The sequence below is a fragment of the Oncorhynchus mykiss genome, chromosome 16 (genome assembly GCF_057628025.1).
Source record: "Oncorhynchus mykiss isolate SJ-2025 chromosome 16, ASM5762802v1, whole genome shotgun sequence".
Taxonomy (NCBI): Eukaryota; Metazoa; Chordata; class Actinopteri; order Salmoniformes; family Salmonidae; genus Oncorhynchus; species Oncorhynchus mykiss.
Window position 1 is genome coordinate 28,294,506 of NC_143037.1, and position 109,655 is coordinate 28,404,160.

The following is a 109,655-nucleotide window of genomic DNA, read 5'->3' on the forward strand; positions in this document are numbered from 1 at the left end:
TTTATGTCCAAACATTTGACTGGTACTGTATGTAAGTGTGATATTTCAGTTATTTTATACATTTGATACAATTTCCAAAAGACTGTTTTTGCTTCATCATGAGAGGTTATTGTTTGTAGAGTTATGATGGGAAAAAATATGTAATACATTTTAGAACAAAGCTGTAACGTAACAAAATATGAAAAAAGTCAAAGGGTCTGAATGCTTTCCAAATGCACTGTATACTTTGAATTAATGAAGCCATGTTTAACATCAGTTGTACAGCTAGCTGTAAAGTACACAACGAACATAAGCTACCATACATTCTATTCTTTAACTGATGTTGTATGTTAACTATAATAATTGTATATTGTTAAATCAAACTAAATGTGAAAATGATTATTTATCATAAATGCAAGAAATGTTTAGCTTTTTTTGCCAGTTAGTTTATTTTGTAGAAATATTTACATTTATTGTCATGCTTGGTATGTTTCAATAGACTAAACTAACTCATGACATGTACTGTAAGCTCTAAGCTATTGCAAATTGGAAACCAAAGATCATGTCCAAAAATGAATCCAATCTTCCAACAAACAGATGGATATCTTGCCAGTTGGAAGATTGGATTCATTCATTTTTGGAGGGAATTATGAACATGATCATTGGTACCCAGTAGCACAAGGATAGGGGATGAATTTAAAGCATGCTATCTAGTCACTGTGTCAATTAAATGTGAAGAACAATAAAACAAACATTTACTATGTAGCACAATGTCTGTGCCATACAAATACCAGAAGGTTTCATAAGAAATGTTAAAATTAAAGCTGCAAGATTCCTAATTTAAAGCTCCAATATGTAACCTTTTGGGTGACCTGACCAAATTCACATAGAAATGTGAGTTATAGATCTGTCATTATCATTGAAAGCAAGTCTAAGAAGTGCTAGATGTGTTCTATGTGCGCTATTTCTATGCGTCCCATTCTTAAGCATCGTTTTTGCATCTTTAACTTTCATTTTTGTACACAAGCTTCAAACATCTGAAATTACAATATCTTTGAATATGTTTTTTACACCTGCATTAAGATGTTATAGCTGTAAAAGGACATTTGGGATTCAACCTCTCCTGGGATTTGAACTTACAACCTTCTGGTTGCCAGTGACCAGAAATGTTCTGCTTTTTGGGCATGGCAGCGATTGGCCACAAATTTATTGGGAAGAATAAATTTCTGCACTTTGCTAAAGGTTTCTCAGACTGTTATAAATGATCTATAATTATTATATATTACAGTAAACACTGGCTACTGAGTAGCAGTAAAAATACAGTAAATATACAATTTACAAGGGTGTTATTGCCCTAAAATAACTATGGTATGTTGCTGTATTCTGATTCCAGTAAACTTGGAACCTCTTGGTCAGAGGTGTGTTGATGTTTCTGCATTGCCACCAGGTACATATTTATTACCAGGAACATAATAAGGGTATGGTTAGGGTACAGTGTTGTTCCCTGGGGTACATAAAGGTAAAATATACACATAAGGCACCTTCAGAGGTACTTATATGATCTCACATGGTACTGTTTTGTGCCAAACGTTGGTTAGTGGAAGTGTTGCACCAGTTTAAGTGGTCTATGGTTATGTTAATTGAGGTTGAGCACCTCTTTTGTCCACTACCAATTCTGTAGTCTTTGTAAGAGCATGCGACAATAGAGAAGAACGGCACTGTAAAGGGGTTACTGAGCATTTTACAGTAGGCAGATAGTTGCCAGGAGGTTAACTTTTTATTTACAATAACTTTCTGAGTTGATCCATATGCTTTGGTGCATTTTGACCTCTTTTGATTTGAAATAATCTTTCCATACATATTTTTCCATACATACTAAAATCTGAATAAAATTGAAATTGTATCTTTGAAATGGTACCACAAACAAGGTTGCAGGTCCACCCATCAAAGAATGTTGACTTGAATGGGAATATCCATTATTCTAAATTCTGTTGTCAATCTTCCATAGGAAACCTATTGAAATCACAGAAATATGGATAATAGGACATTCCCATTCAAGTTAACATTCAACAGGGTTGGACCGGTGGCCATCTTGTTGGTAATAATGCAAAGTTAAAATGTTAATTCAATTAAAATGTCAATGGTGTACCAGCTTAAATGCAGTGGTCACAAACTACAAACTTCAGCTAACTTTAGCCACTGTTAGCTAACAATCAATGGAAGTGATAGTGGCAATTGTGCAAATGATTTACAATGGCCAAATCTCCCTTTACTGCACACGTTATTATAGAACCATGCCCCCTATCACTTCCATTTTTTATCATTTCAAATGGCCTCAAAAACAAATGTAGAACAATGTTTGAAAAAATCTATTTTAAAAGTTTTATTTAACTGTATGTTGCCATATGGAAACACTGCGACAACGGTATGTAAATATATGTAAATATGTAAATAAAGTCGTATGTTATCTTGGCCAAATGTTATCTTTTTGGGTGGAGGGGGAGATGTAAAGATGATTGTTTTATGATAATCATTTGTGGAGCAAATGAATAACTAGCTCTTAGCTAGTTATGTGCGTGGTAGCTAGTTATTATCTAGTTAAAAGGCCATGGTGTATTTTTTCATTTAGGGAAGTAAGGGGGTAAAGAGAAATTATATGTTGCCACATGGTAACATTATGCGGTAAAGGTTTATTAAGTAACGAAAAACCAACTATGTAGTTGATTTGGCCGATAACATTTCTAAATTGCACGATTGCATCTATCACGAGCATCGTTTTTTTGTTAGCAGTGGCTCAAGTTAGCTGAAGTTTGTAGTAGATTTAAAGAAAACCGAACCACGATTTACTGATTTTCCTGACCCATAGACTACTTTTTCGGTGAGGAACCATCTAACATCAAGTTGTAAAATCCTGAACTTCCCCTTTAATATTTGTACACATTCAGTGAGCAAGTCCAATTGTTTGCTGTTATTCAGGCGAGGCAGCTTCTCCATCACCCCCTGGTCCATCTTCTGATGTATTCTGCATCATCTGCTTCAACTGGCTTTTGAAAAACCCAGCCTGAGAGAAAGAGACATGTGTAGAGAGAGATTATGACGTTATTTAACACTTTTTGGGCAAATTTATTGCATAGTAAGAGTATAAGAATGTGTACTACATATTGGATTCCTGCATCGGCCCAGGTACCCACTGTTTCCTTGGAGTAGGGAACTGTCTGTTATTGGTGCAGAGGCGTTCACAACTGAAACTTTCATTCACCATACGCTGGTCATATAATTTGCGTTTGACTGGTGTGGCTGGCAAAGGTTAGAAGATTGTTGCAGGCTATATTAAATTCTGGCAATGCTTTATTTAAGTTTCAATTAAACAATTTGATAACCAAAACAATTTTGCCTGCAAAGGTTTTGAGTTGTTATAAATTAAAAAACTGTATTTTTCCTGCAAGTGATCGTGTTTTTCAACTGAATAAATAACATAAACATAACATAAAGGTTAGTAGAACTAGCTACTAGCTGAACTTGGTTACACAACTAACAGAGGACAGAACAATGATAACCCAACATAAAAACAAAAACAAGTTGCTGGCTGGCCCGTGTCTCTGATATTTGATGAGGAGCCTTTCACTATATAAGCAGGCTATTTTTAAAAGCGATTGAGTTATCAATGTGCCACATTGCGAAAATAAAAATAAATCATTTGTATGGTTTCCTTTTTCCAACGGTTAAATAAACATGCAGACAAATTAGGAAAATCAATGGGCTTGCATCCAATTTAAAAAATGGATGCAATTTGGCAGGTTCACAGATAATCTCTCGGAACAATTCTTTGTAGGAGGGTCGATTCGTGGAGAACAATCTGTCCTGGTGTCGAGTGGGTATCGGAAATGTGGCAGGCGTGGGGCGGGTCTGGCTCCAAAAAACGGACCCATGCAGAACTCTACTATACACAGTGCCTTCAGAAAGTATTCACACCCATTGACTTTTTTCACATTTTGTTGTGTTATAGCCTAAAATGTATTACATTGTCACTGGCCTACACATAATACCCCATAATGTCAAAGTGGAATCATGTTTTTTTTTTTTTTTTTTTTTTTACAAAATAAAAATAAATAAAAGCTGAAATGTTTTCAGTCAATAATTATTTAACCCCTCTGCTATGGCAGGCCTAATTAAGTTCAGGACTACACATTAGCTTCACAAGTCACACAATAAGTTGCATGGATTTATGCGTGCAATAGCAGTGTTTAACATGATTTTTGAGGTAGTCATTTTTGAATATCTCATCTCTGTACCCCACACACACATCTGTACCCCACCTGTAAGGTCCCTCAGTCGAGCATTGAATTTCAAGCACAGATTCAACCACAAAGACCAGGGAGGTTTTCCAATGCCTTGCAAAGAAGGGCACCTATTGGTAAACATCTGAGTAGTTATTAATTACACTTTGGATGGTGTATCAATACACACAGGAATGTAGAAAACCGCTCAGGGATTTCAACATGAGGCCAATGGTGACTTTAAAACAGTTACAGAGTTTAATGGCTGTGATAGGAAAAAACAGGATGGGTCAACAACATTGTAGTTACTACACAATACGAACCTGAAGGACAGGGGGAAAAGAAGGAAGCCTGTACATAATTCAAATATTCCAAAGCATGCATCCTATTTGCAACAAGGCACTAAAGTAAAACTGCAAAATAATTTGGCAAAGCAATTCACTTTTTGTCCTGAATACAAAGTGTTCAGGGGGCAAATCCAATACAACACATTACTGAGTGAGTACCACTCTCCATATTTTCATGCAAAGTGATGGCTGCATCATGTTATGGGTATGCTTGTAATCATTAAGGACTGGGTATTTTTTCAGTATAAAAAATAAACGTAATGGAGCTAAGCACAAGCAAAATCCTAGTGGAGACCTGGTTCAGGCTGCTTTCCACCAGACACTGGGAGATTAATTCCCCTTTCAGCAGGACAATAACTTAAAACACAAGGCCAAATATACACGAGTTGCTTGGTAAGAAGACAGTAAATATTCCTGAGTGGCAGAGTTTCAGTCTTGACTTAAATCTACTTGAAAATCTATGGCAAGACCTCAAAATGGTTGTCTAGCAATGATCAACAACCAATTTGACAGAGCTTGAAGAATTTTGAAAATAAAAATGGGCAAAGGTTGCACAATCCAGATGTGGAAAACTAATGAAATGTCTTCTTCCAACTCACTCTCAAACACTTAAATCCCCTGAAGGCAGCTCACTTTCTAGCCCACTTGAATAGCCCCCACGATATGCAACTTTTCAGGGAAGTCAGGAACCAATGTACTCAGTCAGTTAGGAAAGCTAAGGCTAGCTTTTGCAAACAGAAATTTGATTCCCGTAGCACTAATTCTAAAGTTTTCGGACACTGTAAAGTCCATGAAGAATGAGAGCACCTCCACCCAGCTGCCCACTGTACTGAGAATAGGAAACAATGTCACCACTGATAAATCTACGATAATCGCTAATTTTAATAAACATTTTTCCACGGCTGGCCATGCTTTCCACCTGGCTACCCCTACCCTGGCCAACATCTCAGCAACCCCTGCAGCAACTTGAGCGTTCAGTGTGTGAAATTGGAGGGCCTGTTGTCCGGACCTCTGGCAGTCTCTATGGGGGTGCCACAGGGTTCAATTCTCGGGCTGACTCTTTTCTCTCTATATATCAATGATGTCACTCTTGCTGCTGGTGATTCTCTGATCCACCTCTATGCAGACGACACCATTCTGCATACATATGGCCCTTCTTTGGACACTATGCTAACAAACCTCCAAACGAGCTTCAATGTCATACAACACTCCTTCCGTGGCCTCCAACTGCTTTTAAATGCTAGAAAAACTAAGTGTATGCTCTTCAACCAATTGCTGCCCGCAACCTCCCGCCCGACTAGCATCACTACTCTGGACGGTTCTAACCTAGAATATGTGGACAACTACAATTACCTAGGTGTCTGGCTAAACTGTAAACTCTCCTTCCAGAATCACATTAAGTGTCTCCAATACTAAATAAAATCTAGAATTGGCTTGCTATTTCGCAAAAAGCCTCCTTCACTCATGCCGCCAAACATACCCTCATAAAACTGACCATCCTACCGATCCTTAACTTTGGCGATGAATGTAGTCTATCACAGTGCCATCCGTTTTATCACCAAAGCCCCATATACTACCCACCACTGCGACCTGTATGTCCTTGTTGGCTGGTCCTCACTACATATCCGTCGGCAAACCGACTGGCTCCAGGTCATCTATAAGTCTTTGCTCGGTAAAGCCCAGCCTTATCTCAGCTCACTGGTCACCATAGCAACACCCACCCGTAGCACACGTTCCAGCAGGTATTTTGCACTGGTCATCCCCAAAGCCAACACTTCTTTTGGCAGCCTTTCCTTCCAGTTCTCTGCTGCCAATGACTAGAACGAATTGCAAAAATCTCTGAAGCTGGAGTCTTATATCTCCCTCACTAACTTTAAGCATCAGCTGTCTGAGAAGCTTACCAATCACCGTACATGTACACAGCCAATCTATAAATAGCACACCCGTCTACCTTATTCCTTTTGACATTACTTACCCGCTTGCTCTTTTGCACCCCAGTATCTCTACTTGCACATTCATCATCTGCACATCTATCACTCCAGTATTAATGTTGTAATTATTGTAATTATTTTCGCCTCTAGGGCCTATTTATTGCCTTCCTCCCTACATTTGCCCACACTGTACATATATTTTTCTATTTTTATTTTATTTTGTGTTATTGACTGTACGTTTGTTTATGTGTAACTCTGTGTTGTTGTTTTTGTCTCACTGCTTTGCTTTGTCTTGGCCAGATCGCAGTTGTAAATGAGAACTTGTTCTCAACTGCCCTACCTGGTTAAATAAAGGTTAAATAAAGATGAAACACTCTCAAACACATAGATCCCCTGAACGCAGCTCACTCTCTAGATCCCAATCACCTGAATTCTGATCACCTGTTCACACACCTGTATGTCATTATCACACACTATTTAGTTCAGTTCTTTGCACCCCATCATTGTGAGATATTGTTTGTTTTGTGACACACTTCTATTCGGAGCTCTGTTTTCCCTTAATTGAAATCCTCCCGTGTATGATAGTTTTTGCCTGCCTCACTAACGACGCTTTTTGCCTATTCCCTGCCTGTACTTTCGGATTTCTTGTTATCAACCTATTGTCTGATCTCCCGGACGGCGTTACTAGCCTTTTCCCTGCCTTTACTGTTGCCTTTTTGGACTCCCTGTGTATGACCTTCTGCCTTCCCCTGGACCCAGCTACCTGCCTCCTGTGGTCCTTCACAAATAAACACCTGCTGCGCCCTGCTCTTGAAACCAGCTCTCTGTCTCCCATCGTGTTCATTGCACATACCCAGAACGATTCACAGCTGTAATCGCTGCCAAAGGTGCTTCTACAAAGTATTGACTCAAGGGCGTCAATACTTAACTAAATTATATATTTCTGTATTTCATTTTCAATACATTTGCAAAAAAAATCTAAAAACATCTTTGCACATATGGGGTATTGTGTGTAGGTATTGTGTGATTTTTTTATTTAATCTATTTTGAATTCAGGCTGTAACACAACAGAATGTGGAATGAGTTGAGGGGTATGAATACTTTCTGAAGGCATTGTATGCTGTACATGGCACATTACATGGATATGAAAACGACCCTGGTTTTAGAACTACTTAATATAAAATGGTGATGTACATTAAAACCTTTGAGTATACTGTAGATATTCAACATATGAGAGTGAAATTGATTATACCAAATATGTAATGAATATTACCTTATAAAGCCCAGCTGTGATCAAAGCTAACAGCAGCAGACCTCCCACAACACCCCCAATGACCCCCTTTGTGAAGTTAACCTCAGGATACACCTCCACCTGAGTTTCAATCTGAGGATGACAAATGCATGTATTTTCAACTGAAGCTAAATTAAGTTATCAATCTTACTGGGCGGCAGGTTTGGAGTCAATTTGAAATTGAAGGCAGTCAATTCAGGAAGTAAACTGAAATTCCAATTCAATAAGTAAAACATTTTAATATATTTTTTTTATAACTTTGCAATAAGCTGAAAAGGAGAAGCTGTTCAAGCCAAACGTTTTTACATATTTGGATTTTAAATTAAATTCACTCCCTGAATTGACTGATTTCAATTCCAATCGACCTCAACCCCGATTTGAGGAGATAACATCTAAAAGGCTACCTTTTGTATAGGTGGGTTATTTTTGGAGTCCGAAGAATAATAGATGTATTGGTTTCTGTCATAATCTACAGTGGCACTGCTGACCAAGTTGAACTGGGCAGACTCAAGACCAATCTGAGAGCAGAGAGAAAGAGCGAGGAATGTTAGTAAGGAGACATGTTCTGTAAATTAGCACAGCTAGCATTGGGGGAAAATACTGTATACAATTATCCATACCTCCATCCTTTCATTTATTACCTGTTCTATCCATTGAGAGCTGAGGTTACCAGTGATGTTATAAGAGTTACGATCCAAATTTCGAATGAAGCTTTTGCACATGAACACCCCACAATTTGCGACAGAGCAGTCCTGTAGGATAGGGGGAAGAAAAAATAATTGCGATCACTTTTGAACTAATGACAATCGAACACATTAATATAATAGAATACATTATTTACTATTAACCCATGAATAAGCATTACAACTATTTATATATGCATTTTAGTTGGTAAGCATTTATAACATATATTATAATTTATAAAGCATTTATACTCCTTTATGGACAATTTATAATGGGTTATTCATGAGTTATAAAGTGTAACACAAATCAAGCATTTTAAAAGTCACATTTTAAGAGGTTGTGAATACCTTTTCTTAATTAAGTTTGCCTTCATACAGAATCAGGCAACTACCTAAATGTAATTCTGTTTACATTTAACAGCATTTCTAGACACAGCAAATCTGTAATAACACCTGTAACAACACTTGGCTTCAACATCTAAAAAATTCTAGAATATATGTTTAGCCATTAGATTATGTGTTAAATAAATAATCTATTAACAGAAAACCTGTCATTGCTACTGTTCGTGACACTCAAGGCAAGTTGGTGTTAGGTGTGACCGTTGCAATACCAGGAAGTTGCAATACCAGGAAGTTGTTGAGAAATATTATTTCAAATAGAAGTGGATGGCATTATAAAACTGAAATGGGCTAGCACTATTCACCACAGCATGATTTTTCTGCAGCTGGTCCACAAACTCTGTGGCAGTAGGTTCCTCATTCTTGTGTCTTTGACAACCTTGAATCTGAAACACAAAAGTTTCCTGTCAATTCCAATCATCACAAAACTGAAATAAAACCTGCAATATCCACCTTCTTTGTCCCATTTCTTGAGATTGAACATAGTGCTTACTTTACTTTATATTTGTGCTATTTGTGCATTTATCATTACTAATGTATTTATACACTGAACAAAAATATAAAAACAATATGTCTAGTGTTGGTCGAATGTTTCATGAGCTGAAATAAAAGATCCCTGAAATGTTACAAAAAGCAAAAAGTGTGCTCTTCACGGATGAATTCCGGTTTCAACTGTACTGGGCAAATGGCAGACCGAGTGTATTGCGTTGTGTGAGCGAGCGAGCAATTTGCTGATGTCAATGTTGTGAACAGTGGGGTTATGGTATTGGCAGCCATAATCTACAGACAATCGAACACAATTGCATTTTATCAATGTCAATTTGAATGCTGAGATACTGTGACGAGATCCTGAGGCCCATTGTCGTGCAATTCATCCGCTGCCATTACCTCATGTTTCAGCATGATAATGCACGGCCCCGTTTCTAGTCCCTCCACAACATGATGCTGCCACCCCCGTGCTTCACGGTTGGGATTGTGTTCTTCGGCTTGCAAGCATCCCCCTTTTTCCTCCAAACATAACGATAGTCAATATGGCCAAACAATTCTATTTTTGTTTCATCAGAGCAGAGGACATTTCTCCAAAGAGTACGATCTTTGTCCCCATGTGCAGTTGCAAACCGTAGTCTGGCTTTTTTATGGCGGTTTTGGAGCAGTGGCTTCTTCTTTGCTGAGCGGCTTTTCAGGTTATGTCGATATAGGACTTGTTTTACTGTGGATATAGATACTTTTGTACCTGTTTCCTCCAGCATCTTCAAAGGTCCTTTGCTGTTGTTCTGGGATTGATTTGCACTTTTCACACCAAAGTACGTTCATCTATTGTAGACAGAATGCGTCTCCTTCCTGAGCGGTATGACGGCCGTGTGGTCCCATGGTGTTTATACTTGCATACTATTGTTTGTACAGATGAACGTGGGACCTTCAGGCATTTGGAGATTTCTTTTGATTTTCCCATGATGTCAAGCAAAGAGGCACTGAGTTTGAAGGTAGGCCTTGAAATACATCCACAGGTACACCTCCAATTGACTCAAATTATGTCAGTTAGCCTATCAGAAGCTTCTAAAGCCATGACATAATTTTCTGGAATATTCCAAGCTGTTTAAAGGCACAGTCAACTTAGTGTATGTAAACTTCTGACCCACTGGAATTGTTATACAGTGAATTATAAGTGAAATAATCTCTCTGTAAACAATTGTTGGAAAAATTACTTGTGTCATGCACAAAGTAGATGTCCTAACCGACTTGCCAAAACTATAGTTTGTTAACAAGACATTTGTGGAGTGGTTGAAAAACGAATTATAATGACTCCAACATAATTGTGTGTAAACTTCCGACTTCAACTGTATATAAATATATACACACTACCGTTCAGAAGTTTGGGGTCACTCAGAAATGTCCTTGTTTTTTAAAGAAAAGCCCATTTTTTGTCCATTAAAATAACATCAAATTGATCAGAAATAGAGTATAGAGATTGTTAATGTCGTAAATGACTATTGTAGCTGGAAATGGCAGATTTTTTATGGACTATCTACATAGGCTTACGAGGCCCATTATCAGCAACCATTACTCCTGTGTTCCAATGGCACGTTGTGTTAGCTAATTCAAGTTTATCATTTTTAAAGGCTAACTGATCATTAGAAAACCCTTTTGCAATTATGTTAACACAGCTGAAAACTTTTGTCCTGTTTAAAGAAGCAATAAAACTGTCCTTCTTTAGACTAGTTGAGTATCTGGAGCATCAGCATTTCTGGGTTTGATTACAGGCTCAAAATGGCTAGAAACAAATATATTTCTTCTGAAAATTGTCAGTCTATTCTTGTTTGAGAAATTAAGGCTATTCCATGCGAGAAATTGCCATCTTGTAAACTGAACATCGTGTACAATGCTGTGTGCTACTCCCTTCAGAGAACAGCACAAGCAGACTCTAACCAGATTAGAAAGTGGGAGACGCCGGTACACAACAGCGTAAGAGGACATGTACATTAGAGTGTCTAGTTTGAGAAACAGATGACTCACAAGTCCTCAACTGGTAGCTTCATTAAGTAGTACGTGCAAAACACCAGTCTCAACATCAACAGTGCAGAGTCGACTCCGGGATGCTGTCTTTCTAGGCAGAGTTCCCCTGTCCAGTGTCTGTGTTCGTTTGCCCATCTCAATCTTATCGTTTTATTGGCCAGTCTGAGATATGGCTTTTTTTTTGCAACTCTGCCTAGAAGGCCAGCATCCCAGAGTCGCCTCTTGAATGTTGACATTGAGACTGGTGTTTTGCGAGTACTATTTACACACAATACCCCATAATGACAAAGTGAAAACAGGTTTTAAGAAATATTTGCAAATGTATAAAAAAAACAGAAATACTTTATTTACATAATTATTCATAACCTTTGCTATGAGACTTGAAATTGGGCTCAGGTGCACCCTGTTTCCATTGATCATGCTTGAGATGCTTCTACAACTTGATTGTAATCCACCTGTGGTAAATTCAATTGATTGGACATGATTTGGAGAGCAGGCATCACTTTTGACAATGTTATGTCAGAGCAAAAACCAAGCCATGAGGTCGAAGGAATTGTCTGTAGCCCTCCGAGACAGGATTGTGTCGAGGCACAGATCTTGGGAATTGTACCAAAAACATTTCTGCAGCATTGAAGGTCCCCAACTTCACAGTGGCTTCCATCATTCTTAAATGGAAGAAATGTGGAACCATCAAGACTCTTGCAAGAGCAATCGGGGGAGAAGGGCCTTGGTCAGGGAGGTGACCAAGAACCCGATGGTCACTCTGACAGAGCTTTAGAGTTCCTATGTAGAGATGGGAGAACCTTCCAGAAGGACAACCATCTCTTTAGCACGACCAATCAGGCCTTTATGGTAGAGCTGCCCGATGGAAGCCATGACAATCATCTTGGAGTTTGCCAAAAAGCACCTGAAGGACTCTCAGACCATGAGAAACAAGATTATCTGGTCTTATGAAACCAAGATTGAACTCTTTGTCCTGAATGCCAAGCGTCACATCTGGAGGAAACCTGGCACCGTCCCTACGTTTAAGCATGGTGGTGGCAGCATCATGCTGTGGAGAAGTTTTTCAGTGGCAGGGACTGGGAGACTAGTCAGGATCGAGGGAAATATGAATGGAGCAATATACAGTGAGATCCTTGATGAAAACCTGCTCCAGAGTGCTTAGGACATCAGACTGGGGTGAAGGTTCTCATTCCAACATGACAACAATGCTAAGCACACAGCCAAGACAACGCAGGAGTGGCTTCGGGACAAATCTCTGAATGTTCTTGAGTGGCATAGCCAGAGCCCGGACTTGAACCCCCTCGAGCATCTCTGGAGAGACCTGAAAATACCTGTGCAGCAACGCTCCCCATCGAACATGACAGAGCTTATGATCTGTGGAGAAGAATGGGAGAAACTCCCCAAATACAGGTGCGCCAAGCTTGTAGCATCATACCCAAGAAGACTCGAGGCTGTAATCGCTGCCAAAGGTGCTTCAACAAAGTACTGAGTGAATGCTCTGAACACTTATGTAAATGTCATATTTGGAGGGTTTACACATTTGCAAAAAAAAAAAAAAAAAGTTTTTGCTTAGTGATTATGGGGTATTTTGTGTAGATTGATGAGGAAAAAAACAATGTAATACATTTTAGAACTGAATGTGGAAAAAGTCAAGGGGTCTGAATACTTTCCGTATGGACTATCTACCAATCCCAGGCATTTTTAAAGTTTGAGACATTGAAAATCAAGACAACCTAGAGACAAACTAGAATACTGGGCAGCTAAACCAAATGTTTTTTTTTCTGTCTAAGCTAAAAAAAATATATATTGTTTTCACATTGTAATTTGCTAAATGAAGTACGTCAAATGTCTCTTCAATATCACTGTTCACCACTTAATCTCATTTTAACAGGGTGTAATTCACTCAATATTGGGAGATTAGACAAAGTTTACAATACCAGAAAGCTTCAATTCTCCTATTTTCTATCAGTTGCATAGGTGATTCAAAAAATTGTTTCCACTCCTCTCACCTGTATACCATTTGGATCAGCCCAGATGTCTTTGTCACCAAGCTTCATTGGCACCTTGATTATCACAGTAAGATTGAAGCCTCTTTCATAATTTTCAACCTGAGAAAGAAGGGGGTATTTTAATTTATGCTATACATTTCAGACATATTAAGTAAATTACACATAAATACTGTATATTAGTATATTATCCTTACCTCAAAGGATTGTTTCACATGTTTCTGCAAATCATTTTTCCCGGCAGTGAAATTAACATAACTGGTTGAATCCTCATTTCTAAATAAATGGGGGGGAAGATTTAGTGAAGACAAATGTTCCGAACAGCTGGGCTAGATTAAGCTTGAGTCATACACTACCGGTCAAAAGTTTAAGAACACCTACTCATTCACGGGCTTTTCTTCATTTTTTTACTATTTTCTACATTGTCGAATAATAGTGAAAACATCAAAACTATGAAATAACACATATGGAATCATGTAGTAACCAAAAAAAGTGTTAAACTAATCTAAATATAATTTATATTTGAGATTCTTCAACTGACAGCTTTGCACACTCTTGGCATTATCTCAACCAGCTTCATGAAATAGTCACCTGGAATGCATTTAAATTAACAGGTGTGCCTTCTTAAAAGTTCATTTGTGGAATTTCTTTCCTTCTTAATGCGTTTGAGCCCATCAGATGTGTTGTGACAAGGTAGGAGTGGTATACAGAAGATAACCCTATTTGGTAAAATTCCATACTATAGCAAGAACAGCTCAAATAAGCAGAGATAAACGACAGTCCATCGTTACTTTCAGACAGGAAGGTCAGTCAATACGGAAAATTTCAAGAAAGGGCAGTCACAAAAACATTGAGCCCTATAATGAAACTGGCTCTCATGAAGACAGGAATGGAAGACCCAGAGTTACCTCTGCTGCAGAGGATAAGTTCATCAGAGTTATCAGCTTCAGAAATTGCAGCCCAAATAAATGCTTCACAGAGTTCAAATAACAGACACATCAACTGTTCAGAGGAGACTGCGTGAATCAGGCATTCATGGTCGAATTGCTCCAAAGAAAGCACTGCTAACGGACTCCAATATGAGACTTACTTGGGCCAAGAAACACGAGCAATGGACATTAGACCGGTGGAAATGTGTCCTTTGGTCTGGAGTCTGAATTTGAGATTTGGGGTTCCAACCGCCATGTCTTTGTGAGACACGGTGTTAGTGAATGGATGATCTCCACATGTGTATTTCCCACTGTGAAGCATGGAGGAGGAGGTGTTATGGTGTGGGGGTACTGTGCTGGTGACACTGTCTGTGATTTATGTAGAATTCAAGGCACACTTAAACTGCATGGCTACCACAGCATTCTTCAGCGATATGCCATCCCATCTGATTTGGGCTTAGTGGGACATTTGTTTTCAACAGGACAATGACCCAACACACCTCCAGGCTGTGTAAGGTCTACTTTACCAGGATTGTGTCAAGGCACAGATCTGGGGAATTGTATCCCCCAAAAAATCGCTGCAGCATTGAAGGTCCCCAAAGAACATAGAGGCCTCCATCATTCTTAAATGGAAGAAGTTTGGAACCACCAAGACCCAAACTGAGCAATCGGGGGAGAAGGACCTTGATCAGTAAGGTGACCAAGAACCCCGATGGTCACTCTCAAAGAGCTCCAGAGTTCCTGTGGAGCGATGGGAGAACCTTCCAGATGGACAACCATCTCTGCAGCACTCCACCAATAAGGCCTTTATGGTAGAGTGGCCAGACGGAAGCCATTCCTGACTGTATTGACTGTATTACCACCACACTGGCGGTCACGAGTCATGAAGGCAGTTAAATTACATGTGACCGTTTGGTCATGGCAATTAGGCTTCTCCAAGCTCTGATGCTGCTGATGGTCATTAGTAGCCTACCAAACTTGCTAACTGCCTTGTACTCAGCACTCTATTGTTCCTTTAATCACTGACATAAATGAAATGTATTCGAAAATCTAACCAAACACTTCATGAGATCCTATGAGCTCATGTTGCACAACATTTCTACAGGCTATGCAATTGGGGGAGAAAGCAGTTCGGATTGGTCTGCCATAAAGAAGGCTTCTGTCTATTTGAGCTGGTCAGTCTGTGTTGGTAATCTGTCGAATTCAACTTTTTTAATGCATTGTGTAGTGGAGCTCCAGAACTTTCTGGAGGATCATATTTTGAAATCATTGGAATTAGAGTATGATAGCTAAAGAGATGGAGAAAACACCTGTGTCCGGATTACATCTTCAAACTAAGGGCAACCATGTCATGGAATTAGTGACAGGGAGACGCGTTCATCATGCATGATGATGTATACAGGTAAGATAGCTAGCTACATTTTCAGATATTAAACGTTTCGAATTTTGACAGAAAGTGGTTTATTTCAAGCAAAATTGTACTGTTAGCTAGCTAACTAACGTTAGCTGGCTGGCTCCCTAGCTCACGTTATTATTTGTATCCCAGAGGCGTTTGCTTTTCTAGTTAGAAACTAATGTTAGCTAGCTAACATTGAACCTGGTTGGTTAGCTCCCAGCATATTCCCAGCATATAGTCATGACATGATTTGGCACTGTGTTCATTGTTGTTTAACTGGCTAACTTTATGGGACGTGTGATCTTACACCTTTTTTTTTACCTAACTAGGTTCATTCTTTACCTAGCTTGCTAGCTAGCTACATGTCTTAAGCTAAAGTGTACAACACCCGTTGAATATGGCCGTTGTTAGTAAACGTACTAAACGTACAAAAAAGCGTAATGAAATTGTTGCTAGCAGAGCTGATTAGGCTGTTTTCATGTTATCCAGAGGTAAACAAAGTGTGCGCTCTGAACGCTCCGACAGCAAAACGAGATGGGTGGGGCTAAAGCTTAAGAGGGTGTGAACGATGCTGAATGGGTGTAGACAAAGAAGATCTCTTCACTAGTTACCAAAACATTCAAAGGCCATTTTCTCAAAAGTGAGTTTACAAGTTTATCAACTTTCAAAGCAGAATTAATTTCCCATTGTTCCTCACAAATGCAGTGTATGATATACCATTTTGTAGCTCGGAGTCTCTGCTTTTATCCAATGTAAAACACTTTTGTAAAAAACAATGTAAAATGTTGCTACATAAGACCAAATCCAGGTGTTGAGTCACATATTTATTTCCCTCACAGAAAAGAATGTCAACTTTTGTACTATGTGGAATAGTAGATTGACATAGGCTAGTGCTTTTGCTGTTCGTTAGGCCTACTCATCTTGTTGGCTGACGAAATGCAAATGTGGACAGTTCTTCCAATATCTTCAATTTGCACATCGGAACTGGATAAGGATACACACAGTTGCGTCCCCGATGAGTCTGTCTTCACTTGCAGCCTGTGAGAAAGACCCGATCACATGACGGAGAGCCATGTGAGTGAGAGGTGCTTCGTAGTACGCAGCACTCAGGGAGAAGGGCACAACAGCCAGTTGTCGCGAAAGGCAAGTTTTTTTTAGGGTGCATTACGGCCACACAAAGGGGATGCCGCCGGGGAATTTGAGGCGTTATCAAGTGCTTGTCAAATTGTGAATGAGAGACTGATGTAGTGTAGAGTCCGCACAAAAAACAAAGAAAGATCTTTCAAGCAACTTTTTTCAAATCATCATTAGAGTCGCATCATGCAGCCTTACAAAGTATTAAAAATCAAAACATATAGCTCAACGTTTGTAGAACAACTAAAGATACATTAAAACATCTTAAGGCTAGGGGGTGGTATTTTCACTTCCGGATGAAAAGCGTGCCCAAAGTAAACTGCCTGCTACTCAGGCCCAGAAGCTAGGATATGCATATTATTAGTATATTTGGATATAAAACACTCTGAAGTTTCTAGAACTGTTTGAATGATGTCTGTGAGTATAACAGAACTTATTTGGCAGGCGAAACCCCGAGGACAAACCATCCAGGAATTTCTTTTTTTGAGGGCACTATCTTTTCAATGGTTTTCTATGGGCATCTGGATTTGTAAAGCACTTGCTTGCAGTTCCTATCGCTTCCACTGGATGTCAACAGTCTGTAGAAATTGGTTGATGTTTTTCCTTTGTGTAATGAAGAAGTCGCCCTGTTCAGAACAAGGGTCGGGTGAAGTGTACTGTTTGATAGAGGCACATGACCTGAAAAGCTCGCTCACTTTGTTTTCCTCCGGTATTGAACACAGTTTATCCCGTCTTAAATTGTATCGATTATTTACATTAAAAAATACCTAAAGTTGTATTAGGAAAGTTGTTTTAAATGTTTGGACAAAGATTACAGGTAATTTATGATATATTTTGTAGTCATGTTGCACTAGTTAAAAATTGTGTTTTTCTGGATCAAACGCGCCAAATAAATGGGCATTTTGGATATATAACGACGGAATTAATTGAACAAGAGGACCATTTGGGATGTTTATGGGACATATTGGAGTGCCAACAGAAGAAGCTTGTCAAATGCATGAATTATATCTTTATTTCAGAGTTTCGTGTCCCGGGTTGAATTATGATTGTCTGTCTTTGTTTGATGGGATGCTGTCCTCAGATAATAGCATGGTTTTCTTTCACCGTAAAGCCTTTTTCAAATCTGATACGTTGGCTGGATTAACAACAAGTGTAGCTTTAATTTGGTGAATTGCATGTGTGATTTCATGAAAGTTTAATATTTATAGTAATTTAATTTGAATTTGGCGCTCTGCCATTTCACTGGATGTTGTCAAAATCGATCCCGCTAAAGGGATTTGATCCCTAAGAAGTTGTTAATAACTCTAAATTAAGGATATAGTACAACCTATTTATTTGTTACCGCTCAACACAGGATAGCGGCATGTGTCTCAAATTGTTTGGAGAAAATATCCTTTCTATTTTATTCAGCTATTCTCAATTGTATTCTTTATACTATAAAATAATATAAAATAATGCCACGGAATTCTAAGCAAATCCTGTCCGCTGAATGAAGTAGTGAAGCCCACAGCCATTTGGCATAGCCAGATCAGGACCTAACATCAGGACAACTCTGAGTATGCTTGTAGCGAAATCCTGCACGGATTTGTTCATCTGAAGTAGACTACATTTTCTTCATATTATGTTTCTTTAGACCTGTCTGAAGTAAATAATGGATTTCTTGAGAAAGTGTAGGCTATATTACATGGATTTATTATACTTTTTCAAACAGATGTTCCAAAGGTCTGCGTCAGTGGCTTGTAGGCTATGTCTGGAAGTCAAGGAGATGCTGAATGTGTTTATGTTATTAGACTGTCAATTACCGTGAAACTGACAGTTATTTGCTTGACAATCACAGGCGGCCAAAAATCGTGACCGCCACAGCCCTAAGTCTGATGAAACCAAGATTAAACTCTTTGGCTTGAATGCCAAGCATCACGCCTGGAGGAAACCTGACACCATCCCTACAGTGAAGCATGGTGGTAGCAGCATCATGCTGAGGGGATGTTTTTCAGCGGCAGGGACTGGGAGACTAGTCAGGATAGAAGGAAAGATGAACAGAGCAAAGTACAGAGGGATCCTTGATGAAAACTTGCCCCAGAGCGCTCAGGGTCTCAGACTGTGGCGAAGGTTCACCTTCCAACAGGACAATGACCCTAAGCAGACAGCCAAGACAATGCAGGAGTGGCTTTGGGACAAGTCTCTGAATGTCCTTGAGTGGCCCAGCCAGAGCCCAGACTTCAACCTATATTTATACCAGTGAAGGCTACTGAAGGGAGGACGGCTCATAATAATGGCTGGAATGGAGCGATTGGAATGGCATTAAACACATAGGAACCATGTGTTTGATACCGTTCCACTCATTCTGCTCCAGCCATTACCACGAGCCCGTCCTCACCAATTAAGGTGCCACCAAGCCTCTTTGATTTGTTCAGTTTATTGACTGTATACATCTCGTTTATAATTCCTGAAATTAAAGCTAGACAGTCAGGGAATATTGGAAATTCCAAAAACGATGGATAAGGACTATCTTTTGCAAATTTTGACAGTGAGGACATAACACATTTTCAGTGCGACCCTCCAGACCTTGTGCAGCCCCCAGGGCAAACTAAGTTTTACACACCTGAGTTAGAGCATTGATGTACGTGATCCAACTGCAAAATGTTGTGTTTTTAAAAAATGTACGCAAATAATGTCTGAGGGACATAAAAGGCCCTATATTTGTAGAACGAGCTAGACCCACATATAGGAAAATATGGTATAAAAATTAAATAGCACATACCTTTTAATCACAACAAAAATGCTGTATTTCACACCAATCTCTTTCACTTTGGAAAGTTCACTCTTTGGCGAGTGTGTATTTCCACTAAACAGGATGAGACGGGGTAATGCAGTTACTACAAATATTGCTAGACAAAACATCATAAGACATGATAACTTTATCTGAGTGTGTACCGCACATACCTTGAGGCATTTGCAGTGAATGTCATCATTTGGCCAAATTGAGTGTTTCTATCAATCCCATAGGAAATTACTAAGAGAGCCTGAGATGAAGGGAAGGAGAATACAATGTTTATTTAAAATATTACCTTAGACTCCTGTAGAAGCGCAGCAAAAAAAGTATGTCATACGGGCATTAGGCGACATTACCATAAATTCCCTTTTAGGGTTTCAGTGAGACGTTATCCCACTGACGTTCTGAGAACGTTCTATGGACTTTAAAACGTTACATTATCATTGGGACCATAAAGGGATGTTCAGTACAGATCCCGGTTTGGTCACAGTATAAAGTTATAAAAAAGGTATTTTGGTGACGACTAGGGAATTTTACAAATAGGCTCCTATTTGTTTCTGAAAGGACGTTATCCCTGGGGCATTCAATGTCAAAGTTCAGAAGGAGACGTTTCAGGCAGGTCCTGGCCTTCAAACAATAATTGGTCGTTAGGAATTTCCCAGAATGTCACAAAATGGAGAAAAGGATGTTGTGGCATGGTCCTGTGGATGTGTTGTCTAGTTCCCAGTTTGTTCTGGGGATGTCCCCTAGAACGATTTTAGGACATTCTTAAAACGTTCTGTCATGGTCCCCTGTTTTTTTTATTTTATCTTCGTTATGGAGACGTCCCCAACGATGGTTAAAGGATGCTCTTAGAATGTACTGTCATGGTTCCCTGGAGTTTTTTTTGTCTAGTTCACGGCTTGTTCTGGGGACTAGAACAAATCTAAAGATGTTTTTTGTATGTTCCCAAGACATGCATTTTTTCTTTTTCAAAGAAATGTTCTCTGGGGGACCTTTGTCTAGATCCCTGTAAGGTACAGTACCAGTACGTCACTGAGGACCATGTCAGGACTTTGTTTTTTTACATTCTCAGGACATACATTTTACTAATCATTATGACTTTGTGTGATGGTCCCAAGGGAACGTTTTCTGGGGGACCTTTGTCTAGTTCCCTCTAAGTTAACAGGACATTGTTGAGGACAATATAAGGATATCCTCAAGACATCCTCAGGACATTTGTTTTATAAGTTAAGTAATGAAATGGGAGAGGGTGTTTGAGCTAAGTGGGACACTGTTCAGCTAAAATAATGTAAATGACAATAAAATTACATATAACATGATCACTTTTAGAGTACTTACATTTCAATATGACCCCATTTGAGATTTGAACTCACAACCTCTGGATTTGTAATATATAGATGTCTGCTGCACCACAAGATCTGGAGCATACTCAGAAGTCCCCCACACATTTCTTGCCTATAACACATCTCTGCACTTAGCAAAAGAGTGCCATTGGCACTGGTATTTTAGTTATCAGTTAATCTGACTATTCTCTAATCGATTTGATTGATCTATTTCTGCAATTTGTGGCTTTTCTGTATAGTTGTCTAATGTTAGTGGGGCATATTACTCTGTTTTAATGTAACTCCTGAATCACTAAGAAATAAAATAGTTTTTCTTGAGTGTATTTTTAACCAAGCTTAATTTACTTAGAAGTGCAAACTGTAGCAATACAGGTGGAATCAGGCATTGACACAGACATGGTGGCATAGCAGGACAATCCGAATGCGGTGAACCAAGAGGTTGTGAGTTAAAATGCCAGGTGAGGACATGTTGAATAATACTTACTGTATAAATGAACATGTGCAATGTATTCATGTATGTCAAAGTGTGTCAAATATGTTGAAAACACTGTATGTTAAAAGCACTGTTTGTGTGTAGGTGTCCCTAAACCTACCAACAGACAAAGAGCTGTTAATAGATCAGTAGTTCACCAATCAGGGCCTTGATGGGCTCGACAACAGTAACTAGGGGTGATGTGTAATGAAACGAGTGTGTGAATCCCCAGGTAGGTGGGTATAATGTTTTTTGGGGGGGACTATCAGACTATCCTGATGACTGATACACTGAATGTCCTGAGAACGTCCTAAAATCATTCTGACTTGACCTTCAATGACATCCCAGGAACATGGAGGGAACTAGACAAAAGTCACCTGGAGAACATTCCTTTGTGACCATCACACAATGTCCCGATGACAGGAAAAAATGATATCTTGAGAAGTCCCTAAAAACGTATTTAGGGACATCCCCGGGAACTAGACAAAAACCTACACAGGGCCATGACACAATGTCTACAGAACATCCTAAAATTGTCCTTGGGGACGGCCCCGGAACAAAACAGGGAACTAGACAAAATCTCCACAGGACCATGAAACAATTTCCTGACGACTTTCGGTAACCATTTCCTGACTTTCTGTGGACGTCCTAATGACATTTTTTTTTTGCAGGGAGTACAGATTGCTTCTACAGTTCAATAGGATGTTTTATTTAGTAAGTAATAGGGATGTTATTACAATACAGTCTCATTTTACTGTTATTGTAATGATGAACATATGTTGTAAGTGAGACAGACCTTAGAATCGCTTTTGAAGATTGGCTTGTCAATGGTGCAGTCACTTAGTCCCCACATTACATTTCCCACACTGTCTGATGAGTTACACTCCACTCTTCCCTGGAGAGCAATGACAGGACAATGACAATTTATGTCAACTTCAGGCAATAGTTCACTGAAATTACCAATGAAACACTGGAAATGTACATACTGGACCTACAGAAATGACTATCACTTAAACAATATAAATCCTTCCTGCCCCTCAAACACCGAGTTTATAGCTACTCACTCCCTCTCCTTCCTTATATGTACTCTTACCTGGAGTATGGTGAACTTCCTGAATGAAAGTCCTGCAGGGTATTTGAGAATAACGTGGCTGTTGTAAGAGTTCTCTTCCCTGCTTTCGACTGACACTGTCACATTTATCACCTCATCTATGCCAACCCTCACCTCTGAACTCCTGAGAGAAGTGAGAAAGAGAGCGCAAAAGTAATAAAGAAATTATTCTCATTGTCATTACATCATGCTTGTTTTCCTCAACCTTTGCCTATCATTGACATCATCATCCTATCCATCTTCATCATCATTTTCATCTTCATCCATTTTACTCGTCAGCTGCTGCAACGCTCTAATCGACATTCTAATCATCATACTTTTTACTTTAAAAAAAAGTGTAATCTTACCCAGTAGAAAAACAGAAAGGCTCTGAGTCAATGCTAGTTATCTTACCTAGTGAAATTAAAATCCACTTTCAGGTTGTCAATGCAGTTGTTATCAGCGCCACAGTTGATCTCAAAACCTAACTGTGGGATGAAGAAAGATGTTCACCAAGTTCACTTAACACGTTACCTTCTTCACAATGACTAGGATATAGATGTATCTTTACCCCCCCCCCCCTCCACACACACACACACACACACACACTCTCAACAGCCTTTTTTGAGGGATTTCAAATCAACTTTGACACAGTTTTTATTGTCAAAAGTTAAGAGAAGAAACATACAGGATGATATGTTGAAGTCGGAGACCGCGGGGAAAGGCTAGAGCTGAGGCCACCAGGAGATGTTGTTGGCAACCCTTCAAATGTGAAGTCAAGTTCATTGGACAGTTCATTGAGGGAGTCTTCTGGGCAAGCCTATAAAAAATAGAATCTTCAGAGACATTTTATCATTCAAACTCCTCTAAAGAGGTTTACTGTACTGTGATATTGTTAACATTGACATGTCAAGGCTCTATGGCTGTATCCTTTAGAGTGTTTAGTAATGACAGAGGGGAGAAACCAATGAGCATACGCTTTTGAGGTTGTCGACATGTGACAGCCATAAAGCCCAGACTTAAAGCTGATACAATTTGATGTGTACTCCACATAATAGTCACATAGTATGTCATTCCAAAGTTTCAGCTGCTATTCTCTCATTGGATCCCGAAAAATACTTTTGACTGCTTAGAGCACTAAAACTCCACCTGAAAAAGGCACATCATTCAACTTATGGTGACAGTAACGCCCTTGTTTGCTGTATTGTTGTAGGCTAAAGCTTCTTCGTCATATGAACCTATCATGTACAGAAAAGGTGGCCAGGAATTTATTCTGCAATGGTTATGAAACTATATATTATGTTTTATGTTTATAAATTAAATATAGTTTACTTGAGACATTTGAAATTACAGTAGACTATTCAGACGTATACACAGTAGCCTAGCTCTGGATAGTTTCTCGTTACTACTGTAAAGTGGGTCCAATTCAATGAGAGATGGGACGTTGTAGGCTACTTTGCGAGTATGAAACCATAACCGTCAGAAAAGGAAAAAATTCTGTTTCCTAGTGTTCCCGGTTCTGATTATTCTGCCTGCTCTGACCCCAAGCCTGCCTGCCGTCCTGTACCTGCCTGACTCTGACCTGATTACGAACCTCTGCCTGCCCTGACCCCGAACCTGCCTGCCGTCCTGTACCTGCCTGACTCTGACCTGATCACAAACCCTTGTCTGTCCTCGACCTGCCCTTTGCCTGCCCTTTGCCGCCCCGTGTTTACAATAAATAATCTGAGAACTGTACTATCCGCCTCCTGTGTCTGCATCTGGGTCATATCCTGAGTCGTGGTAGTCACCAAGTGCATTCAGAAAGTATTCACACCATTTGACTTTATCCACATTTTGTTGTTACAACCTGAATTGTAATTTAATTAAATGTAGATTTGTTTTGTCATTGGCCTGGCCAGTGACAAATGAAAAGCTGAAATGTCTTGAGTCAATAAGTAAAAAAATAAAACTTGTTATGTCAAGCCAAAATAAGTTCAGGAGTAAAATGTGCATAACAAGTCACATAATAAGTTGCATGGACGCACTCTCTGTACCCCACACATGAAATTATCTGTAAGGTCCCTCAGTCGAGCAGTGAATTTCAAGCACAGATTCAACCGCAAAGACCAGGGAGCTTTTCCAATGCCTCGCAAAGAAGGGCGGAGAGAGTAAGGAAACCACTCAGGGATTTCACCATGAGGCCAATGGTGACTTTTAAACAGTTACAGAGTTTAATGACTGTGATAGGAGAAAACTAAGGATGAATCAACAACATTGTAGTTACTCTCCTCATGGCCCACTAGATATCATCAGAATGAGATAAAATAGATAATCTGTAGATTTTCCCGCCTATGCATTTATTTCTGATTTGGAGCCAAGCTCAAATAATGACAAATTAAAAATACTTTGCCGACTAAGTTCACTCACCTGAATGCCAGATTCAAGTTTTTGGTATATGAGCGCTGTGTTGTTGGGCATGAGGTTATACTAATACTGGTCATTTTCTTGATTGATAACTTTTTGGCAAACCCAAATGGAGGGCTAAGTTTCAAACCTACCTCAATAAAGAAGTTATGAGAGAAGCATTGCTCTTGAAGTCTTAATGTAATAGTATTCGTTTCCTCCCGTATCTTTGGACTGATATAAGCACGATAGTTTGGAGCTTGGCGGGTCACATCCAGAGTTAAAGTATAGTTAATCTTTGCTTGAAGATCTGGAGCAAAAGAGATTGCATTTAATGAAAAGGATAAGCTACTCGCATGCATATGTACGGTGCCTGTATTCAGACCACTTTACTTTTCCCAAATGTTTTTAACGTTACAGCCTTATTCTAAAATTGATTAAATAAAACATGTTACTCAGCAATCTACAAACAATACCCCATAATGACAAAGAAAAAACAGATTTTTAGAATGTTTAGCAAATGTATTAAAAATAAAAAACAGAAATACCATATTTACAAAAGTATTCAGACCCTTTGCTATGAGACTTGAAATTGAGCTCAGGTGTATTCTGTATCCTTGAGATATTTCTACAACTTGATTGGAGTCCACCTGTGGTAAATACAATTGATTGGACATGATTTAGAAAGAAACACACCTGTCAATGTAAGGTCCCAAAGTTTACTGTGCATGTCAGAGCAAAAACCAAGCCATGAGGTCGAAGGAATTGTCCGTAGAGCGCCAAGACAGGATTGTGTTGAGGCACAAATCTGGGGGAAGGGTACAAAAAAAATTCTGCAGCATTGAAGGTCCCCAAGAACACAGTGGCCTCCATCATTCTTAAATGGAAGAAGTTTGGAACCACCAAGACTCTTCCTAGAACTGGCCACCCGGCCAAACTGAGCAATTGGGGGAGAAGGGGGGTGACAAAGAACCTGATGGTCACTCTGACAGAGCTCTGGAGTTCCTCTGTGGAGATGGAAGAACCTTCCAGAAGGATAATGTTACGGTGCGTGAATGAGGACCCAAAAGCGAATTAACTTAAACAGAGCTTCTTTAATTACCAAACATAGGTAGGCTCAGACGGACCGGCAGATTCCGACAGGACAAGACATGGTTACAGCAAACATGACGACAGTCTGGTTCAGGCATGAAACACAACAAACAAGAATCCGACAAGGACAGGAACAAAAACAGAGAGAGATATAGGGACCTAATCAGAGGGAAAAGGGGAACAGGTGGGAGAAGGGGTGACGAGGTAGTCAAGAGGAGACAAGGAACAGCTGGGGGAAAGCGGGGGAGAAAAGGTAACTTAACAACGACCAGCAGAGGGAGACAGGGTGAAGGGAAAGGACAGAGACAAGACACAACATGACAGTACATGACAGTACCCCCCCACTCACCGAGCGCCTCCTGGCGCACTCGAGGAGGAAACCTGGCGGCAACGGAGGAAATCCTCGATCAGCGCACGGTCCAGCACGTCCCGAGAGGGAACCCAACTCCTCTCCTCAGGACCGTACCCCTCCCAATCAACGAGGTACTGGTGACCACGGCCCCGAGGACGCATGTCCAAAATTCTACGGACCCTGTAGATGGGTGCGCCCTCGACAAGGATGGGGGGGGGGGGAAGACGAGCGGGGGCGCGAAGGACGGGCTTGATGCAGGAGACATGGAAGACCGGGTGGACGCGACGAAGGTATCGCGGAAGAAGAAGTCGAACTGCGACAGGATTAATGACCCGAGAAATACGGAACGGACCAATGAACCGCGGGGTCAACTTGCGAGAAGCCGTCTTAAGGGGAAGGTTCTGAGTGGAGAGCCAAACTCTCTGACCGCGACAATATCTAGGACTCTTAGTTCTACGCTTATTAGCAGCCCTCACAGTCTGCGTCCTATAACGGCAAAGTGCAGACCTGACCCTCTTCCAGGTGCGCTCGCAACGTTGGACAAAAGCCTGAGCGGAGGGGACGCTGGACTCGGCGAACTGAGATGAGAACAGCGGAGGCTGGTACCCGAGGCTACTCTGAAAAGGAGATAGCCCGGTCGCAGACGAAGGAAGCGAGTTGTGGGCGTATTCTGCCCAGGGGAGCTGTTCTGACCAAGACGCAGGGTTGCGAAAAGAAAGACTGCGTAAGATGCGACCAATAGTCTGATTGGCCCGTTCTGCTTGACCGTTAGACTGGGGGTGAAAGCCGGAAGAGAGACTGACTGAAGCCCCAATCAAACGGCAAAACTCCCTCCAAAATTGAGACGTGAATTGCGGACCTCTGTCCGAAACGACGTCTGACGGAAGGCCATGAATTCTGAAAACATTCTCGATGATGATTTGTGCCGTCTCTTTAGCAGAAGGAAGCTTAGCAAGGGGAATGAAATGAGCCGCCTTAGAGAACCTATCGACAACCGTAAGAATAACAGTCTTCCCCGCTGACGAAGGCAGTCCGGTGACAAAATCTAAGGCGATGTGAGACCACGGTCGAGAGGGAATAGGAAGCGGCCTGAGACGGCCGGCAGGAGGAGAGTTACCGGACTTAGTCTGCGCGCAGACCGAACAAGCAGCCACGAAACGACGCGTGTCATGCTCCCGGGTGGGCCACCAAAAACGCTGGCGAATGGAAGCAAGCGTACCCCGAACGCCAGGGTGGCCGGCTAACTTGGCAGAGTGAGCCCACTGAAGAACGGCCAGACGAGTAGGAACGGGAACGAAAAGAAGGTTCCTAGGACAAGCGCGCGGCGACGGAGTGTGAGTGAGCGCTTGTTTTACCTGCCTCTCAATTCCCCAGACAGTCAACCCGACAACACGCCCCTCAGGGAGAATCCCCTCGGGGTCAGTGGAGGCTACTGAAGAACTGAAGAGACGAGACAAAGCATCAGGCTTGGTGTTCTTAGAGCCCGGACGATAAGAAATCACGAACTCGAAACGAGCGAAAAACAGCGCCCAACGCGCCTGACGCGCATTAAGTCGTTTGGCAGAACGGATGTACTCAAGGTAAACGAAAACAAAGATGTTCAGCATGTCTCTCAGGACATCATTAACTAATGCCTGAAAGACAGCTGGAGCGTTAGCGAGGCCGAAAGGAAGAACCCGGTATTCAAAGTGCCCTAACGGAGTGTTAAACGTCGTCTTCCACTCGTCCCCCTCCCTGATGCGCACGAGATGGTAAGCGTTACGAAGGTCCAACTTAGTGAAAAACCTGGCTCCCTGCAGGATCTCGAAGGCTGAAGACATAAGAGGAAGCGGATAACGATTCTTCACTGTTATGTCATTCAGCCCTCGATAATCTATGCAGGGGCGCAGAGACCCGTCCTTCTTCTTGACAAAAAAAAACCCCGCTCCGGCGGGAGAGGAGGAGGGGACTATGGTACCGGCGTCAAGAGCTACAGACAAATAATCTTCGAGAGCCTTACGTTCGGGAGCCGACAGAGAGTATAGTCTACCCCGGGGGGGGGGGGTGGTTCCCGGAAGGAGATCAATACTACAATCATACGACCGGTGTGGAGGAAGAGAGGTGGCCCTGGACCGACTGAACACCGTGCGCAGATCGTGATATTCCTCCGGCACCCCTGTCAAATCACCAGGCTCCTCCTGTGAAGAAGAGACAGAGGAAACAGGAGGGATAGCAGACATTAAACATTTCACATGACAAGAGACGTTCCAGGAGAGGATAGAATTACTAGACCAATTAATGGAAGGATTATGACAAACTAACCAGGGATGGCCCAAAACAACAGGTGTAAAAGGTGAACGAAAAATTAAAAAAGAAATGGTTTCACTATGATTACCAGAAACAGTGAGGGTTAAAGGTAGCGTCTCACGCTGAATCCTGGGGAGAGGACTACCATCCAGGGCGAACAAGGCCGTGGGCTCCTTTAACTGTCTGAGAGGAATGTCATGTTCCCGAGCCCAGGTCTCGTCCATAAAACAGCCCTCCTCCCCAGAGTCTATTAAGGCACTGCAGGAAGCTGACGAACCGGTCCAGCGTAGATGGACCGAGAAGGTAGTGCAGGATCTTGAAGGAGAGACAGGAGTAGTAGCGCTCACCAGTAGCCCTCCGCTTACTGACGAGCTCTGGCCTTTTACTGGACATGAAGTGACAAAATGACCAGCGGAACCGCAATAGAGACAGAGGCGGTTGGTGATTCTCCGTTCCCTCTCCTTAGTCGAGATGCGGATACCTCCCAGCTGCATGGGCTCAGCACCCGAGCCGGCAGAGGAAGATGGTAGTGATGCGGAGAGGGGGGCGACGGAGAGCGCGAGCTCCTTTCCACGAGCTCGGTGACGAAGATCAACCCGTCGCTCAATGCGAATAGCGAGTTCAATCAAGGAATCCACGCTGGAAGGAACCTCCCGGGAGAGAATCTCATCCTTTACCTCTGCGCGGAGACCCTCCAGAAGACGAGCGAGTAAGGCCGGCTCGTTCCAGCCACTGGAGACAGCAAGAGTGCGAAACTCAATAGAGTAATCTGTTATGGATCGATTGCCTTGACATAGGGAAGACAGGGCCCTGGAAGCCTCCTCCCCAAAAACAGATCGATCAAAAACCCGTATCATCTCCTCCTTAAAGTCCTGATACTGGTTAGTACACTCAGCCCTTGCCTCCCAGATTGCCGTGCCCCACTCACGAGCCCGTCCAATAAGGAGAGATATGACGTAGGCGACACGAGCAGTGCTCCTGGAGTAAGTGTTGGGCTGGAGAGAAAACACAATATCACACTGGGTGAGGAACGAGCGGCATTCAGTGGGCTCCCCAGAGTAACACGGCGGGTTATTGATTCTGGGCTCCGGAGATTCGAAAGCCCTGGAAGTGGCCGGTGGATCGAGGCGGAGATGGTGAACCTGTTCTGTGAGGTTGGAGACTTGGGTGGCCAGGGTCTCAACGGCATGTCGAGCAGCAGACACTTCCTGCTCGTGTCTGCCTAGCATCGCTCCCTGGATCCCGACGGCTGAGTGGAGAGGATCCGAAGTCGCTGGGTCCATTCTTGGTCGGATTCTTCTGTTACGGTGCGTGAATGAGGACCCAAAAGCGAATTAACTTAAACAGAGCTTCTTTAATTACCAAACATAGGTAGGCTCAGACGGACCGGCAGATTCCGACAGGACAAGACATGGTTACAGCAAACATGACGACAGTCTGGTTCAGGCATGAAACACAACAAACAAGAATCCGACAAGGACAGGAACAAAAACAGAGAGAGATATAGGGACCTAATCAGAGGGAAAAGGGGAACAGGTGGGAGAAGGGGTGACGAGGTAGTCAAGAGGAGACAAGGAACAGCTGGGGGAAAGCGGGGGAGAAAAGGTAACCTAACAACGACCAGCAGAGGGAGACAGGGTGAAGGGAAAGGACAGAGACAAGACACAACATGACAGTACATGACAGATAACCATCTTTGCAGCACTCTTCCCATCAGGCCTTTAAGATAGAAGCCACTCCTCAGTAAAAGCCACATGACAGCCCACTTGGAGTTTGCCAAAAGGCACCCAAAGACTTTCAGACCATGAGAAACAAGATTCTCTGGTCTGATGAAACCAAGATTGAAATATTTTGCCTTAATGCCAAATGTCTTGTCTGAAGGAAACCTAGCACCGTCCCTACGGTGAAGCATGGTGGTGGCAGCATCATGCTGTGGGGATGTTTTTCAGTGGCAGGGACTAAGAGACTTAACAGGATTGAGGGAAAGACGAACGGAGCAAAGTACAGAGACATCCTTGATGAAAACCTGCTCCAGAGCGCTCAGGACCTCAGACTGTGACGAAGGTACACAGCCAATACAACGCAGGAGTGGCTTCGGGACAAGTCTCTGAATGTCCTTGAGTGGTCCAGCCAGAGCCTGGACTTGAACCCGATCGAACATCTCTGGAGAAACCTGAAAATAGCTGTGCAGCAACGCTCCCCATCGAACATGACAGAGCTTATGATCTGCAGAGAAGAATTGGAGAAACTCTCCAAATACAGGTGTGCCAAGCTTGTTGTGTCATACCCAAGAAGACTCGAGGCTGTAATCTTTGTCAAAAGTTATTCAACAAAGGACTGAGTAAAGGGTCTGAAATACTTATGTAAATGTGATATTTCAGTTTTTAATTTTAATACATTTGCAAGCATTTCTAAAACCCTTTTTTTTCTTTGTCATTATGGGGCATTGTGTATAGATTGATGAGGGAAAAAAACACTTTATTAATCCATTTTAGAATAAGGCTACAACGTTACAAAATTTTGAAAAAGTATTCCGAATGCACTGTAGATAAGAACAATTTTGAGGTCAGAAACCTTTTGTGTCTGTTGTTTGTCTGGTCATGGTGAAACAGACTTTAACAATGTTTCTCAGAGGTGTACTGCAGTCCACCTGGTTGGTGGGGATTTTGGGTGGGTTGAAGGAAACTCGTGCCATCAATGTTACTATAGGCCTGGACCTGGAAGAAAAAAAATATAATGTATCAGTTTGATACTCAAAGTATACGTACATTCCACAATGAAGGGTGAGTTATTGGCCTCTAAAGCCTCATTTCCATTGACACCTAAATTAGGGCCAAATTCGAGCTGGCTCAATTTTCAAATTTGAGCTGGTTCAGGGAGTCCCGGGCCAACACAGCCCAGATTCACAACTGGTGCTGGCTGGATTAGGTTCAGGCTGTTGACGCCGTTACAATGCAACCACCAGCTAGCTGATCACTCGCTCAATGCTGATACATTTGGCTTTGGATTTGTTGCTGCTAGCTAGCTGAGCTACTGCAATAGTCAGACATGACACTCCACTTATGTTATGTTATGATATGTTACATTCTCATGGTATGTGTTAATTTGTGGATTCCCATCATCCATTTCGGATTGGATTTGACAAATTACAATTCATGTGGTATGTTACGTACAAAGTGTTACACATTTGCCAAACGTTCAATATGTTAGGAATTTGCAAAATGTATTAAATGTTACCAATTCCAATTTTTTTGTTGATAATGTTAAATAGGTGGCAAATGTTAGCTGGGTTCGGGGTGAAGGTTAGGAGTTAGGTAAAACGGTTAAGGTTAGGGTTAGCTAACATGCTAAGTAGTTGCAAAGTAGCTACCTTTGGGTTGCTTCACATTTGCGTAATAAGCCCACCCTCCTTGTGTTTTTGCAACATTCTGTCTTATGCAACGATTCCAAATGTAAGATATCATACTAATTTGAGTGTCCTGGATTTACATTCACTATGAGACCAGGCTGCTGAACAATAACCTTTTATTAGAACAGTGTCGTTTTTGGTTAGCAGCTAGCTAATGTTAGCTTGAAACGACCCTGCAAACAAAAATGAGTCATTAGGACTTTGTGTCGTGGTCCTGTGGAGGTTTTGACTAGTTCCCAGCTTGTTCCGGGGATGTCCCCTTTGATGATTTGAGGACGTTGTGTCATGGTCTCGTGTAGGTTTTTGTCTAGTTCCCGTTTTGTTCGGGGGACATCCCAAAGGATGTTTTTAAGACCCTCTTAGAATGTTCTGTCATGGTTCCCTGCAAGTTTTTGTCTAGTACCCAGTTTGTTCAGTGGACGTCCTTAGAACCATTTTTAGGAGATTCACAATATTTAATTTGTTCCTTTCATCAGGATGTAATGCAATGTTCACAAGGAACGTTTTCTGGGAGACTTTTTTCTAGTTCCTTCCTGGAGTCTACAAAAAAATGACATGAAGTAACAAAACACTGATCCACTTATAGACAAGGACAGTCACACAAATTTAGAATGCAAAAAAAAATACAACAAATATATTGTGTGTTAGAGTGTTTGTGTGTGTGTCCTCACAGTCCCCGCCGTTCCATGAGTTGTTTAATCAATCTAAAGGTAATTTTGCTGTTTTTCTTGAGTAATTGGAGATGGAAGAGAAATCCATGCGATCATGGCTCTGTATAATACTCTGCATTGACGTGAATTCGTTTTGGGCTTGTTGACTGTGAAGAGACCCTTGGTGGCATGTCTTGTGGGGTATGTATGGGCAGGGCTCAACATTCATGGCTGCCTGCTGTCCTGGCCACATCTGCCAAGCTTACAAGGCCAGTTAATCAATCTTTCATATGGTCTGCTTGGGCCAGTACATTTAAAAACACTCCAAAACAGACAATAATAATTTATATTTGTATTTAATCCTTCATAATCTTCCCAACATCTGATGCTTCAAACTTGTTATCAACCAGCATTCGGTTTCCAATTGGAGTCAAGAATGTCAAAACCTTCTCTCTCCATCTCGAGTGAGCACCACCTCAGTACATCCTGGCTACTCAATCAGGAAAGAATATATATATATAGTGAAAAATAAATTGTTCAATATAATTGCTTAAAAAACAGATTCATTCCCGAAGCTGTGCCAATTATTCATCAGCAGAATATCAACTGTCCGGTGGCAAGACCACGCAACTCCTCATACATCTGATTGCTGCATGGAAAGAAATGTGTTCTAATAAGTCCAGACACTGTGCAACATTCCTAAATGCAATCTCGGAAAAGACAACACTTTTGATGGCAATTATTGAAAAGAGCAGGATCCCAGATTTCCAGTACTGTTTGATTTATTTCCCAACTACAGTTTTTGCGCAATTGGCAGGGTTTTACAATCTGGCATGACAATAAAATGTGTCTGGCATGACAATAAAAAAAGTAACTGCAGGAAGTGCGTAACGGCCATTCGAGTGCATAAACGGTAGGCCTATATTCACTGCAAAAATCGCATAATTTTTTTTAGGCTCTAGTGCCATTAGGGTAAACAATGCAGATGAGCAACCCCATGCTTCAGCCATGCATCAGGTGATAATGCTTATTGCTAAAATAGCACACCTGCCAGCAAAATGGACCATGTACAGGACCTAAAGATATTACCTTTCTTGAATTTTTTATTGGGCTCATTTCTGGAAGGGAATATTACATTTCAAACAGTTTCATATGTTAAGGCTATATGTCATCATTGAGAGGGGGGATGGTTTTACATTGAACAAAAATATAAAAGCAACATGGCACAATTTTTACTTGAGTTACAGTTCATATAGGGAAATCAGTCAATTGAAATGAATTCATTAGGCCCTAATCTATGGATTTCACATGACTGGGAATACAGATATGCATCTCTTGGTCACAGATACCTTAAAAAACGGTAGGGGTGTGGATCAGAAAAACAGTATCTGGTGTGACAACCATTTGCCTCATGCAGCATGACACATCTCCTTTGCATAGACTTGATCAGGCTGTTGATTGTGGCCTGTGGAATGTTGTCCCACTCCTCTTCAATGTGCAAAGTTGCTGGACATTGGCGGGAACTGGAGCACGCTGTCGTACACTTCGATCCAGAACATCCCAAACATGCTCAAGGGGTGACATGTCTGGTGAGTATGCAGGCCATGGAAGAACTGGGATATTTTTGGCTTACACAAACTGTGTTCAGATCCTTGCGACATGGGGCCATGCATTATCATGCTGAAACATGAGGTCATGGCGGGCAGATGAATGGCACGACAATGATCTCGTCAGGATCTCGTCACAGTATCTCTGTGCATTGAAATTGCCATTGATAAAATGCAATTATGTTCATTGTCCATAACTTATGCCTGCCCATACCGTAACCCCAGCACCACCATGGGGCACTCTGTTCACAACGTTGACATCAGCAAACCACTCACCCACACAACGCTATCTGCCATCTGCCCGATACAGTTGAAACTGGGATTCATCCCTGAAGAGCACACTTCTCCAGCATGCCAGTGGCCATCGAAGGTGAGCATTTGCCCACTGAAGTCAGTTACGACGCCAAACTGCAGTCAGCTCAAGACCCTGGTGAGGACGACGAGCATGCAGATGAGCTTCCTTAAGAAGGTTTCTGACTGCAAATATTCTTTGGTTGTGCGAACCCACAGTTTCATCAGCTGCCCGGGGCTGGCATGGTTACACGGGGTCTGCAGTTGTGAGGCCGTTTGGACGTACTGCCAAACTCTCTAAAACAACATTGGAGGTGGCTTATGGTAGAGAAATTAACTATAAATTCTCTGGCAACAGCTCTGGTGGACATACCTGCAGTCAGCATGCCAATTGCACGCTCCCTCAAAACTTGAGGCATCTGTGGCATTGTGTTGTGTGACAAAACTGCACATTTTAGAGTGACCTTTTATTGTCCCAAGCACAAGGTGCACCTGTGTAATGATCATGCTGTTTAATCGTCTTCTTGATATACCACACCTGTCAGGTGGATGGATTATCTTGGCAAAGGAGAAATGCTCACTAACAGGGATGTAAACAAATTTGCGCACAAAATATTGGAGAAATAAGCTTTTTATGGGTATTTAACATTTCTGGGATTTTTATGTAGTTTTTTTTTTTTACATTTCAGCTCATGAAACATGTGACCAACAATTTATGTTTTATTAATTACTAATCTTGCTATTTTCAATGTTCCTGATAGGTTGATATTTCATCGGGGCCGGGGGTAGAGAACCAAGACAAATCTGTCTGGTATCTAATTCTTTGACGCATTTTAAGAAGTCCAGCGCTAACCTGCAGCTGCATGTTAAATGTAGCCTGTTGGTTGCATTTGACCCTCAGTGTATCAATCATCAGGACAGAAACATTTTAAAATAATCAGTTTCATTACACATCACACCTTTTTACTATTGAAGAGTCCGTTATGGCCCTGATTGGTGAACCACTGATTCAGTCAAAGGTCTTTGTCTGTTGATAACATGACGGGAAAACCCACATACACAAACCAGTGCTTTTAACATAGTTTTTTCAACTTACATGATTACATTGTGTATGTTCAAATGTACATTATGTCCTCAAGGCAAATATTATATCCTGGGATTTGAATTCACAACCTCTTAGTTCACAGCATTCCAATCATCCTGCTAAGCCACCATGTCTGTGTCAATGACTCAATTCACCTGTATCATTACACTTGACTTCAATGCAAAAAATTCACTCAAGAAAAACTATTGTATTTAATCATAGTGATTCACGAGTAACATTAAAATAGAGTAATATGCCCCCATCAACATTAGACAACTATACAGAAAACCCTCAGTGCTGAATTAAGTCAATCAAATCAATGATGAGAGAATAGTCAGTTTAACTGATATGGTGAAATTGTGGCGCTGCAGAAAGATCAGTGTAATCCAAATCAGAGGTTGTGAGTTTTAATCCCAGATGGGGTCATATTGAAAAGTCAGTACTATGAAAGTGATTGTGTCAAATGTTACCGTTGATAAACGTTTTTTTTAAACTTTAGCTGAACACGGTCCCACTTATCGTAAAATTCCCATCACATTTTATTACTTTACTTATAATGTTTTGGGACACCTGGGACCATAACGCAACGTCCTGACGACTGGTAAACAAATGTCCTGAAAACGTCCTGACATGGTCCTCAACACCGTCCAGGAAACTGACAGGGAACTAGACAAAGGTCCCTGAGAGAATGTTCCCAGAGGACCATCATGCGACATCCTAATGACTAGTAAAATGAAGGATCCTTAGGATGTCCTCCGTTTGCTGGGGAGCTAGTTAGCCAATGTTGCTATCATGGATTTTAGCTAGCCAGGTCATATTGATACATTGAAAGCAAGCTAGATACATCTTATTTAAATATATATATATATATATATATATATATATATATATACAGTGCCTTGCGAAAGTATTCGGCCCCCTTGAACTTTGCGACCTTTTGCCACATTTCAGGCTTCAAACATAAAGATATAAAACTGTATTTTTTTGTGAAGAATCAACAACAAGTGGGGCACAATCATGAAGTGGAACAACATTTATTGGATATTTAAAACTTTTTTAACAAATCAAAAACTGAAAAATGGGGCGTGCAAAATTATTCAGCCCCCTTAAGTTAATACTTTGTAGCGCCACCTTTTGCTGCGATTACAGCTGTAAGTCGCTTGGGGCATGTCTCTATCAGTTTTGCACATCGAGAGACTGAATTTTTTTCCCATTCCTCCTTGCAAAACAGCTCGAGCTCAGTGAGGTTGGATGGAGAGCATTTGTGAACAGCAGTTTTCAGTTCTTTCCACAGATTCTCGATTGGATTCAGGTCTGGACTTTGACTTGGCCATTCTACACCTGGATATGTTTATTTTTGAACCATTCCATTGTAGATTTTGCTTTCTGTTTTGGATCATTGCAGAATGGTCCTGTATTTGGCTCCATCCATCTTCCCATCAATTTTAACCATCTTCCCTGTCCCTGCTGAAGAAAAGCAGGCCCAAACCATGATGCTGCCACCACCATGTTTGACAGTGGGGATGGTGTGTTCAGCTGTGTTGCTTTTACGCCAAACATAACGTTTTGCATTGTTGCCAAAAAGTTCCATTTTGGTTTCATCTGACCAGAGCACCTTCTTCCACATGTTTGGTGTGTCTCCCAGGTGGCTTCTGGCAAACTTTAAACAACACTTTTTATGGATATCTTTAAGAAATGGCTTTCTTCTTGCCACTCTTCCATAAAGGCCAGATTTGTGCAATATACGACTAATTGTTGTCCTATGGACAGAGTCTCCCACCTCAGCTGTAGATCACTGCAGTTCATCCAGAGTGATCATGGGCCTCTTGGCTGCATCTCTGATCAGTCTTCTCCTTGTATGAGCTGAAAGTTTAGAGGGACGGCCAGGTCTTGGTAGATTTGCAGTGGTCTGATACTCCTTCCATTTCAATATTATCGCTTGCACAGTGCTCCTTGGGATGTTTAAAGCTTGGGGAATCTTTTTGTATCCAAATCCGGCTTTAAACTTCTTCACAACAGTATCTCGGACCTGCCTGGTGTGTTCCTTGTTCTTCATGATGCTCTCTGCGCTTTTAACGGACCTCTGAGACTATCACAGTGCAGGTGCATTTATACGGAGACTTGATTACACACAGGTGGATTGTATTTATCAACATTAGTCATTTAGGTCAACATTGGATCATTCAGAGATCCTCACTGAACTTCTGGAGAGAGTTTGCTGCACTGAAAGTAAAGGGGCTGAATAATTTTGCACGCCCAATTTTTCAGCTTTTGATTTGTTAAAAAGGTTTGAATTATCCAATAAATGTCGTTCCACTTCATGATTGTGTCCCACTTGTTGTTGATTCTTCACAAAAAAATACAGTTTTATATCTTTATGTTTGAAGCCTGAAATGTGGCAAAAGGTCGCAAAGTTCAAGGGGGCCGAATACTTTCGCAAGGCACTGTATATATATATATATATATATATATATATTAGCTAGCTAGCTAGTAGCCTATGCCATGGTAAGCAAGGTAAGAATTTAGCTAGCTAGCTTGCCTATTCATTGAGTTAACAAATGACAATGGTAACCATTTAACTAACTAACAAGCTAAACACTTGGCAAGCTGGTACTAGCACTATGGGGTAATGGAAAGTAAATAAAATTGTTTATCAGCATTTTGTTAGCTAGTTATCTAGTTATGATCATTTAGCTATCAGCAAGGGCATTCTACAAATTCTAGTTAGCTAGCAACATTAGTCCATTAGTGTTAGCTAAATTGGCAAATTCATAAGCAACAACATGACATAATTTCTAAATTCTAGAGGCAATGGATAAACAATTCGAGCTGTGCCCATCAAGGCCTGCCCAACTTGGCTTGAATTTAATTGCCAATGGAAACAAAGCTCGAAATATTATTTGGAGATACCTGAGTAAGAGAACAGCCCCCTTTGATCCCACGGCCAAGTCTGGGAGAGAATCCAAACTCATGTCCAGGGAAGTCTGACTGATGGACAGTCCAAAATACTTTAATCCAGACTGTACATCTGAGGCTGAAATTTTCTATCAAGAGATAGAAAGAAAGAGAAAAAGACACAGTAGATATAATCCAATTTTCTATTACACCTTCAATTATCTCTGCTGTGTTTCTCTAGTGGATTTACACTTTAGTTTAAAGAATGGAGACAATGTCTGTCTGTCTCTCTTTATGCTCATATCCTCCACCCTCATTCAATTTCTATCTTTCTCCCATATACCTGAGATTTGATTTTGCTGATTCCACTACTCGTCCCATGGAATATGTAGACACTTCCTTGACCATCGTTCTCTAGAGGTGCTCCGACTGCTAAATCATTAAATCCATCCATATTCAGGTCAGGCAGTGGGGCAAGAGAAGTTCCAAACCTGCCCATTTGTCCTGCATCCCCCACCAGTGTCATCTCAGCATTTAATTGACAGGCCACCCCAGACTGGGAGAAAAACAGGCAATCAGTAAAAGTGATCAGGCTGAAACATGTTTCTATCAATTGTTTTGTCAGATTTGGTCAATTATGAGGTGAATCAAAAAAAGATCTACCAATTACCCTGTCATTGATGGTACAGACATATACCCTGCCCTCTCTGTCTCTGTCTGTGAACATCGGAGCTGATATGAGGACTAGGTCGCTATATGAGTCTTTATTCACATCCATTGCACAGACCTCTGCACCAAAATAAGCGCCAATCTGAAAGAATGAGAGAACCACAATTATGATTATTTCCCCGCCAGATAACAAATAACCTTTCTGACAGATCAAACTAACACTTCATTTTTTTATTCTCACTATTAATTAAATCATGCATTGGCATACATGCCCACATTATTGGTGCATTTCTACTGTCAGGCTTTGTAGCAGTGTTTGGTCAAAAAGTCCAAACATCCTGGGCCATGAACCTACCCAGACTTGGGGCCAGACTGGGAGATAGTGGAAGATACATTAATAACTTCTCTTGGATAGGGGGCACTATTTTCACGTCCGGATGAAAAGCATGCCCAAAGTAAACTGCCTGCTACTCAGGCCGAGAAGCCAGGATATGCATATTATTAGTACATTTGTATAAAAAAACAATCTGAAGTTTCTAAAACTGTTTGAATAATGTCTGTGAGTATAACAGAACTGATTTGGCAGGCCAAACCCCGAGCACAATCCATCCAGGGAAAACATTTGAGGTCAATCTGTTTTCCATTAGTTTTCTATGGGAAGCCCTTTTTAACAGGAATCTGGTTGCAGTTCCTATGACTTCCACTAGATGTCAACAGTCTTTAGAATTTGTTTGATGTTTTTCTTTTGAGAAAAATTCTACTGTTTTCTACTGAATTTTACTGTTTGGTGCACATGACCTGGACCGCGCTTCACGTTGTTTTTATCCGGTATTGAACACAGTATTTCCCATCTTAAAATGTATCGATTATTTACGTTTTAGGGTACCTGAAGTTGGATTAGGAAAGTTGTTTGCAATGTTTGGACCAAGTTTGCAGGTAACTTATTAGATACTTTGTAGGCATGTTGGGCGAGTTGAAACCGGTGTATTTCTGAATCAAAGCGCCAAATAAATTGACATTTTTGGGACATAAAGAAGGACATTATCGAACAAAAGGACAATTTGTGATGTTTCTGGGACATTTTGGAGTGCCAACAGAAGAAGATCTTCCAAGGTCAGGCATATATTATATCGCTATTTCTGACTTTTGTCGCACACCTGCCTGGTTGAAATCTGATTATCATGTGTTTGAATGCGGGGTGCTGTCCTCAGATAATTGCATGGTTTGCTTTCGCCGTAAAGCCTTTTTGAAATCTGACACCTTGGCTGGATTAACAAGAAGTTAAGCTTTATTTTGATGTATTACACTTGTGATTTCATGAAAGTTAAATATTTATAGTAATTTAATTTGGCGCTATGCAATTTTACTGGATGTTGGCCAAGTGGGATGCTACCATCCCACGTATCCATAAGAAGTTTTAACAAAACAATGGTCAACAATTTTACTGAGTTACAGTTCATATTATTAAATTCAAATACATTTTTTAGGCCCTAATCTATGGATTTCACATGACTGGGACCCAGGCCCAACCACTAGAGAGCCAGGCCCAGCCAATCAGAATTAGTTTTTCCCACAAAGGCTTTATTAAAGACATAAATACTCCTCAGCACCCCTACCCTCCCCCTCAGACAATTCCGCAGGTGAAGAAGCAGGATGTGGAGGTCCTGGTCTGCGTTTTGAGGCCGGTTGGACGTACTGCCAAATTATCTAAAATGACATTGGAGGCAGCTTATGGTAGAGAAATTAACATTCTATTCCTTGCCAACAGCTCTGGTGGAAATTCCTGCAGTCAACATGCCAATTTCACGCTCCCTCAAAACTTGAGGCATCTGTGGCATTGTGTTGTAGAGTGGCCTTTTATTGTCACCAGCACAAGGTTCACCTGTGTAATGGTCTTGCTGTTTAATCAGCTTCATGATATGCCACAACTGTCAGGTGGATGGGTTATCTTGGCAAAGGAGAAATGCTCACTAACAGGGATGTTACAAATTTGTCCACATAATTTGAGAGAAAAACAGTGCCTTGCGAAAGTATTCGGCCCCCTTGAACTTTGCGACCTTTTGCCACATTTCAGGCTTCAAACATAAAGATATAAAACTGTATTTTTTTGTGAAGAATCAACAACAACAAGTGGGACACAATCATGAAGTGGAACAACATTTATTGGATATTTAAAACGTTTTTAACAAATCAAAAACTGAAAAATTGGGCGTGCAAAATTATTCAGCCCCTTTACTTTCAGTGCAGCAAACTCTCTCCAGAAGTTCAGTGGGTATCTCTGAATGATCCAATGTTGACCTAAATGACTAATGATGATAAATACAATCCACCTGTGTGTAATCAAGTCTCCGTATAAATGCACCTGCACTGTGATAGTCTCAGAGGTCCGTTAAAAGCGCAGAGAGCATCATGAAGAACAAGGAACACACCAGGCAGGTCCGAGATACTGTTGTGAAGAAGTTTAAAGCCGGATTTGGATACAAAAAGATTTCCCAAGCTTTAAACATCCCAAGGAGCACTGTGCAAGCGATAATATTGAAATGGAAGGAGTATCAGACCACTGCAAATCTACCAAGACCTGGCCGTCCCTCTAAACTTTCAGCTCATACAAGGAGAAGACTGATCAGAGATGCAGCCAAGAGGCCCATGATCACTCTGGATGAACTGCAGAGATCTACAGCTGAGGTGGGAGACTCTGTCCATAGGACAACAATCAGTCGTATATTGCACAAATCTGGCCTTTATGGAAGAGTGGCAAGAAGAAAGCCATTTCTTAAAGATATCCATAAAAAGTGTTGTTTAAAGTTTGCCAGAAGCCACCTGGGAGACACACCAAACATGTGGAAGAAGGTGCTCTGGTCATTTGAAACCAAAAATTTAACTTTTTGGCAACAATGCAAAACGTTATGTTTGGCGTAAAAGCAACACAGCTGAACACACCATCCCCACTGTCAAACATGGTGGTGGCAGCATCATGGTTTGGGCCTGCTTTTCTTCAGCAGGGACAGGGAAGATGGTTAAAATTGATGGGAAGATGGATGGAGCCAAATACAGGACCATTCTGGAAGAAAACCTGATGGAGTCTGCAAAAGACCTGAGACTGGGACGGAGATTTGTCTTCCAACAAGACAATGATCCAAAACATAAAGCAAAATCTACAATGGAATGGTTCAAAAATAAACATATCCAGGTGTTAGAATGGCCAAGTCAAAGTCCAGACCTGAATCCAATCGAGAATCTGTGGAAAGAACTGAAAACTGCTGTTCACAAATGCTCTCCATCCAACCTCACTGAGCTCGAGCTGTTTTGCAAGGAGGAATGGGAAAAAAATTCAGTCTCTCGATGTGCAAAACTGATAGAGACATACCCCAAGCGACTTACAGCTGTAATCGCAGCAAAAGGTGGCGCTACAAAGTATTAACTTAAGGGGGCTGAATAATTTTGCACGCCCAATTTTTCAGTTTTTGATTTGTTAAAAAAGTTTGAAATATCCAATAAATGTCGTTCCACTTCATGATTGTGTCCCACTTGGTGTTGATTCTTCACAAAAAAATACAGTTTTATATCTTTATGTTTGAAGCCTGAAATGTGGCAAAAGGTCGCAAAGTTCAAGGGGGCCGAATACTTTCGCAAGGCACTGTAAGCTTTTTGTGGGTAAGGAACATTTATGGGATCTTTTATTTCAGCTCATGAAACATGTGACCAACACTTTGCATGTTGAGTTTATATTTTTGTTCAGTACAATAACAATACTCTGGGGCTGCTTATATTTGTTCTGTTACACACAGGTGTGGAATGCAAATGCATTTTTTAAGACCTTCCATGGTTAACACCTCACAAAGCAACCGTTTTGATTATGCAAAGTTTGTTGACACTACTCATTTCAAGTTAATGTCACATTAAAGTGAAATGCCTTTCTTGCAAACCCAAAACCCAACAATGCAATAATAAATAACAATGATTTCCTGGAAAAAAAACATGAGAAATAAGAATTGGAAATATGAAATACACAATAAAGTAAGTAAGTAAGCATCCTATATACACAAAATAATTAAAAAGTCAGATCCAATACCATATTTATATGTGCAGGGATACTGGAATGATGGAGGCAGATATGTATAGGGGTAAGGGGACTAGGCAACAGGATGCAAGATAAACAGAGTAGCAGCAGCAGCTTGTATGTGAGGAGTCTGAATAAATATATGTGCATATTATGTGTGCATGAGCAAATTATGGAGTGAGTGTTTGTGTGTGTGTGTTGGAGTGACAGTGTGTTGGGCCCTGTGAGTGTGCATAGAGTGCAAAGATTGAAATAAAAGGTCGATAAAGGTATAAGGTTAACTCAGATAGTCAGTGTAACTATTTTGTTAGCTATTTATCAGTCATATTGTTTGGGGACAAGCTGTTAAAGAACCTGTTGGTGTCAGACTTGATGTACCTCTTGCCGTGCTGCAGCAGATTAAATAAACTTGTTCAACCTCCCGTGGGGGAAGAGGCACTGTAGTCAGTGTGTGTGTGTGTGTGTGTGTGTGTGTGTGTGGACCATTTTAAATCTTTAATGATTTGGACACCGATGAAATTGAAGCTTTCTAACTGCTCCACTGCCACCCTGTCGATGTGGATGGGGGAGTGCTCGTGGTGGAGGTAACGTTGCCTACCCTCACCACCAGCGGTCAACCCGTTAGGGAGTCCAGAATCCAGTTGCAGAGGGAGGTGTTCAGACCCAGAGCCTAAGCTTGGTGACGAGCATAGAGGGGCCAATGGTGTTGAACGCTGAGCTGTAGTCAATTAACAGGATTCTCACATAGGTATTCCTCTTCTCTAGGTGGGTGAGGAGAGCAATTGAGTTTGCGTCATTTATGGATCTATTGGGGCAGTACGCAAAATGGAGTTAGTCTAGGGTGGCTGGGACGGTGGAGTTAATGTGTGCCATAACCAGCCTCTCAAAACACTTACAGAAATGAGTGCTATAGGGCGGTAGTCATTGTGGCATTAAGTTTTAGAGTTCTTATGAACAGGAATGATTGTGGTCATCTTAAAACATGTGGAGATTACAGACTGGGACAAGGAGAGGTTGAAAATGACCGTGAATATGCCTGCCAGCTGTTCTGCGCATGCTCTGAGAACGCGCCCTGGAATATCGTCGAGGCTCCCAGCCTTGCAAGTGTTGACCTGATTAAAGACCCTTCTCACATCGGCCTCAGAGAGCGAGATCACCCAATCCTCTGGGTCGGTGATGGCCCTCACAGCCGACTTGATGTTGTTGTCAAAGTGTGCATAAAGCGCATTGAGTTCGTCTGGTAGAGAGGCATCATTGGGCAGATCACGGATGAATCTTCCTTTGTAATCCGCAATGGACTGTAGCCCCTGCCGGAGTCTCATAGTCCTATAGCATATCCTCAGACTCTGGTGACCATATCTCAATGGAGTGAATCGCAGGAACTTCCTGTTTCAGCTTCTGTTTGTCATGATCTGATTTGTTTAATGGCGGAAGAGGGAGGGCCTTGTATGCTTGCTTGTGGGTAGAATAGCAGTGGTCTGGGACTTTATCGCCTTTAGTGGCATTGGAGACATGTTGATGGATGTTGGGCATCACGTATCTTAGTGACGCCAAAATAAAATCGCTGACAACCAGAAAGTCAGCCTCTGGGTGTAGGTTTTCCTGCTTGTTTATAGCCATGTAGAGTTTGTTAAGCGACAGTTTGTTAATTTATTGTCCTGAGATGGAGTGCATACAGCAGTCGTGATAACACCTGAAAACTCCCTCAGGAGGTAGAAGGGTTGGCATTTGACCGCCAGGTATTCCAAGATGGGTGAACAGTGGGTCAACACTTCCACCACGCTGGAATCATCACACCAGTTGGCAAACCCCTCTCCACCTCAATTTCCCCGACTCTACTGTCCTGTCCGCCCGGTGAATGGAGAATCTATCGAGTTGGATAGACATGGGGGGTATCTTGTCCGATAGCCATGTTTCTGAAAAGCAAAGAATATTGCAGTCCTGAGAGTCCAATTGGTAGAAAATCCATCAATTTTATCATCAAGTGACTGTACATTTGCCAGTAGGATGGAGGGAAGAGGTGTCCGGTTTTCCCTTCACCTTAATCTCACCAGGAATCCCCCTCTCTTGCCTCTCTAATGTCAATGTTTCCTCTTGGGTAGCCCAAAAATTGGGTTGGAATTACAGAGAGAGCCCAGGGCAGATGAGTCGAAGTTGAAGCTAGAATTGTGGTAAGTAACTGCCGATCTGATGTTCAAGAGTTCTTGTCGGTTGTAAGAAATAACAACAAAAATAAAACGTCTAAATAATCACAAAATATCTAAGTTGGGTCGGAGCGTGCAAAACAGCGGCCATCCAGTACAGTACCATCTTAGTGTCAGGCCTGGTGATGGAAACACAAATAACACTACCACTTCCACCCCAAAAATGTCTGCTAACACCAGTGCTATAGTGAAAAAGCACCATATATAGTATGAACAAGTCAAATAATAAGTTGCAGGGACTCACTCTGTGTGCAATAATAGTGTTTAACATGATTTTTGAATGACTCATCTCTGACCCCACACATACAATTTTATTTTTACAATAGTAATACTGCAATGCAATTCTCTTTTTGTCCTGAATACAAAATGTTGTTTGAGGCAAATCCAATAGAACACTTTAATGAGTATCACTGTCCATATGTTCAAGCATAGTGGTGGCTGCATCATGTTTTGGAAATGCTTGTAATCATTAAGGACTGGGGAGTGTTTCAGGATAAAAAATAAATGGAATTGGGTTAAACACAGAATCCTAGAGAAAAACCTGCTTCACTCTGCTATCCACCAGACACTGGGAGATGAATTCACCTTTCAGCGGACAATAACCTAAAACACAAGGCCAAATATACACTAGAGTTTCTTACCAAGAAGACAGTGAATCTTACTGAGTGGCCAAGTTACAATTTTGACTTAATTCTACTTTAAACTCAATGGCAAGACCTGAAAAAAATGGTTGTCTATCAATGATCAACAACCAAAAACAGAGCTTGAAGAATTTTGAAAAGAATATTGAGCAAATGTTGAACAATCCAGGTGTCGAAAGCTCTTAGAGAGACTTACCCAGAAGTACTGACAGCTGTAATCGCAGCCAAAGCTGCTTCTACAACGTATTGAATGTGAATACTATAAATTGGAATATTTGTATTTCATTTTCAATACATTTGCTCAAATTTCTCAATTTGTTTTTACTTTGTCATTATGGGGTAGATCGGTGTGTAGATCGGTGAGAAGAGAAATCTATTTAATCAATTTTGAATTCAGTCTGAAACTCTCAAAATGTGGAATAAATCAAGGGGTATGATTAATTTCTGAAGGCACTGTAGTAGTCTATAGTCTAATTTTGCATTTCAAACAGGCTTAAATTACTTAAATAGCAAGAAATAGGCTGAAACACAATGCCTTGTTGATGTTAGTAGCCTAAAATGAAGACGGTTGAAATCGTTAGATGCCTACTCAAATGTGCCTACTTTCAGCACCATGAGTTGTCCATTTCCGATTGATTGTGCCACGCCTGCGGTTTCAGCACCACAATGTAAGTTACTCGAATCTGGCTTATTGTGAGGTCAATAACTCTGATAAATGCATAATGGGCAAGAAACATCATGTTTAAAAATATATATATATATTATATATATATATTATATATATATTATATATATATATAGTAGTAACAAGCTATTAAAGTTGACCTCCGGTCATTCTCCTCATCTTCTCGCTCTCCTTCTCAAAATGAACAGAACATAGGCTAGTCTGCCAGCAAGATATTTTTTGGGACTAGGCCAAATAAAAATATATTTTCAGAAGAAGCATTTGACTCGCCTCCTGAACTGCCACTGTAGGCCTACACAGCAGAGAATTGATCAGGCAGCACACAAAAGGTTTTGATCAGCAAAAGCAGAGCAGAGAATTGCAGTGTGTAATGGAGCTTAGTTTTATTTATTTATCTTAGAAATATAACTTTTCTGTGTGCTTCTCTGAGCATGCACTTCATAGCCTATAGTCTAAGGCTATGGATAATTTGATTGAGACCACATTAAATAGCCAATAGGTGCACTAGATATTGCGCGGCAGGTGGAGAATCAAAGATGAGGAGTGGCATCGTCACACATTGATATCTAGCAACTAATTCTAAAACACTGAGAAAATTGACATTTCATTAATTACAAATTACATGACTAGATTTTAAAATGACTAAACCTTCCCCTTGACTGTAATTGAACAAGCATGACCCTCCCCCGTTTTTCTCCAAGTATCAATTCTGTACATTTTGATCCATCCCTAAGCATGGAGGAAAGGGGTCTACAACAGACCCATGTTTGTAAAGTCTGTTTAATAATACATTCCTTTAGATATTTAGTCTCAACTCCCTGTCCAACCGTCTTGGCCACCAGCACAGTAAGTTGAAATTAAATTGAATTTAACTTTTGGCTTCCCGCAGACTGTTTATGTGCAACCCAATACAATAGGGATCAACACTAGTGTATGTAAATACACCTGCGTTGCTAAAAGCAGCTATAATTGTTGCAATGATTAGGCTGAGTTCGGAAAGTATGCATCTTATAAATATTTTTCACATAAACTTTATACAGTACATTTGAAAAGTATTCAGACCCATTGACTTTTTCCACATGATGTTATGTTACAGCCTTATTCTAAAATGGATTCAATTGTTTTTTTCCCTCATATATCTACACACAATACCTCATAATGACAAAGAAAAAACAGGTTTTCAGAAATACTTGCAAAATGATTAACATTTAAAAATATAAGTATTCAGTCCCTTTATTCCGTACTTTGTTGAAGCAACTTTGGCATCGATTACAGCCTTGAGTCTTCTTGGGTATGACGCTACAAGCTTGGCACACCTGTATTTGGGGAATTTCTCCCACTCTTCTATGCAAATCCTCTCAAGCTCTGTTTATGTTGGATGGGGAGCATTGCTGCACAGCTATTTTCAGTTCTCTCCAGAGATGTTTGATTGGGTTCAAGACCGGGTTCTGGCTGGGCCACTCAAGAACATTCAGAGACTTCCTGTAGCCACTCCTGCGTTGTCTTGCCTGTGTGCTTAGGGTCATTGTCCTGTTAGAAGGTGAACCTTCCCCCCAGTCTGAGGTCCTGAGCACTCTGGAGCAGGTTTTCATCAAGGATCTCTCTATAATTTGCTTCGTTCATCTTTCCCTCGATTCAAATCCCTGAGCTGAAAAACATATCTACAGCATGATGCTGCCACCACCATACTTCACCGTAGGGATGGTTCCAGGTTTCCTCCAGACGTGACGCTTGGCATTCAGGCCAAAGAGTTCAATCTTGGTTTCATCACATCTTTATTTTGATTGACAATTTTGCGCATTCATCAAAATCCCATCAGGTAGCCTGATTTCAGATGTGTCATGTAAACATGACTGCATATTCAGTGCCAGCCGTGTTCCTATTGGTCAGTCACCAGGATTGGCTCATATCAACAGTCACACTAAAGGCAAACGAAATGACACTGCCAGAACTTTCGGAGCCTATGACCACACGTAGAGGTACTTAATCAGCAGACCTATACGCTGTCTCACTGAACGGTCTCCTGATATGGTTTAAGTATTGTTGTGGACTTCAAACATATCTTTGTAATTTTTCTATAAAACGGTGTGATTTTGAGAGTGAAAACCTGATAAAACTATAGGAAAACATAGCACAAGGCACCTTTCATTCACCGGGCGGGCCATTTGGGCAACTCTTTTGCCAAATTGGGGAACACCCACTTAGCTTTCACATGATCAAATCTCAAACAAACTAAAATGTTGTTCAACATTCATTAATTCATTGGACAAAAATTCTCAGGTTGAATCCATCACCTATAATAATCATGGCAACACTGTGTCATAATTTTATTTTACAATTTGCTACTGGTTCAGGATTTACCTGTAGGTCTGCTGCTACCCACATACTTTTTTTGGAGAACGCAAGTTATGATATTCAACATTGTTTAAGTTGTCTACAAACCTGTCCAGAAAATTCTATCGGCTTGTCTGTGTCTCTGGACGGAAGAACCACCACTCGTCCAGTGTGTTTAAATCTTGGAGCACCTAAAATGGTAAACTGGCGAGTGTGTGTCGTAGCAACTGCCATGGAGTACCCTGAGGTGGGAAATTCATAGGGTCAGAGCCAATAATAACAGTGTACGTTTGGGTATTTTTTTTTCAGTAGATTTTCTCACCCATATAGCTATCTGGTTCCATGTTCTGACTCTGTTGTGGTGTAGGGTCTAAAGTGCTGCCTTTGTATTCCTGGTAAGCCCCACTCCATTGGAAGGCTCCAACAGCTCCCATCTGGAATCCTCTCTGGCAAGGATGGGGAAATGTACTAATTGAAGACTATACATTTTATTTGACTTATATTACATGCAATTATATTTTAATTAGTGACCAGAAAACAGGATTAGTGCTTGGCATGAAAGCCAAGCCAGCCAATGAAGAAGCATGCAGGACTTGAACCATTTATGGACAAGGGAGTATTTCCTACCCTAGGAATGTATGCTGCACTGAATCCCTCCTGGGCCATTTCCATCTTAATAGATTCCCCAGTAGTCTGAGATCCTGCAATACAAAAAAAGACAGTCTGAGATATCACATTCACGTAAGTGGTTTAACAGTGTGAGATGGTCTGATTCCTATCAACATTCACATGAGTTAGTATTATACAGTATGTCCTGTAGGTTACATATTATGTTATTGTTAACAATCAACTAAGGTAGAGGTAGACTCATACAAGCTTTAGCAGGACAGATATTCAAGATGGGTAAACACCTCATTCACACTTCATTAAAAGTTAGATTGCAATGGTGTGGTGGACTGATGAGGACTGTAGTAGCTTGACAGACACATCAAGAAAAGCAACCATACCTTCAATAGGAAAAATGCTGTTCTGTAATGTATCCTTGATTTGGTCAAGTGCTTGGAAGCTGCCCACTTGAAACACGTGGTTGCTTGGTGGAGAGGAGGCAATTGTTTCTAACTCCTTCATTGCTGAGGACGAAGAAAAGGCTCTGCCCACCTGAGGAAATCCAGAAATAGACACTGGTACTTAAAGTCGCTGTTCATTCAAAAATCATAATTTCTGAGTAGTGGCATTATACAGTTGAAGTCAGAAGTTTACATACACCTTAGCCAAATACATTTAAACTCTTTTTTTTTTTTTACAATTCCTGACATTTAATCCTAGTAAAAATTCCCTGTCTTAGGTCAGTTAGGATCACCACTTTATTTTAAAAATGTGAAATGTCAGAATAATAGTAGAGAGAATGATTTATTTCAGCTTTTATTTCTTTCATCACATTCCCAGTGGGTCAGAAGTTTACATACCCTCAATTAGTATTTGGTAGCATTGCCTTTAAAATTGCTGAACATGGGTCAAACGTTTCAGGTAGCCTTCCACAACCTTCCCACAATAAGTTGGGTGAATTTTGGACCATTCCTCCTGACAGAGCTGGTGTAATTGAGTCAGGTTTGTAGGCCTCCTTGCTCGCACACGCTTTTTCAGTTCTGTCCACAAATTTTCTATAGGATTGAGGTCAGCGCTTTGTGATGGCCACTCCAATACCTTGACTTTGTTGTCCTTAAGCCATTTTGCTTAACTTTGGAAGTATGCTTAGGGTCATTGTCCATTTGGAAGATCCATTTGCGACCAAGCTTTAACTTCCTGACTGATGTCTTGATATATTCACATAATTTTCCTTACCTCATGATGCCATCTATTTTGTGAAGTGCACTAGTCCCACCTGCAGCAAAGCACCCCCACAACATGATGCTGCCACCCCCGTGCTTCACGGTTGGGATGCTGTTCTTCAGCTTGCAAGCCTCCCCTTTTTTCCTCCAAACATAACGATGGTCATTATGGCCAAACAGTTCTATTTTTGTTTCATCAGACCAGAGGGCATTTCTTCATAAAGTACGATCTTTGTCACCATGTGCAGTTGCAAACCGTAGTCTGACTTTATGGCGGTTTGGAAGCAGGGGCTTCTTCCTTGCTGAGCGTCCTTTCAGGTTATGTCGATATAGGACTTGTTTTACTGTGGATATAGATACTTTTGTACCTGTTTCCTCCAGCATCTTCACAAGGTCTTTTGCTGTTTTTCTGGGATTGATTTGCACTTTTCGCACCAAAGTACGTTCATCTCTAGGAGACAGAACGCGTCTCATTCCTGAGCGGTATGACGGCTGTGTGGTTCCATGGTGTATATACTTGCATACTATTGTTTGTACAGATGAACGTGGTACCTTTAGACGTTTGGAAATTGCTCCCAAGGATGAACCAGACTTGTGGAGGTCTTTGCTGATTTCTTTAGATTTTCTCATGATGTCAAACAAAGAGGCAATTAGTTTGAAGGTATGCCTTGAAATACATCCACAGGTTCACCTCCAATTAACTCAAATTTTCTGGATTTTCCCAAATTGTTTAAAGGCACAGTCAACTTATTGTTTGTAAACTTCTGACCCACTGGAATTGTGACACAGTGAGTTATAAGTGAAATAATCTGTCTAAACAATTGTTGGAAAAATTACTTGTGTCAGGCACGAAGAAGATGTCCTAACCGACATGCCAAAACTATAGTTTGTTAACAAGAAATTTGTGGTGTAAAACTTTTATCGAGACCTGTGACAAAATCCCAAATACAAAAGAGGCATTGATCAATTTATAATTTATTTTTTTTAAGAATATAATAACACGTAATGAAAAATAACATTATTTTGCATAGTATGGTGAACAAAGAAACATTGAGGCAAACAACTTACCCCAATGGCAAATCGAATAATGTTTTTGGCTTCAGCCTCAGAGGCTGCATTTTTCAGCATCCCGCTGTCATTTGATTGTCCATCTGTAATGACTATCATGATCCTCTTTGCCTTTGGTCTGGATCCTCTACTCGTTGAAAAGACCTCTTGGCTTTTTGATCAGAAACGGTCAAAAAGCCAAGAGCCAAGTTACTTTAACATGTTGTGTGGTAATATTCTGTATGATGACTCTGAGGAAATATACTGTAATATGTCTACATAAATATTATGCACTTACACAACTTTTCTCATGGATGCTGCCGTGTAAGTCCCTCCACCTTGTTGAGTAATACTATTCACTTGATAATCCCGATTCATGACATTAAACGTATTTAAGTCAAAATGTATAGTGCAATAGCCTGAATACTGGGCAACTGCAAACTGTAAAAAGGAAGAGAACAGTCGTGTATACAATTATTGACACAATTGATAAGGATGAACAAAGAAATACTGTATAAAATAATTACAAATACTGAGCGATATTGTACGCTCAGAATTAATATATATATATATATATATTTATATATTATACTAATACAATTGCTATATAAAAAAAAAGAAAAATTGTTAAACAAGTAATCTTTCTTTTCTCAAAAAGATTGAGGTCAAAATTATTGGCACCCCTGTTTTCAATACTCCAGCACCCTCCCTCCCCTTGTGAGGATAACAGCACTGAGCATTTTCTAAAATATTTTATGAGATTTCAGAACACATTGGGAGGGATCTTAAATCATTCCTTCATACAGAATAATTCCAGATCCTTGAAATCCTTTGTCTACACCTATGGACTGCCCTCTTCAATTCAAACCACAGGTTTTCAATGGGGTTCAAGTCTGGAGACTGAGATGGCCATTGTAAAATTTAGATTTCATGGTCAATTAACCATTTCTTTGTGAATTTTGATGTGTGCTTGGGGTTATGGTCTTGCTGGAAGAGCCACTTATGGCCAAATTACAGCCTCCTGGCAGAGGCCACCGGGTTTTTGGATAAAATATCCTGGTACTGAGTAAAGTAAATTGTATTAGTATAAAATAATATAACTTACCTTTTTGTTTTGGCATACAATATAGCTCACTATTTGTATTATTTATTTTATAGTCTTTTTTTCTGATCTTTATCAAGGGTGCCATTAATTTCGGTAGTGACTGTATCTATCAGTATAATGGAGACACTCAAAATACCAACAAGAAGCTTAGTCATATGAATACCTCAGTGGCATTTTTATTGTTGATCTCGTCATAACAAATACAAATACAATTTCCAGTCTACATAAACTAATAACTACATGTTGCATATTTGACTAAATATGGTTATGTTGAGCAATATCAGGGTTGTGGTCAATTATAATTGAAGTCACTCAATTCAGAGTGATTTGAAAAAAACAAAAGGATGATAAATAGCTTATCCTTTTCAGCTTATTGAGAAATCATTGAAAATATATAATTTTTTTCCGACCTCAACCATAATCACCAATGATATTTTGAGTAATCACCAATGAATGCAATTAAAACAGTGCATCTTTTAGCTTTCTTTCTATAATGACATGTAAAAGTAGTTCTTACCTTAGTATCCCTTTCCAGAAATTCCCTGATCAGATCTTTCACGAAGTCTTTCATTTTTTCAAAATCAAATTTGTTAACACTTCCTGACCCATCCAATAGAAAGGCTATGTCTGTTTGTCCAGGACATTCTGGTAAAAATGTGTAGAAAAAGAGCAGAACAGAGCAAAAACAATGTGAAGTCAAATGGTAGAGACTCCCACCATTAGTGCTTAATGTAAAGGCTTTAAATGCAATGTAATATTTAGGCATTGCGTTTGTCATTGTCACATTGCAATTTAGCATTTAAGAATTGGCACTGATAACCCTCCGTAATTATGTGGCGTGCTGTGGCGTGACACACAAAAAGACAGCATCTGTACCACAATAGGTCTATTTTCTTTTAAAATTGACTCAACCAACCAGACTACCTTAAAATACAACCTTGGATTACCTTCCAGAGATGAAGGGACAGGTTGTTTCACATTAAGACTTTGGTCAATTTCAAAGCACATCCCATTGTAGGTGGTGATGGATTTGCACTCTCTTGGGATGGTTGGTCCGCATACCTATAAGGAACAGAAGGTTGGAGAGATGATGAACAAAATGATAATCATCATGAAAAGCAATGCACCAATTTGATTATTTCCTTGTGGTTTTTCATCAATACGGCTAAGACGTGAACACACATTCCACTCACCATGGTGTTTAGTGACTCGGGATCCTTTGTCATTGACAAACCAAGAGACATATTGATCCCATGACTGGGCTCTTTAAAACACAACAGGGGAGAATTTGCGGTATAAACATCTAGATTTGTATTTGTATTTTTAGATCCCCCCCCCCCAATTTTTTTATTATTAGATTTTCTTGTTAGAGATTAGTCAAGTACCGTCTCTCAACTCATCTCTTATTCTACAGAAGTCTATTGTCACTGTCAGATGAAAACCTCATATCTCCAAAATATAAACCTTTTAGGAAATGGAAAAAAGTGCCATATTTTACTGTTAACGAACATACAATTATCAAACTTCAAAAGCTATTTTGAATACATTTTGTTAGTCCTAGAGTCATGTAATGTGTATAGTACATTTAGGGAAGTAACTCCTTTCATTACATGTAAAAAAAATATGGAAAATTGGCAAGAATAGAATTACAAGGTTTTCATCCGACAGCACAGGTAGGCTCAACAGTAATCAAGAAATGTCCCATTGCTAATGAACAGAGATATTTGAGTAGTATATTCTACCATACATACCTTGTATTGACAATGGTATGCAAGATGAATCTCTGACCAGACATCGGTAAACTTGTCCCCTCCTATTTTGCTTATACTGATCCAGGGGGGCACTTATAAGCAAGCTTGTGATAGAGGTCAAAGGTGTGTTTGTTATATTAATTGACAAAAATACAACACCAAAAATGATTAAGCCAATTTTAGATACATAAGATGCGACAAGACATTTTTATACAGATTTAGAACAAAGTTTACTTGATCTGAGCGGTCTAGTTTTAGAACGTCTCAAGACGGCTGCTGGGGTTTCCAAGTTTCAACATGTCAAATCTTGAGCTAAAGTTTTGCTACGAGACTGATCCATTTAGCCAATCAGAGAACAATGTGCTAACGTTTTGTTTTAGCCTTGCAGATTGTTAGCTAGCGATTTTGCTGCAGCTATAGCTAGCCTTGCTTAGCCTTGCTAATATTTCTCTGACAAGTCACAAAGTCTCATCTGTTTGATCTGAATGCCTGGTCTTCAGTCAGCTGTTCTACAACACAACATACTGTAGATGCAGTAAAGAAGTCAATGGAACTCGACCAAAACAATGGAAATGGCATGGAAACATGTGGAGGAAAGGTGCCGTGGGGGAAAAAATTTCCCGAATCTCCTCATTGCCCCCCAGTAAAATGTGTCAACATTTAGGCTATTATTTATATGTGTATTTTACACTATGTTGAGGTAAAAATAGTGTTTTAATGCTTGTATGGATGTCATCCCATAGACTCATGCTGCTTACGGCCAAATGCTGACTCAACAGGAACTGGGATTTGTCGGACCAGGCAATGTTTTTCCACTCCTCAATTGTCCAGTGTTGCTGATCGCGTGCCCACTGGAGCCACTTCTTGTTTTTAGCTGTGTAGTCATCTGCTGCAATAGCCCATCCATGACAAGGACCAATGAGTTGTGAGTCCTGAGATGTTGTTCTGCACAACACTGTTGTACTGCATTATTTGCCTGTTTGTGTCGCTCCTGTTAGCATTCTCCTTCGACCTCTCATCAATGAGCTGTTTTCACCCACAGGACTGCCACTGACTGGATGTTTTTTTGTTTATAGCACCATTCTCGTGCGTGAAATGCCCAGGAGGCCGGACGTTTCTGAGATACTTGGACCGGCACACCTGGCACCATCGATCATACCATGCTCAAAGTCGCTTAGGTCACTTCTTTTTACACATTCTAACATTCAATCGAACAGTAACTGAATACCTTGATGAATGTCTGCCTGCTTTATATCGCAAGCCACTACGAACCATTTTTGTGTACCTAATACACTGACCAATGAGGAAAATCAAATTTTTGAAAATGAAAGAAAAGGTCAAACCAAGTCACTAGACTTATCTCCATATGATTTTTCTTACCTTGATGGGTTATTCTGTACCACCTTGTATCCAAACCCAGCAGCAGGTTCGCTGACATACTTCCAAGCAGCTGGGTCAATGTTAAAAGCCAAAGCACCTTGAGGCACTAAGCAGAGGAGACAATATATCAGAAAGAGCATTACCACAACCCAAACGTTCCACATTTTCTTTCAAAGCATGTATGAGAATCTATTTAAGAGTGTAAGATATTGAAACCGATCACAAAAATCAATCTCAAATACTTGACTAGGACAGCTCCACTGAGTGGAGGATATACACAGTTATACGCCCTATACCCACTTTTTTTCAGTGGGCATTGCCTATACTCATTGCTTAATCCCTACTGTTGCATATCGAAGTAGTGTGGTGGAGGTATACGATTTTTTAATTATGTAGGACAACATGCACAAAGTTGCCTACACAATCGCAAAGCACATGAAATATATTTACGTCTGGAGCACAATTAGCCTCATTTCAACAGTATGATGTATTTATCTAGGCAAGTCAGTTAAGAACAAATTCTTATTTTCAATGACAGCCTAGGAACAGGTTAACTGCCTTGTTCAGGGGCTGACCTTGTCAGCTTGGGGATTTGATTTTGCAACCTTTACAGTTAGTAGTCCAACACTCTAACCACTAGGCTACCCTGCCACCCTGCTGAATATCATTTGAAGGCAGAAAGAGTGTGCAGCTCTCAACTGGTGGTTGCATGGAGCAGCTCACAAAATAATGACATCGGCACCTGGTAGGTAGGAAAGACGTTTCAACTTCTGGTATCGACCAGTAAATGCTAACTAAGGCAACAATCGGTATGCAAACCAGGTATTGAAAAAGGTTGGTCCGTAATCTTGGTTAGTAGGCTATTTGCGATGCACAATTCATTCGTCATGAACATTTCCAAAGGTTTTCCCAAAAAACCTTGCCAATAAAATGTTGACAAAAATGTCAGTCTACCTGACAGAATGACATAATGTTGATTTGTTTCAATAGGGAGAGCATTTGTTTTGCTCGTTTGAATTAAAGGGCAACTACAACCTCCCAGACTTCAAAAACAGTCTCCTGATATGGTTTAAGCATTGTTGTGGACTTAGAACATACATTTTTTATTTGTTTATTATTTGAGAGTGAAAATTAGACAAATCTATAGGAAGACAAAGGATTTTTCACACAGAGCGCATTTCCTTCACAAAGAACCCACTTCTCCAGGCACCACAACATATGGCAGATGGAAAGACAGCAGTCACACACAGCATGATGATAAACAGTCCATTCACTCGGACATAATAAGCCATTAGGTCATCATCTTAAGAATACAAAAACACAACCATTAGGCTAGTATTTCCTAATCAAAATGTACAACTATTACTTCCCATTGCAAAAAACATTTCACATTTAGTACAAAGTAACAGGTGATCTAAAGTTTAAATGCAACAATGTTTCACACACAAGTTATTTTCAAAGAGATGGCTAACAGCATTTCAGCTGCAATAAAAATCACAGTTCCACTCACCAGATGATAATAATTTGAAACTTAACTTCTTGTTGAAACTTAATCTTGAAAAGGGAAGAACTAACAAATTAGCAACATCATCCTCTTCGATATTACCTGCTGCAGCTGCTGCAAACTAGCCTACAACAAAAGCTAGCTAGCTAGACCTGTTGGCCTTCGAGAAGGCAGAAGTTTCCATACGTTTTCCCATGGTCTAGCTAGCTAGCTTTTGTTAATGTGAAGTCAATGTGATTGGTTGACTCCACTGTTACTCCAACGTTTTGCCCTAATACAGGCAGATGGCAGATGCAACACAGTACACCCACACACTAATCCATTTGGCAAAATATACTGAACAAATATATTATCGCAATATGCAACAATTTCAAAGATTTTACTGAGTTATAGTTTATATAAGGAAATCAGTCAATTGAAATATATTCATTAGGCCCTAAACTATGGATTTCACATGATTGGGAATACAGATATGCATCTTTTGGTCACAGATACCTTAAAAAAAGGTTTAGGGGCGTGGATAAAAAAAAAACAGTCAGTGTCTGGTGTGACCACCATTTGCCTCATGCAGCGTGACACATCTCCTTTGCATAACGTTGATCAGGCTGTTGATTGTGGCCTGTGGAATGTTGTCCCACTCCTCTTAAAGGGCTGTACGATGTTGCTGAATATAAGTGAGAACTGGAACATGGTGTTGTACATGTCGATCCAGAGCATCCCGAACATGCTCAATGGGTGACGTGTCTGGTGAGTATGCAGGCCATGGAAAAACTGGGATATTTACAGCTTCAAGGAATTGTGTACAGGTACTTGCAACATGGGGCTGTGTATTATCATGCTGAAACATGAGGTGATAGCTTATTCCTGCCCACACCATAACCCATAGCTTATGCCTGCCCAGACCATAACCACACCTCCACCATGGGGCACTCTGTTTACAATGTTGACATCAGCAAACAGCACTCCCACATGATGCCATACATGTGGTCTGCGGTTGTGTCTCAAAACTTGAGACATCTGTGGCATTGTGTTGTGTGAAAAAACATTTTAGAGTGGCCTTTTATTCTCCCCAGCACAAGGTGCACCTGTGTATTGATCATGCTGTTTAATCATCTTCTTGATATGCCACACCTGTCAGGTGGATGGATTATCTTGGCAAAGGATAAATGCTCACTAACAGGGATGTAAACACATTTGAGACAAATATGCTTTTTTTGTGGGTATGGAACATTTCAGGGATCTTATATTCCATTTCATGAAACATGGGACCAATACTTTACATGTTGTGTTTATATTGTTGTTCAGTGTACTGTATATAACAAGCACATGCAGTGTAATTAATGCTTATATTGTAACAAGTCTTACAATACATTATTAATGTGATAAAGGGGCTGATATTTATGCATCATGGACAGGTTCATAATTACACTAAGTTTCATGTGTAAAGCTTAGAAAAATGCTCATAGCTGTAAGCATGCTACACTTTCAATAATACTAGTATGGCCCTCTATTAAAGAACTAGAGAGCCCAACATGGTCTGAGGGAGGCAATAACCTGTGGCTTCATAAGAGTTTTCTACCACAAGGTTTCAACATAAAATGTACGCTTGCATTTACTTACACCCTCACATTATATGGAGATAGATTTCTATGGAAACAGGACTTAAGTAGTAGCGTAGCAAGCAAAAAGTCAATACTGTAGTAGTAGTAGTAGTAGAGGTAATAGTAGTTGTAGGAGTTTTTTACGGGGAGGAAAAAATGACATGTGAGAACTCAGGATGTCTAAAATATATCAATGGCTCTGCAAAAACTGGCACAAATGTAGTCTGTGGAGATACAAAATCAAGACTGTAAATATATAACAGTAAGTTGTATGTGTAAAAGTATAATAGTCTCTATCAAGCATTTATGTATGGGAAGACAATCAATCATCTGGGATTAGTATCCAATTGCTACGCATTTAAAGAAGCTTCCCTGACTTATTTTCCAACCTCTTTCCAAATGTACATGTTTTATGTCATTGGATGATACCAAAAATGACCCCCCAAAAAGTCAAATATTGGCAGACAATGGACTGAACATTATTATTTCCAGCAATGTTAGAGTAAATATATTTTGCCTACCTGATAAGTAGAAAGAAAGGGGTATTATCCAATCCATTGTCATGCTCGTATGAACACACAAATGGAAGGAGAGGTCTGAGTTCTGAGGTCTTAAGGCTGTGTCAGTTTGAGAAGAGGAACTTGATAAAGAGGAAATGGCTTAGTTTAACACTTTGTTTGAATAGTTCCAAGTAGCAGCTGAACTGATGGGGTGAAACGCTAACAATATTTTATCCAATCTTTTCCACTCTCTCTCCATTTAGCTTTCCCCCTTTCTCTTGCTGTATAACAGGATTCCCCAATAGGCGGCACGTGGGCCAAATTTGGCTCGAAGGTGATTTTATTTTGGGAAAAAACATTGACAAATGTTTTATTTATTTATTATTTTTCATTGTTTGACATAAAATACTATAAAATCTCCAGGAAATCAGATCAAAGTTATTTCAATTCAGGGAATATTTTCCTAAGTATTCCCATGCTTAAATAGAGAGGCATATGTGATCGTATCTCATTGTAGTCAAGGTTTGAAATTATTCTGTTTTTGTCAAATAATATATATATATTTCTGAGTCGATTTACGCTGTACAACCGTCCGCTCAAGGAAAATTCGGCCACAGCTGAATGTAATTATAATATTCCTCTCTTTCTTGCACTTTCTGTCTGTCTTTGTCTACTGTAGCTCAATTGGCCTTCTTGCTTTGTCCATATTTATCTGTTTTGCTACTCTTCATCTGGTGTGATAAAGGTTTACAAGTTTGAAGATCATGATGATGATGCTTATGAAGATAATGATTATTATTATTATGAAGACGACTATGATGAAACACAATTAATGTATGCAGTCAACAGAATATACAAACATTTTTTTAGTCTCATTTGTACTTTCAAAACAGCCCCATGTTGAGGTCAACTGCTTTGCTCTCTATTTTCTGTTAGCTGCTTGTATCACCAGGTGGATATTCTTGATCATATTTACAGTAATTTCTGTTATTACTATTATAAATTCTTACAAATGCCTTATTTGCAAGAATTTGCCTTCTTGTTTGCTACAGTGCATTGTTCAGTGATACTGGTCTTGAGAAAAGCCTTTGAGTTGGAATGTCAACATTAAACAGTCTCCCCTCCCCTTTTTTAATATGGTAATATGTATCGACATCAATATCCAACAGTACATTCTAAATAAATAGGAAGTAGTCATTGCGCCGAGCAGGATGTTCAATGATGTTGTGTAAATTGTCAGTTACTTTGAAATACAATAAGGAAGGAAGCAAAGCAACATATTGTGGATACATACTTTATTCCATGGCTCCATTACAAACATTATACTGAGTTAGGTGTTACAGACCCAGGAATAATATTACATGTTTTGTAAAAACACAACGATGGGAATCTCTTCACCTTAAAAAAGGTGTGAAATGGTAGGGAGAGGGAATGGAGGCAGAACACATTTTTTTTGTAATCTTCTCTCTGAAGCAAGAGCCCAAAGAAAGGTTTCCGTTTCTCTCTCTTTCTCCGTGCTGAGGTACCAAACGAGTAATGTTGCAGAGGGTCGAGTAGAGACGGCTTCTTAGGAGGTGCCGAATAAGACATGGCACTCCCCATGTGGGGGAGGGTGGCGGGTACAGGGAGATGGTGTGAGGGTTAGGAGAGGGATGCTGGTAAAGTGTCCATGCCTAATAAGCGTGGTTGGCCACGAACAGTGATTCTCCAGCGGCGGTGCTGTCTCCGGACGCGACATACTTGCCTTGGCAGGCCAGGCTGTTAGCCTGTGGAAGGAAAGAATAACAACATAAGAACAACATAAACTTGTATTCTGCTGATATTTTCTAAATGTGGAATTGACATTGTGGCTTCTTATTCGTCTATAATATAAACATGTAGCCACTGTACAGACATAAATAATCACATTTGAAATATGAGCAAAATAAAATATTTGTTATCTTTTTATATATAATGCTAAAAATATGACAGTCACGTGGAATATATGCAAAATCTATAAAAAAAAATGTGGGAAAATATATTTGGGTATTCATACCAGAGCTCTCTTGATGAACTCCTCCTGGGCAGCCTTTCCGTTCGCAGGTTTGCCACCCCATGCCTTCAGGGCGGATGCCTGGAGGGCACGGCCATAGGAAAAAGTCAATGCCCATGGCCTGTGCAGGGGACACTGGTTCATGACGTTCAGGTTGATGGATGCCTCCTCCTCAGACTGGCCACCGGACAGGAAGGTGACGCCTGTGGGTGAAGAGGGGAAGAAGAGAGGTTATTTTTTTGTAAAAACCTACCTAAAGAAGATACAACACATTGTATATTTCACATACAACACAATTGTATGTGAAATATACACAATAATAAATTATATAATATTGTAACTACATACTGTATGTGAAAGTGCCATATCCATGGAGAGTGAGTTTGTGTTTGTGAAAATGTGTCATAACATCGAGTGTGAGAGGGTGAAGGTGGATGTTTAGAAATGTATATGTGTATCGTGCTGTATATTGTGCTGTATTCAGTGTGTTGTCGGCCGCTCACCAGGAACTGCTGGGGGCACGGTGCGGCGCAGGGCCGTGACGGTGGCCATGGCGATCTCCTGGTGGGTATACTTGTGTGAGCAGGAGTGTCCGGCAGTGACCATGTTGGGCTTCAGGAGGGTACCCTCCAGGTAGACATGGTGGTCGGACAGAGCCTTGTACATTGCGGCCAGGACCTTCTCAGTCACGTACTGGGTGCGCTTCAGGTCGTGGTCACCGTCGGGGAGGATCTCGGGCTCAACAATGGGGACAATGCCGTGCTAGAAGAAGGAAGAGGTCATGAGTACTAAAATAGACTTTTAGCCAATGGTGCATGTTGTTGACCTTGACAGTTAACAGTCCAAACAGTAAAGCTTTAGTGGTGAGTGGCTCTCCTCCTATGTTTCCTCTCTATCCCTCTACAGCATGGATTAGCAACTTTGATGTGGGTGGGGGCCACAAAAAATCTGAACTCATCATGAGGGGCTGCAGTCGCCTGCGAGCAAAACATTTTAATGGCCCCTATCTTAACAGTGGAGAGACAATGTTTTAGTTCTACACATTTTGCCATGGGGTGTAGAGAAAATGTTGCTGCTTTAAAGCAAGTTTGATGCATCTCTATAAATTTTGCCATGTGGCGGAGAGAAGATTCTGTAATTTTATAACTAATTAAATGCAATTCTACTCATTTTGGGGCGGGGAGAAGATTTAGCCATTTTTAATAGGATATCTGAGTGAGACTGACTAACAAAATCAGTGGGGGCCCCCCGGCCGGTAATTCAACCATGATAACACGTTTAAATAGCTGGCTGCTAAATTAACTCATCAATCTAAATACATTTAGCTGACATGGACTAATTGACTATCAATGACTGACATAACAAAAACTGCTGATGGACAACCAAATAAAAAAAGTAAGTTGAAACTCTGACTGCCGGGGGCCGCCAGTTGCCCATCCCTGCTCTACACTTACCTGTGTTTTCTGATACTGTGATTTTATAAAAGTGTAATCATTTCTGAGGAATTTACAAGAATTTAAAACATTTATAATAGCTTATTTCATGAAAGTTTAACCCACATGTTTCAAGAGAGTCAATGATTCTAAGGTAACTTGTGGGCCATAGGATAATTGAACCCACAACTTTGTCATTGGTGGCAATGTGCTTTAACTACATGAGCTAATGAACTAACAAGACCCCTGAGGCCTTAAAGGGTTGTGTGATTCTTACCATCTGGCAGATACTGGCATAACGAGCCAAGACATTGCAATTCTCCATGATGGCCAGGCGGGAGGGGGTGGTGGAGGTGATCTTCAGCACACAACGCCACTTGGCGAAGTCACAACCGTCTTTCTTGTACTGGGCGCAACGCTCATACAGGCCATCCAGACCTGATGGAGAAATGGATTGAGATTTGGGAGATAAAATAGAGATGAGTATGGTATCTTGTAAGTAGCCTTGCACAAGAAAACCAGAACCTATATCAAGGTAGCTTGATGTACAAGTACATGCCCAGGACAGTAGTCTATTGCAGAGCCTTTCCCCCAAACTATCTCCTTATTGCTGAGTGCCAAGTGAAGATGTATAGGTCCCATTTTTACAGTCTTCAGTATGACCCAACTAGGGATTGAACTCACAACCTTCCAATCTCAGGGAGGACACTCTAACCATTAGGTCACTAGGCCACTGAGTATTTTAGCTAGGTTGGAATAATATATAATAATTTTTGATCTTATAAACAAATGATTGTATGTTGTTGTACTGTATTCCAATTAGTGGGGAATGCCATCGGTTCTTCCTATTCTTCCTCCTTACCCTGAGTGGTGGTCTCTCCATTGGTTCCAGCAAGGGGGACAACACCTTTGTCAACCTTGATGCCTACAACCCAGCCTCTGGACTTGACGTGCTCGGGGAAGGTCTTGCCGGCATCGGTCTTCTGGTACAGGGTCTCGTGGAAGAAGATGACGCCACCAATGCAAGGACCGGCACGGTCGTCAGCGGTGAAGAGGAGCTGACGGTACAGCCTCCTGTTCTCTTCAGTGTTCTCAGCATTGATGCTCTGGAAGCGCTTGGCAACGCTGCCTGTTGGGGGGGAAAAAGCGATAGGGAATGAAGGTTAGACTCACAGAATGAAATATAACAAATATTATGTTATATCTCTATGGTTAAACTGAATTCCGAATTTGCACAAATCAGTAGTTCAATTGTCCTTAGCCATGTGAATGAAATAAAATTAACTTGAACTGAACTATGAAACGGTTATAGCATTTTATAGCATTATAAGCTGAAGTGTGGTATTGCTTGTTTTTTTCTCATGTAACGTTTTGAAGAAGTTATAATAAGGTGAAAAAAACACTCATTGTGTACATTGTGACAATGTAGTTGATCTGATTATGAGTATGTCTTTGCATGTCATAAAATATGGGTGCCTTTTCTTTCCATAGGTGTGTGTTTAATAATATGTGTGCAACCAGTTTCTGTTGGCCAGCTTTGCGTACCGGTAGACTCGTCAGCGGCGAGGATTCCCTTGCCCTTGGCGACAATCTTGAGAGCGATGTCACTGAGCTCCTTCTTCTGATCAGGAGTGAGGAAGGGGAATGAGTGAGGCATTTTGACTCTTATCAGAAGGAAGAGAAAGAGTGGGGTGACAATGTTTAAAATTCTGAGGGGGGAGAGAGAGGGCTTGAGATACACAGAAGCGCATACAGAAATAGATAAGTAGCAAATAAACAAAGGTATATTTCATGAAAAGCAGTCAGTGACGTGAAAAGAGTGTAGACTACTTTCACTGTAAAATTACAATATGTGGAAAGGTTCAAAGAAAAGAGAAGTAAGCTATCGATGAAGAAAGTGGCAAGTATTTGCATCTGTCCGTTTGGGTGATTGTCTGTACGTTATTTTAATGTACTATTTTTGTCTGTCTTCCTCTCTTGTAATATATAGGCTTAACATGCCTGTCTGTATGTCTGTCCTGTCTGTATGTTTCCTGTCTGTATGTCTGTCCATTTGAGATTGCTGTGTGACTGTTCTTGTCTGCCTTTCTGTCTATAATTTGCATGCCTGCCTACTGCATGTTAAGCTCTGGTATCTGTTGCAGCAGCCACCCCCACAGCCATGATGGGCATGTGAATGACTTTTTCCATTTTCTAGTCTCTGATAACCCTGACCTTTCCATTGGCTGCTCCCCCCTCCTCTCCCCTCCACTACTCACACTACACCTCCTTTATCCAAGCCAGTCTTGTCACAGTACCACTCAACCCAATAGGTCAAACTAAATATAAACATTGGAACACGGCAGCTGTTACCAAAGCACCTCGTGCTTGTGTGGGCCCTCCTTCAGTCGCTAACTCAGATCTATATAGATAACATTATGTGCTGTAGCTGTAGTACAGTACAGTTAATTAAGTACAGTACAGGCTAAGTTAAAAGTGTGCAAAGTGAGTAAAAGCAATTAGTAAGTAATTTACACTTTTTGGTGTAAGCAGGCTAGCGTAAAGCAAAGAAATAATGATACCTAATGTAGCAAAGCAACATTGTGGTATGCTAGCTTGAGTGAGCGTTTAAGAGATTCATTTCGTATGAATGTTTTTTAGCATAGAGATGTGTCTAATGCATGCATAAAATGTTGATTAGCATTGATGCACCATTGATTGTATAATAACAACAATGCTTCTGAAAATTCTACTCATGCATTTGCTCTTGCAGTTTCATATACGTTTTATAATGCCAGCATACAATGTTTGCAGTGCTCTTTCAATTGTATATCACACACAATATAAAGTACAAGCAGTCAGAGCTATCCTAGATTAAAAAATATGTATATATATACTTTTATTCTAATTAAAGATGTGATAAATATATTAGTAAGATATAAGTGTTTGGGGGGAAAAAAATATATGAATTTCCATCTTATTAAGATATGATTTGATTCATTTACCTTGGAGGGTTGGAGGAGAGCTGGGAGAAGAGAGGGGAGAAGATCCGACTAAAGTTCGCGACAACCTCCTGGTCCGCCTGGGACACTTTTTATCCTCCTATTGTGACCCCTCACATTTCAGCCGCCGGCTAAAAAAAGAATGGCAAGCAACCGGAGAAGGCCGGTGACATTAAAAAAAAAGAAACATGCTAGTGTAACGCAGCTAGGCGTCCCATGCAATCTGGGAAAGGAAAGGGCAAAGAGGGAATAAATGGGCGATGAGCAGGAGGTGGTGAGAGGGAGAGAAGGATGGTGAGGAGAACAAATAAGAGTGGGTGCACGTTAAATGATGTGATATATGCCGTTTAGCAAACAGTTTTATCTAAAGCGACTTACAGTAGTGCGAGCACACATTTCCATATGGTGATCATCATTATGTTGCAAAAACCATGCCCTACCAACTGAGCCACACAGGACCATATAGGAGTAAAAAGAGGGTAATATGAAGCAAAATCATTGGAAGAGAGGGGAAAAGAGCTGAGAGGCCATGGGATGAGAGGGTTGGGGAATAAATGTAGACAAATATTCAGGTTGGAATAAAGATAGAGAATCAAGGGCTTTGAGCGAAAATATTTTATATCTGTCAATGTAGAAAGTTTTCAACGAAGATACTTATGACAAGTCATATAACGTATTAAAAAACCACAAAGGATGGAAACCGCTAAATAATGAAAGTTATTATAAACTGTAACTAGTTCAGTTATTATAAAGTGTAACTTGCGAACCAGCTGTGAGTTCACAGAGTTTCACCAGTTAGAATGTTCTGAAAGAGCAACATGGCTAACCTGCTCTTAGAAATCCAATCCAGACATGGCAGCACTGTGTGATGATCCTTGACCTTTTCTTGAACTTCTATGGCCTTTGCTTGGCAGGATGGGGTCAGGTGGGTGTCTTGGCAAAGGTTGTATATGCATGAAAACATTGGACTTGTCTGACCTCAAGTTTTTTTTCACTTTCTGACCCTATATATCTTTGTTTGTTTGTGAAGTTTACTCACTGTTTTGTTTTCGACACATCTCATCTCCTTTAAATGTTGTGTGGTGTAATGAAAGAAATCTGAAGGCCTTGTGTGTTCACTGTCAGAGTAAAAGTGGGCTGCAGCTGCCAAATGCCATATGTTGGCCAAATGCTGGGGCAAGTCATAATGTGATATGAGACAGCTCATGTCACACATCTTTAGGGTTGTGAGAAGCTGTTCGTTGTGTCTGAAATAGTATTCGAGGCAACTTCAGTTTTACCATGGAAACCTGCAGTACGTTTGCTGATGCATTACCAACAATGACACACAGCCGATGTGTCGGAGACTGAGGCACTGAAATAGACTGATGACTTCCTGAAAATAAGTAACACAGAGTTGAGAATCAGCCCCACTCAAAGTTCTACTGATTGCAGCATGAGCTTTCTCGCATTTAGTGTAGTCTCAAATTACGAAATATATCAAGAGCATGGAATAACCAATAGTGAAGAAAATAGTATCTCATAGTAGAAAATGTATATCTCATGCAATTTCAACATGTGCTTCACAATGTGGTATTTAGGACTTAACATGTTAATTAGTTATTTATGCGTTTTAACTTGCATGACTAGTCATATCAAAACCATATCAATTAAACATAGTAAATAAGAGCATGTAACTTCATGTCACGACTCCTACCGAATGTTACTCCTCTCCCTGTTCGGGTGGCGCTCGGCGGTTGTCGTCACCGGCCTACTAGCTGCCACCGATCCCTTTTCCCTTTTCTGTTTGTTTTGTCTGTTTAGTTTCACCTGTTCCTTGTTGAGGTTGATTAGTTGGGCTATTTAAGCAGGTAGGCCCGCCTGCTCTTTGTGCGGGCTTAACTATTTTTCTGTACATATTGTGTTGGGCATTTGTTATTGTGCGCCTGGTATTCTTGGCGAGCGCAATTTTTTCCCTGTGCGTAATAAACGCTATCCTGAACTTTCTGCCTCCTGCGCCTGACTCCGCACCCACTATGCCCAGACCGTTACAGAAGCCCGCACCCTGAGCATGGAGTCAGCAGGAGCAGCGGCCACCCCCCTCCCATCGATGGAGGAACATTGGACCAGATTGGACCAGATTATGGAGAGAATGAACCGATGGGAGAGGAGTGGTCTCCCCACTTCACCTCCGGCTCCTCCCCTGGCGTCCGGCACCAGCGCACTTCGTCTTGCGCCCCCGAGGGAGTACAATGGAGCGGCGGCTGGGTGCCAGGGTTTTCTACTCCAGCTCGAGTTGTACCTGTCTACCGTGAGGCCGACTCCCTCGGGGGAGGAGAGAGTGTGAGCATCCTCGTCTCCTGCCAACGCTGTCTGGAATGGCCCAGACTCGATGAGGGAGCACTATCCGGAGTTCACCCATCCGGAGGGTGGTATTCGACCACCCTCCGGAGGGCTGAGCGGTGGGGGAGCGACTATTCCACCTCAGGCAGGAGAAGAGGAGCGCGAGATTTTCCACCATAATTTGCAAATAAATTCATAAAAAATTCAATGTGATTTTCTGGATTTTTGTTTCTGATTTTGTCTGTCATAGTTGAAGTGTACCTATGATGAAAATTACAGGCCTCTCTCATCTTTTTAAGTTGGAGAACTTGCACAATTGGTGTCTGACTAAATACTTTTTTGCCCCACTGTATCTTTCTGGGTAAGTCTCTGAGAGCTTTGCACAACAGTATTTGGCCATTATTATTTAAAGAAAATGTCAAGCTCTGTCAAGTTGGTTGTTGATCATTGTCTGCTGGAAAGCAGTGTCTACTGGAAACCAGACTGAACCAAGTTTTCCTCTAGGACCTTGCCTGAGCTTAGCCCTATTCCATTTATTTTTATCGTACAATCCTCTCTAGTCCTTGCCGATGACAAGCATACCCATGACATAATGTAGCCGACACCATGCTTGAAAATATGGAGAGTGGTACTCAGTAATTTTGCACGCCCAATTTTTCAGTTTTTGATTTGTTAAAAAAGTTTGAAATATCCAATAAATGTCGTTCCACTTCATGATTGTGTCCCACTTGTTGTTGATTCTTCACAAAAAAATACAGTTTTATATCTTTATGTTTGAAGCCTGAAATGTGGCAAAAGGTCGCAAAGTTCAAGGGGGCCGAATACTTTCGCAAGGCACTGTATAATGTTGTTGATTCATCCTCAGCTATCTACTGTTTTAAAATCACCATTGGCCTCATGGTGAAATCCCAGAATGGTTTCCTTCCTCTCCAGCAACTGAGTTAGGAAGGGCGCCTGTATCTTTGTACCCATCTACCAATAGTGGACCTTTCTTGCGAACCATTGGAAAACCTCCCTGGTCTTTGTGGTTGAATCTGTGCTTGAAATTCACTGCCCAACCGAGGGACCTTACAGATAATTGTACAGTATGTGTGGGGTACAGAGATTGGATAGTCATTAAATAATCATGTTAAACACCATTATTGCACACTGAGTGAGTCCATGCAATTTATGATGTGACTCGTTAAGCACATTTTTACTCCTGAACTTGTTTAGGCTTGCCATAACAAAACGGTTGAATACTTATTGTCTTAAGAAATGTTGGCTTTTCAATTTTAATTAATTTGTAAACATTATTGTATTGTGTGTAGCTCAGTGACACAAAATCGCAATTTAATCCATTTTCAATTCTGTCTGTAACAACAAAATGTGGAAAAAGGGGAGTGAATATTTTCTGAAAGCACTAATCAAAATACATGATCAACTAAAAGAAAATAATAGACATTAAAAACGAATACTTGTGTTTTCTCAGACATATTTTAAAAAAAGGAATGACTTTACTGTAGACGGAAAAAATATCTGATGAACCTACAGTATAGGGGAAGTGAAAGAAAAAGGAGAAATGGTCTGATTATCTTGGACATACTTTTTTTCTGTTGTTTCTTTTCACAGTAAGTGCATATGGAGTACATGATGTCATCACGATAATTAACATAATGAGAGAAAACACCCTATGAGAGAAAGGTTCCCCTTTACCCATACCACTCTGGGGTGTAGTCTCCTAGGTACAGATCTAGGATCAGCTTCCCCTCCCCGAACCTTAACCAATAGCAGGGAAATTAAAATACTAACGTAAGATCATTGTCTAGAGGTAACTTCACTATACACCCCTACGGGTCTGGCTTAAATTGGACCATGTGGCCTGAATGAATGGGAGTAGAGAACCCTAGAGCCAGCGAGAGTGAAGGGCCCTCAAATCACTGTGGGCCAAAACTGCAGAATATCTCTCTAATTTATGTTTAGCCCTAATAATACATCACATTACATGTGGCACAAATTCCCTTACAACACATTAGTTGCTCTGAAAAGGTATGGGACAACAAGTCTGTATGCACGTATCATGCTGTCATTACCATCCATTCTATTTCTATTGCTACCACTTCCCTTTGTTTATGTATCACGAGCATAGCCTTGGACCGTTTTATTAGTTACTGATAGCTTGCAGACACAACCATATTAATGGCAATGACTGCATACTCAACATGGAAATGATGTGCACTCACATGGGATATTATATTATGAATGAATCAATTTGTTCATTTTATTTGACATATTTAAAGGTACATATAGAGCTGTTTCAGCAAAGTAAGCCAAATATACACCATATTAGCCAACAATACATATAATGATTCAAAAATATATATTTACAGAATATTTTTGTTGGTGAGCATTAAGTTGATACCCAGCAAACAGGGGACGTCCTAAGGACATTAGGTGACATTCCCATTAGTTCCCTTTAAGGGATTAATGGAGAACATTCAAGGAATATGAAAACATTACGTTAACCTTGGGACCATAACAGGATGTTCAAGTACAGGTCCAGGTTTGGTTGCAGCATAACATTATAATAAGGTATTTTGATGTCCATTAGGGAACGTTACGAAAATATTATTATCTGGTTCTGATAGGACGGTATCCATGGGACATTCAATGACCACAGAGGGACATCTCATGATGGTCAAGAGGACGTAACGTTCTTTGGGGGATGTTTGTATAGTTCCCAGTAAATTACCAGGACGTCACTAAGGACCATGTCAGGACCTTTTTAAGAAATTCTCAGGACTTTTATTTTACTAGTCTTGAGGTTGTCGCGTAATGGTCCCAAAGGAACATTCTCTGGGAGACCTTTATCTAGTTCCCTGTAAGTTATCAGGATGTCACTGAGGACTATGTCAGGACTTTTTTGGGAGGTTTTCAGGACTTTCATTTTAATAGTCAGTAGGATATTGCTTGACGGTCCAAAGGGAACATCCTTGCCAACAAAAATGTGTCGTTAGGACATCCCCAGAACATCACAAAATGGTCAGCTAAAGAAGTCAGGACGTTGTGTCATGGCCCCCTGGAGGTTTTGACTAGTTCCGGTTTGTTCCAGAGACATCTTGGGAATATTTTTAGAACGTCCTGTGATGTTGTGTCATGGACCCCTCAAGGTTTTTCTAGCTCCTGTCTATACCCCCCCAACTGATAGTGGGATGGCAGAGTCCGAGTTTCCCTAATGGCTCAGATCAGGGTTCTACATACACCATAGACATAAACATAGCCTTCGGAAGGTTTTCAGATCCCTTGACTTTTTCCACATTTTGTACAGCCGTACAGCCGTATTCTAAAATGGGTTGAATATTTGTTTTCCCTTAGCAATCTACAAACAATACCCCATAATGACAAAACGAAAACAGGTTTTAGACATTTTTACTAATTTATAAAAATTTAAAATAGAAATACCTTAATACATAAGAATTCAGCCCCTTTGCTAAGAGACATGAAATTGAGCTCAGGTGCATCCTGTTTCCATAGATGTTTTATTTAATTTAATTAGGTCAGTCAGTTAAGAACAAATTCTTATTTACAACGACAGCCTACCATGGCCAAACATGGACGATGCTAGGCCAATTGTGCAGCGCCATATGGGACACCTGATGACGAAGATTCTCTGGTCTGATGAAACCAACATTGAACACTCTGGCCTGAATGCCAAGCTTCACGTCTGGATTAAATCTGGCACCATCCCTATGGTTAAGCATGGTGGTGGCAGCATCATGCTGTGGGGATGTTTTTCAGTTGCAGGGACTGGGACGCTAGTCAGGATCGATGCAAAGATGAACAAAGAAAATTACAGAGGTTCTTGATGAAAACCTGCTCCAGAGCGCTCAGGACCTCAGACTGGGGCAAAGGTTCACCTTTCAACAGGACAACAACCCTAATCACACAGCTAAGACAATGCAGGAGTGTCTTCGGGACAAGTCCTTGAGTGGCCCAGCCAGAACCCGATCGAACATCTCTGGAGAGACCTGAAAATATATCTTCAACAGGTATTGCTTTATCATTATGGGGTATTGTGTGTAGATTGATGAGGGGAAAAAACGATTTAATACATTTTAGAATAAGGCTGTAACGTAAAAAAAATTGGAAACAGTCAAGGGGTTTGTAAGACACTGTACATAATTTACACACACACACACACACGCACGCACGCACATGAGGGAGAAGTCAGCTCAGACAGAACTAGCTCATGATCTCTATTAATAGCAGAGTTTAATTTAGAATTGAAAGTTAATAATGTTAGTGAAACAAATGTTACTGCATCGAATCGTATTGCATTGAACAGAATCGCATCGATTTGATCCCCTGATCGAACTGAATCTCACCAAATCGTTTCAAACTAAAACGTGTCGCTCCTGTATCGTATCGGAGCCCATGTATCTACGTATATAGCCCATGTAGATACCATTTTGTTGTCATGCAAAGGGGGATTAAAATTGATTTAATTGTCATTTTTTTAGTCAACTATCGACACACATACTCTGTAATGTCAAAGTGGAAAAAAACTTTTAAAATTAAAATAATGTATATTGGAAAATAAAACAATAATATATATTCATGAGATAAGTATTAAAATCCCTGAGTCAAGACATGTTAGAATCACCTTTTGCAGCGATTACAGCTGTGAGTCTTTCTGGGTAAGTCTCTTAGAGCTTTGCACACCTGGATTGTACTATATTTGCCCATTATTCTTAAAAAATTGTTCAAGATCTGTCAAGTTGGTTGTTGATCATTGCTAGACAGCCATTTTCAAGTATTTCCATAGATTTTCAAGCTGATTTAAGTCAAAACTGTAACTAGGCCACTCAGGAATATTCAATGTCGCCTTGGTAAGCAACTCCAGTATATAGTTGGCTTTTTATTTATGGAAATGTTTCTGCTGAAAGGTCAATTTTTCTCCCAGTGTCTGTTGGAAAGCACATTGAACCAAGTTGTTCTCTAGGATTTTGCCTGTGCTTAGCTCTATTCCGTTTCTTTATATCCTACAATCTTTCCTAGTCCTTACAAATGACAAGCAAACCCATAACATGATGCAGTCAACACCATGCTTGAAAATATGAAGAGTGGTACTTAATGATGTGTTGGATTTGCCCCAAACATAATGCGTTATACTCAGGACAAAAAGTGTATTTCTTTGCCACATTTTTGCATTATTACTTTTGTGCCTTATTGCAAACATGATGCATGTTTTTGAAGAATAGTATTCTATACAGGCTTCCTTCTTTTCATTTTTCATTCGTGCTAGTATTGTTGAGTAACTATAATGTTGTTCCATCCTCAGTTATCTTCTATCAAAGCAATTAAACTAACTTTTTTCAAATCACCATTGGCTTCATGGTGAAATCCCTGAGTGACTTCCTTCCTCTCCGGCAAATGAGTTAGGAAGGGCACCTACATCTTTGTAGTGCCTGGGTGTATTAATACACCATCCAAAGTGTTAGTTAATAACAGTTCCATGCTAAAGGGAATATTCAATGTCTACTCCTTTTTTACCCATTTACCAATAGGTGCCCATCTTTGCGAACCATTGGAAACCTCCCTGGTCTTTGTGGTTGAAATTCACTCCTCGACTGAGGGACCTTAAGGAAAATTATACAGAATGTGTGGGGTACAGATATGAGATATGGGTAAGCACATTTTTACTACTGAACTTATTTAGGCTTGCCATGTAGGCCGTCATTGTAAATAAGAATTTGTTTTTAAATGACTTGCCTAGATAAATAAAAATTAAAATAACAAAACAGTTGAATACTTATTGAATCAAGAAATTTCAGATTTTCATTGTTAATTCATTTGTAAACATTTCTAAAGACATACAGTAATTCCACTTTGACATGATTGGGTATTGTGTGTAGCTGAGTGACACAAAAATCGCAATTTAATCAATTTTCAATTCTGGCTGTAACACAACAAAATGTTTAAAAAGTCAAGGGGAGTGAATACTTTCTGAAAGCACTAATCAAAATACATAATCAACTAATAGAAACAAAGACATTATAAACTAATACTTGTGTTTTCTCAGACATACTTTTTAAAAAGGAAGGACTATTAGGCAGAATATTAATTAAATGGATCTACAGTATAGGGGAAGTGAAAGAAAAAAGGAGAAATGGTCCGATTATCTTGCTTTTCACAGTCAGGGCGTATGTGACCGACCGCCATAATTCGGTCTAATGTAGCAACATTTGAAATTGTGTTTTTGTTTACATTGGATAAAAGCAGACACACAGAGCTACAAAATGGTATATCATACACTGTATTTGAGGAACAATGGGAAAGTAATTCTTCTTTGAAAGTTGATAAACTTGTAACCCCACAGGAAAATGGCTCTTAAGTGTTTTGGTTCACCTACTGGAGAAATCTTCTTTGTCTGTACCCATTCATCATTGTTCATACCCTCTTAAGCCAGCTGCACCCATCCCTTAAAGGATTCACATGTGAGGTAATGTGCTAAACAGTGAGTAGTGTAGTAAAGATTAAGACTAAAAGTGGTAAAGGTATTGGCCCACAATAAGGAAAAATTCCAGGGAAACAGTGTCACGTTCTGACCATAGTTTCTTTGTTTTGTCTTTGTTTTAGTATGGTCAGGGTGTGAGTTGGGGTGGGCAGTCTATGTTCTTTTTTCTATGATTTGGGATTTCTGTGTTTGGCCTGGTATGGTTCCCAATCAGAGGCAGCAGTCAATCGTTGTCCCTGATTGAGAACCATACTTAGGTAGCCTGTTTTCACTCTTGAGTTGTGGGTGATTGTTTTCTGTTTTGTGTCTGCACCAGACAGAACTGTTTCGGTTTCATTTCATTATCTTTGTTGTTTTATTCTTTAGTGTTCTGAGTTATAATAAATATCATGAACACTTAACACGCTGCACATTGGTCCTCCAATCCTTCCTACTACTCCTCCTCGTCAGAGGGGGAAGACAACCGTTACAAACAGAATGTGACCAGAAAACAATATTTTAGAAATATTAGATGATGCTTACCCAGACACAATAGTCTAAATTAATGGGTCACGTGAAAGAAATGGTATAACCCCAGCCACATCTTGTAAACGATATAGCGAAATGAATACTTGACACATTTTCTTGATAACTTCATAAGGAAATAATTGTATCCCATAAGGAAATGGGAAAATAGACTAGAGACAGCTCTCTCTCTGTCCTTCTCGTGGTCCAAATCACACATAGGACTATTGATAAATTATAAACTTCTTACATAGCCCATAAAAAACAAAACAATGTCTGCTGTCTTTCTAGGGTGATCAGGCCTCACCAGGAAGTCAGAACAGAGGTCAGTCAGCCCTATTAAGTGAGTGTTTATTTTCCTGTACCTGAGACATTATTTAAAGATATTTCAAACATTTTGCGTATCAGGTTTACATTGCGTTTTCAGTTAATTTCTTCTAATCAACAGAATTTACACTTGTGCAACCAAAACTCTGACAATAGAAACGTTCACTTGTGTACAGCATCCGTTCTAACCTGTGAAGAACCCACTAAAACTCAGAGTTCTACTAACAAATATTCATTAATAGGTGGGTTATGTGTGGGTGCTGGCATGTGTCTGGCAAAAATTGTAGGGTAAACACAAACAAAATGACCAGGCCTTCCTTAATTTGGGAGGTCCCTTAAAAGCTGGATCCAGGCACTTCTAACTGCTCTCCCAAGGCCTTGCCTCAGGAAGCCTTTCAAAGGGAGAGATACAGAATCATTAATCAACATGAAAAAAAAAACTTGGTAGCAGACATTCCATCAGTCTTGGAAGAAAGAATATAAACATGTACTTAGTTTTCACTATGCTACATTTGAATCAGTCCTAAAAATTCTTAATCATTAATTGAGTTTACTGCATCTTGGGCAAGAAGTCTCAATAAACCCATGTCTATACAGAATTATATTTCAGACACATTTATACTTTAGACATATCAGATGATACGGTGTCCCATAAAGCTGAATTGGGCACTTTCTAAAGTAAACACTTCTCTTGTAAACTTAATCTATTTGACCTGTTGCATTGATATAAAATTCTGTACAAACTGTCCCAAATTTCCCCACTGGGTCTCTTACAGCCTGTTTGAGTTCAGTGTGTGCTGGCTATCTATTGTTCGACAGGAAGCTTCTCTCTAACCCAAACAAAAGATGACTTAAACACAAGAGCAGTGGACCAAGCCTTGAAGAGTGTGCGGCCTGTAATTTAATATCAGTCCCAATTCTCAAATCACTCTTCCTTCCTCCTTCAAATCACTAAGATTTTGCATTATTGATTTGCTATCTGAAAGCCAATTACCATTCACTTTGTTACTTTCACTAGTCTCCATATCTGTTTCCCTCAACTTGGACTCCCTTCCCAATATTAATACCTCAATCACTACTGCTTAAAACACACAGGTCACTCTCAAACAACATTTTGCTTTTCCCCCTATTGCAAGGTTTAAAACCAAACAAAACAAACATGATAACTTTCTCCATATTGGAAGGCATTGTTTTTATTTTAGTATACCTTCAAAACGTTACTCTATATTTGTATTACCAATCTCTGTTGGGTATTCACTTAGTTTTAATATTTATTAAATGTCTATTATTTTAAGATTCATCTGTAATGCTTTGGAGGGATCAATATGTATTAACTGGGTTGGCACTGTCTCAGTCCCCAGTAGATGTCATGCTCTGTCCACAATTAAGTCTCTACCTAACACTTTAAACAGTTTAGTAGGTGAATACAGAAAATCATTGGTTCTATTTAAAACATGTAAGAACTCTCAAGAGCAGCATGATTTTGTCCTATATAAACGTCACAGAAATTAAGCACAGCGGAGGATCGATGAAGCTAAGAGGGGTTACTTTGCTGAGAAAATCATTGAAAATCATTCTGCAGAGCTTGACTTTGGGTTAATTTCTCTGACACCATGTTTTTATGTGTATGTGAATAACTCACGTCGGAGAATTTGGTAAAAGTTCAAGCATAATCCTTTTCTCGGGTATAACATGTTACAGGTCACAACATCCTAATCAGACACTCACAATGGACCTGTTTGTATATCCTAGATAGGCGCCCCATCTCTGGGTTGGCATTATGCCCATTATCCTAATCTTAGAACTACCCCTCCCGATCCGGGAGAATTGTCATCAACTGACACTAATTAGCATAATGCAACGGACAAAAAATCTTACTGGAAAATATTCATATTCATGAAATAACAAGTGAAATATATTGAAACACAGCTTAGTCTTTTGTTAATCACCCTGTCATCTCAGATTTTGAAATTATGCTTTACAGCCAAAGCAAGACAAGCATTTGTGTACGTTTATCGATAGCCTAGCATAGCATAATGTCCAGCTAGCAGCAGTAAACTTGGTCACGAAAATCAGAAAAGCAATCAAATTAAATCGTTTACCTTTGATGAGCTTCGAATGTTTTCACTCACAAGAATCCCAGTTAGACAGCAAATGTTCCTTTTGTTCCATAAAGATGATTTTTGTAGCCAAAATAGCTCCGTTTGTTCTTCACGTTTGGCTGAGAAATCGACCGGAAATTGCGGTCACGACAACGCCGAAAAATATTCCAAATTAGATCCATAATATCGACAGAAACATGGCAAACGTGTTTTTCAAATATCTATTCGATAATATATCAACCGGGACAGTTGGATTCTTAAGACATTTTGGATATACAGTGCCTTGCGAAAGTATTCGGCGACCTTTTGCCACATTTCAGGCTTCAAACATAAAGATATAAAACTGTATTTTTTTGTGAAGAATCAACAACAAGTGGGACACAATCATGAAGTGGAATGGCATTTATTGGATATTTCAAACTTTTTTAACAAATCAAAAACTGAAAAATTGGGCGTGCAAAATTATTCAGCCCCCTTAAGTTAATACTTTGTAGCGCCACCTTTTGCTGTGATGACAGCTGTAAGTCGCTTGGGGTATGTCTCTATCAGTTTTGCACATCGAGAGACTGAAATTTTTTCCCATTCCTCCTTGCAAAACAGCTCGAGCTCAGTGAGGTTGGATGGAGAGCATTTGTGAACAGCAGTTTTCAGTTCTTTCCACAGATTCTCGATTGGATTCAGGTCTGGACTTTGACTTGGCCATTCTAACACCTGGATATGTTTATTTTTTAACCATTCCATTGTAGATTTTGCTTTATGTTTTTGATCATTGTCTTGTTGGAAGACAAATCTCCGTTCCAGTCTCAGGTCTTTTGCAGACTCCATCAGGTTTTCTTCCAGAATGGTCCTGTATTTGGCTCCATCCATCTTCCCATCAATTTTAACCATCTTCCCTGTCCCTGCTGAAGAAAAGCAGGCCCAAACCATGATGCTGCCACCACCATGTTTGACAGTGGGGATGGTGTGTTCAGGCTGATGAGCTGTGTTGCTTTTACGCCAAACATAACGTTTTGCATTGTTGCCAAAAAGTTCCATTTTGGTTTCATCTGACCAGAGCACCTTCTTCCACATGTTTGGTGTGTCTCCCAGGTGGCTTGTGGCAAACTTTAAACAACACTTTTTATGGATATCTTTAAGAAATGGCTTTCTTTTGCCACTCTTCCATAAAGGCCAGATTTGTGCAATATATGACTGATTGTTGTCCTATGGACAGAGTCTCCCACCTCAGCTGTAGATCTCTGCAGTTCATCCAGAGTGATCATGGGCCTCTTGGCTGCATCTCTGATCAGTCTTCTCCTTGTATGAGCTGAAAGTTTAGAGGGATGGCAGGTCTTGGTAGATTTGCAGTGGTCTGATACTCCTTCCATTTCAATATTATCGCTTGCACAGTGCTCCTTGGGATGTTTAAAGCTTGAGAAATATTTTTGTATCCAAATCCGGCTTTAAACTTCTTCACAACAGTATCTCGGACCTGCCTGGTGTGTGCCTTGTTCTTCAATATGCTCTCTGCGCTTTTAACGGACCTCTGAGACTATCACAATGCAGGTGCATTTATACGGAGACTTGATTACACACAGGTGGATTGTATTTATCATCATTAGGCATTTAGGTCAACATTGGATCATTCAGAGATCCTCACTAAACTTCTGGAGAGAGTTTGCTGCACTGAAAGTAAAGGGGCTGAATAATTTTGCACGCCCAATTTTTCAGTTTTTGATTTGTTAAAAAAGTTTGAAATATCCAATAAATGTCGTTCCACTTCATGATTGTGTCCCACTTGTTGTTGATTCTTCACAAAAAAATACAGTTTTATATCTTTATGTTTGAAGCCTGAAATGTGGCAAAAGGTCGCAAAGTTCAAGGGGGCCGAATACTTTCGCAAGGCACTGTATATGGACATAATTAATCGAACAAAAGGACCAATTATGATGTTTATGGGACATATTGGAGTGCCAACAAAAGAAGCTCGTCAAAGGTAAGGCGTGTTTTATATTTTATTTCTGCATTTTGTGTAGCGCCTGGAGGGTTGAAATATGCTACTCTCTTTGTTTACTGTTGTGCTATCATCAGATAATAGCTTCTTATGCTTTCGCCGAAAAGCCTTTTTAAAATCTGACATGTTTCTGGATTCACAACGAGTGTAACTTTATTTTAGTATCTTACATGTGTGATTTAATGAAAGTTTGATTTTTATATTATTTCATTTGAATTTGCGGCGCTGCATTTTCCCTGGCTTTTGGCCAAGTAGGACGCAAGTGTCCCCTATACCATAAGAAGTTAAAGACCGAGTTTATGTGGTCAAGTCCACTAGATCAAGAGTCCAAGTGCCCTTTCTTCAATTGTAAGGAACTCAAGTAGAGTAAACTTGAGGACAATATAGTACAGTAAAGCACAGTACAATAGAGCACAGTACAGTAGAGTGCAGTAGAGCACAGTAGGGTACAGTACAGTACATGCAGTACAGTAGGGTACAATACAGGAGAGTACATTACAGTTGTACACTGCCCTACAAAGGCAAAACACAGTATCTAAGTATTTGGTAAAAAATCTTTGATCTGTTTTAATGGCCAGGTATATCTGATTAATGTGGTACTTTTTTTCCTGACACAAGAGCACGCCAGTTGATCAGAATACAGTGCATTCGGAAAGTATTCAGACCACTTGCCTTTTTCCACATTTTATTACATTACAGCCTTATTCTAAAATTGATTAAATTGTTATTGCTCCCCTTCATCAATCTATACACAGTACCCCATAATGACAAAGCCACATTTTTTTAGCAAATTTAGGACAAACAAAATCTGAAATATTACATTTACATAAGTATTCAGACCCTTTGCTCAGTTCTTTTTTGGCAGCGATTACAGCATCAAATCTTCCAGGGTATGACGCTACAAGCTTGGCACACCTGTATTTGGGGAATTTCTCTCATTCTTCTCTGCAGATCCTCTCAAGCTCTGTCAGGTTGGATTGGGAGCGTCGTTGCACAGCTATTTCCAGGTCTCTCCAGGGATGTTCGATCAGGTCCGAGTTCTGGCTTGGCCACTCAAGGACATTCAGAGACTTCTCCCTAATCCACTCCTGCGTTGTCTTGGCTGTGTGCTAAGGGTCATTGTTCTGTTGGAAGGTAAAACTTCGTCCCAGTCTGAGGTCCTGAGCACTCTGGAGCAGGTTTTCATCAAGGATCTCTGTGTACTTTGCTCTGTTCATCTTTCCCTCCATCCTGACTAGTCTCCCAGTCCCTGCGCTGAGAAATATTCCTACAGCATGATGCTGCCACAACCATGCTTCACCGTAGGGATGGTGCCAGGTTTCCTCCAGACGTGACATTTGGCATTCAGGCCAAAAAGTTCAATCTTGGTGTCATCAGACCAGAGAATCTTGTTTCTCATGGTCTGAGTCCTTTAGAAGAGTGTTGTGCCTCGACACAATCCTGTCTTGGAGCTCTACAGACAATTCCTTCGACTTAATGGTTTGGTTTTTGCCCTGACATGCACAGTCAACTGTGCGACCGGTGTATGACAGGTGTATGCCTTTCCAAATCATGTCCAATCAATTGAATTTACCACAGGTGGACTTCAATCAAGTTTTAGAAACATCTTAATAATTAAGGATGATCAATGGAAACAGGATGCACCTGACCTCAATTTCAAGTCTCACAGCAAAGGGCCTGAATAGTTATGTGCACAAAAAAACTAAAACCTGTTTTCACTTTGTCATTATGGGATATTATGTGTAGATTGATGAGAATTTTTTTGAAATAAAAACTTAGACTAAGGTTGTAATGTAACAAAAAAAATAAAACATAACAGTGAAGTCTGAATATTTTCCAAATGCACTGTATACAATACATGACCGAAAGTATGTGGACAACTGCTCGTCGAACATTTCATTCCAAAATGATGGGCATTAATATGGAGTTGGTCCCCCCTTTGCTGCTCTAACAGCCTCCACTCTTCTGGGAAGGCTTTCCACTACAACATTGCTACGGGAACTTTCGGTTGGGGTTGGGCACTGATGTTGGGCGATTAGGCCTGGCTCGCAGTCGGCGTTCTAATTCATGCCAAAGGTGTTCGATGGGGTTGAGATCAGTGCTCTGTTCAATGCCAGTCAAGGTCTTCCACACGGATCTCGACAAACCATTTTTGTATGGACCTCGCTTCTGCACGGGGGCATTGTCATGCTGAAACTTTTGTTACCACAAAGTTGGAAGCACAGAATTGTCTAGAATGTCATTGTTTGCTGTAGTGTTAAGATTTCCTTTCACTGGAACTAAGGGGCCTAGCTGGAACCATGAAAAACAGCCCCGGACCAATGGCGGCGAGCTTTACACCACTCCTGGTGTAAATCATTGTGCATGGTGATCTAAGGCTTGTGTGCTGCTGCTCGGCTATGGAAAAGTATTTCATGAAGCTCTCGACAAACAGTTCTTGTTGCTTACAGAGGCAGTTGCAACCGAGGACAGACGATTTTTACACACAACGTGCTTCAAAACTCAGCGGGCCTGTTCTGTGAGCTTGTGTGTATGTGTCCTACCCCTTCGCGGCTGAGCCGGTGTTGGACCTAGACGTTTCCACTTCCCAATAACAGCACTTACAGTTGACCGGGACAGCTCTAGCAGGGCAGAAATTTGTCGAACTGACTTGTTGGAAAGGTGGTATCCTATGATGGTGCCAAGTTGAAAGTCAATGATGGTGCCAAGTTGAAAGTGACTTCGGTGGAAGTCGTGACATTGGGCTCGACAGACTTTTTTACACTTTGATGTAAGCACTTCTCAGTAGTTGGTACTCAGACTTAATGTATGTAAGTGAGTAGCACGCTCTGGGGTGAGGCTCTCTTGCATGCACTGAATACATTTAATTCAATCCCAGAAAACACACCCACTGAGTGGAAGACCACATTTATCTAAAGCCATACCTTTGAATACGGTGTACGTTTAATTTGAAATTTCAACAGATTCAATGGAATATATCGAGAGATATACCGTGTCCAGAATATTAGGGGTCAATGAAAGAAATCCATTAATAAACTAACTCTGCAATAAAGGGCTCTGGAGACTGATGCCCTGGCCCAATGGCAAAAACGGGTTCATAAACAGTTCACATAAAAACAATTTAACAATGGGTCAATTACTTTAACCATCAATTAAACATTTTTAGACACAATAATAAACAGTTATGGTCCCCCAAGTGGTGTAGTGGTCTAAGGCACGACAACGCAGTTGCTAGCTGTGCCACTAGAGATTTTGGTTAGAGTCCAGGCTCTGTTGCAGCTGGCTCTAGTGACTCCTGTGGCGGGCCGGGAGTATGCACCCTGACACGGTCACCAGGTATGGTGTTTCCTCCGACACATTGGTGTGGCTGGCTTCCAGGTTAAGCGGGCATTGTGTCAAGAAGCAGTGCGGCTTGGTTGGATCGTATTTCGGAGGACACATGGCTCTTGATCTTTGCCTCTCCCGAGTGTGTACAGGATTTGCAGCGATCAGACAAGACTGTAACTACCAATTGGATACCACGAAATTGGGGAGAAGAAGGGCGGAAAAGTAAAAAAATATATATAAAATACATATATATTTTTTGTGAGACAGTCATTTGTGCTTGCCAAATTGTAAGCATATTAAGCGTGGTTGAATTAAAAATGTATTTCAAATTATCATAAGGCCAACTCTTATTCCATCATGTAACATTGCATGTGTTTCACTGTTGAGCAACATTTTCACTTTTGAATGGGATGCATTGGTGCAATCATTTATTTATCCCAGGAATGAAGGCATCATGTCTGACCATCTGCACAACATGCTCAAAATAAGGATGACCTTGAACGTGCCCACGTGTTGACACTGATGTCATGTGACAGTACACAAAGAACAGGGTCCAGAAGAAGGTCAGTGTGCAAAATCCAGACATAAAAGATTGTCCTGAAAGAAACAGTAATATAGATCAAAAACATCAACACAGAAGAGAGAAAGTAAGTTTTCCATGCTTTTTGTTTTGCTTTTATGGATACATGAATTCTGCTGGATGATTTAGCATAGTGAGTCAGCTAGCTAGCAGGGATTTTTGTTTGGCCTACCAACTAGGCTAGCTAGCTAGATACCATCTACAGTAAAGATGTTCCATTTATTAACAATGAGCTGCAGTTAGTCTCAGAATGGTTTGCAAGAAATAAGTTAGTCCTAAATATTTAAAAAACTAAAAGCATTGTGTTTGGGACAAATCTTTCACTAAACCCTAAACCTCAACTAAATATTGTAATAAATTATGTGGAAATTGAGCAAGTTGAGGTGACTAAACAGCTTGTAGTAACTCTGGATTGTAATCTGTCATGGTCAAAACATATTCATACAACAGTAGCTAAGATGGGGAGAAGTCTGTCCTTAATAAAGCGCTGCTCTACCTTCTTAACAGCACGATCAACAAGGCATGTCCTAGAGGTTCTAGTTTTGTGTCACCTGGACTACAGTTCAGTCGTGTGGTCAGGTGCCACAAAGACAGACTTAGGAAAATTGCAATTTGCTCAGAACAGGGCAGCACAGCTGGCCCTTGGATGTACACAGAGAGCAAACATTAATAATATGCATGTCAATCTCTCCAGGCTCAAAGTAGTGGAGAGATTGACTTCATCACTACTTGTATTTGTGAGAGGTATTGGAATGTTGAAAGCTCCAAGCTGTCTCTTTAAACGACTAGCACACAGAACAGACACCCATGCATACCCCACAAGACATGCCACCAGAGGTCTCTTCACAGTCCCCAAATCCAGAACACACTATGGGAGGCACATAGTACTACATAGAGCCATGACTACATGGAACTCCATTCCACATCAGGTAACTGATGCAAGCAATAGAATCAGATTTTAAAAAACAATTAACTAAATACACCTTATGGAAAAGCGGGGACTATGAGGTAACAAACAACGCAGCTCCGCCCTCTCCAGCGTCACTTCTGGCCCTGAACAACCCACCTCCACCCTCTCCAGTCCTACATCTGCCACCCCCCTTTCTCTCCGGTTCCTGTGACAGATTCATATAAGGAAATGTGCTTTAAACATGGATGCAAACTAGTCACCTTTCGGTGAAATTCGCCGTTTTGAATAGGTGGCCTACGTGATTCGTGTAGGGGGGCTTTGGATCACTACTGGCTGTAAGCAAATGAGTGATTTGCGTTTGGAGCAATACTGGCTGTATCCAAGGCTCAGCCAATCGTTCACATTGAATGCAGCACGTGACTGAAGAGAGAAGAGAACCAATTTTCTAGTTACATCATCAGCATGCGCTCTGGAAAGACGGCAGAGAGTGGAAAGGCAGTTTGCCAGTTACAGCATCGCGTCCCCTGAATGATAAAGAACAAGTAGGTGAGAAGCCTGACCATGGAGACGGGGTGAGAAGGTGATGAAGCGTACTTCATGAGCTGTAACCGGGGGAAAAAACTGCCATTTGGAAAGTTTGAGGTGGGGAAGAAATTGTGGTGGAACAAGTATTGTTAGCATTGTTAAGTATCTTGCTAGCTGGATCGAATTCTCCGTTAACTAGCCAGAGAAATGTTGAGCAACATTAGCCAACTTAACGGATCAAATAATTGAGTATGGTGTGAAAATTTGCTTGCTAATAAAGTCAGACAGCTAACGTTAGCTAGCTAATGTTACAACATTAGCTAGTATTAACTGGTATACGACTCCTTGCTGTTCCTCAAGTTATAATGCATTAGTTGCTTACTGGACCATGGCAATCTGTGTGAAATGTTAACTAGCTAACAATCTAACTATCTGTGAACTAATGTTTTCCCTCTACAGTATGTGGTTACTTTTGAGAATGATGCATTGCTTGTTAAACAAGTGGATTCAGGGATCAAGTGTAGCTGAAGCTGGGCCTGGCTTAAGCTGGATGCCACTATGGAGGTGAAAGGAACACCACACACTTTCCCTCTTTCTCACTTTTTCAATACAGTGGATTAAAAGGGTTATGCCAGGTGTACTCTCTGCCTGAAATATATCAATTATGCCAACAAAGGGTATCATGCTCTGCTGGCACATTGTATAACAGATGTCCACAGGCAGAAAGTGTACAATGTAATAATGTGCAGTGTAGGCCAAAGATATTGCTTTCGTTGTGTTGAACTTGACAGTAACATTTGTGTGTGAGTGAGGGGGAATTATTAAATGTTTTACTCAGTAGTAGCCTTGTGCACTTGATCGATGTCTAATATATTGGCCACTATAATAGAGCAAAAATAGAATACCTGTTTGTTTCATTCTATTTCTACTTTTACAATGTTTTTCCCCAAGTGCAATATTTAGATGTGTGTGGTCACAAGAGTGCTATCATAAAGGTGGTCATGGCTAACTGCAATATTAGTGTACTGTTATTTTCTCAAGACTTGAGTGTCATTTGAAGTAAAGTGTAGGCAACAAAGAACACTGGATTGCTTTCTTAATTTTTTTTTTAGCTGTGAGTTAGGTTCAAATTGACCACTTTATTTTACACACAGACTCATCATGTAGATCATATTCCTTGTTGTTTAATTAGCTAAAACCTGCAATTCCCCCTAGCTTCTTATGGCTAGGAGGCAGTATTGAGTAGCTTGGATGAATAAGTTGCCCAAAGTAAACGACCTACTCCTCAGTCTCAGTTTCTAATATATGTATATTATTATTGGTATTGGATAGAAAACACTCTAAAGTTTCTAAAACTGTTTGAATGATGTCTGTCAGTATAACATAACTCATATGGCAAGCAAGATCCTGAAGAGAAATCAAAACAGGAAGTGAAAAATATTAGCTTTGTATGTATTCACCAGAGTCCCCAATGAAATCCCCTTGAGATATTAATGATGTTGCACTGCCTAGGGGTTCCACTAGATGTCAACCATCAATAGACATTATAATGAGACTTCTATGGTGTTGTGGGAGTGAATGATAGCAGAATCAGTCAGGTGTCTGGCAGTCAGCCATTTTCTGACCATGCTTATTCCTCATGGTAGTCACTTGCGTTCCATGGCTCATGAAGACAAGAAGGAATAGTCCGGTTGGAACTTTATTGAAGGTATATGTTAAAAACATCCTAATGATTGATTCTGTACATAGTTTGAAATGTTTCTTCGACCTGTATATAACTTTTTAAAATTTTTGTCCGATGTAACGCCGACCAGAATGAGCGTTTGGATATGTATACCAAACGCGCTAACAAAAGAAGGTATTTGGACATAAATAACGGACATTTCGAACAAAACAAACATTTATTGTGGACCTGGGATTCCTGGAGTGCTTTCTGATATAGATCATCAAAGGTAAGGGAATATTTATCATGTAATTTCTTGTTTATGTTGACGTCAACATGGCGGCTATTGTGACATGTTTGAGCGACGTCTCAGATTATTGCATGGCTGGCTTATTCCGTATTTAAAAAAAAAAATCAGACACAGCGGTTGCATTAAGGAGAGGTATATCTATAATTCCATGTGTATAACTTGTATTTCTGTTGAATGATGTGGCTATGCAAAAATCACTGGATGTTTTTGGAACTAGTGAATGTAAACTCATATTTTGATAAATATGAACCTTATCAAACAAAACATACATGTATTGTGTAACATGAAGTCCTATTAGTGTCATCTGATGAAGATCATCAAAGGATAGTGATACATTTTATCTCTTTCTGCTTTTTTGAACTCCTCTCTTTGGCAGGGAAAAAAATGGCTGTATTTTTCTGTAGCTATATGTGGTGACCTAACATAATCGTTTGTGGTGCTTTTGCTGTAAAGCATATTTGAAATCGGACACTGTGGTGGAATTAACAACAAGAATAGCTTTACAATGGTATGAGATACATGTATGTTTGAGGAATGTTCATTATGAGATTTTTGATGTTTTGAAAATGGCGCCCTACACTTTGACTGGCTGTTGTCATATCGCTCCCGTTAAGGGATTGCAGTCATAAGAAGCTAGCAGGGATTTTTTTGCATGTTTCAGTGCAATTAAAAGTGTTACCTTTTGGGCCCTCACCAGTTTGCATCACCGTTTAAAGGAACATTCATCTATTTTCAGACAATTAATGTATATTATATTTGCATATTTTATTTTATGAAAAGTTTTTTTTTTTTTTATCCCTGTGGGCCTAAGGCACTGCATCAACCGGCCGTGACTGAGGGTCCCATAGGCAGCGCACAATTGGACCAGCATCGTCCAGGTTAGGGGAGGGTTTGGCCAGGGGGGGGGTGGGGTGGGGGGGGTGGGGGGGGGCTTTACTTGGCTCATCGTGCTCTAGGGACTCCTTGTGGTAGGCTGGGCGCCTGCAGTCTGAATTCGGTCAACAGTTGAACAGGCGGCTGTTTGGCGGGTCATGTTTTGGAGGACGCATGACTCGACATTGGCCTCTCCCGAACCTGTTGGGGAGTTACAGCAATGAGACAAGATCGTAATTGAACTTGGGAGAAAAAAGGGGGTGAAATACAACAATAACAACAAAAAACTTCCTGTTTCCATGTTTAAATAGGTTGAAATCCATCCAGGGACAGCGGTGGTTGAAAAGCAGGTGTATAAAATCCAGCACACATTGCTGACAGGTGTATAAAATCCAGCACATGGCCAATGTTTTCTCCATAGACAATCATTGGCAGTAGAATGGCCTTACTGAAGAGCTCGGTGACTTTCAACGTGGCACAGTCATAGGATGCCACCTTCCCAACAAGTCAGTTCCTCAAATTTCTGCCCTGCTAAGCTGCCCCGGTCAATTGTAAGTGCTGTTATTGTGAAGTGAAAATGTCTAGGAACAACAATGGCTCAGCCGCGAAGTGGTAGGCTACACAAGCTCATAGTATGGGACCACCAAGTGCTGAAGTGCGAAGCGTGTAAAAATTGTCTGTCCTCAGTTGCAACACTCACTACCGACTGCCTCTGGAAGCAACATAAGCACAATAACTGTTCGTCGGGAGCTTCATGAAATGGGTTTCCATGGTCGAGCAGCCACGCACAAGCCTAAAACCACCTTGCGCAATGCCAAGTGTCGGCTGGAGTGGTATAAAGTTCACCACCATTTAAAACACATTTTCTGGAATGATGAATCAGGCTTCACCATCTGTGGTCCATCATTGGTCTAGGGCAGTCTAGGGCTGTCTTTTATGGTTCTGGCTAGACCCCTTAGTTCCAGTGAAGGGAAATCTTAACATTACAGCATACAATGACATTCTAGATGATGACATTCTGTGCTTCTAACTTTGTGGCAACAGATTGGGGAAGGCCCTTTCCTGTTTCAGCATGACAATGCCCCTGTGCACAAAGCGAGGTCCATACAGCAATGGTTTGTCGAGATCGAAGTGGAAGTAGGCCTATTTCTAGCTGTATTTTTCAAGGCACTTTACTACACTTGTGGAAATATTTCATAGAAATATTTACCTTGTTTGGCACAGATTTTGCTTTTTGAGATAAAATATTTCCAGCACTGTGTAAACACTGCATGAGTGACTCTCCAAGAAGGAGAGTGCTGATTCAGATGACCTGGCCTCCACAATCACCCGACCTCAACCCAATTGAAATGGTTTGGGATGAATATGACCGCAGAGTGAAGAAAAGCAGCCAACAAGTGCTCAGCAGATGGGAATTCCTTCAAGACGGTTAGAATAGCATTCCAGGTGAAGCTGGTTGAGAGAATGCCAAGCCTATGCAAGCTGTCATCAAGGCAAAGAGTGGTTATTTGAAGAACCTCAATATAAAATATATTTTGATTTGTGTAACACTTTCTGGGTTACTACATGATTCCATATGTGTAATTTCATAGTTTTGATGTCTTCACTATTATTCTACGATGTTTGGCAATAGTACAAATAAAAATGAAAAAACTTGACTTGTACTGTGTCTTCTAGTAATTGTTGTGGGGTTTTATATGACTTTTAAAAATAATATCAAACCTATTTAGTAAAACATTTATTTTGTAGAGGTTAAATTTTCAGAACATACACGTTTCTTATAATACTCATCTGGGCCAACTATAATTGATATATTTTGTCTAATATATGTTATACCATATCTTTGTAGGAAAATCACCACAATCACGTATTCAATTGTGTTTGCCACATAAGGAATATATGTTAACACATAAAAATACACCACTGACATATGTCAAAACAAGCAACAATACATGCAAAGAGACAATGTTTTCTTTTTTTCATGGTTAGACTACCAGAGGTGTCAAACATGTGGCCCCCTGGGTTTCCATTTATTTTATGTTCCTGAATATCATTATGGTGATTTTGCATTTATACGTTTAAGTAATGTGTTCATTAGTATTAATACAATTAGCTTTCTATTGATTGTAATTTTCTCATTTGTATTCCTAATAAATTCTGAATAATTTAGTATTGTTTATTTATATGTATTCACATTGAAATCCAGAAGCCAGTGTTTAAATTGGAACATAGTTGCCAGCTAACCAATATTTGCATTTGTTTTTGCAGGAACTTGAACATATGCAATGTAAATTCTGCAAATTAGTCCACTTCAATCAAGAGGTCCTTCTGAAACACTGTCAAATAGGAGGAGCAAACTGTCCCCGTCTTTACTCTGATTGTGTCTGTACCTTTAACTACGGGATTGGTGTCCATAAACCGGGACAGTTGTTGCTAAGGTGGGCTAGTGTGACTACAATGGGTAGAAAGCTTAAATTCTTGTTAATCTAACTGCAGTGTCCAATTTAATGTAGCCATTACAGTGAAATAATACCATGCTATTTTTTTAGGAGAGTGCACAACAACAAAACACTTATCACATCAACAGGTTTGGTACATTCACCTCTGAAGGTAAAAAATGTATATTTTATATTCAACAGTATGAACTGGGTTCTACAGTTTGAACCCTTGCTGTCTCTGTTTTTATACAGTGCCTTGCGAAAGTATTCGGCCCCCTTGAACTTTGCGACCTTTTGCCACATTTCAGACTTCAAACATAAAGATATAAAACTGTATTTTTTTGTGAAGAATCAACAACAAGTGGGACACAATCATGAAGTGGAACAACATTTATTGGATATTTCAAACTTTTTTAACAAATCAAAAACTGAAAAATTGGGCGTGCAAAATTATTCAGCCCCCTTAAGTTAATACTTTGTAGCGCCACCTTTTGCTGTGATTACAGCTGTAAGTCGCTTGGGGTATGTCTCTCAGTTTTGCACATCGAGAGACTGACATTTTTTCCCATTCCTCCTTGCAAAACAGCTCGAGCTCAGTGAGGTTGGATGGAGAGCATTTGTGAACAGCAGTTTTCAGTTCTTTCCACAGATTCGATTGGATTCAGGTCTGGACTTTGACTTGGCCATTCTAACACCTGGATATGTTTATTTTTGAACCATTCCATTGTAGATTTTGCTTTATGTTTTGGATCATTGTCTTGTTGGAAGACAAATCTCCGTCCCAGTCTCAGGTCTTTTGCAGACTCCATCAGGTTTTCTTCCAGAATGGTCCTGTATTTGGCTCCATCCATCTTCCCATCAATTTTAACCATCTTCCCTGTCCCTGCTGAAGAAAAGCAGGCCCAAACCATGATGCTGCCACCACCATGTTTGACAGTGGGGATGGTGTGTTCAGGCTGATGAGCTGTGTTGCTTTTACGCCAAACATAACGTTTTGCATTGTTGCCAAAAAGTTCAATTTTGGTTTCATCTGACCAGAGCACCTTCTTCCACATGTTTGGTGTGTCTCCCAGGTGGCTTGTGGCAAACTTTAAACAACACTTTTTATGGATATCTTTAAGAAATGGCTTTCTTCTTGCCACTCTTCCATAAAGGCCAGATTTGTGCAATATACGACTGATTGTTGTCCTATGGACAGAGTCTCCCACCTCAGCTGTAGATCTCTGCAGTTCATCCAGAGTGATCATGGGCCTCTTGGCTGCATCTCTGATCAGTCTTCTCCTTGTATGAGCTGAAAGTTTAGAGGGACGGCCAGGTCTTGGTAGATTTGCAGTGGTCTGATACTCCTTCCATTTCAATATTATTGCTTGCACAGTGCTCCTTGGGATGTTTAAAGCTTGGGAAATCTTTTTGTATCCAAATCCGGCTTTAAACTTCTTCACAACAGTATCTCGGACCTGCCTGGTGTGTTCCTTGTTCTTCATGATGCTCTCTGCGCTTTTAACGGACCTCTGAGACTATCACAGTGCAGGTGCATTTATACGGAGACTTGATTACACACAGGTGGATTGTATTTATCATCATTAGTCATTTAGGTCAACATTGGATCCTTCAGAGATCCTCACTGAACTTCTGGAGAGAGTTTGCTGCACTGAAAGTAAAGGGGCTGAATAATTTTGCACGCCCAATTTTTCAGTTTTTGATTTGTTAAAAAGGTTTGAAATATCCAATAAATGTCGTTCCACTTCATGATTGTGTCCCACTTGTTGATTCTTCACAAAAAAATAGTTTTATATCTTTATGTTTGAAGCCTGAAATGTGGCAAAAGGTCGCAAAGTTCAAGGGGGCCGAATACTTTCGCAAGGCACTGTATATGCAGACAGTATTACACATTTCTAAAAGTGCAACACAGAATATATTATTTTTGTTGTTGTTGATATTTTGCACTTTTCCAAATTTCATATGCTACAAAATATGCTTAACTCAGAGATACTTACTAAACATAACATACAAATTGGTGGTATTGTTCAAGAACTTATTGATGCAATATTCTAAACAAATCCTCTCAGCAAAGGCCTTTGATTAGTTATCTGTGTTGAAAGTAAGTGCATCACCAACGTGAAACCAGCACTCGCCTCAAACTGTACCGAGCCAGAAGGGGAGCTCTTGGACGGGAGATCCAAGATGTTGTACATTAACACCTGACTGTCCTTGCTTAGAACCTAGTCTAACCTTGCCATTTTAGAACACAGGTTTATCATATCCTGGTGAAAGCCATACACAACTCTATTTATAGGACAGGAAAATCTTCTTGGCATGATTTTCAACCCCAAAAATTACTGATCCATTTCACTTCCCTCTCAGAATTGACACTAGCTGTGGTTTGTTCTGGACTCAGTCTGCCAATTTAAATGTGCGGGTGGTGTATGGTAGGTCAAGGGAGCACCTCAAAATGCTTAATCTTTCAGCAACGTATCACATTTTAGCAATATCTGCATTTAAGGTATCATAAATGCCACAAATTACTCACAAATATGTCAAATAAATCATATTGTTTTCTTTTGTGTATTGTTTTTCCGAACTCAAACATTGTGGCACAGAGGAAGATAATAGTCCTGGAAGGCCTCCTCTTGTTTGTTCGCGAAAATCCAGCAAAGCTACTGAAGACATGCGTGGTGAGTGTTTCATTAAAAGCACCTCTGAATATTTGAAACAGAACTTCATTATAAAGCAGAATTCATTGCTTGGGAAATGTAGATTTTACACTCATTTGGAATGCTTCACACCCTTTGTCCTTGTTTTAACCAGGACACTGCTCCAGAGAAGAGCCAGACCAGAGGTGTAAAAGTTGGCATCCTCATGGTTATTGTGCTGGATGAGGCTGTTGTCTTAAAAAGATCTTCCAGACCTGCCATCTGCATTTGTTTACCTGTTTGGCCTCCTCTTTGCCTTGGAGATACGTTTTTTTGGGTACTCTAAGTACACTTCAGGTAATTGAGAATGTTCTCGTGGACCTGGGCATTCAGTGCTCTGCAAGGGTTAGGTCCCTCCAAACCAAGTTCTTCCTGTGACTAAGCGGGTGATTTGTGATCAAAGCAGCGGTCTCTGAAACTCAAGAAACCCATTTGTGCAGTTGACATCTTCCTATTCTTCTGCTAAAAGACTTTGGGTCTGGTCAAGACTGGGACTACCTGTTTGGCATGTTTTTACTAGCTAGTTGAACACCTTTTAATGGTTTTCAGTTACACTGACAGAATGTTTGCCCTACAACCTGTTGGAATAAAAACAACTAAGGGTTTTGTTCAGTGAGGTTGACAGAATATTTGCACTACAAACAAGATTTCTGAATGTTTCACATATGCAACTTTGGGCTTAAGGAGTATGACTTTGATCTGGTTTGATATGCATTCTTAGGAGTGTAGTGTGTTACCACTGAAGTCCAGCATCATATTTGCTACATTTCCTGAAAAACAAAAAAAGTTTTTTATTGTGAAAACTGCACTATTTTGTGCACTGCTCTTTTGATTTGTGAAATTTATGGGTGTGGTTTTGGAAAAATCAAATGGTACAAAACTACTTATTATGTGCATCGGTTGCTCAGTGGATTGTGGGTATGCATACAATTGGTACCATTGGAAAGAAAACACTGAAGTTTGTAGACATTTTTTAATAATGTAGGAGACTATAACACAATAGATAGGTTAGGAGAAAATCCAAAGAAAAACCAACCGGAATGTATTTTATTTGAGAGCCCATGCTCTTCCAATGGAACGTATAGGGAAATAATGAAATCTAGCTCCCAGTATGCAATTCCTATGACTTCCACTGGGTGTCAGTAGTCTTTGTTCAAGGTTTCAGGCTTGTTTCTTCCAAAACAAGTAAGAAATGAGTTTTACTACAGGGACACAGACTTAAAAATTCTTGAATGCGCGCCCGATGAAGAGGACGCGCACCTGCAAATATCGCTTTCCTATTGAACATACTTCTTTCCGTATGAAATATTATAGTTTAATTACAATTTAGGGTATCTGAGGATTGTACAGAAACGTATTTTGACTTGTTTAAACAAGGTTTTGGGGTACATTTTTGGATCCCTATCTTGCCATGTTGAACAAGTGGATTACTCAAATCGATGGCGCCAACTAAAGACTTTTTGGGATATAAAGAAGGATTTTATCTAACAAAACAACACTACATGTTATAGCTGGGACCCTTTGAATAACAAATCAGAGGAAGATTTTCAAAAAGTGTGTGGATATTTAATCGCTAATTGTGAATTTATGATACCTGTGCCGATGGAAAAATATTTTGATGTGGGCCACTGTCCTCAATCGCATGGCATGCTTTCGCTGTAAAGCCTACTGTAAATCGGACAGTGCAGTTAGATTCTCAAGAATGAGCTTTTAACCCTTTCATAGGTGAGTTCCAAATAATTCTAATGGTCGCCCCAGCGTGAGATTCTTTATGCAGGTGATAATAGAACGTGATTGTTACGCAACAGTACATTTAATCCGTGCTACCCTCAAACCAAGGCACGCAGCGTGTTTTTATTTATAGACAATTTTCAACTTGGCCATTTCAAATTAGTGTTTTATTTTCTAAGAACAGTTTGAATTGAGGTGTGTTCCGCCTCATTCATTCACATAAGTAGTCATTTTTACTTTTGCGGACCAACACATTTTTTTTTACATTTCTGACCCAGACAAAATTCCTCAAACACTTCCCAATTCTTTGTGCAGTTGAAGTCTGCAGACTTGTCCTGTACACACGTGTTCACATTTTCCGTCTGTTGCCTGCATTGCAGTCAGTTGTTTTCGTTATCAATAATAACTTTGGAAATGTGTGCGTTTCTATCAAAGTAAGTGCCTTATTACGTTATAATAGTTTCTGCATGTCGTGTTATGTCTTTTCTACTGTAGCATAATATTTGTGTATATTCCTTATAACCGTGGACACGCGAGGTAACGTTACTCATTTCATAACCTTTATGGTGTTATACTCAATGCTTAGGTAGCTAGCTACATTATTCTATTAGCTCTTGAAAACAATGCTAATTGCGTCAGAGAAGTATTAGCAGGTGTTGTATTTTGAAGCTACCCTGGCCTCATGATTCCCAAGTGGCGCAGTTGTCTAAGGCACAGCATCTTAGTGCTAGAGGCGTCACTACAGACACCCAGGCTCAAATCCAGACTACGTTTCTATCAAAGTAAGTGCCTTATTACGTTATTATATTTTCTGTATGTTGTGTTATACCATTTCTACTGTAGCTCACTGTGTATGGAGCACAATATATTTGTGTATATTCCTTATAACCTCGGACACGCGAGGTAACGTTACTCATTTCATAACACTTTATGGTGTTATAGTCAATTGTGCTTATGTAGCTAGCTACATTCTTCTATTAGCTCTGTAAAACAATGCTAATTGCATTGGAAGTATTGACTTGTTGTAATTTGAAGTTACCCTGAAAACATATTCTTGTACCACTTGGTCGTGAGTGCATTCCACAAAGAGCTATTTATCATGTCCGCCTTATCCACTGCCTCCATTTTGAGGTTATAGTCGAGCACGCAGTCTGGTTTGATTTTTCTCTCTCCCGTCAGGTGGCCGTCATGGTTGCTGTATGGACAGTGGAGGGGACATGGATGCCTCGTTTGTCATGCCACTTTACTAACAGCTGTTGACATTTTTTATTTTGTATAACGTGTCATTTGGAATGGCAGTAGCATTGTTGATGAAATGCAGTCATCGCAGTAGAACTAGGAAGCGGTCTTGGGAAAAGAGGGTAGCAAAGAAGGGAGTAGCAAACGTAGGATCTGTGCTCCAGTATTCTCTTAGGGAGTTCTTCTTTACTATCCCCATGAGAAGGACTGTCACTAGCAAGGTATACATTTCACTAATTGTGGTTGTCCCTCCATTCTCTTGGCTCTCTCTTCTCCTGTAGCTCCAAGGCATAGCGATTGGTCTCGGTTATGTCTCCCTCCAGCTCCTCTGTCAGAAAGAACTTGAAACACTCTGCCTCAGATGGAAATGGCAAAGGGCATTGCACTCCAGACTGGGAGTCAAAGCAAACAGCAGGGCCAGGAGGGGTGAAATTGCTGGCAGCCTTCCAGCTACCACAGAACTCCTGTACTTCATCCATTGTCGGCCTGCCTCCATCACCACCAGCATCTTCAAAGGGACCTGGGACTTCGTCAGTGGACAAGGGTCCTCAGATTCAGGGTTCTCAATGGCTACAAGGTTGGGGGGCAGCTCCTCACTGTCAGAATCTTTCAGACTCATTGTCAGAATTTTAAAAAATCTCAAGAATTTCCGCATTTGTGAGTTGTCTCCTTTTGAAAGACATTGCTAATGCTACAGCTTAGCTCACTAGCTACATACATAAACAACACTGAATGGCTCAGAGTGGGAGTGAGAGGTTACGTGATTGACAGCCGGCACGGGCCACTTGTAGAAATAAATCACTATCAGAAAATGCTTGTGGTAATTATTTCTATATTTACTGTTTGATTCACATGTTTTTAATAACCGATGACAAATCATGCAAATCTTGCATAGATTGTAATGGGCACATATGTGTGTGATATACTTTTTTGAAGGTTGTACTGATTATGATTAGCTAACCTAATTCCAGCTGTGTGTGTATCCATGTTTTTTCAGATACAATGCATTCTGGGTCTTCGGACTAAAGATGTTATAACAAAATGAGGTGAGTAAAGGTTCACTCATTTTGAGAACTTCCAGAAATGAATGGTGGGATGTCAACGATGGTAGACGACACACCCCCTTCAACATGCATACTATAAACTGACCAAACTCATCTTGTCTTCTCTTATTATCTTTGGTTTGTGCGAGAGAAAAAGCATAGCAGCACACAGAAACTACCCATCGTCTGATTACTTTCGATTTTTAGAGTGTTTTACTCAATTATTTTGATCAATGGTGAGCTCACCCGTGATGTGATTAATTATAAATAGTAATTTCTATTAGCTAATTCATTTTGTAGTTTATGTCAAATGAGAGTTATACAAATATGACCTCTTTTGTTAGGTCAATCTTTCCTCAGTTAGCGCTAGGACAAATGTAGCCTACATTTTTCCGGTTTGGATGATTGTGTTATGCTGTAGATACTTCTGTGAATGTCTGAAAATTGAATGCAAAAATAAACTGCTGACATTCTGGACATAACTTTGTAAGGACTGTGTTTGTGAAAAATGCCAGCTCAAATGCTGATTGTTGTGTCATTTGAAACTGGCTAGGGACAGGGACCACTGTAGAATGATCACACCCATGTGATGGTACTTGTGAAAAGGTTCAAGCAAAGCAGTTACATATAGTCAGTTGCACATGTGGTGCAGTTAGATCAATTAGATCAGTTAGATCAATTTGAGTTTGCTATTCACAAGAAGCATTGCCTGATGTGAACCATGCATTGAACTAAAGAGATCTCAGAAGACCCAAGATTAAGAATTGTTGACTTGCATGAAGCTGGAAAGGGTTACAAAAGTATATCTAAAAGCCTTGATGTTTGTAATGGGTGTAAGATGGAACAATGATGCCATCTGTTGGTAAATGTTAATTACTGCAATTCCAGTGTTTTTACCGGTGTGCTTGAGATACCCGGATGTATGGCAATGTACTGAACAAGATGCCTCAGTCACGTTCTTTAACATTCAAACATGGCGTCAGAGTCGGATAACTAACCATGCTTTCCGAAAATTAGAGTCACCTGTTCTGGTTTACCAAGAAGAAAAATGCGTCGCCGGAATTGACCTTAGCTAGAGTGAGTTTGCTAGTTAGCTTCAGTGTTGTTAGCACCGGTTAGACATGGCAGCGAACATTCCCCCTCCCGCCATTATGAAGCTCAGCGGAGATTGGAGCACAAACTGGGATACGTTTAGAGGTGAATGGGAGGACTATGCACTAGGGATTTCTGGAAAAGGACGAAGTGGTAGTGGCTGCCACTTTGAGGACTACAATGGGAACTGAATGCCGACACGTATACAAACACAACCTGAACCTAACAGCAGCTCAGCAAGGTAACGCAACAGCTATTCTTGATGCCCTTGAACATTACTTTAAGACAGCAAAGAATGTTATCTACTAGCGTTATGTTTTCGGTCGTTGCAAACAGGAGGACAGGGAGTCCATTGCCAGCTTTGTCACTAGGCTAAGGGAAAAGGCAGCTACATGTGACTATGGTGCTTTAAGAGATTAACTGATCAGAGATTGTTCTTGGCATAACTGATGAGGGCACGCACAGGTGTTTGCTGAGAGAACGTGACCTGATGCTGGTCTTGGCAGTGGAGACATGCCGTGCAGCAGAGCTTATTGATATATGGATAAGGTCCATGGAGCTAGAAAGGCAACATTTACTGGCTAGCCAGTAAAGAAATTCCCTTTGCCACAGCTAATGCTAACACTACAGCCAATTCTGCAGTAGACAACCCTAATACGTGCCGATATTGTGGCATTTCTCATAGGCGGGGAAAAGAAGACTGCCAAGCCTATGTGAAAATATGCAAATCCTGTGGTACAGCTAATCACTTCGCAAGGGTCTGCATGAAAAGCAAGAGAAAGGAGGGTAAAGTGCACTCCATTGAAACAAACACAGATGAAGGGAACAACAGCACAGAGGATGTATATGCGAGCTACCGATGATGTCCCACGAGCTAGCGATGCGCCCCTGGCAGATAGTGTGTCTAGCACAGTGGCAAAAACTTTCTGTTGGTAGTCGATCATCACTCAGACTTCTGGGAGATTGACCTCCTCCCCGACCTCTCAGCAGAGACAACGATCAAATGCTGCAAGGCTCAGTTTGACGCCATAGCCAGCCAGACAGGGTCATTTTAGATAATGAACCCCAATTCTCTGGATTTGAGTTCCGAACATTTGCTGCAGAAGGGGAATTCGAGCACGTCACCTCATCACCATGACACCCAAAAGCTAACGGGAAGGCGGAGTCGGCAGTCAAAATCACAAAGAACCTCTGCAAAAAAGCTCTGCGAGAGGGCAAAGATGCCTGGAAAGCAATCCTGCAGTGCCGCAATACCCAGACAGAAGGCATGGATAGCAGCCCGGCCCAGCGCCTCATGGCACGGTGTATAAAAGCAGCTCTACCAGTAGCCAGCACTCTCCTGGGCCATATGTGGTGACAGACGTGCTGGTAAAGTTACGTCACAGAAGACAGGTCTCCAAGTTCATCTACAACAAATCAGCAAAAGACTTACCTGAGCTCGGTGTGGGTGAAACGGTACGAATGAAGCCACTATCAGGGGACCGGACGGGCCTCTGGAGCCTCGGATCCTGTGTACAGAAAGTGGCACCACCCTCCTACTTGTTCGAATTGAATGGATCACTGCACCGTCGTAACAGGGTTGACCTTCGGATTGCTGAGCCAGCACCTATTCAGAACCCTGATGGTCAAAGGGGTCCCATGACAAAAGATGGAACCCCAGCAAGTCATATGGGGCCTGAGGCACTGGGCGAAGAGCCAGGGGATCACAGGTCGGCCGCTCCCTCGCCCATCAACACTCCCCTTAGAAAGTCAGATGACACGCCTGTGCGGGAGCCCGCAGTCCTCGCAGACAAGCCCCCTGTCTTTTCACGCTGTGGTCGTCTGTCCCAGCCACGAAAAATACTTCATCTGTAGGTTTCCCATTAGGGATTCTTGACAGACAGAGATAAAAGTGAAGAGTATCAAAATGTGTTAAGTTGTTACCTGGAAAAAAAATGAAAAAAATACTAAACTGTTCATATTAGAAATTATTACTAGGTTTGTTTTGTTAGTGAATTGACAGCTCTTGCCCTATTTTATAAAAGGAAAGATGTTATAGGTGTAAGATGGCACAGTGATGCCATCTGTTGGTAAATGTTAACTACTGCAACTCGTGTTTTTACCGGTGTGCTTGAGATACCCGGATGTATGGCAATGTACTGAACAAGACTGGTTACTCGCATCAATGCCTCTGTCTCGTCATTTAACATTCAAACAATGTTCATCAGTCCACGGTAAGACAAATTGTCTATAAATGGAGAAAGGTCAGACCTGTTGCTACTCTCCCTAGGAGTGGCCGTCCTGCAAAGACGATTGCAAAAGCACAGCACAGAATGCTCAATGAGATTAAGAAGAATCTTAGAGTGTCAGCTAAAGACTTAAAGCAATCATTGGAACATGCTAAGATCTCTGTTGATGAGTCTACAATATGTAAAAAAAAACTAAACAAGAATGGTGTTCATGGTTGAATACCGCGGAAGAAGCCACTGCTGTCCCCCCAAAAATATTGTTGCACGTCTGAAGTTCGCAAAAGAGCATCTGGATGTTCTACAGCGCTACTGGCAAAATATTCTGTGGACAGATGAAACTACAGTTGAGTTGTTTGGAAGGAACACACAACATTATGTGTGGAGAAAAAAAGGCACAGCACATCAACATCAAAACCTTGTCCCAACTGTAAAGTATGGAGAAGGAAGCATCATGGTTAGGAGCTGCTTTGCTGCCTCAGGGCCTGGACAGCTTTCTATCAACGACGTAAAATGAATTCCCAACTTTATCAAGACATTTTGCAAGAGAATGTTTGGCTATCTGTCCGCCAATTGAAGCTCAACGGAAGTTGGGTGATGCAACAGGACAACGACCCAAAACACAGAAGGAAATCAACAATAGAATGGCGTCAATATAAGAAAATACGCCTTGAGTCCTGACCTAACCCGATTGAGATGCTGTGGCATGACCTCAAAAGAGCGGTTCACACCAGACATCCCAAGAATATTGCTGAACTGAAAGAGTTTTGTAAAGAGGAATGGTCCAGAAATCCTCCTGACCGTGCAGATCTGATCCGCAACTACAGAAAACATGTTGATTTGTACTCAGACTTGTGGAGGTCTATAATTGTTTTTCTGAGGTCTTGGCTGATTTCTTTTGATTTCCCATGATGTCAAGCAAAGAGACACTGAGTTTGAAGGTAGGCTTTGAAATACATCCACAAGTACACCTCCAATTGACTCAAATTATGTCAATTAGCCTATCAGAAGCTTCTAAAGCCATGACATCATTTTCTGTAATTTTCCAAGCTGTTTAAAGGCACAGTCAACTTAGTGAATGTAAACTTCTGACCCACTGGAATTGTGATACATTGATTATAAGTGAAATAATCTGTCTGTAAATAATTGTTGGAAAAATGACTTGTGTCATGCACAAAGTAGATGTCCTAACCGACTTGCCAAACTATAGTTTGTTAACAAGACATTTGTGGAGTGGTTGAAAAACAAGTTTTAATGACTCCAACATAGGTGTATGTATATGTTGGAGGAAATTATAGTTGAAATGATTAATTATGTATACATTTAACTTAGAACCATTTATTTTAATAGTATTATGTTATGGTGTGAAATGTATGGGTTCTTGGTTAAGCTGTTACTGAAAATGTAAGTAAAATGAATTAATTGTCTGTACCTTGCGGGTTTAAGGGAGAGGGATGGCATATCTCTTTAGACAGATAAAAATGTTTGTTTTATGATCCATTAGTAGAGGAGAGTATATCTTTTAGACAGATTGGAATGTTTGTTTTATGAGGGGAGTAGAAGACAATTTCCAGACCTGAAGACACTACGCTATTGTGTGGATTGGAGAGAGTGTGAGAAACTGATGACGTCACTTTTATCTTCTCTCTTTAAAATGTAATGTTCTTTGTATTTTGGGTCAGTACTCTCTTGAATTAAATGCTGTTACCTGACTTTTAAGACTGGTCTCGATCTATTTCATGCATAAATGATAAACTTACAACTTATTATGAAATAGAGCGAGTGTGAATTTGGTTTTGGCTACAAAACATATAGGAATTTAGAATTCCTCTAACAGTATACTTCCGACTTCAACTGTATACAGTACCAGTCAAAAGATTGGACACACCTACTCATTTAAGGGTTTTTCTTTATTTTGACTATTTTCTACATTGTAGAAAATTAAATAAAAGACATCTCACTATAAAAAACATAATACTATGAAATTACACACTGAATCATGTTGTAATCAAAAAAATGTATTGTAGATTTTTTTTAAGCAGCCACCATTTGCCTTGATGACTGCTTTGCACACTCTTGGCATTCTCTCAACAAGCTTCTCCTGAATGCTTTTCCAACAGTCTTGAAGGAGTTCCCATATATGCTGAGCACGTTGGCCGCTTTTCCTTCACTCTGCAGTGCAACTCAACCCAAACCATCTCAATTAGGTTGAGCTCGTGTGATTGCGGGACAGCAGGTGCCTAGTGGTTAGGAAGTTGGACTAGTAACCGAAAGGTTGTAAGATTGAATCTCTGTAAATATCTGACGTTCTGCCCCTGAACAACGCTGTTAACCCACTTAACTGACTTGCCTAGTTATGTAAAATAAATAAATACATAAAAATGTGGAGGCCATCATCTGACTCAGCCCGCCGTCACTTTCCTTCTTGGTCAAGTAGTTCTTACACAGCCTGGAGGTGTGTTGGGTCATTGTCCTGTTGAAAAACAAATGATAGTCCCACTAAGCTCAAAACAGATGGGATGGCGTATCGCTGCAGAATGCTGTGATAGCCATGCTGGTTAAAAGTGTGCCTCAAATTCTAAATAAATCACACTGTCACCAGCAAAGCACCCCCACACTATCACACCACCTATTCCATGCTTGTGAACCACGCATGCAGAGATAATCCGTTCATCTACTCTGCGTCTCACAAAGACACGCTAGTTGGAACTAAAATCTCCAATTTGGACGCATCAGACCAAAGGACAGATTTCCACCGGTCTAATGTCCATTGCTCGTGTTTTTTGGCTTGTGTTTCTTTGCAGCAATTTGACCATGAATGCCAGAGTCATGCAGTCTCTTCTGAACAGTTGATGTTGAGATGTGTCTATTACTTGAATTCTGTGAAGCATGTATTTGGGCTGCAATCTGAGGTGCAGTTACTCTAATGATCAAATCCTCTGCAGCAGAGGTGAGTCTGTGTCTTCCTTTCATGTGGCGGTCTTCATGAGAGCCAGTTTCATCAAAGTGATTGATGTTTTTTGTGACTGCACTTGAAGAAACTTTAAAAGTTCTTGAGGTTTTCCCAGATAGACTGACCTGATGGGCTGTCGTTTCTCTTTGCTTACTTGTGCTGTTCTTGCCATAATATGGACTTGGTCTTTAGGGGCTATCTTCTGTACCACCCCTATCTTGTCACAACACAATTGATTGGTTCAAATGCTTAAGATGTCACGACTTCCGCCGAAGTTGGCTCCCCTGCCTGTTCGGGTGGTGCTCGGCGGTCACCGTCCTACTAGCCGCTACCGATCCCTTTTTCGTTTGTCTGTTGGTTTTGTCTTATCAGTTTCACCTGTGTGTATTTTGGTTTAATTAGCTTCCCCATATGTAGTAGTTTGACCCGCCCTTGTTTTGTGCGGGATTGTCTTTTGTTACGTGTGTACATATTAGGTCGTGGTGTATTTTATTTTCTATACTGGACACCCTGTGGTTTTGGGTTGTCTGGTATAGTGTTGTATTGTATTGGGCATATCAGTTTGGTGTGCAATAGTAAAGCACTTTACTCCGTTACTCTCTCTCTGCGTCTGATTCCTGCACACACACCTAGTCCCGCGTGACATAAGAAAGAAAAGAAATCCACAAATGAACTTTTAACAAGGCACACCTGTACATGGAAATTAATTCTATTCCTGGCGACCTCATAAAGTTTGGTTGAGAGAATGCCAAGAGTGTGCAACGCTGTCATCAAGGCAAAGGATGGTGTCACATCTACTCCAGCTCCACCCCTTCGGAGTTTGACATCCCTGGTTTACTTACGACCGGTCCTGGCAACCATCATTATGCGCACCTGGAATCAATTCTTACGCACACCTGCTCCTTATCATTAGGCCTACCTGGACTCCATTTCCTCTCTCATTACCTCACATATATCTGGCACTCTCTTAGGTCTATTCCCCAGGCAGTATTGATGTTGTTCCATGTCCGTACGCTACTCTTGTGTCTTGTATTTTTCTCTATTTCATTTATTATTAAACTCACTATCTGCACTTGCTTCCGGTCTCCCAGCATGGTCGTTACAGTTGGCTACTTTGATGAATCTCAAATACAAAATCTATTTTGATTTGTTTAACACTTTTTTGGTTATGCATGATTTCATGTGTTATTTCACAGTGTTGATGTTATTATTCTACAGTAAAATTAAAGAAAAACCCTTGAATTAGTAGGTGTGGCCAAACTTTTGACTGGTCCTGTGTATATATCTTCTCACCCATCGACACACAATACCCCATAATGACAAAGTGAGAACATGTTTTTAGACTTTAGCACATTTATTGAAAATGAAGTATAGAAATATCACATGTACGTACTGTAAGTGTTAAAACCCCTGAGTCACAGCGATTATAGCTGTGAGTCTTTCTTGGTCAGTCTCTATAAAAGCTTTCTAGACCTGGATTGTGCCACATTTGCTCATTATTCTTTTCAAAATTCTAAAAGCTCTTTGAAATTGGCTGTTGATCATTGCTACACAACCATTTTCAGGTTGATTTAAGTCAAAACTGTAACTCGGCCACTCAGGAACTTTCAATGTCTTCTTGGTAAGTAACTCCAGTGTAGATTTGGCCTTGTGTTTTTATGTTGTTGTCCTGTGAAAGGTGAATTCATCTCCCAACATCTGGTGGAAATCAGACTGAACCAGGTTTTCCTCTAGGATTTTGCTTGAAAATATGGAGAGTGGTACTCAGTAATGTAATGAATTGGATTTGCCCCAAACAGGATGTATTTTTGCAATATTTTCACTTTGTCAATTAGGTTAGTATTGTGGAGTAACTACAATATTGTTGATCCATCCTCAGTTCTCCCTTATCACAGCCATTAAACTCTGTCTTAAAGTCACCATTGGTGAAATCCCTGAGCAGTTTCTTTCCTCTCCGGCAATCGAGTTAGGAAGGACGCCAGTATCTTTTTAGTGACTGGGTATATTGAAACACCATCCCCAAGTGTAATTAATAATTTCACCAATCTCCAAGGGATATTCAATGTCATTTTTTTTATCAATCTACCAATAGGTGCCTTTTTTGCGAGGCATTGGAAAACCTCCCTGGTCTTTCTGGTTGAATCTGTTTGAAATTCACTTCTCGACTGACGGATCTTACGGATAATTGTATTTGTGGGGTAAAGAGATGAGGTATTCATTCAAAAATTACTATTGTGTGTGTGTGTGAGAGATTATTTGCCTCTGTTTCAGTATGTGCACAATAATATATAAATATTAAAGTTTACCCTTCTATTTCCAGTGTCAAATCATTTTTATGTGTCTGATTTTGACTACCTTTGACTCTATTATGCCATATCGACATACATCTGTCTATATGGCATAGTAAATGCTGTATTGGTCCAGACTTGCACTAGCTAGCCTATGATCATGGATGTCCACTGTATCTCAGGATGGTCCTTGCTTATCCCTACCTTTCTAGATACAGTCATCATTGCAGTCTCTTCCCTAACCATACAATCTCTGTCTCTCTCTCTCTATCTCAGCCCCAGGCGGTGTGTCTAGTTTCACATAGCAATTGAAGATGACAGGGAGAGGGAGGAGTGGAGGGTGGACGCATCAAAGTGTCGCCCGAGGATACGAGAGAGAGAAAATGGAGGGACAATTTTCAATTATTATAGTACAATAAAAACTTGAGCCAAAAAAAATATTTTATTCACATTGACCCTGATGATGTGTCCTCTTGTGCCTGAGTACCCTCTCTTTCAGCTCTCTCAGTTATATGCATGCATAACAGGATCCAGTCAGTAAGAGCCATTATAATGCACTTCCCTTTGTTTTTGTTTTAAGGACTTGATGAATAATTGTTGTGGCACTGTTGCTATGGTGACCACTCTTCTTCCCTCCTCCCTGTGCCTATAGCCCCATTCCAGCACTAAAAAGAGAGAGATGGAGAGAGAGAAAGAGAGGGGTGACAGAAATGAACTAACAAGATACCAAAAAATGGATGCCTTGAACACAAACACATGCAGATATGCATGCACACACACACACACACACACACACATTTACCGCCCTTAACCACTCCCTTTCGCCAGGATAATTAACTGAGAGAAACTGGTCAATTATAATACATTATATATATATATATGAACAGTATGGCGTAAAATGGAGCTGTTAAATTATGTGTGATCTCTAAATCTGGCTTCTCTACGGCCTCTGCATGATGAATCAACGATTCAACGATCGGGGTGGCGACAGACAGCCCATCTCAGTTTCTTGTGACAGGTAGGCCTACATTTGCTGCAGCATAGCCCATGCTACATTAATATAAAGACTGAATGTGTGTCTAATTTACCCATCTCCATCTGGCTTTCGGGTTCACCTTGTTTTTAATTGTAAAGATTATACATTTTTAAATTGCAGCTGCTGTTTAAAAACAGCCTATCAACTCCAATCAAATTGCATAGAAAATAGACAATCCTGTTCTAGATTAATATATAGCCCTATATATAGATTTCTTAGGCTACCTCTTTCAGGTAATGTAAGAAATGCAGTATTAGCCTTATATTTAGTTAATTAGTGATGGGTTATGCATAATAAACTTCTAAATTATAGCCTCTATCTCTTGCACAATACGCAAGCACCTGTGCTCCACTGGCCTCACCTTAAATACTCCTTAGCTCTTGGAGTCCCATGCAGGAACAGCTAGAATAGAATACCAATAGACTATTCGAACAGGGCCGGAAGCTTATTTTGCTGAATGTTAAATACAGCAGCCAACAGAACTCACAGTTGGTTTGAAAGAAGAGCACACGCACAATGGTGCTAGGCTATAGCAGTTATTTGTTCAGACCCATAACCATTCAATCTTCGTGAAGAGAAGTGAAAGCCTTTTGCATCTAATTTTAGTGCCATATTATTCAAGGATGTCAAATCAGACTTTATTTGTCACATTCGCTGAATACAACAAGTGTAGACGTTACCGTGAAATGCTTACTTACAAGCCCTTAACAGTGCAGTTCAAGAAGAGTTAAGAAACATTTTAACAAATAAACTAATGCAAAAATATTTAAGAGTAACACAATAAAATAACGAGGCTATGTACAGGGGGTACCGGTACCGAGTCAGTGTGTAGGGGTACAGGTTAGTTGAGGTAATTTGTACATGTATGTAGGGGTGACGTGGCCATTTATTATTATTTATTTATTTATTTTTAAATTTTATTTTACCCCTTTTTTTCTCCCCAATTTCGTGGTATCCAATTGTTAGTAGCTACTGTCTTGTCTCATCGCTACAACTCCCGTACGGGCTCGGGAGAGACGATGGTCGAGAGCCATGCGTCCTCCGAAACACAACCCAACCAAGCCGCACTGCTTCTTAACACAGCGCGCATCCAACCCGGAAGCCAGCCGCACCAATGTGTCGGAGGAAACACCGTACGCCTAGCGACCTGGTCAGCGTGCACTGCGCCCGGCCCGCCACAGGAGTTGCTAGTGCGCAATGAGATAAGGATATCCCTACCTGTCAAACCCTCCCTAACCCGGACGACGCTAGGCCAATTGTGCGTTGCCCCATGGACCTCCCGGTCGCGGCCGGCTGCGACAGAGCCTGGGCTCGAACCCAGAGTCTCTGGTGGCACAGTGCCTTAGAACACTGTGCCACCCGGGAGGCAGCTGTAGAGCTTTTTGAGGATCTGGGAACCATGCCAAATCTTTTCAGTCCCCATGAGGTGGAAAAGGTTTTGTCACGCCCTCTTCACGACTGTCTTGGTGTCTTTGGACCATGATAGTTCATTGGTGATGTGGACACCAAGGAACTTGAAACTCTCGACCCGCTCCACCACAGCCCCGTCGATGTTAATGGGAGCCTGTTCGGCCCGCCTTTTCCTGTAGTCCATGATCAGCTCCTTTGTCTTGCTCACATTGAGGGAGAGGTTGTTGTCCTGGCACCACACTGCCATTTTTCTGACCTCCTCCCTATAGGCTGTCTCATCGTTGTCGATGGTGAGGCCTACCACTGTTGTGTTGTCAGCAAACTTAATGATGGTGTTGGAGTCGTGTTTGGCCATGCAGTCGTGGGGGAACAGAGAGTACAAGAGGGGACTAAGTACACAGGCCCCAGTGTTGAGGATCAGCGTGGCAGACGTGTTGTTGCCTACCCTTACCACTTGGGGGCGGCCGGTCAGGAAGTCCAGGATCCAGTTGCAGAGGGAGGTGTTTAGTCCCAGGGTCCTTAGCTTAGTGATTAGCTTCATGGGCACTATGGTGTTGAACGCTGGCCTGTAGTCAATGAACAGCGTTCTCACATAGGTGTTCGTTTTGTACAGGTGGAAAATGGCAGTGTGGAGTGGGATTGAGATTGCATCATCTGTGGATCTGTTGGGGCGGTATGTGAATTGGAGTGGAATCTAGAGTATCCGGGAGGATGTCATTAGAATGATGAAGTTAAGGGCAATGAAACTTATTTCCGTTAGCTTTTGAAAACAAGGAAGGAATTAATTAATCAACAATAGAGAGAGAAAGAGGAGGTAGGCTCATAACACTAGTGAAAATTTTATGAAAGTTATATGCGTCAGCCTACTAATTATACAAATAGGCACTATTATATTTCAAACATTTTTATCAAATTCACTAGCCTATCTCATGTTCTCTACTAGTTTATCATGGTTTGAACGATGTGTGTAATTCCAGTCCATATAATACGGCATTATACCAAACAGTACAGTAATACAGTACAGTACAAACAGTACAGTAATACAGTACAAACAGTACAGTAATACAGTTCACACTCAAAAAGACTAGCCTACTTGAGCTAGTTTAATTTATTTACCAAAAGAGAGCATGTATTTTATGCTTTTCTGTCATGCGTAATATACATTAGCCTATATCATATACGTATTGGATAATGCCAC

General features: G+C 40.5%; 2 protein-coding genes across 3 annotated transcripts; both read right to left on the reverse strand.

Moving 5' to 3' along the window:
• Positions 1-202: 202 nt before the first annotated feature.
• Positions 203-60,267, reverse strand: itgam.1 (integrin, alpha M (complement component 3 receptor 3 subunit), tandem duplicate 1). Of its 2 annotated transcripts, none has more exons than XM_021565550.3 (30): positions 59,953-60,267; positions 56,327-56,432; positions 54,947-55,050; positions 54,389-54,459; positions 54,143-54,257; positions 53,713-53,840; positions 52,389-52,531; positions 52,112-52,262; positions 50,222-50,372; positions 49,842-49,915; positions 49,537-49,660; positions 49,323-49,456; positions 39,292-39,432; positions 38,965-39,177; positions 38,637-38,770; positions 31,260-31,402; positions 25,111-25,265; positions 23,259-23,390; positions 22,985-23,058; positions 22,574-22,715; positions 22,277-22,375; positions 19,833-19,912; positions 19,651-19,734; positions 13,628-13,706; positions 13,434-13,532; positions 9,213-9,293; positions 8,467-8,577; positions 8,230-8,343; positions 7,808-7,918; positions 203-3,040 (listed from the first exon to the last, which is right to left on the reverse strand). In XM_021565550.3, exons 1-30 carry the CDS (start codon positions 59,993-59,995, stop codon positions 2,948-2,950), a joined length of 3,429 nt encoding a protein of 1,142 aa, XP_021421225.3. In that variant the 5' UTR covers positions 59,996-60,267; the 3' UTR covers positions 203-2,947. The 2 variants fall into 2 exon arrangements, with proteins under 2 accessions (XP_021421225.3, XP_021421227.3); XM_021565552.3 differs by lacking the exon at positions 59,953-60,267 and adding an exon at positions 57,837-58,035.
• A 944-nt stretch (positions 60,268-61,211) lies between these two features.
• Positions 61,212-66,442, reverse strand: LOC110491790 (fructose-bisphosphate aldolase A). Its single transcript, XM_021565553.3, has 7 exons — positions 66,381-66,442; positions 64,942-65,060; positions 64,259-64,525; positions 63,674-63,834; positions 62,467-62,725; positions 61,967-62,166; positions 61,212-61,697 (listed from the first exon to the last, which is right to left on the reverse strand). Exons 2-7 carry the CDS (start codon positions 65,051-65,053, stop codon positions 61,605-61,607), a joined length of 1,092 nt encoding a protein of 363 aa, XP_021421228.1. The 5' UTR covers positions 65,054-65,060; positions 66,381-66,442; the 3' UTR covers positions 61,212-61,604.
• Between the last annotated feature and the right edge of the window lie 43,213 nt (positions 66,443-109,655).

What these genes read in the sequence shown, in the direction of transcription:
- LOC110491790 (XM_021565553.3), bottom strand. Translation starts at nt 65,053, where the DNA reads ATGCCTCACTCATTCCCCTTCCTCACTCCTGATCAGAAGAAGGAGCTC. An exon ending in TGGAGAGACCACCACTCAGG is followed by an intron (nt 63,835 to 64,258) that starts GTAAGGAGGAAG and finishes TTTCTCCATCAG; the next exon opens with GTCTGGATGGCCTGTATGAG. An exon ending in ATGCCAGTATCTGCCAGATG is followed by an intron (nt 62,726 to 63,673) that starts GTAAGAATCACA and finishes TCCTTCTTCTAG; the next exon opens with CACGGCATTGTCCCCATTGT.
- itgam.1 (XM_021565550.3), bottom strand. Translation starts at nt 59,995, where the DNA reads ATGACAATGGATTGGATAATACCCCTTTCTTTCTACTTATCAG. An exon ending in TTCTGGAAAGGGATACTAAG is followed by an intron (nt 52,532 to 53,712) that starts GTAAGAACTACT and finishes TCCTTTTTACAG; the next exon opens with TTTGCAGTTGCCCAGTATTC. An exon ending in GGAACCAGATAGCTATATGG is followed by an intron (nt 49,457 to 49,536) that starts GTGAGAAAATCT and finishes TTCCCACCTCAG; the next exon opens with GGTACTCCATGGCAGTTGCT.